This window comes from Thalia democratica, chromosome 6 (assembly GCF_965202585.1).
Source record: "Thalia democratica chromosome 6, ktThaDemo2.hap1.1, whole genome shotgun sequence".
Classification (NCBI taxonomy): domain Eukaryota; kingdom Metazoa; phylum Chordata; class Thaliacea; order Salpida; family Salpidae; genus Thalia; species Thalia democratica.
Genome location: NC_139170.1, coordinates 33,986,236 through 34,130,414, shown reverse-complemented (window position 1 = coordinate 34,130,414; position 144,179 = coordinate 33,986,236). Strand labels below are relative to the sequence as shown.

The window sequence follows — 144,179 nt, the reverse complement described above, 5'->3', positions numbered from 1 at the left end:
AAAAGTTTTTAAACTTGAAGTTGTATAAGAATAAGTTTGAAAACAAGCAAAGTTTAATTTTTTTTTGTTAAAGCTTCTGTGTTTGTTTTTTTTTTACTAGTTTTTTTTATTTCTTGACTTAGCATCAGTTTAATGAGAAACTTAATTTTGGAAATTAAACTGAATATAATAATTAAAATTAACCTATTTAGTGCTTAATAAACACATTTTTTACATAAGTAAAAAGAGTTTTTGTTTTGTTTCCATAAACAGTCGGATGATATAAACAAGATCAGTGACTTAGTCTTGTGTTTGCTATCTGTTCGGTGGGTTTAATTGATGTACATGTGATCCATGTTCGCTTCGTATCTTCGGCTTGCCAGGAAAAAACAAAGGTTTGAATCATGTTTTAAAAATACTCTCTACATTCGGTGCTCTTGTTCAATGAAGCAAGAGAAGTTTTGAGCATTCAGAAGTGCTCAACTCTGTTGAAGTTTTCTTAGCAGGAACAACTCTCTGCATTCTGAGAGTTTCAGTTGTTTCGTTCTCTGATAAAATTTTAGTTTGAATAGATGTTTTGTTATTCAAGCTGACTGCTCCTTTTTTTACCTTGTGATCGAAGTCTTCATCATTCAAAAGTTCAAGTCGGTATTCGAAATCAAAAGAAACTGAATTTTTGTATGCTACAACGTCATAATCCAATAAACTTTTAGCTTTTTCAACTAGCTCTTTTGTTTTTTCTTATCCTGTATCTCTTTTTATTTTTTCTTCATCCTTTTCCATGAATTCGTAAAAAAAATCTTTACAGTTTTTGTAAAAGGTGTTTTTGTAGAAATTTTACTACCTTCTTTTTTATTGATTTCATGGCATTTATTGAAATGTTAAACCTTTAAAAAAAAACATTAGCTCTTATATTATACTGGAACAAACTAGTTATTTTAACGTTTATTTATAGCAAAAACCAGAAAAATAAAATTGAGTCAATTAAAAATGTAAAGAAAATTTAGAATATTACTGTATTAATTTTGTGGTCAAGAAGTTGAAATTAAATGGTCATTTTCTGAAAATTGTAAGATAAACTAAAAAAAAAACTAGTTTAAAAAATAGCATTGTGCTAATAGATGTGCGGCAAAATCTGCTTAAACATTACCTAAATTACAATTGATGGTACGTATTAAGAATAAATAAAAGCTTGGTTTACAAAAATTAGTTTTTCATAAGTAAAAAGTGTATTTAACTTTAATAACTATGTAATACGAAGAAAAAGCTACAATATCTAGATCAAAAATAGTACATAATCTTAAATTGTTTACTAGTACTAACATTTTCGTTTAAATATTTTATGCAGACTAAACTATAACAGACTAACATTTTACTAAAATGATCTTAAAAAATTTACACTTATCAAATTCGTATAAAGAAACTTTTTTTATATGCCAGCATCAGCTGATCTAATTAGCACACAATATTATATGAAACTTTTTATGGGTACATGAATGATTTATAAATTTTTTCATAGCATTTAGTTTTTTACACTCTTATATTCCACATTAAAAAGTTAGAAAAAAAGCACAAGCAAGTCTAAAAAAATTTATCAATAAATTTCTTAACAACTTGAACTCATTTTTAATTTAAACTGGACAATGGGATGGTGGCAAGGCTTTATTGAGCTACTGCTTGGTTAACCTTTAAAACCACAAAGTGTGAAAAAACTAAAAATTTTAATCCCCAATCAAATATTTACTGACAAAAACAAAAATTATTAGACCTCTTATTAATCCAATCAAACTATGAACTTTTTAAAACACTTCTAAATAAATTTTGAAGTTCCATTTTTTTCTTGACAGCTAACTTAACATATGTGATCTGATGTCATTATATGTACTTGTACTACTTATATCTTAAACACAGAAGAGCAGTTTTTATCATTAGTGCGCCAATACTTAGCTAATAAGATTTTTACACAAGGGCCCTACTAAAAACCTGTTTTTGGCCAAGTGAATTAAAAACTATAAATATCCTAGAAAATTTTAAATTCATTTTTAAAACGATGTTTTAATAAAATAAAAGATTCAATAGAGACTGAAAGGTGTTAAAAAATTAGATTAGTTTTAAAACTGGTGAATTAAAAATGAAGTAAGTTTTTTTTCTCTACAGACAAGACAACTTAATAAATGTAAACTAAGATAAAAGTTATTGCTTTTGATTAAAACAATGTGTTAACAAATTATGAACTAATTGTGAATTACTGTGCTCAAATTAGACTCTCTTCTTAATATATGTAATGATAGCTAAGGTTTAAATATCAATTAATTGCGCCTTATTCAAGTGAGTTCTGTATAAACAGGGAACGAGTCAAAATTGCACGAGGAGACTAAATTGCATAAGGGGACTATATTGCACGAAGGTTCAAATTTGTACGAGGATACTTTTGCACGAAGACAAATTTACACATAGGTTCAATTTTGCACAAGTGACATTTTTGCACGGAGGGTCATTTTTGTACAAGAGTATACAAAAAACAGAAAAAATGTTATAAAAAGAAATACAGAACTAAAATAGACATAAATTATAAAAATAGAAAAATAAAAAATGCTACCAACTGAAGGTAAGAGGTAACAGTAATAGTAAAAATAAAAAATATAAAAAACTAATAACTAACATAAAAATAAAAAATTAATTTAAAAAAAAAAGTTAACGACCGAGGGTAAGGGTTAGTGGTAACAGTGGGAGTAAAAACAAAAAAAAATTAACAACAAAATAAAATTAAATTAATCGAGTATTAAAAACAAATTAAAATATTTTTCAACCTGTAGGAAAATGTATTCGTGCAAAATTGACCATTCATCTAAAAGTGTCTTCGTGAAATTTTGTCCCCTCGTGCAATTATGTACGCTCGTGCAAATTTGACACCTTCCCAAAAAAGTGACCCTCAACATTTGACAATTACCTCTTACAACGAATATACTGAGTTTTCTTTAAGCTCATTTTTTGATAGCCATTCATATTCTGTATTGTACCTGAAGTTTACAAAATAGCTATCAGGAGAAAAGTTTCGCCACGCTCGCCTCACTCTAAACACTTTTGATTGAATATTACGAGTCTTATTCTCGTTTTAAATTTAAGTTGTTGTTATGACAAAGGTTAACCTAATATCATGAAAGTTGATTTCAATATATTTAAAATTTTGATTTCAACTTGCGTTTAAAAGTGTGTTACGTCACTAAAAGCTTTAAGTTTAGTTTTGTTCAGCTGTTTGTAAAACATTATCAAAACTATACAATTTAGCTTTACTCACTTTATTTACGCAAAGTGTAGTAAATAAATAAAGAAAGAAAAAAAAAACAAATTTTTAAGAAAAAAAAAAAGAAAATAAACTGTAGTACATTAAAAGTTAAACAAAGTATTAATTTACTTTCTAAATTATATATTAAATTAGTATTTTTATATTTTTTAAAAAACTAAACTACATACAGTATATTGAATAAACTATGTGTAAAATAAATAACACTGATAAATTCTTTTTAGGACTATTCACAAAAACTTAAAAGTAATTTGGAGTTTGTTTGATTTTTGTCAGGAATAGAGTCTAATTAAACTATTAATTATACAATAATAGTAATTAAGTTAAAAAAAACCTAAACTTCTTGATAAAGGTTTAAACTTTTTTTTTATAAATAAAAATAGTTTATCCGAGCAAACTTTTATTTAATTAATCACATTAACTTTCTTTTAGAACAAAAAATATCAAATAATTAGGTCAAAATAACCTCATCTTAGTTTTGTTTAAATATTAACATTAGCTTTGTTTAAAACAGGAATATAGGTGACTAAAGTTAATAGTAATTCTTGCCAAGAATATGATTTTTTAATCTGTAATTGTGTTAAGCAAGCTGATTTAAAATAAAATATCTTAATAAAAAGTATTGAAAACTTAATTTACCTTTTCAGTATAACATTTATAATATTTAATTGATATCAAGTTTTATAACATTAAACAACTGACCTTCTAAATAAAACTTAGTACTAAAATAAATTGAACTAGGCAGTATAATGTTTGTTTTTATTGTACTCATATAAATAAAAAACTAATAAAACTAATACTAAATAAAATATACTTATTTTTAATTAAATGTTTAAACCATTTTTATTTTTGTTTGAAAATTTCAATAAAAACTTATAAGTGTTTTTAAATGATTTTTTTTATTGTTGTATCTTTAATACAAACAGTTCATCAAAATTAAAATATAAATTTTTTAATTCAACAAAAAACTTTAACTACAAACTTTTGTACAGGAAGCACACAGTAAACAATTTAAAGTTATACGTTTTATGTAATTGTTCGAAAGCCTCTAGCGGCGTAAAAGAATCAAAACAGGATACAGAAGAAATCATTTACAATATATAAACATATTAGTTTTTGTGTTAGTAAACTTTTTTTTACAGTAAAAGTTACATTTCCAAAATTTTGAAACGAGTTAATAACTCGTAACAATAAATCAAATATTGAAAATAACATGGTAAATTTAAATAACAGAATAAAATAAAATACTATTAAAAACAGACACTTTGTCTATATTAAATGTTGATATCCCTTTTATTTTGATAATTTACCTTAAGTCAGTTACTTCTAGCTTGAATTTTTACAAATTATTGAGCATAATTTCAAAAGTGAGATTTTAAATCGAGAGGATATCCGTCCCTTTAATTGCTATAAAATAATTTTTGAGGTAAGTTATTTTCTGTAAAATAAATACAGCAAACCTGTTAAGTATAGTAAATACAGCAAGCCAAATATAGAAAATTAAGAGTTTCAAACATTATTTTTTCTAATTATCATGCTCGAGTAATTATTTGACATTTTGTTAACTGAAGTCTGGAACTTATGCCGCCAGCCGAAATTTATCAGTTGAACTTGTTGTTAACTACACTTTAAGTCGAATGTTTTCTAAATGTCTCCAAGTAGAATCAGCTTATAACAGGTATTATACTAGTTTTCGTTTAGCATTATACTAGTTTTCGTTTAGCATTGACTTTTAAATAGTTGTAATCTGTAGCTGCCTACTAAAATTAAGATTTGCACTTTGCAACCTATAATTAGTTTATTAAATATTTTTTCAAACCAAATTCATCAAAAATGTAGCTTTTATGAACATAGATTTTTAATTTTAAAAATGTAAATTTATTTGTTACTATTTTTGCACTCATTATTACCTAAGTATAAAATACAAAACCGTTTACAACAGCTAGAATTACAAAATTTTCAAAAGTGGTAATCCTGAAATATCATTTTAAACTAAACTTTAAAAAATTAAATGCATTTAAAAAGAAATTTGAAAATGATAACCGCTTATGTAAAATCAGAAAGTATTACATTTTAAAAATTTATTTCGAGGTAGAGGTTAAAGATTATAACTTGATATTGTAAGTTACTAAATTTTTCTACATATCTGATTCTTTCATTATAGTTTTGTCTTAAAGTAAATATTTAAAAATATTTTCTAAAGAATAGGGGTCTTATTTTAATTGATATTTCTCCTTTTTTACTTAAATAGTAATCGAAAGTGTGTTTCTTTAAAAAAATTCTTTAATAAAGATAAAAAAAGTCTCTTAATCAGCAAAACAAGTTTGTAAGAGTTGAAAGTTAAAATTATTTTTACTACTACAAAAACTACTCTTTTTTACTTAATTTAGTTTAAAGTTAAATGTTTGAAAATTAAAATATTCCTTAATGATTAAATTGATTAAATTAAATAGTTTTTGATGTAAAATATTATTTAGAATTAATCTTTTGAAAGTATTTTGTTTTATAATAAAAATTGACTATTATTTTTACAGCTTTTGTTTTTGTTTTAAACTATTTGTAGTAAAACGTTGAATTTTAAAAAACTTAAGATAATATTTTCAGTAACAGAGTTGACTATGGCCCATTATGATAGTAGAAAGAAGAAATAAAAATAGAAATAATTGAAAGAAAGAACAATGTGGAAGCTCATTATCATAGTATAATGGCACGAGCATAAAGTTAATTTTATAGACAAATTTATAAATTTTTCAAAAAACATAAAACTTTAATGTCTATTATTTTCCTTATCTTAAAAGCTATCTAAAAAGTTTTTTTTATCTTAGAGAACGCACCTTTGTCTTTAATTTAAGAAAAAAAAAAATTGGTTTGGGGTTTGAATTATTTCAAGGGCTCCCTCCAAAAATAAAGGTTTTTTTTTGTTTTTTCTATTAAAATTGCTTTATAACCAAAAATAATTAAAAAATTTTTTTTTTTTTATTTCCCTTAGTTTGCATGTTATTTAAACTCTTAAATAGTTATTTTATAAATAATGTTAATATCTTTTACGATTTGGCCCCAAAAAAAAATGATGTATAATATTACACTATCATTTGCCTTGGCCATTTCCTAGATAAAAAATTGATAAAAGGAAAAAAAAAACAATTAATAAGAATGTGAATTACAACAAATGTATTAAATTATTATAGTTTAATTAAATTTGTTGTAATTTACATTCTTATAATTGTTTTTTCCTTTTATCAATTTTTTATCTTGGAAATGGCCAAGGCAAATGATAGTGTAATATACATCATTTTGTTTTGGGGCAAAATCTTAAAAGATATTAACATTATTTATAAAATAACTATTTAAGAGTTTAAATAACATGCAAACTAAGGGAAATCAAAAAAAAAAAAAAAAATATTTTTGGTTATAAAGCAATTTTAATAGAAAAAACAAAAAAAAAACCCTTTATTTTTGGAGGGACCCCATGAAATAATTCAAACCCCAACCAAATTTTTTTTTTTAAATTAAAGACAAAGGTGCGTTCTCTAAGATAAAAAAAAAAAAAAATTTAGATAGCTTTTAAGATAAGGAAAATAATAGACATTAAAGTTTTATGTTTTTTGAAAAATTTATAAATTTGCCTATAAAGTTAACTTTATGCTCGTTATAATGGCTTAGTGTGGAAAAGACCTCTCAGTCATCAAGCTACACTAATAAATTTTATATTTTAAAATCTTCTCAAAACTTGGAGTTTTGTAATAAGTGTGGCCTGGTGTCTTAGAGGTCCTATTGATAGCTTTGAAAACTACCTTAGTTAAAAGTTTCAAGATGTAAATTCGGTGGTCAAAAAATAAACAAGAGCAATTTTAGATGTAAAATACTGCATTTTATATTAGGTAAGATATACACAAAAATTTATTTAGAATTTTACTTATGAAAAAACACATTAAAAGTAACATCATAGTATTTTTTAGTGAAGTAAGTTAAATACATTTTTTTTAATTAATCTAAAATTTTCTGTTAAATTAAAACAAGAAAGCTTTTATATGTAAAAATCTAAAAAAAAAGTTAGATAATCTGGAGTTTTAATAAAAACTACTAGCTATTCTGACTTTTTGTTTATTTTGAATATATATAACAGGGTGCCACACACTCATGAAAAACTTCTCACAGTGGAAATTGTAAAAAAAAAATTTGGAACTTGATTTCAGCAAAGTTACTCAGTTACTGTTGATGAAATCTTTCTAGATCTAGAATGAAATTTTGTTAACCCAGTTTCAATATTTTGTTCATAAAAGTTTATTTTATTCATTTTTAAGTGCTTATTTAAAAATTTTAAGCCTTGCGGCAAGTTCTTCAATATTCTTAGAATTAAAATGGTTATTTTTTAATAAATAAAAATAATTTTAAGGGTTTGAAAAAAACTCAGGGAACCTCAGGGAAGATTTTTTGACCCAAAGAGTGGCAACCCTGTATATAATTTGAATAGCTCAATACAATGTCAACTTCTTCATTAACTTTCAACATATCTAAGTTCCTGAAGATATGACTATATCTATGTAATGATCATTTCTTTGCAATTTACCCTATTATTCAAACATCTTGTTAAGCTTTGTTAATCACTTTATCCTTTTCTAATTTAGTTTTTATAATCATGTAAAAGCCTGCCTTATTCAAATAGAACAAGTTTACAAAATAGATGAAGATCATTTACCAATAAATCGTTCTCAACAATTTATTTTACTATAGTTGTGACTACACACATTTTTCTTTTTTCATAAATTGTTTTAAGTGAATATAATACCAAAGCTAAGACTACTAATACTTTAATTGATATTGTTGTTAATAAATGTGTTTTTTGATGTATGGAAGTAGTACATACCAAGTATTCAAAACTAGAACTATTAATTCCATAAGTTATCAAATATTGTCACCTACGCATAAAGCTGATGAGTAGTAAATAAGTAAGTACCTTAGAAAAATCTAAATAAATGATTTTAATTAACTCTGTACTATTTACTTACTTACTTAATTTTTTTTACTTGTTTCTTGTTATAATAATTTATTTTTAATTCTATTTTAAATAAGTTTCAACTTTATTTATGATATTTATTTAAACAAATGATTCAGTATTTACCAAATATTTTTTTAAAAAGCAGCTAGGGAGTGAAATTTTGTTAAATTAACAAACACAAACTTAAATAGTAGGTGTCAAGACTGCTTTGTCTGTAAAACAATATTATGTCCAAACATTTATGCATCTTTTGAAAAATAAGCACATGAATAATTTAATACAGTAGTTAGTTTTGCTTAAGTTATCAAAAAACTTTTTTATCTTAAGTTTAGTTGTTATTTACTAAAAAGGAACAGTAAAACTTGTGTTTTAAAAGCTTTTAATAAAATCTAAAACCTGGAATAACTTTTAAAAAACTGTGGCCACTCGGTCAAAATTTATTGGAGTACTATTTTTCTACAAAGAATGGAAGTTGGTAACAAATATACCATATTAAAAATGCAATTATTCTTTTTAAATCCAGCATTTTTATTTTTGAATAAATGTAGTTTTCAAATAATTTAAGGCAAATAAGTAGATTATATTTAATTTTAAATGAAGTTTTTTTTTTCAATGGAATTCATACTATCAATAATACAATATCATTTCCTTGTATCTATCATTACTGAACTAGATATTTTATTTTCACCAGGGTTACTTATACTCATTTTTATAGACATTCCCTGGGAAAGAACTAAGAAAAAATATTGATCCTACTTGTTAGATATTGTCCCATTTACTGTTTGGTCATTTACTATTTGACTGCCAAATTAGCCACTAAAGATGCAATATTGCCCTGTTTGTGAAACCCTGCTCTTGTAAATACACAAGTAAATTAGTCATTTACTGTTTCACCACCTAATTAATAGCCATGCCCTGATAGCCAAAATTGCCTCTAAATAGGCGATATTGCCCATTTTGGATAACCTTGCTCTTGACATTAATTAAATATCAAAAAAACTAACACTGATAATAAAGCATAAAAATTAAGTTTAGTCAAATAAAGTGTTAAATTAGCACTATGAGGGTAATTGATGCCTTTATAGGTATCATTGCAGTTCTTATTAGTATTACATTTTCATCCAATTCTAACAAAGAATTTTCAAAATTTTGTTTTGCTTTTATTCAATCCTCATAATATTAATTAAGAATATTTAAAATGCATAAATGTTTATCTAAAAAAGTACAAACAGACAACACTTGAAATTAGAAAAAAAAAAGTTAATGGAGTTAAAATGAAGAAAATGAATTAATTAGTAAACTGTCTTATAGAACCAAGTTCAATTTAATATTACTAAAATAAATTAAAAACAGTTTATTTTGTCTTTAAATAGATTGTTTTAAAATTGTATTGGAAGGGTTGCCACAAAATCAGTCGAGTTTAATTTTTTTTTAAAACCTAAGCTAGCTTCAATTTTTTGTTAAACTAAGGTTTTCTAAATTTTACATTTAAACTCCGGCTAGTTTTGATAATTTTCCAAAGTCTCAGGTATTGTTGTTTTTACAGGGTTGCCACTTAACCTAGAAAAACCTGGAATTTGACAATTTAGGCAAAAAAACCTGTAATTTTAACAATTTTCACACGTTCAGTTGTAAAATTTCAACTTGACTCTAAAAATCTATCATATAAATAAAGAAATTTTGTCATCATCAAAAATTTTTCATTAGAAAATATATATAAAGTAGCTTTACAGTATCTTTTCAATGTTTTATACTATTTAATACAGTTTCTTACCTTAAACTTAACTTTAACTAAAGATAGACCCAAAAATATGTACTTTTAGAAACCTGGAAGAAATTTGGAAAACCTGGAAAAAAACAAGTTACAACCCTGGAAGTAGCTTTACAATATCTTTTCAATGTTTTTATACTAATTAATACAGATTTTACCTTAGATTTAACTTTACATTAAAAATTGACCAAAAAACTTGTTCATTAAAAAACATGGAAACATTTTAGAAAACCTGCATAGAAAAGAACCTTTGGCAATACTGAAAAAAACTCATGACTTGTTTTCTTGGAAGTTAAAGTCACTAAAAATCTGTCTCCTTCATTTTTTCAGCAACTTCAAATTTTTCAAACGTATATATTTTATTCAATGTTACAGACAACTTTAGAAAACAGAATAAAGTATATTAATTTTAAGATCAAAGTTTTCAGCAGTTTCTTGCGACTATGCCTGCCTAATAAGGACGACACTGGTCATAGGTTGTCTCTGATGCTGTTGTTGATGGTTGTGTAGTGAAGTTCATTATTTTTATATTTATTTTGAAAAAAAAAGTTTTCACAATTAATTAAAATTTTTCTTATTTAGACCTGCTGACTCCTGCTCTAAACTAAAAAACTCTAAAAGAAAGCCCTGAAATTTATGAAAAATAAAAATGAATGAAATAATAAAAAATGTTTGTAAAAACTTATTTTAAAAAATCTTTTTAATTAGTGACTAACTATATCAGGGTTTCCCATCCTTTTTTTCCTAAGGCCCACTTTAAGAATTAAGAAAAGCTATAGCCCTCTCTGACATGATTTATCAGAAAACTACCATTAAATATGCCAAAGACCGTTTTGTTTATTGATCCTCATAATCAACTCAAGAATAGCTGGTGTAAGTTTCAAAGTATGACCTTGTGGCTCCCCCTTTTACAGCTTATGGCCCTATAAATTTCTGAAAGTTTCCTATGATATGTAGTTTAAGTTTCAAAACAACCATTCAATATACTTAAGACAATTTTTTTGCTCTTCATCATCAACTCATAAATATTAAATGTAAGTTTCAAATTATGGCCTCACCCTGTGGCCCCTTTGCTGCTCATAAAAAATGAATGGCTAACTTTGGCAAACCCTGATTTATAATAATTAAAGTTACAATATAAAACGAAAGTTGTGTTATGTGACTCAAACTAGTTTCTGGTCACACTACAAGCCACATGATAAAAATGTTCAGAAAAGTTATAAATGGAAGTTAAAATAAGTTGTGTACAGCAGCTAGTAGTTTTTACAATTTCTAATTATAATTAAGGATTAAAAATTATATGATGTGAAACTAACTTTTTTAAAGCAAGTTAAAAAAATATTTATTAAATAAAAAGTCCATTAAAAAATCACTAATCATATGTTTTTGTCTTTAGTCTTTTTTTATGAATTTTGTTTTAGTTTTATAACAATCATGTACTTAGTTTTAAAATGTTTTTTTTTCAAGTATTTTTGGATATTGATGTCACATTAGTATAAATTTTATTGTAAAATAAAGTTCATTAAATACTAACATGCCAAATTAAGGTTTTATCTTATGAACTTGTGCTTGAAAAAATAATTAAAAGTATTTAGATAATTTAAAACTAGTTATAATTACTGATAAAAATTAATACTATTTTATCCTAATTCATCAGAAATATTATGGAATCAAAAATGTATATAAAAGCTGGATGCATTGTATGAAATCAGTTGCAGGCAAGAGAGCTAAAGGTAACAGCTGTAAATGTTCAAGCCCAACAATATTTTTTTTAATAATTTTACTTTGCACTTCACAACTAATTTTTTTCATAACTCAAGCTTTTGTTACTATAGTTTTTTTATTTCATTTTTTTTTCATATACTTTATAGGTATTATGTGCTCTTGTCAAGGTTGCCTCACACAAACTCATGACAATCAGGATGACTAGAATAATAAGAAAATTTTTGAAATATCAGGATGACTCAGGATAACTCAGAGTATTTCAATTTTTTTAACACAGACTGACTCAGGATAGTATTATATCCATTTTATCTCAGTACAGATTTTTAAATGATATATAATTGGTTTAGTTTAAATATTTTGTTCTGTTATTACCAATTCTGTTAAAGAACTAGATGTTTATTAATTATTAAAAATTACTTTGTTTATTAAAAAAAGTTGTAAAGGATTAAAAAACTCAGGACAACTCAGGACATTTTAAGGTCACTCGGGACAGTATTTATGACTAAAACAATGGTGACTTTGTTTTGTTAAAATTTTTATTTATTAAAGGTTTAAGACTTTTATTAAAGATATAATGTAAATGGTTTTAGTTTTTACATTTTTTTGTTTTAAATTTAGTCTTTACATGCAAGTTTGATGTAACTCTTCCTAGTATTTTAAAACTCAGTTGATATTTTTTTCCTCAAAGAATGGCAATTCTATCCTGAAGCCCTGTTTGTTTATTAGCAGTAAGACCATTTTCACTGTAAAAATATAGAGCTTCAATTTTAATAAAAACCTAGAATTTTTAGTAAAAAACATGCAAATACCTACAGTTTTAAATGATTTTGATGTATATTATTAAGAAATATTGAAAAGATAAGTGATAAATGTTTATCTACAATAAAAATCTATAATAAAATTTTAAGAATAATTAACATAGAACAGGGTTTCCCAAAGTTTCCCCTTGGGGGCCATTACAGAAGTTTAGGAGGCAATGAAGTCATAATTTTAAACTTACACTAGATTAACTTGAGTTGATGATGAAGAGCAAAAAAAGAAAGGTTTTGGCACTTTTAATGGTAGTTTTGAAACTTATAGTAGATATTATTTAAACATTCTAGGAAATTTAACTGACCATAAGCTGTAAAAGGGGGGCCACAAGGCCCTAATTTGAAACTTACTTTAGCTATTTAGTTGATGATGAATAGCAAAAAAAAAGACCTTAGGCTTTTTTTATGGTATTTTTAGAGTAATCTTGTCAGAGGTTGCCATAGCTATTTTATTTTCTTTTAAGGGGTCCTTATGAAAAAAAGTTTGGGAATCCCTGTTTTAGAAACACATTTATTCTAGTATATTCATAGTAATTAACATGTAATGCATTAGCAATGCTTCCTTGATAATATGAATCTTTTATGAACATCAATATGAAACTGAATGTACTAAGCAACAAATATACTAATTGCAAGTCATTGTAAATTAAGTACAAAAAGGGTTGTTTTTAATACAAATTCAGTTGAAGCTATTCATTGATTACTGATTTTCAGTCAAGCTTACTGTTTATTTGTCCACAAGTTTGGATAATTGGTTTTGAGTAGTTTGTTTCCAGTTTGGAGTAAAATAAGATTAAACTGCTGTTATATCAAATTAATTATGGTTTGTATTAATTTAAGTAGTTGTACTGCTAAATTTTGTATTTGATTTATTGCAAATTTTCTTCCGGTCTGTATTAATTTGTACTGATTTTTATAGCTGTTTAATTATAAAAATTTGTTATTTAACACTGCTTGCTTGTTTTGAGTTTGTTTAAGTGTTTGAAAATATATTGAATTGAAAGCTAAATCTAAAACATAGACCATAATTATAAACCTTTCAAGCCTAGATTTAGCTAAGCTACCTATCAGAAACCCTTCACCGCGGTTTAACATCAGCACTAAACCACGTATCCAGGGCATCCCCCCAGGAATCTCAAAAACACAAACTAAAACATAATCACTAATAATCTGTCTTCTCTTACAATTGCAGAGTAATCGCTTTAAAATATGTTACTTGATAAGTCCAGAAATGTTTCAAAAAACTTATAAATTCTTAAATAATTTTCTATCAAACAACCAAAAAAAAAAGCATATTTTAACTTTTTAGTAATAATAACTTTACTTTTCAACATTTAAAAGTTTGATGTTTGATATATATTTTAAATGCACAAAGTATTATTTATTTTGATGTTTCTAGCTCAAAAAGTAAAAAAAAGGAGACATAGTTTTAATTAACTAAACATTTATTTAAAAATTAGCAATAAAAAAGTTTTGGTGTTTTAGGTATGTAATGGATAATTTTCAAAGATCAGGATATATAATATATTTTTTCAGATTTTTTATATAAATTTAGTAAACAACAAAAACATTCAAGATGGCGATGGCAGCAATGAAAAAAGCTAATGTAAGTTTTATTTGTGAATATAACTTATAAAAAATTCCAATTTTTGCTAATTAAGTAAGCTTGATGTAAATAACCAAAATCTGGTAATTAAACTTTGAGTTTAGGTTTTTGAGCAAAGTTATGAATGTATATTGAATTGTTATGTACTCTAAGAATTTTTTTATGTTTATATTTTAGTTTTACAAATTAAGTGATTATTTAAGTTTTATTTCAAAGTTAGTAAACAGAAACACCCAAAGTTAACAAATAATGATTTAATAGTTTTTAACAAGTTTTGCTCACTTAGCTAAATCTAATTTTGTAAGTAACAAATACTCATTATATTTATTTTCATTTAACTTGATTAAAAAACTATAATAGCCAAATATTTTCTTTAAGTAACTCTTTCATTTTGGTATTTTTATAAAAACTCATGTTATTGCTTGTAAACTTAATTACTTTTGTTCAATTCTTGATAACATTATAATATTAGTTATAAAAGTTAGTTGATTTTAAGAAAACATTTAGTTTTTTTTTTACAAAACCATCTTTATTGTATTATAACTGTTTTTCAATTACAGTTTATTGAAATTATTTTTGATAATGTGTATTTGGGATTCCAAATAATTTCTAATTAACAAATAATTTATTTGTTTTTATTCAGGTAAGGCTACCACCTGAGGTCAACAGAATTTTGTACGTGAGAAACTTGCCATACAAAATAACAGCTGAAGATATGTACGATATATTTGGTAAATATGGAGCAATCAGACAGATCAGAACGTTAGTTACTTTCAAATTACTAAAGTTTAACTTTTTATTAAGTTGATGTTTGTCACTTTTTAGTTGTTATAAAACATTTATGTTGTAATTATAATGATTGTATTGTAAATTATGTAATATAGTTTAAAAATATCATTTTAATTTTTTTATTTTATAAGCATACTTGTACTGACTTGTATATTATTGATTTATCAATATTTTTATTACTTGTTAATTGTACTAAAACTTTTTTTATTTAGAAAAAAGAATTTCGTAAAGTTGTTTTACAGACCATTAAATTAATACTATATATCGTACGAAGTTTAAGTTTTTGTTTAAATTTTTATATGTCAAAGACACTAAAGAATTTAAGATAATCAATGTATTTGAGTATCATTGTAGTTTTTATAATTAGTATATATTTTTAACTTTTATATTGTGGTTTTTGTACAAAGAATACAACAACTTTAATTCATATTTAATTAGCTTTTACCATTAAAATCTATAAGTTTAATATATTGATGGATTATAAATCTTTTTGTAAGTATATAAAAAATATAAGTTTCTATATTAAGACAAAAAAAAATTTGTTAATACTTTTAGTAGAAAATTTGCATACTTCAGAAATTAAATAATTTTGTTGTAATTTTTAACTTTTTTGTGCATGTTTTAACTTTATGAACTAATTATTAATACTTTCATTTATAGTAATTTACATCTTAAGTAGATCTACAATAATAAAATCATGATTTTGATTCTAACTTTATTATACATTTAAGATTTTAAAACTAAGTATTTTTTTTTAATTTTTTTTTTGTACTTTGAAATATATGTTTGTCGTAAATATGTATAATCATGAATGCGTATTGCACAAAATTTTTGCATCCTTTTTCCTGTTGTGCATTAAACTTGACAGACTTTGTGAAGCTGTATATATTTTTTGGCATTGAAACAGTGTCAATTAAATAATTTAATTGCTTGCAAAAATATTCACTTTTAAACAAATATAGCTTTTCTGAAAAACTGTAAAACTGATTTTTTAAATTTAAAGAAGGTTACATATAGTAAAAAATTCATTAAGACATTAATTGTAATTTTTTAAAGTCTTACAGACTTCTTACTTTAAAGTACAGACTAGCCACTAAACCTGGAACCCTGAAAAACCTGGATTTTGACATTTTAGGCTAAAAAAGCTTGGAAAAACCTGGAATTTTGAACATAAATCACTAAAAAATCTCTAATTAAAAAAGTTTTTTACATGTTAAGTTAAGTTTTGATTTTACACATATTATCTATCATAAAGATTAAAAAACACGTATTTTTACAGTATCTTTTCAATGTATTTATACTATTTAACATATTTTCTACCTTAAACTTTTTTATACTAAACTTAAACTTAAAAACGTGTACTTTTAAAAACCTGAATAATTTTTTTTAAAATAAGTGGCCACCCTGTATGTATAATAAAATAAAAGCTGTTTGTGTTCTTAAGAGTGATCATACATATTTTATAAATATAAAAAAAACATTCAAAAAGATAATTAAAAGTATTGTTTTTGTGAATTGTTTTTTGATCATATTGTAAATGAATTATTGGTTATACTATTTAATAATATCTTTGAGTTTTCTAATCGTTAAAAAAACACTACAAGCTCAAAAGGTAGTAGCGAAAAAGTAATTTTTTATATACCTTAAATTACGATTCTTTTCTTATCGAATAAGTTCAGAACTCTGTCATCAATATTTTTTCATTAAAAATACATGAGTATCACATCGTTTTCCAGAAAAAGTCTTATAGTATGTGTGTTTGTACTTTTCTATTACATTCAGCATGAATAAATTATTACAGCGGAACAACATCTGATACCAAGGGAACAGCCTACATAGTGTACGAGGACATTTACGATGCCAAGAACGCTTGCGACCATTTGTCAGGGTTCAACGTGTGCAACAGATACCTCGTAGTGCTGTACTACAATCCGAACAGGGTTTGTTTTTATATTAATCATTGAGTTTGTTTTAAGTGGTAATTATGAGTTTCAAAGCGTCGATCTAAATTTGTAAATAAGTTCGTCTCGACTTGTGTTAAGTCGAGCAACTTTTACGGTTTAATACCACTATTTTTTGATAAAATTTACTTATTAAATTGTAAAAAATCTAATTGGTTTTTTTAATGTGTTTGCAAATTATTTTAAATTCTGATAATTTTAAGTTATAATTTATTATCTGGACTAAATCTCAATTTTTTACTAATTAATCATAAACAATTTGGACCTTCTGGTATTTAAATTTTTTTTAAGTTTTGAACAGTTTGTTGATATTTACAAGGCTGCCAAAAACCTGGAAAACCTGGAATTTTACAATTTAGGATAAAAAAAAACTAGAAAAACCCTGAACTTGAACATTTTTGAAAAAATTTTGCAATTTCAAAGATAAATCATTAAAAAACTTCAATTTTAAACAACTTTTACATGTTAAATAGTAAAATTTCGATTTGACACAAAAAAATTATTGTATAGATAAATTTTTGTGTCATCATTAAATTTTTTTTTAAATTAAAAAGCACATTTAAAGAAGGTTTGAGATATCTTTTTAATGTCCTTATGCTAATTAATACAGTATTTACCTTAAACTTAGTTTTAAACTAAAAACAAACCTTAAACTTATAATTTAAAAAACCTGGAGAACATTTGCAAAAAAAAGTTTGCAACCCTGTATATACCCAAAAACTTTATAGAAACCAAAATTTGGCAACTTTTAGCAAATATTAGTCATCATTTTTAATAAATACTTCTTAAGTTATTTAATCTTTACTAATTGATCCCTGTGGTACATTTTTAGTTTTTGAGATATGATCCTTTAAAATTTTCATCATAATTAGAAATGTCGTAGTTTTTATCGCAAGTAAAATTTTTTTTGCGTTAATCTATTGAATTAAAAATTAACAACTCAAGTTGAATTAAAGTTAATTCTTTAGTATAGTATACAATTGGGTTCAGTTATATTTAAAACTCGTTAGTTTTGTTTATATACAGTCTTCATCCTTAATAAAATCCGAAATTTAAATTATGTACTTGGAAGACTTAATTAAGTTTTTATTGAAAAACACATCTATTTTAATCATTGTAATAGATAATATTTTCATACTTGTTGTTTATGTTGCAGTTACTATGTTTTAGTTTGAAAAATATCAATCATTTTTTTTCTATGCACAGTAAAGTGTTTTCTATGAAAATCTTTATGACCACAGGTTCAATGTATTTAATAAAAAATGTCGTCAAAATTACAATTTATTTATTTTTTAAACATTTTTCTTTTAGCATAATGTCAAATTAAAAACTAATAGTGTTTTTTGATGATTGATTGTATCTTGAAAAATGTTTTTACTGTACTTAATAGATCATATTTTCAATATTAATTTTAAAATTTGTCGTTTTCTACAGCAATTTAAAAAGAAAGACGTGGAAAAGAAACAGCAGCAAGTGAACAATATTAAGGCGAAGTATGGTGTGAACAGTGATAAGAAGTGAAAAATATATTCCATACATTTCCATTTAGTTGTAAAAATAATGCTTATTTGAATTTCCAATTGTTTTCATAAAACAGCTTTTAGTTTAGATTGTAATTGACACTTTTGTTGTAAATTTTGTTTAGTTAATGATCACTTTAAAAGTTTTAAGCTTTTAACTTTTTAAAAGTTTTAAACTTAAAAGTTCACAAAATGTTTTATAACAATTTTTTTCTAGATGTGTTTCAAAATAAACCAATTTTTGTCACTTTTTATGTTTTGTGTCTGTGTGGAATAGCTGATAAAATAGTAATTATAATTTAGATCTTTTTTTAAATAAAATTTATTTAAAATATTCATACACAAGCTCAAAAGTTTTTAATACAATAATATATAACAAATAATATTACAGTTAAACGTAATAGGTTGATATTTTTATTAGATTTTGAGTATAAATAATTGGGAAACAATATTAGACAAAGAAGGTCTTATTGCCCAATTTTTGTTTTCTAACAGGCTTAAATTCTCAGTTTATATCACTTGTTCAAGTATACTTTTAAGATAAGAACTTAAAGAGAAAAATAAAATAAAGTATATATTAAGAAAACTCAAAGATGGCACCTTTTTAGACTCTGAAATTTATATTTTCTTTTTATTTTGAGTTATTGTAAATTATCTCTTGTAGTATTTCTTTTGTTCTAATAAAATCTGATTAATTAGGCCTGCAGAAACAATTCATATCGATTTAAAACTTATTTAGGTATGGCTAAATGAAGATTAAAGCTTAATAAAATATATCTACTTGTTGAAAAAGAAAAAAAATATAGATTGTCGGCAATCCAATATTCATGAAATCCTCACTTTTAATGAAAATTATTCCCTGCAATATACACTATTTAGTATATAATAAACAGTTTGTTAAGTTTTTTTTTATTAGATTTGCAAGCTGATAACTAGTTTACTAGTACAGTGGATCCACAACTGGATGTTTTTATTTTAATTAGAAAAATTTATTTAGGTATTTGTTTGATATTTTGCAAAGGCTTAATTTAAATAAAGTTTTTTCTCAGTACTTAAAAACACTTACTATTATTCATCAATACTAAAGTGTCTAGACTTTTTTTAAGAGACTTTTGTGGGGTTGTACAATTTTCTTGTTCGGTAATAGATTATTTTGTATTGTAGCTTTTAATAATACATTTAAGAAAATTACATATCTTTATTTTTAATAACTGTCTAAATTTACTCAGGTACATAAAAAATGTTCAAACAACTTGGAAATACCAGTAAAACAGAATGCAAAATAGTTCATTTTTTTAAATTTTTAGTTAAATAATATCAGTATAAACCTAAGTCCTTAACTTATTGACAGTATGAAAATTTTGTCTAACATTGTGAAGATTACATGAATGACGAAATATTTTATACAGAAGAAAATAGTTACGGTGTATAAATAACTTAGATATAAATTAACTAGTCTTAATAACAGAAAAACATATTCAATGATATATTAATTAACTACTTGTGAAACAGTTCCTATTAAAACAAATTATCTAAAAAAAATTAAACTAAAAATATCTTTTTTTGAAAACTAATTAGTAGCGACGTAAAAACTTGATAAAAAAGAACAAATTGTAAAACTATGATTTTTTAATGTTTAAAAAACAATATAATATTTTCTCAAAAATTTCTGAAGTTAAAACTAGACCCTTCAAGTTGTAAAATCAATAAAAAATAGTTTTTTAACACTTTTGATTGGCTAACTTTGTGATAAGTTACTTTTAAACGAAAAGTTTCCTTTTTCGAATTGTGCAAGTTCTGTAAGTATAAAGTTTTATAGAGTTTGTAATTTTTTTTTGCAAAAATTTGTCAATATTAGGAAGGTTCTTTGTGCACCAAGTCCTTGGACCAAATGTTTTGAGCGTCTATTTTTGACGTTCGAATACAACAAAAGTTATCAAAGGATCAAGAAATAAGAGTGTATTTTTAGTAAAATATTTTAAAAGAAAACAATTATCAGTCCTGGACATTATAAGTCCTGGACAAGACGTTAAAAGGTTTCTGTGGTGTTCGACTTGATAACCGAAAGGTTTTTTTGTCCACCAGGTTCTATGACAAAATATGTTGAACGCTTTTTATTTTGTCGTTCAATAAAGAATAATATCAATTGCTACTGTATAACGTTTATTCAAATCTTTTCAAGGGTCGATTAGGAGACAGGAAGCTAGTCAAAACACGCCTCGGTTGCTAATTACTACTAATCAAACACCTATCTATTATTGTAAGGTGTTTTAGATCATTATTTTTTTGAATATCAACCTGAAGACCTGATTTTTAGCAGTTAAACTTAAAAACATGTTTGCAACACCATCAGGATTTATTGAAATTTATGAAATTTTCAAGGATGACTCAGATAAATAAGTATATATTTAAGCACTCTGGAATCCGGATGACTCAGGCCAGTTTAATTTTCTATTAAAAGCTCAGGAAAATTTTGAGACTTCTGAGTACCTCAGGCCAGATTTTTATGTTTTTAAATTAGTTTTAGCTGATTAAGTATCTTTTTTAGTTGTTTTATAACCAGTTTTTAAGAAACTTTTTTTGTTAAAGAACCTAATTTTAGTTGTTTTCGTAAATTTTTCAAAATTTTCTCAAATGATTTAAAAAAGTTAAAGATGACTCCGGACAGTTTAAGGTAGGGGTGGGCAACGTAAATAACCGACCGGTCGGATCCTGAAAAAATTAGTAATTTGCGAGCCGGAGCATTTCGAGTTAGTGATCTACAGGATCCAGCTGGATCTTTGTTTTGATCCGTATCATAATTTAAAAATGTTATGCAGATCTGGGTAAGTACTAGTTTTAGATAAAGATCTGAATCGGACTGGAAGCTAATTTAATAAAATATTTAGATCCGGCTATATGCTAACGGTTCGTGTATTTTAGAGTTTTTAATCTATATATTAATTAATAACTTTCTGAAGTATAGAATTTTATGTTAATATTTATTAAGTATTCATAATTTTATTTTTATTGTAACTCTAGACCGAATTAATACTAGTTATTCTTATAAATAGAATAATTTAGTTACTTAAAAATACTATATCGTAAGCCAAAATATTATAAAATTATTAAGTCTCTGGAGTTATCTAGTTTTGGCAGCTCTTGGCTGGAATTCACATTATTAATATTTAATTCAACAGTTAACTAACATTACAATTATGAACTGCTACCTTTTAATTTAAACAAACTTTTAAATATTTAATACATAGTTTTTTCCGTATAATAGAAACAAAACAACAGATAATTCTAATAAAACAAACAGTTTTACCATAACAATCAAAAAAAAAAAAATGGTGAAGCACTTGTGGTTATTAGAGTTATTTAAATCTAGTTGCATCATGATTTGAAAAACTCTGCAAGTGCACAGGAATACGATTAGTTTTGAAATAAGCTTATCCTTGTTGATGTTTATGTTCAAAATGTTTGTTTGCAAATGCATCAAGTCACAAACAGGACAACTAGTGTCATGGTCATCTTTTTGAAGTTGGCAAACTTTGGCTAGTTCATTAATTCATGAAGTTCTCTAAAAATCTACTAAAAGCAACGAAAGTTATATGTTTATTTAAATTTTTATACTAACTTATTTAAAAAACAGTTAAACTTTAGTAACAAATTAAATAAAACTGAATAATATAAAGCAATTTTTTTTTTAATTCATTAAAAATGGTTTTTATAAAATATAACGGACATTTTATTTAGACAAACACAAAAAAAAGACTATAAATCATATATGTTTAATAACTAACTCCAATTTTTTTCAGCCTTTGTTGAAAACTTATTAACTAAAGTTGTGAATTTTGAATTGAAAAAGTCCAAAAATGGTCATAATTCGTCTACGTCCGTAACGCATTTACAGTATATAAGTAACAGTTTTAAGTAAATTTACATCAGTCGCAAGAATAGGTAGCTGTCTAAATTTCACGAGGGGAAAAAATTGCACGAGTGTACAAAATTGCACGAAGATACTTTTGCACGAGCAGACAATTTTGAAAGGGTTAATTTAAAACTTTTTTTTTTTTAATAATAATTATTATTTTTTTAATCACTAACCTCTTACCCTCGGTCGGTAAGTTATTATATATATACATTTGTTCTAATTTAATCTAAATATTTTTTATCTTTTTTTTACTATCAGTGTTACCCTTAACCCTTACCCTCGGTCGGTTGCTTTATTTTTTTTAGTTATTATTATTAAAATAGTTTTATTTATTTTTTTGTAAGTTTTTTTTTTTTTATCTTACTATTACTGTTACCCCTTACCCTCGGTGCGTAACTTTTTTTTCTTATCTATATCAATTTTTTTTCTTTATTTTTTATTTTTTGTCTGTATTTTTTTTTTACTCACGTGCAAAAATGACTCTTGGTGAAAAATCGTATTCGTGGAATTATATTCCCTCGTGCAAACTTGGCTTCGTTCAATTTTGTGCTATCGTGCAATATTATCTTTGTGCAATTTAGACACGTTCCCAACAAGAATGGCCCACACGAAACAAACCGCCCGCAAATCAACGGGAGGAAAAGCTCCCCGCAAGCAACTTCCTACCCATGTTTCAGAGTCAAAGTCTTACATTTTCGTTGTGTGAAAATTATGAAAAAGAGGTTTTGTGAAAATTTTGTGACTTTTACATTGTCAGGCTGGACTTTATAAAAATTTTTTTAAATGCATAGCGGGCCGGTCACTTTTGTCCGAAAACCGGATTCCGTTAAAAATTAAAAAAATACTTGGGTCGGTCATTTTCACTCCACGGGCCGTACGTTGGCCATCCCTAGTTAAAGGTCACTCAGTGTATTTTTTGGCTTAAAGAGTGGCAAGTTAGTTGTTGAATAAAACAATTGATAACCTGCTTTGCTGATATTTTTGCTCATCGTTTGTGTTTGAGTGTTTTTTGTCTAGTTAAAGACTTTTTAGTTATGTATAGGAAAATTATTTTGAGTTTTGTTTAAGTGTTGATAAAAGAAAAGGTCAACTTGCTTGAAAAAAACAAAGCTACCCTCTTGAATTTTAATTTAATAGATCATAACAAATATTTTTTATTTTTACAGCTCAAATTTTTGATACGAAATTGTTTTCAAGTTGCTTGTCAACATTGTAAAAATCAGTTTAGAATTTACCTAGAATTTGAAATTTAAATTTTTTCAGAATTTTTATAAAAACTTAGTAAAAAAAACATTCAAGATGGCGATGGCAGCAATGAAAAAAGCTAATGTAAGTTTTTTTTTGTGACTTTTTAAACATTACAATTAAAATAAATTAATTAGGGTAAAAGTAAATAACCAAAGTCTGGTATTTAAAATTTGAATTTAGTTTTTTGAACAAAGTTTAGTATGATTTTTGACTACCATTGTACTTTTAGTACTTATTTATCTGTATTTTTAGTTTTTTTGTTTTATAGTTAAAAAATGTTTAAAATATTTTGATAATTACTAAAGCTTTACGTTGAATGTAATTTTAGTTAACACCCTTTAAGTTTGTACCTCACGATTAAATATTTTTATCAATTTTTGCTCACTAAGATAAATCTGATTTTGTAGATAACAAGTAATTATTGTATTTTAAACGCTTATTATCTTTTTAAACTTACTAAAAAATAACTAGTAAAAGCTAATTGTTTCCTGTAAGTAACTATTTTACTGTGGTCATTTTTGAAAACTATATTTTTATTAGTTTGTAGACTTCTTAACTTTTGTGGTGTTAAATCAAATAATATTATTTTAAATAGGAGTATTTTTGGTGTAAAATTATTTCTTAATCTGATATTTATTTATTTTTTTTCTACAGGTAAGATTACCACCTGAGGTCTACAGAATGTTGTACGTGAGAAACTTGCCATACAAAATAACAGCTGAAGATATGTACGATATATTTGGTAAATATGGAGCAATCAGACAGATCAGAACGTTAGTTGCGTTCAAATTACTAACGTTTAACTATTTTTTGCTTGCTTTTTAAGTTTGATAAAAGACTAAAATTCTTATGCTTGTATTTGTATGCTTGTACTAAAACTTATTTTTATTGAAACACACATGTTTAACTTTTTTTTATAAAAACACTTCTACTGATTTGTATACTATTGACTTTTAACATTTTTTTTCTTTATAATTTTACTTTTATTTTAATTTAAAGAAATTACAGTTTAATAAAGTTGTTTTACAGACCATTAACTTAATAAAATATTTTATACAGTACAGAGTTTAAGTTTTTTATTTTTGCTAGCTTATGTTAAAGACACTTGATAAAGTTGCTGAAACAAAAATTAAAAAAAAACTTTAATCAAGATTTTTTTTTATTGACTAAGTTCAGATATTTTTATTATTGATATTTAATATTAAAAATTTATAAATATTACATATTTTTCAAAAACTTATTTTTGTGTTTGTAGCATATGTATTTGTACTTAGTTGTAGTTTTAAAATTTTAAAATAATAATAAACAATTTAAAACAGAGGAGCAACCAAGGGAACAGCCTACATAATATATAAGGATATTTACGATGCTAAGAACGCTTGTGATCATTTGTCAGGGTTCAACGTGTGTAACAGATACCTGGTCGTGCAATACTACAACTCGAAAAGGGTTTGTTTTATTTACAAAAGTTTAAGTAAAGTGATTCAGTTTGTTTATTCTAATTTATTACTAACTCCTAAATATTTTATTTAAGTTGTCTAAAAGTACGTTCACCAATCATGGTCACTTTTTAATAATAAAGTTTTGTATTGAAGTTTAATTTAATACTTATTTATTTGTTTTTATAATATGTTTGTTGTAAGTACATGACATTTTTAGTTATAATAATTTAGATTTATTGTTAAAAATTTTTTAAACATAAACTTTCTTGATTTTTTATTCTCTCCCATTATATACTAATTAAACCTTCTAAAATGTTTTTATTTCTCTCTTTAAAACTAATTCTAGTGATATAGCCGAATTTATTTTATAAACTTACTAAAGTTTGGTTATTTTACCAGTTATGAATAATACTCTTTAAAAAAATAGTTTTAAGTTTTTTGCTATTAAGATTTTTGTTATTTTGTCATTCTGTATTTTTTTAGATATTGTCCCTTTCAAAAAGTTGTCATGTCACTTTTTATTGTATTAAATAAAAGTTGTTTGTTATGGATTGAAAAAAAAAAGATTTATAACTTTTAAGCTGGTAAAGTTTCAGTAAAAGTTTAAATGAAAATTCAGCAAAAAGAAAAATAATATTGTTCTTCTAGTTCCTAAAAATTTTCTAAAAACTTATTATTTTACTATACTTAAAAACATATACCTTGAAAAGATCTTTAAAATGATTATAATTTACCGGCCAAGACATTAAATTGTATCCGTGGTGTATAACGCGATACTAAAGGCTTGTAGGTACTTCAGGTCCTTTTACTAAACTCAGTGGCACCTTTTTTTGTTGTTCTATAATCAAAACAGAAAGTTTATGGTTTTTTACAGAAATTCAAGAAGAAAGATGTGGAAAAGAAGCAGCAGCAAGTGAACAATATTAAGGCAAAATATGGGGTGAACAGTAAAAAGAAGTGAAAAATATATATCACACATTTCTATTTAGCTGTAAAAATAATGCTTATTTTAATTTCCACTTGTTTTTACCAAAACTTATCTTAGTTTGGATGTAATTGACACTTTTCTTGTAAATTTAGTTTTGTCAATAACTTTATTTTAAAACTTTTATATTTTTAAAAGTTTTCTAGACATTTTATAACATTTTTTGTGTTAGATGTTTGTTGCAATAAACCAATTAATGTATTTTTTTTTGTTTGGTATAGCTGATAATTTGTAAGTTATAACTTTTGGAATTTATTCTTGAAATAAGTTATTGAAATAATGGTGTAGAATAAGATCATATCTTTCCATATGACAATGTCTAGTATTAAGTTTATATATATAGACATAGTTAATAATGCAGTGGATTCAGTAAAAGTGTTGAAATGACAGTAAATTTTACTAATATCATTTTAAGTACCATTTTGTGTTACTACAGAGTAGGGGTCAACAAGTTATTGGTGCTCGCGGGCCAAATTTAAAGTTTTAAAACGTCGCGGGCAGTTTTTGTCACTTTTTACTAATCTTTATGTTTTAGTTTTAGAAACATACAGTAGAACATTGCTTTTGTTTTGTTTAAGATCTTACTTTTTTTAGCTATATTTATTAAAATGACTTTTATCCATATACATAAGGCTTTTTTAATAATTACATATCTATTAAACTAAAACTTACTTTGACTAAATTACATAAGTTTTTATAAATTATTTGCTATTTTGAAAACTTAACACATTTAATATTAGGTGGCAACCCTATGACAATACATTAATGCTATATTAACTAAAGAAAAACAAAGGCATGATTCATTTCAAACTTCTAATAACTAATCAGTTGAAAATTGACATCTGATTTCATTTTTGTAAAAATAATAAAAAAGCCTTAATTTTTAAATAAAAACTTTAAACTAGTATTTTCTAGCTTGATTTTACATTACTAATACAAGTCTTAGAATGTCTAAGTATATAGTATTAACAATACTAAAAACCTTTATTTTCATTAAATACTAAATGTTTTATACAGTTAAACTGAACAAAAATCGTTTTTACATAATAATACAGAAAATACATAAATAACAATAAATTTTAAAAGTTGTATTAGTTATAACCACAGAAATTAGTAGCTTGTTTCTTATATTTTAACATCTATTTTACTTGTTTATTTTGTAAAAGCTCGTTTTTTCTGTATGTAACTATAGCATAGGTAAAATAAGAAATAAAAATACTTTTTTGAGCTATATTTAACCCTTAGAAACAATATAAACACTAAAACAGGCTATTGATACTGTGTATATACATATATTCTCACTCTTAGTAAAATTAATTTCGTATACTTTATTACAAAGCAAGGTATTGTAAAGTATAGCGTTGTTCTATAAAATAAAGCCTGAATGTAGAATAATATGTTTAAATTCTTATTCAAGTTTAACAGGATTAGGGCTTACATTTTTTTTAGGCAAGTGAAAGTAAGTGTTAATGAACAAAACCTAGCGTGAATAAGCCTGAGTTTAATAAAATACGTAAAAAAAAAGTTTTCAGACTTAAATGAGTTGCCTTTAAAGCTATTCTGCGTTTTTAAAACTTGTATGTATGTATATATCAACATATATATTAATTTAATTCACATCACCTACAGGACTTAAAGTTTTACATATGTTTAAAACAAAAACTGTAAATTGAAAAAAGCATACACCATAAGTTTTCTTTGCCACTCTTCAAAGCAAAAACGTCAGCTGACGATCAAAATCTAATAGAAGATTCTAGTATAAGAAAAAAATAAAATAATTTTTTTTATCAAGAAGTGCCACCATAAAACTTTCTTTTAGTCGTCCTAAATTTGGCACAAATGTTTATGTGACAATTGCCATATTAAAAAAATCTAACTAAAATCTCTAAGTTTGATTTTTTTGGTCCCTTTTAGTTTGAATTTGGCTAGTTTTTAGAAAATCAAGTTTTCCGAAGATGGAAGTTTCTTCAAGTCATCTAAAATTTTACACCGAGTTTTTTGTGGTAATACCACTAAAACAATTAGCTAAAAACTCAAAGGTCACCGTATTTATAAGCACCTTAGTGTGCATAAGAATTAATTTTAAAGATAACAGAAAACTTATGCAAAAAAATTGAACGACTCAAAAAAAAAAACACTTTTAGCTTATTGTTTTTTTTAATGTTTTTTAAATGTTTCTGGGTATATATAAATCTATTATATAGTGGAAATATCTATAATAAAAACTTTATATCTATAATATAAAAAAACAACTAATTTTCAAATCGTTTACTTAGTTTCGATGCTTATGCATCTCCTCAGAACGAAATAAAGAACAAAGTAAGATTTTTAAAGATTAAAACAAAAAAATACATTGTGACGGTTCAACTAAAATTGAATAATTATAATAAAAACTATGTATAAATTACTAAAAAAGCACCTCAATTTTAAAGATATCAAGTTTTAGTCTAATGCTGTTCATTAATTTTGTAATGAAACATAAAACATTCGCATTTTGTTAACTTATTTAACATTTATTTCATAAATAAATTATTAATCATGTCAATGTAAAATTTAGTTTGAGATGTATATAGTTTAACAGAAAATTAAGTTATTACATAGTAAATTTGTATAACTGTTCCAAGCAAATTTATGTTATAAAATCGTTTTTTCTAAGGAGATCAAAAAAAAATCTTTTTTTTTAATGTTTGCAACTATTGTTTGCTTTGTACTATTAGAATTTTAGACTTGGACAAGTATTGAAAATATGAAAAAGTACATTTCAAAATAGAAGGAAATTTGTTGTTGATGTTATTATTATTCATTATTATTTTGTTTTTTTTTTATCATTAAGTGCATAAATGTTACAGTACTTATCTTTATATTTTCATTTATGAAAGTTAAGTTTATATGTGGTAGAGTTAACTTCTTCAAAACTTCTCATAAATATACAGTAGCTCATTTATCTATTCAAATGTAAAGTTGTTTTTATTGTTTAAGTAAGATTATTCAATAAAAAAGAAAAGCTACACTTTTAGCACAAAATACTGATAAAATTTAACGTAAAAGTATTTCAGCGCAAACATTTATATCTTCTTTAAAGGAGTTGCAACTTATCATTCACATATTAACATATTTGATATTAGTGTTGTTTATTTCCTTTTATAAGTTAATTTAAAGTTATGTATATTTATTTTAGTTCTTATGTTGTTAGACAAGTTTTTAAGTACATTTTTGATCACAATTTTCAGTTAATTTTCGTTTAGTTTTCTTTTTTTTCATGTTGTTCAATTGATTATTTTATGACTAAAGGTTTAAGTATTTATATAATAAAAAAATTATGTGTAATAGCTCGTAAGAAATTGTAGAAGCATAGGGTGTCTCGATAACCAAAAAGTTCTTTTTTACACAAGGTCCTTTGATTAAACGTTTTGAGCGTTTTTGCCTTATGGTTCATTAAATAGTATATATTGAATCCAAGCAATTTAAGACTTATTTTTAGTTCACCAATTGCTGTTAAAAGAAGAAGTCATTGTCTAAACAAGCAGTTCTTAATCGTTTTATCATTTTTAACCCCTTTATGGGAGGTCATTACCTAATTTACCCTCAATATAGAAAGGATGTTTAATTAAAAAAACCTGATATTTTGAAGTTAAGGTTTTTGAACATAATATCGCATTTTAAAATATTAATTGTAAAATAGAAGACGAGCTACAAGAATAAAAAAAGCGGTAGTTAGGAGTTATTGCGAGAAACGATAAAAAAAATCACCAAAGTCATTTCCGACAAAGCACATTATAATCTTCAGTAACTACAGAACAATCAGAAAAAATTGTTAAGACAAGTAATAAAGTAGCAAAATTTTTTACCTAAAATGAGATATCGTTTATAGTTGAAAACTTTTATAAAGAATTGATGTTGGCGGTAATGAAAAACTTTTGTTTATTTCTTCAATGACAACATGAAGTCGTGTTTATGAAATGCATTAAGGTTATAAAGTCGCATAAATCAAATTATGACTTTAATCAAACTGTTAACATGAGATCAGTGATAGAAAAACTATTGCTTATCTGAGAATTTTTGTTAGAGATGTTTTTACTAACTTTGACATTTTAGTAGAATTTCTTGGTTTAGTTCCAACGCAAAACACAACAATCGGTGAAATTTTTCAAGTAAAGGTGCAATGTACCAATACGGAGTTTTTAGAAGTACAATTCCTTCTTTTATTTTCAGTATAAAGTTTAATTAAAGTTAAAAAAATTGTCTTAAAACATTTATCAATATTAAAAAATACTGTTAGGCTACTACAATATATTTTTCAATAAAAAAACATTTATTTGGTAATTTTTTTCGAGTGAAATCGAAATTTTATTACTTTAAATGTAAAAATTGTTTGAAATTCTAGGTTTTTCAAAAATTCTCAAATTTAAGTTTTTTTTCTAGAATTTTTAACCGTAAATTCACAAATTCAAAGCTTTTTTGGGATTCAACTTTTTTGGCAACACTGATTGTTCATTCTTTAATGTACACAATAATATAAATTTGAATTATATCAGCTGCAAGACTTAAAATTTAACATATATTAAAACTCAAACTAACACTGTGGATTGAGTAAAACATACATCATAAGTTAAATTTGCCACTCTTTCAAGCAAAAAAGCCAGCCTGAGTCAAAAAAAACATTCCTGATATTTTTGTATACAAAAAGAAATTCTAGCGAAAAACTTAAAAAATGGCTTAATTGGCCTGAGATTTGAAGTCTACAAATAGTGATAGTCTGAGTGTGTGGCAATGTTTAGTTGTTTATTTGCTTGAATTTCAACTATTTTGATTAACAATGTACAAACTTTATAAATTTACCATCTCTATATCTAGTTTATATTAAATAGGTAGCTCCAAAAAAACAGCAATTGTGTGTATTGATATGCAAGGTATAAAAATTAACTTAGCTTGAAAAAAACAATTGTTGAAAAATGGAATGTATACCTAACAAAAACTATATTAACTTATGTCATATATATTGTTTTAAATGTGTCTGTACAAATTTAGATATAACATGTATAAATAACAATGTTAGAAAAGTATGCATTAACTAAACTTAAACTAACTAAAGTATTAAATAAAAAGTTGTTTAAAATATGAGCATTTTTTTAAGTTGGTGTGCATAGAAAACTTATAAAAAATAAAATGTATCAAAACAAAAATCAAATGAACCTTATTTCTTATTACTATGTTATTTTAAATGTTTTCACACTAAAATATAAAATTTACAAATAAAAAATTACAAAAGAAACTGAGGTAGAAAAAATATTGAAAACGAATATCTAAGCTATAAAGAAATGACAGTTTAGTTAATTACTGTGCATTATTTTTGTACAAAATGGAAAATATTTGCATTTAGTTTATTTAATAAATAAGTGTTATATAACCAACTTATTAAATCCAAGCACTCTTGAGACTCTTTTTTCAGATAATTACTTACTGTTGTAAAAAAGAAGTAATTATGAAACTGAGAAACATATCCTGTTAGAAGGCTAATCTGTCTTTTTTACATTTTTAAACTAAAGCAGTAATTTCTTGAAATTATTTTAAAATTTTATACAGAGACTTAAAATAAAACTAATCGAATTAAGTCGAATTACCGAAAAAAATTTAATTTGAAATATAATTTTGCTCAGCGGGCCACATTTACATGCTCGCGGGCCACAAAATTTTCTTTCGCGGGCCGCATTCCATTCAAAAAAATAACATGCTCGCGGGCCGCAATTGGCCCGCGGGCCGCAGTTTGCCGACCCCTGATATATATAGACTGAGTGAATAATGCGGTTGATTCAGTAAAAGTGCTGAAATGACAGTAAATTTTACTTAAAAAACTTTTAATACCAGTTTGTGTTACTATAGAACATGGGTCGGGTCGGGAAGCAATTGGTGCTCGCGGACCAAGTTTCAAAATTTTAATGTCAAAATTGTCGCAGGCAGCTGTTTTTTTACTTTTTATTAATCTTTATGTTTTAGTTTTAAAAACATAAAATAGAACTTTTTTTTATTTTTTTCAAAGTCTTACTTTTTTAAGCTTTGTTTATTGAAATAACTTTTAGCTATACACAGAATTAATAAAATTTTACATATTTGTTATTAATTAAATTTACTTTTTCTAATAATTTTAATTTTTAATAAACTATTTAATATTGTAAAAAATTAAAATATTTAGTACTAGGTGACAACCCAATGACAAATTATTAATGTTATGTTAACTAAAGACAGACAAAAGCATGATTTATTTTAAACTCCTAATAATTAATCAGTTGAAAACTGATTTTTATAATTTTATTCTTGTAAAAATAATAAAACAGCCTGAAACTTTAAATAAAAACTTTAAACTAGTATAATCTAGCCTGATTCATACAAAAATAACAAAAGTCTTAGAATGTCTAAGTGTATAGCAACGTTAAAAACTATGATTTTTATTAAATACCAAATATACTAAACAGTTGAATTATTTAAAAATAGTTTTTACGTAAAAATACAGAAAAAAAAATAATAAATCTTAAAAGTTGTATTAGTTATAACCATAGAAATTAATAGCTTGAATTTAATATTTTATCATCTTAAATTTACTGGTTTATTTTCTAAAAGCTTGTTTTTTCTGTATGTAACCATGGCATATGTAAAATAACTAAAAAATATTCTTTTTTTGTGGATATATAACTCTAAGAAAGAATGTAAACACAAAAACAGGCCATCGATACTGTGTTAATTAGTATTTTAGGTAGACCCATAGTAAAATTTAGACTAAAAACAGTTAATGTTAATTTAAGGATGGGATCGTTTTTCAGGTTAGTCCGTTTTTTATTTTGAATTTGTACTTTCTATAAAGCACCTATTGAACTGTCTAACTTTAATATTGCTCATATGTCAAAAATTACTTTAAAATTTTGAAAAGCAACTGGAAGCTTAGCTATTCATCACAAAAACAAGACTTTACTTTAATTTTCCATCATATAAACAATACTTTAAAACAAGCTTTTCCCTCCGCTCCTTATTGGTTTTAATTTTATCATTTTGGAGTAAATTATAACTTAACATGTTATTTAGGCATAATAAATAAAAAAAGAAGTAAGTTTTTTAGCAACAATTACATTGAAGCTACCAATCCCTGCTCTATACTATAAAACTCGAAATGCCTTAAATTTTTTAAAAATCAAGCTAGATAAAACAAATTAATCGTTTAAAAAGCAAAAAATGTTATATGCTTGTTAATCATCTATATAATAATTTTAATAACAGAAATAAGTGATGTACTGTAACTCGAATTGTATTTTAAAATATTCAGGAAAGTTTTAATTAATAACTACAATAAGTTCTGTACAGCAGCTAGTAGTTTTTAACATTTCTTTTATTAATAAGGGTCTAATGATGTTTATTATGGGAAACTAACTTTTTTTAAGCGAGTTTGAAAAGTATTAAATATGTAAATATTCCAATAAAAAAAATTTGTCATATGTTTTTATCTTTAGTCTTTTTTTATGTATTTTAGTTTAGTTTAAAAATAGTATATAAAAAGTATTTTCAAATATTGATGTCAGATTAGTATAAACTTTACTGTTAAATAAGATTTAATAAATACCAACATGCCAAATTTACATTTTGTTTCTGAATTTGCAATTAAATAACTCTAAAGTATTTAAAACAGTTTAGAACTACTTATATTGACTGATAATTATAAGTATCATTTTATCCTATTTTAACAGAAATATTATTGAATCAAAATTGTATATAAAGGCTGGATGCATTACATTAATTCAGTTGCATGTAAGAAGGCTAAAAGTGACAGCTATAAAAGTTTAAACTTAAAAGTATTATTTTTAATAGTTTTATATTGCTTTTTATTTTTATTTTTTCATAACTTAGCTTTGTTGTTGTAGTTATTTTGTTTTTTATTTTTATTTTATTTTATATGTATTAAGTCCTTTTGTCAAGATTGACACATACAAACTCAGGATAACTCAAAATATTTTGAAAATTAAAAAGTATCAGGACAGCTCAGAAAATTTAAACTTTTTTTTTTAACTCAGGCAGACTCAAGGTATTATTAAACATTTTCTAAATCTCAGGACAGATTTTTTACATTTTAAATGACATTTAGTTGATAAGGTTTAAGTATTTTTTTTTACAAATTTTGCTGAAGAACTAGATGTTTATTAATTTTTTAAAATTTAAATAAAAAATTACTAGGGATTTAAATTTACTCAGGATGACACAGGACAGTTTAAGATTTATCAGGACTATGGCTAAAAGAATGGTGACTTTGTATTGTTATGATTTTTATTTTTTAAGGTTTGAAACTTAGATTAAAAGTAAAGTGTAAATAGTCTTAATTTTTAAATTTTTTGTTTTAAATTTAGTCCTTACAGGCTAGTTTGATGTAATTCTAACTTTTATTTTAACACTCAATTGATATTTTTTTCCTCAAAAAGTGGCAATTATACTCTTAAGCTTTTCTTTGTTAAGCAGCAAGGCCATTCTACCTGTAAAAACATAGAGCTTTAAACTTTTTTAAAAACCTCTAATTGTTATTACAAAATAAGAAAATATTTAAAATTTTAAGTTAATTTAAAGTATACCATAAAGAAATATTGAGGAGTTAAGTAATAAGTATTTATGTACAATAAAAGACTATAACAAATTATTAAGATCATCTAGTTTATAAACACATCTACAGTATTATTATAATTTATTTAAATAGGATGCTTATTTTTTAGCCCCTTTTCATTTTCCAACTCAAAATTTTTTTGTGTTTAAGAAAAGAGTTGATAAAACTTTAATAGTTACTATGCTAATTGAGCACTGAAGCGTATAAGTTTTGGGTTGTTTCAAGTTAGTAATTTCATGCTTGAGTAAGCAAAGCAATGCTTTTTACCAGTTTAGTTTTGGAAATTAATTATGTTGTGTTTTAGAATTATGCTGCCCTGGAAGCTTAACAATTTGCCCTTATAAAAAAAGGAAACTTTGGTCTTTTTAAAATTCAAAATAAGACATTTTGGTATAACTGTAATTACATTCTTTTTATCTCATTCTACATAAGTAACTAGCACTGGTAACAAGTTAAGTACAAAGTTTTTTACCAGGCTTTATGTTTATAACTTTACGTGTGATTTGTTTAACAGTTTGATATTATATGATAGCTTATAGATATATTTATAGTGTTTTTTATTTATAGTAGTATATTACATTTAGTAAAGACTACTACGATTTTTGTTCAAATGTTGATATGATAAGAAATTAAAAAACAAGGTTAACTTGTTTGAAAAAAAAACAAAACTCCATCCATGAATTTTCATTTAAATTATCATAACAAATATTATTTATTTTTACAGTTCAAATTTTTGATATGAAATTGTTTTAAAGTTGCTTGTCAACATTATAGGAATCAGTATTAAAATTAAGTGGGATTTAAAAGTAAATTTTTTCAGAGTTTTTATAAAAAACTTAATAACAAAAACATTCAAGATGGCGATGGCAGCAATGAAAAAAGCTAATGTAAGTTTTTGTTTGTAACTTTTAAAAAATTACAATTTTGATAAATAACTGAACTCTGAAAATTAAAATTTGAATTTAGTTTTTTGAGCAAAGTTTTGAATGTTTTTTGAAAATCAATGTAGTTTTAGAGTTTATCTGTGGTTTCATTTTAGTATTGTTGTGTATATATTGTTATAGTTTATAAATTTTAATATATTTTGATATATTTTGATAATTACTTAACTTTACTTGGAATTTAATCTTAGTTAAAACCGTTAAGTTAAAACCTCACAATTTAACATTTTTATCAGTTTTTGCTCACTAAGATAAACCAATTTTGTAAATTACAAGTTATAGTTATATTTTAGATATTTATTTTTAATTAATTTTAAAAATAAAACTAGTTATAGCTAAATGTATTTTGTAATTTATTATTTTTATTTTGGTCATTTTAACAAAACTCTATTGTTGTTAGTTTGTGGACTTCTATACTTTTGTTCTGTTAACTTAAATATTACCACCTTTTTAAGGTTTATTTGGGATTAAGACTAATTTCTTAATCTGATAATTTTTTTTTTCCTACAGGTAAGGCTACCACCTGTGGTCAACAGAATTTTGTACGTGAGAAACTTGCCATACAAAATAACAGCTGAAGATATGTACGATATATTTGGTAAATATGGAGCAATCAGACAGATCAGAACGTTAGTTGCATTTAAATTACTAAACTTTTGTTGTTTTATATCAAGTTTTTGCTTTCTTTTTAAGTTTAATGAAAGATAAAAAAAATCTATATATTTTGTACTGAACTTATATTTGTTTAGAAATAGATTTAACCTATCTAAATTTATAAGAACACTTTTACTGTCTTTTATACTATTAAATTCATTTTTATTCTTTTTAAAATTGTACTAAGGTTTTGATAACTTTGAAAATTGAACTTTGTAAAGTTGTTTTACAAATATTTAAATTGATATTCGTAAAGCACAAATTTAAGCTTTTTGTTATTACTACTTTATGTGAAAAAACTTAATATAACTTATACAATAAATTTTTGTTTGTTTACTGTTATAAGTTGCAATGTAGTAAGTTTTGATTTGATATTAATTATTTATCAAACATTATTGTGTAGTTATGTATAAAGTATCAAACAACTATTTTTCATATGTGATTAGCGTTTACTATTAATTTGTATGAGTTTAAAATGTTTTTGTATTTTATATCTATTTTTGTAAATATTTAAGAAGTAGATTTTTCTATATTTAAGTTTAAAATTCACTAGCTAAATGTTTACTAATCCTTAAGGTAAAAAACTACACAATTTAGAATTCAAATAACTAGTTGAAAGTTATAAAGTTTTTATTATGTATTTAGAGTTAGTTTTACTTTTATATAAGAATTCTAAATATTTACACTAATGAAAATATATACTTTAAATAAGTCTTCATAACAAAAACTCACTGTATTATGTATTTAGAGTTAGTTTTACTTTTATATAAGAATTCTAAATATTTACACTAATGAAAATATATACTTTAAGTAAGTCTTCATAACAAAAACTCACTGGTTATCCTGTAATGATTTTAAATTAAAACTTTTAAAACCTAGTATTTACATTAAAAAACTTACTTTACGTATTTTCTTTTTTTTTTGTATTCAGAAATATATGTTTGTGGTAAATGAATTTAAGCATATGAGACAAAATTTTTCATACATCATTCTATCGCACTGTAATCTTCACAAACTCCGTATATTTGTTTATTTTTGTGGGCGTTGAATCAGTGTTAGTTAAATAACTTGCTTCCCTACTAATATATCTACTTTTAAACAATCATTTTACTAACCGTAAAGAAGTTTTTTTTTGTAATCAAATATAGGTTAAGTTATATGTTTTTTAAAAGCTTACAAAATATGTGTTAATTTAAATTATATTTATTTTTATTGACTGTATATAAATCAAAAGCTGTTTGTAGTATTAACAGTGCATACATGTTTGATAAACGTAAAAGCGCATATAAAAATAATTAAAAGTATTGTTTAAGTAAAGAATACTTCTATTATATTGTAAATTATTTTAGAATTAGATAACTTAATAAGGTTTTGGTTTTTATCTTATCGTTTAAAACACTACAAATTTGAAAGACAGTAGCAAAAAAAACTTTAATCAAGATTTTTTCTTATTGACTAAGTTCAGATAACTTTATTTTTGATATTTAACATTAAAAATTTATAAATATTACATATTTTTCAAAATCTTATTTTTGTGTTTGTAGCATATGTATTTGTACTTAGTTGTAGTTTTAAAATTTTAATTTAATTATTAACAATTTAAAACAGGGGAACAACCAAGGGAACAGCCTACATAATATACAAAGATATTTACGATGCTAAGAACGCTTGCGATCATTTGTCAGGGTTCAACGTTTGTAACAGATACCTGGTCGTGCAATACTACAACTCGAAAAAGGTTTGTTTAATTTTTAATCTTTAATTCAAATGGATCAGTTTGTTTATTGAAATTAATTATTAAGTCCTAAATATTTCATATAAGTTGTAAAAAAGGGGTAAAAAGTTGTATAAAACTGTACGTACACCAACAACGGTAATTTATTAATAACAAAGTTTGGCATTTTCAGTTATAATAGTTTTAAGTAATTGTTAAATATTTTTTTTAATATAACCTTTTTCTATTTATTTTCTCACTAATATATTATTTGAATCTTCATGTACTTTTTATTGTTACCTTCAAACTAATTTTAGTGATACAGCCAAGTTTAGAAACTAAATAAAATATGGCTATTTTTACCAATTATGAGTGGTTTAAAAAAGAAAAAGTTTTGAATTTTTTTACTATTAAAAATTTTGTAAATTTGTCCTGTATTTTTTTAAGATATGGTGTCTTCAAAAAGTCATTAGTATTTATGTTTTCATGTCACTTTTCGTCGAATTAAATAGATGTTGTTTTTAATTGATAGAAAAAAACAGATTCAAAGTTCTTGAGCTGATAAAGTTTCAATTAAAGCTAAAATGAAGTTAATGCGAAAAAGAATTAAAATACTTTCCTTATTGTTCTTAAAAGTTTTCTAAAAAGTTATTATCTTACTATTCCTGATAATATATATCTAAAAAATCTTTAGATTGATTATAATTTTACCAGACAATAAACTAAACTGTATCCGTGGTGTATGACGCGATAACGAAAGGTTTTTTGTACACCACGTTGTTGGACCAAACTTATTTGCGCGTTTTTTTATTATAGTTAAATAAACAATACATAAAGTTTGTCTTTTTTACAGCAGTTCAAGAAGAAAGATGTGGAAAAGAAGCAGCAGCAAGTGAACAATATTAAGGCAAAATATGGGGTGAACAGTAAAAAGAAGTGAAAAATATATATCACACATTTCTATTTAGCTGTAAAAATAATGCTTACTTGAACTTTCACTTGTTTTTTTCAATTGCTCTTAATTTTGATTGTAGATGACACTTTTGTTGTAAATTTTATTTAGTCAATAATTTTTATTTTAACTTTTAGAATTCTAAAAGTTTTCTTGATATTAAAAAAAAAATTTTTTAGATGTTTTGTGAAATGAACCAATGAGACTATTTTGTTTGGTATATTTCATAACTTAAACTTAATATTTTACGATTTTTTTTTGAATTAAGTTATTAAATTATTGGTTTTAATTTGTTCAAACGTTTATCTATAATAATATCTAGTATTAAGTTTTAAAATTAAATAGAAAACAAAAATTTTGTATTTGGTTTTGAGTATAATAAGTTCTGTGAATAATATTCGCAAATAATTATTTGCTTTAATTCGTTTTTAAAAGACTTAAAGTGTGCAAAATTGACATCGTACAAAAGTTTCTTTTGCAAAAGTGTCCTTTCGTGCATTTTTACACCTAACTGTTCTTCAACAAAATAAATTAAATATATCTATATAATTATATAAATATAGTTTTAACATTTTGCCCAAATACTTAAAAAAGAAATAAAGTTATTAACAGTGTAGCCAGCTTATTTTTTAGAAACAGATCCTTTAAAACAGATTTTTTTTTTCATAAATTAGTTTTTCTAGTAAAAGTTTGTTTTTATTATCAAAACTTTATACATAATATAAAACACACATTTACAAGATATTACATCATAAAAAAATTAAAATATCAGACTAGTTTGCTACTTTAATGAACTTATAAAATATCTTTTTATAATAAAAACTTAAAAATAAATGATAAAGCAAAAATTTTTTACAAAGCTAATAAATTTTGGCAACATAACAATATAAACTGAAAAATTAATTAGCTAGCAATTGTAATAAATTTCACACTACATGTTTTCATTCCGACTTAAGTCAATTATGATCGATTCGTGAATATTTGCGGCTGACCAACTACAACAACATATGATTGCTGCACGTTTTTAATTGACTTTTTTCGTAACTAGCAAATATAGCTATGAGTAATAACAAGTCGAGAATAAACTATTTTTTTAACCGTGCTTTGCTGATTTAATTTTTTTTTCTCATCCATGAAAGTGTAAATAAATAAATTTTTGTTTACTTCTTCTGATCACATATTTTATTAAATTCAAGATTTGAGGACGTTTTAAAAAAATTAATCAAAAAAAAAAGGGTTAGATAGTTTTTAATAGAGTAATCTTTTCGTATTTTGTACCTTATTTTAACATGGCTTTTTGTATGTTGCTTAGAGTAGTCAAAGTTATTTGAACTATTCCTGTCCTGGACAAGACGTTAAAAGTTATCCGTGAGCTATTAGTGGTGTGCGACTCGATAACCGAAAGATTTTTTGTGCACTAGGTCCTAGGACCAAACATTTCAAGCACTTTTTTTCTCGATTAATAAACTATAATTAACTATAGTTTTAATAATATTCAAAGAAAAAACTTGTAAGTTTTTTATTTAAACGCTCAGTTATTCAAAATGAAAACTGGAACTATATTAAAAATTAGGTACGTCTTTTTAAGATTAATCTACAGCGTTGTTATTTTTGACTTAGCTATACACAATGTCTTTATAGTTTGAAGCTAATAGTACAACAAGATTTTCGTTGAAGTTATTGCTGTAAAAACCTAACCTTGCTTAATAAAAAGTAATCAATTACCTTATTTGTTTATATGACATTAATTACATTATCTATTTGGTCGTTAAAAGTTATAATAGCTTTTAATAGTGATCAGATAAATGGTTACCTTGTTTAGTCAATATTAATAAACTAATTTATTTCAACATAACTCTCAATTAAATCAGCCTTTTAATTACATTAAGGATCATAAAATTACTCGAACGTGACATTTGAGATATAAAAAAGTAGTAACTAGTATCCAAAAGTCTTAATTTAAGACAACCCTGACCCACATTCCACATGATTCATGTCTTTACAAAATTGTTGAAACCTCCAGGTATCAAAAAAGAATTTGTATTTTAAAAAGAACTATATTTACCCAAAATGGATTATTATTAAAAATGTATTAAGTGATTAGTTACAAAAGAATATTTAAAAGCGATAAAAGTTGTTAGAGTTAAAATCAAAATAAAACTATTTTTGTTTACTTACATATGTTAATACTCTAAATTTCAGAAACTTAAAAGTAAATAAAAGACTTCTAATCTGCTTAAGATTATTCATGGATTTATTTTTTTAATAAATCACATTTTATGTTTTAAAACATAAAATACTGTAATATTATAGCTTTTATGCCAGGTGAGCACTGAAACGTATAAATTTTTGTTCGTTTTAACTTAATAATATTACCAAGTCTGCTGTAGAGTAGCAATTATATTCAATATCATAGCTAAAAGAGTTTCAGTTTGGTCTGTAAATCTGTTGGTTACAGCTATGTACTATAGTTACTTGTACTTAGATTGTACAGCACCTAGTCTTGAAAAAGTTAGAGAAAAAGTAATTTAATGATTTGAATAAATTTACTTGCAATCTAAATTTACATATTTAAATAAACTTAATTTAACAATATTGTGATTTTCTGATTTTTTTTTTAATATAAAGACATTTTGTGCCTAAATGCTTTTATTATGTTAAAGTTTTTTATAATTTTCAAGCTCTACATTTATATTTTTGAATTTTTGACAGAAATAATAACAAAATCTTACAAAAATAAACATGTATGTTTACTTTAGTATAATGCTTTACTTTCTAGTTTGTATATTTTAAGTTTGTATACAAATATATATGTATACAAAAGTGCAAAAATTCTTAAAGGTTTTATAAATAATAATATATGATAATTTTGTGGTCCAAAAGCTGCTTTTTACATTTTAAGAACTTATGATGATACGCATGTATTGCTCCTCATATCATTAGAAGCAAAACTAAAATTTATTAAGAATAATGAATGTTTTTGTTCATTACTTTTTTATTAAGGTTTGCTTATCAAAAAAAATATTTAGTATTTAATGATGGTCACTCTTTGAAAATGTGTTGAAGAACATCTTGATTAGATTATACTTTTTTTTTATCCACAGTTCTCAAGAACTAATCTACAAAGTACAACTTATGCTTGGTTATTTTTCGTAGATTCTTTGTTGAAAGAGGAAATACCTTTTTAGAATTTAGACATCTTCTTGATAATTTTTTTGACAATTTATTTTGATGTTTGAAGACATTTTCTAAGTGTTAGGCATATGTCCTTTTCAAAGTGGAATTCAAAAATTACCTAAAGATATTTAGCAGTTTTTCTCTTCAGAGTTGACTAAAAAGCTGTATTTGGTCATAGTCTAGGAGTTATCTTCAGAATAAACAAGCAAAGTTTAAGTTTCTATCAAACTATAGTCAATCAATAGTTATATTCAAAAAATACATCTTTTAAAATTTTAGTTAATGTTTAGTGGTTATTATATAAATTTTAGACATATGTGTAGTTTTTTTTATGGAATATAATTAAAATTTAAATAATAACAGCTTAAGTATATTTAAATTTTTTAGCAGAGAAACATTTAAAAATGAACACAGCTGCATAAGAATATTTTACTATTTCCATTTTGTTATTAATTTATTAACTTGTTTAATTTTTGATAAATTTGTTACTACTTGAGCAATTAAATATTAAACAAACTAAAGACTGTGTTTAAGATAAGATTTTTAAAGGTATTTTTTTATTTGTTTTATTATTTGAATATGTTATTATATTACAGTCAATTACTAGTTGTGATGTCTAACTAAACTACATACACTGCTGTTTTAGTTTGTAAAATAATTTTATATAGTTAGGATTTCATAAAGAGTAGTTGTTTTAAGTAAAACGGTTTGCTCTTTTAATAGCAGGTACATGTATTGACTGGTTTCCTGAAGCCTGTGCAACCCCTAAAAAACAAAATCAGAGATAAAAAACAAAAGTCGTTGCTTAAGAAAAACTTAACAAATGTTTATAATTTTGCCTGTGCTGTATTAGTAATCACTCAAGGATGAATGTTGGACTCTGAACAAATAGAAATGACTTAGAGTTTTATATTTGCAAGTGTTCAGCTTGTATTCAGCTGAGCAGATTTTAGTAACATTTTTATTGTGGTGTCACATTTAAATCAAACCTTTTGAGATACTATTTGTGATTGAAAACTCATTCTTGAAAGCAAAGTATTTTAAATAAAAACTGCTAGGATAATTAAATAAAAGTTAATTATGAATTTCAACTAGAAACTATGATTTTTTTTTTAATTTTTAAAAGTCAAACCACTGTGAGGCAAACAACTACTTAAACCATGTTTATTAAATATGTGCATTAACTATTTCAAAAATATGAATTGAAAATAAGTTACTAATTAGTTAAAATAATTTATTTTTTTCAATCCAATGTTAAAATTTATCAGTTTTGTGTTTAAAGTGCAAACTCATGCGCCAAACTATTGTACTCTACAACTAATAAATTTTCAAAAAGTTAATGCTGTTAATAGTTAAAAAACTCTAAGTTGAGAAAAATATAGGTTGAAGTAACTACTTTAAAAAATGAAACTTAACTAGTGTTTTAAATGTATGTGAGTTCATAAGAAGTGTTTTATATATAAGTTGAACAAGTGCACTTATTTTCAAAGAAAAGTAATTTTTTAATGACATAAAACCAACCAAATAAAAGTCCATAATTTATATAAACTATAGATACATTAACATACTGCAGTCTTCAACAAAATTGAATGGTTTATTAAAGCTATTTTAAGAAAGTAGGTATTTTTAGTAGTGCCAATTATTGATTGTATGACTTGTTTATCCTATTGTTTGTATTTTTAGATTAAACACTTAGTTAAAACAACGGTCGATAGTTCTACATACTTCAAGGCACTACTTTACCTGCTTTTGTTTGTATGCTCGTCATAAAAAAGCGTTAACCTTACAACAACAAAAAATATACTTATGAAGCAACTAGATTTCTAAAAAACACATATTAAATGACCAAAGTTAGTTCTATCAAAACTAAACATTAAAAAAAAATATTTCTTATTGCAGACCTTAAGGTAAAATAAGTTTCACTAAAACTTTTATATTGTACTTGAAAATTTGCAATAATGTACTTAAGCATCTATAAACTTATTTTACTTTATTAATATTTTCGTTTAGAATTAAAGGATTTTATACAGTCTAACCATATCACATTGTCAAAGGTATCAAATCAAACATGACAATACAATAACAAACTTGATTTTGTTTTTATACTTGTGAAAAAAAATCTTTGCATTTGAAACAATTCCGTAAACTTATATTTATGCTAACACTTACTAGAATAAAAAAAAATCTCCTTTATTGAAGAAATAAGTTTGTATAACAATAATTTATTTTAGTAGTTCTGAGTGTTTATCCTAATTTAAAAGAGTAAATCTAGTTGTATGTTATTAAACGCAAGCATTTATAAAACTTGAACACTTACAAAAAATTGAATAATTAAACAAAATTAAAATTTATCTAACATTATTTTTCACAAACGAAAATAAAATCAAGTTAAAATTATCAATTTTAGTTTAATTTAGAGGCTATATATTAATATATTTACGCAAAATGATTGAGGACATATTTTAAATTGATGTAATCTAAAACTTTAGCGTGATAGATTTGAAGACTATACAGTTTAAAAATTATTTTTACCATTAAAGATAAAAAACAAAAAATAAACAGAAACAAAGTTTCGTTTTTATACTGGTTATCGATTTGTTGCATATAGTTATGTTGATTTAAAAACTTTTAAAATGTTAGATTCTTTACTTGAGTAGCTTAAGCTTTTTTAAAAATTTTCTGTTAATTTTTTTTATTACTATCGTTTTTTACTACAGCATTATGAATCATTCCTTTTTTTAATAACTTTAATTTGTGTAAATAAAATATTTTCTCGGAAATGAGCACATTCATTTTAAATATTACAATTTAGTTGTACTTAGGTCTTTACATGTCTGTAAAAGTTTAAAAAACGAAAAATTGTAATTCTTTATTATATGATTTGCTTTGTACAGGGTCTGCAAATTGGGGCCTGAGTGTAAAATACAACTTCTGCAAAAAAAAACAAGTTTAAGTTTGTTGATAAAATTTTTCACAAATATACTTTTATTTTGCTTTTGAATAAATCACGCTGCCTATCTTATAACTATTACATTGCAGAGTTGAAATGCATCGCGCCATCAAAACGAAAGTAAGAAACTGGTCGTAGGTTATTTCGGATGCCGTTGTTGTTGATTATGTGTTAAAGTTCAATATTTGTTACTGTTTAGTTTACCAAAAAATGAACTGTATTACTTATTATGTTTGTAAAAACAATATTATACAGACTAGTGCGTGTCATCTATGATCTTAAAACCAATTTAAACAAAACTTAATTAGAAACTAATGTAAAAAATAAGGTAATAGATCTTCTTATTTTTCATTCACAGCTTAAAAATATTTAAAAATAACTGAACTAGATTTTTAACAAACTTTTTTTGGATAATAAGCTTTTTAAATGTAAAGTGTGAAAAAGTTTTACTTTTTTAGTTAAATAAAAAACACGAAAAAACTTATTCAGACATATTTTTATGTATCTTTTTAGTACTCTTGAGTTATTTTGTTTTAAAAAAGCCAAACTTCTAAGCTGTGTCTACAGTTTTAGTAAATATTATTTGTATAGCAACGTATAAAAACAAAGTATAACTTAACTGTGTTTTTTTTTTTGGCAACTTTTTACTAGAAATTTTTTTTATAAACCATTCGAAGAATACAAATCACAAATGAATTCATCAACGGCCTATTTTTTAAAATCATTAAATAGTTTGGCCTTCTGTGGCCCCTTTGCTGCTCATTTCCCCCTAAATTTTTATAATGGCTCCCTAGGGAGCCACTAAGCCCAGTCTAGGAAACCCTGCTGTATACATTTTTTGATTTAAAAAACTGGGACACGCTTAGTTCGAAACCACAAGCTATTCTCTCAAATATCAACCGCTTAATTACCTTTGATCAAATCTGATAACCGCTTACCAACCAAGGGTGAGAGTCAGGGATAACAGTGTCAGTATAAAAAAAAAATTAAAACAAAAATATGTTGTTAAAATTATTTACAAAATAATAAAACTTTTATACTTTGGAATAGTAACTTAATGCGTAAGATATTCTCTCAAAGATGGTTAGTTTATAATGAGTAAACGACTATTTAAACTCGGACAACTCGAGTTCTTACAAAATGTTTGAAAGCAACAAATTAAAAAGCAAGACATATTTGAATAAAAAAAATCTTAGGTTAGGTCTAATTAATACCTATATATATTTTTTGTTGCTAAAATTTAATTATTTTTATAAGATACGCTAATAAGCTAAAAATATAATAGTTTCAAGTAAATAAATAAATTTTTGTGTCTTAATTTTTTAGTTGTTTTACCTACAGACTTGTTGTTTCTTTTTATTTATTCAACTAAACTACTTTTTGAGCTGTGACCATTTAACCATTTTTTAAACAGAGTTTCTGCAATTTCAATTTTCAGAATATGGACAGTCATATAACCGTATCATGTATAATAAATAACGATTATTAAAGTTTTATTAGTAATGAATTAGGACACATATTAACTATTAAGAGAGTGTTTAACTTATTGTACTTAAAATACTAAAAAAAAGTTAAGAAAGGGTTATCCGCCACTTTAATCAACCTCTTTTAAGCGTTATCTATTGAAGTTGCTGATTGTGAGTGTAAGCTATACATAGACTATATTGTTAATAGTTCTTCTAGAAATTTGTCATATAAAAGTAGATAACTATTGTTTATAAGAAAATAATGAAATTAAATCGTTTATATTTGGCTTGCAACAATAAGTTTAGTATTTCAACAAGTGTTTTTAGTCTAACTTAAACATTAAAAACACTTTATTTCTTTTGTTAAGGTTGTTACAAGATAGCCTAAACGAAAATTTTAAAATTATAAAAAAATACTTTTAAAATATCTTTTAAAACAGTATCAACCCAAAGTTCTGATGTTACATAAATCATTTATTAATTGTAAGAAACAAAAATGCTTTCCGGTGACAGTAAAATATTAGATGTTGTACCTTATCATTAAACTTCTATTTTATTAAAAAATAATCAAAAACTTGAGAATTTTAATAATATTTGTTGCTAAAAACTATAACCGATATTAATTAAATTTATGCGATTTATTTTATTGTTATGTATTTAGTTTATTATAGATTAACATTATTTTCATAATACATAATTGTACATTTTGTATACTAGTACATATAATAAAGTCTAACATACTTTATATAACTAGCATCAAGGGTCTTTAACAAAATTTTAATGAAACAGTCAACTTTTACAAGTTAAAACAGTTGTACTTACATTACAGTTACATTACAGTACATTTACATTAGTTGTACTTTTTGTCTTAACTTTCTGTTCATGTAAAACTATACTTATATATATAGTATACGATAATAATTTTATTAAATATAGATATTTTAATCTATTTAAATAAACTACTTGTTAGTTTATCCTTTAAAAAATTTAAACTGATACCTTTAAATTTTTAACTAGTCATTAAAAGTCTATAAAAATAACAAATACTTTCCGCCAAGACTTACATAACTTTTATTAAAACTAAAATATTATAAAACAATTTCAGTATAAAACAGGTTCTAAAACTTATAATCTACAATCCACATATTTTGCACATCCTTGCACGATTCTAGTAACACGGTACTTTAGCGCAGGCAAACCCAGTCTTGCCTTTCAAAAAATCGCTCGACGTTTCGGACCATTCGTTTTTGTCAACGTCGTAGCAATATACAACACCAATAAAGCTTGCATAAGCATAAACAGCACCTCCGATTGAAAATAGCGGAAACGTGCGAATGGACGAAATGTTAGTTGACTTGAGCGTGACGAAGTTTTGACAAGTTCCGTCGAAAACTTGCGTGTCCAGCATTCTTCCAATTGCGAACAGTTTAATGCCGATGGAAAATAAATTTTTCAATGCTTCGAAGCCAAACGTTACCTTGACTTCATTGAGATTCGGCATTGAAGACCAAGAGTCGCCAAGAACATCGTAGGACTCGACCGTGTTCAAGTGCTCAAAAAGTTCCCAGCCCGAAGCAACAACAATGTTTCCATTGTAAACCGCAGATGAATGTTCTGCTCTTGCATGCTTCATTGGAGCGACACTTTTCCAACTTTTTGTCTCTGTATCAAACTGTGTGCAACGATTTACAACAAAATCATCAAGGTTACTACCTCCGAGAAGGAAAATTTTATTCATAAACGCACAAACTTCGAAACGTTTTAACTTTCCACTTGTTTTAGTTACTCTGCTCCAAGTTTTAGTTGAGGGAGAATATTTTTCAACGTGCACCACATAGTTAAAGTCAAAATCATTAGAACTGTCATGTCCTCCAAACAAATACAACTCACCTTTAACAAAGACAGCTTTGGAATGTTTTCGACTGGTTAGCATACAAGGAAGTGCCTTTGGATTTTCAGGAAATCTTGGATCAATTTCGTAGACATCTTTTGAGTATCCCCTTCCTGGTGCCCCTCCGCTTAATATAACTTTGAATTTTTCTTGGTAACAATGTCTAGCTATAGAATAATTTTCACTTCCGTTTTCCACCTTCAATGCTTTTTTTAGTATCAAACTGCATTCGTCAATTTTTGAGAAGTTGGTTTCCTCGGTCAACAGATGATTTAAAGCAGAATTTGTGAGCAAAGTCAGTCTGACTTTGAGTAAAAGATCTTTGGCCAGTTTTGACCGCTCTTTAAGATTGTGACCAATCCAACTGTTTGCTGCTTTAGACACTTCGAGTTCTGAAGTGATATGCAGTTGAGAGCTTGCCAATATTTTTGAGACGAGATCGAACTTTAGTTCTAAAAAGCTGCTTTGTTCTGTTACTGTCGTAAAACAACGCTGTATTAATTCAAAAATAGCAGGATTGTTGCCATTAAAGAGTTTTGTTGACTGATACAAAGCAAGCACGTTGTTGACTGTTATTTTATCTTCAACATAATTGTGCAGTGTGCTCTTTACAGTTGAGACTAGAAGAACTTTGTTTAATTTTAAAGTCTGAAGAAATTGTTCATTGTCAGACTTTGAACTACCTGTAGTTGATTTAAATGTTACTAATTTAACTTAAGTAATAATAACTTTTTATATATAATAAAAAAATAAAAATAATACAAAAGAAGTTCAAAGCAATGACGCCTTTAAAACAAATGTATATATACTATTTAAGATGAATTAGTTTGACACATATAAGAAAAAGTAACAAAATTTTAAGTTTTGAAAAAGCGTTTTAAAAAAGTTAGGAAAAAAATCTATTTATATTTAATTTTATTTATTCTCTGTAAGTTTATTTTTACAGCGGATGTTTTACAGTGTTTTTAATTTTTCCTATGTCATATTTTTTTATTTTTCTTTGTAAAAACGAATTATTATTATTTTTTAAAATGAATCAAAAATAAAATTGTTTTCTTAGAAACTTAGAAAAAGTATATAAAATTTAAACTTCTGTTTTTTAATACTATATGTACAAAACATACGATACAACTTACAATAAGGAATTATAAGTATCAGTATATAAAAAGTTCTATTTAGTATAGAAAATAAAGTGTTTTTGTAATAAAAAACGTTAATGAGTAAAAGTATTTAGTTATTATGAAATTAATAAAATACAAATCTCAGCAAATTCTGTCAATTAAACTTTTAATTGAATTTGCAGTAATGTAGATTATTTTTTTTAATAGCTTTAAAGTATTTACTAACTCTATATATAATTTTATAGCTTTGCTTTTAAAAGTTAAGACATGTTTTATTATTTAAAAATGTTTGTAATATTTACATAAATATAAAAAGTTAATTTTTGTGCCATACATGTAAATCTTAACTTTTTTTAAATAAAATCATAGTTTTTTATTTTGATCAAAGTGATTAAACTTTACATTGTTTCAAGAAGTCTTCCGAAATTTCAGCTCTAGGAAATTTAGACAAAGCTTCTTGTTTAATCAATTTTCTTATTTCACTGTTTTTCAATCTTGACAACTCTTTTGTTGAAACTTGGTGATTTTGTGTAACATTTCGAGACATCTTACTATATAGTCCTACTATTTTAACGTTGAAATAAAATTTTGTTTGTTATTTTTCAATGTTATCCTAGTAGTTTACAAAAAGTACTATAAATATGTAAAAATCTTAGATAGTTTAAAAGAGAATAACACTTTTTACACTAAGAAATGTAGGCTTTTGATTACTTTATTCTAAGCAAAACATCTGATTTGTAAAACTTTTAAAAATTTAAAAATTTACAACTACCTCCGTTAACTACTAGCTTAATAGGTTTGACTTAACTAAATATAAACAGATAATATCTAGTTAAAGCTATTTAATTTATGAAAAATTACATAACATATAACTGTTACTATTTACTTTAAAGTTTAAAAATTTACATCAAATACATCAAAATTACAGATTACCTACCATTACAAGTATCTGTATTTAATTACTAATAGTTTATTAATACACACATTAATGTTCTATAAAGTTCATTCGCTATTCAGTTTATTATGTACTGAGTATTTACTTTTTACTGTTACTAGTGTTTAAGGTTGTAAATTTCAATTTCATTACTTAAGATAATCATTAAATGTTAAAATTAGTAAGATTTTGTGGTTTTTATAGGAGCTTCTTAATAGTTTACACATAAATAGCGTACACTAAAGTTAAAAGAAATGTTAATTCATTTATTCTTAAAACTAAAATTTTAATTAAATTCAAACATGTTATTAATAGAACTTGTTTCTGATAAGTTTGTATACATATATAATATATAGATAGACAAATATCTTCAATACTTAGTATCAGTGGCGTCGCGTGGTATTTTTTTTAGGTGGTGCAGAATTTTAAAAAAAATCCCCTTCTTTAAAACTCTTTTTTATCTTAAATAAAGAACTTTTTCTACAACAATTACATTAAATTGCTAATGTAACTTGGGAAATTTTGTTTAAAAATAAAACATTTAAAAAAAAAAATTATTTAAGAAAATAACTTTTCACAGATTTTAAAAATTCAATATATTTTTTTAGATATAGCTGGTCAAAGTCAAAGGCAATAAAAAATTCCTTATGGGAGGCACAAACTAAAACAGCGCTTAAAAAAATGTTTTACCCCCCCCCCCCTTTTATGCCCTTAAAATCTACTTTAGAATTATTTGACTGAAATTTTTTTATAAAGTTTTAATTTAACTACAACTCATCTTTTATCAATATAAAAAAATCATATTAACTTTTGAGATATGGTAACTCACAGTCAGAGGTACAAAGGAATCCTTATTAATATAATATAAACTCAAACAAGAAATAAATCAAATCAATAAAATCGTATCTTTTTTTTAATAAGTTGGCCTCAAAATCTTTAGATGTTTCTTTTATAAAAAAACAAATTGCTGAAATAGATGTTTGAAACACTAAGAAAAAAAAAGTTATAAAAAAAGTTTTTTTTTGTATATATAAAATTATATATTGATACTTAAAATTTAAAATTTCTCTTCAACAAAAGTAAACAAATTTTATAAAACTTAGGATGAAAAAGTTTGATAAAAATTGCTTTAAGAATGATGGAGAATATAGGTTTTCAGTAAAATTGTATTCTTTTGCTGTTTTGATTTGCTCCTTATATAATAAATCATTGTACTCTCTGGCTTTGACCGGTTGTAACTAAAAGTTTAATTGGAAATTTCAAGTTTATTAAATAGTAACTATTAGCTTTTTGAAAAAGTTAAAACAACAACAACACGTAAAAAAGTGCCTATAAGCCTTCCCCCCCCCCTTACCCCTCACTATTTTGCACTTATTTTTTTACAAACATTAAGATTTTTATTTACTTTTTTTCTAATTTTAATGTTTTTTTTTGGAGGTTTAAAATTCAATAGTTTAAAAGGGTATCTTTTCTTTATTTAATTTTAATATGTTTTTCATTTTGATGACAGTATTTTTCTCAGTAGCTCAATTTTTTTAAGTTTAGTTGGTGAGGCTGTTGAACTTTTAAAGAATTTTAAATATAATTTATAAATAAGTAACCCTTATAGCAGTAAAAAATTGGTTAGTTAGTTTTCATGTGGCCATAGGGGTAAAACACTTATTTTTTAATTTTAGATAAGCTTGTTATTTTCAGAGTAAAAAACTAAAACTGCTTTAGTCAGCCTGAATATTTTTATAATTTGGTCTGTTTTAATTTATCTTGGGTCATCTTGAGTCTTTAACATTTCTAAGTTATCCTGATTATGAGGCAAGGCAACCATGTTTCAACAATTTTATCTAAAAATTTTGCTGTGTTTATGAAAAAATTAAACCAAAAGTCATATAAAGTAGACTAAATTTTCCTAAAATGTTAAACTACTCTAAGTAATCAAAGTTTCTAAGTTAAGGCTATTTACTTTATTTAAATATGTGACTGTTTCAATAATACTAGTTTTCATTTAATATAAGTCTAAATTATTTTTCTAGTGAACTAGAAGTTAATAATAAACTTCTTATTTTTTTTCAGAACTTAAACTTTACACTTAAATATATTTTAATTAAATATTTTATTAATTTTATGATAACAATAATCAATTATAATTAAGTTTATGTATGCAGATTAAAATAAAAAATCAAATTTCTTAGACTTTAGTGATTTGAGGTTCTTATCTTTTTTTTTTCAAAATATTTGATTCATGACAAGTTTTGTTCTTTTATTGTCCAGTTTTAATAGAAGTGATCTGTTAAATTTAAAAAAACCATGTGGGTATATAAACTCAAGTTTAATCCTTTGCAGTAGCTTAGCTTTGTTTTTATTTTATGTTTACAATAGCTTGTAGATGACACTTAAGCATGTCCTGTTTTAGGGAATTTTCAACAAAGTTTACTTACCGCAAGATATTGATTTTGCGGTAATTCTTGAAGAAATTTTGCTTTTTTGAGTTCATTTGCGGCAGTCAGCTAAGAGTTTGCGGCAGTGAAGTGGGCAAAATGGTCGTTTTCAAAATTGGAGTTTTAAAAGAGATTTCGTTCTAAAAAATAACGAAAACGCTACAGATACTTTTTTTTTTCTTACAAAATTTCAAGGTGGTGCAGTTGCGGCAGTGCAACACCCCACGCGACGCCCCTGCTTAGTATCAAATCTTAAAATTCTGAAAAAATGTTAAACTAAATACAGACTAAGATGAAGACGGACCACTAAAAAAAAGCAATAAAATCATCAAATAAAAACCAAAATATTAAGGAAGTCCGGTAAAAGTTAGGGTATAAACAATCTTAAACTGAAAGTGAATTTGAGGGGAAAATAACTGTGATTTGTTAAAAAATATAATAAGAATATCTACAGCAAATTGGAAAACATAACGAAAGAATTTTACAAATGATCATTAAGCGTTATTGAAATTCAAACAATTAAATAGAAGCTGTTAATAAAGATGAGCAAATTGGACAACTTTAAAGAAAGTTAAATGTTGAGATAAACGGTATACTTTACCTGGGTCAGATAATAACAGGTAGATGATGTTAATATAGTTTAAAAAAGAAATACAGTTTGTTTGAAAATTAAGTAAGAAAAGTTAAAGACAGGAAAATGTTTTCATGAATATTTTGGTAAAACTATTAAAATACTAAATATACCAATACTACGCAGCAAAAAAAAATTAAAACATAAGACTTTAACAAAATGTTTAACATTTTTATACGGTTTTTATACATAAAATTTTAAAATACATAGTTATAAGTTTTTGAATAACAATTGATTATCTATAGTATGATAGAAACTTAAACCTTGCTTATTCATTCTGAAGAGAACTGCTAGACTATAACCAAATACAGCTTGTAAGTCAACTCTGAAGAGAAAAACTGCTAAATATATTTAGGTAATTTTTGAATTCCACTTTGAAAAGGACATATCCCTAACATTCAGAAGATGTCACAACTTTTAATATAATTTGTCAAAACAAATATCAAGAAGATGTCTTGGATCAAACAGGTATTTCCTCTTTAAACAAGGAATCTACGAAAAAATAACCAAACCTAAGCTGTACTTTGTAGGCTACTCTTAAGAACTGTGGATAAAAAAACAAATAATAATCTAATTAAGATGTTCTCTTATCATATTTTCAAAGAGTGACTACCATTAAATACCAACTTTTTTTTTGATAAACAAAACTTTTTTAATGATAATTAACGACCAAAAACATTCATTATTTTTAATTAATAATAGCTTTGCCTATAATTATATTAGGAGCACTATATGCATATTATCATAAGTTTTAAAAATGTAAAAAGAAGCTTTTAGACCACAAAATTATCATATATTGCTATATATAAAACCTCTAAGAATTTTTGCATTTTTGTTTACATATGTATTTGTAAATTTCAAAATGTACAAACTCGCAAGTACAAGCATTATACTTAAGTAAACATACATGTTTATTTTTAAAAAAATTTGTAATTATTACTAAAACTTTTCTGTTAAAAATTCAAAAAATTTAAATCTAGAGCTTGAAAATTATTAAATACTCTAACATAATAAAAAAGTTTAGGCACAAAACTTTTTGTTTAACATATAAATTAAATTTTGTGCATTTATTTACCAGAAAAGTACAATATTGTTCAATAAAATTTATTTAAATATTTATACTTAAATTGCAAGTAAATATATTTAAATCATTAAACTATATTTTCTCTAATATTTTCAAAATTAGGTGCTGTACAATCTTAGTTCAAGTAACTATAGTACTTAGTTATAACCGACAGGTTTACTCACCAAACTAAATTTCTTGTAGCTCTAATATTGCATATAGTTGCTAATCTACACCAGACTTGGTAAAATTATTAACTTAAAAGAAACAAAAATTTATTCGCTCCAGTGCTGATTTGGCATAAAAGCTATAATATTACAATATTTTAAGTTTTAAAACATAAAATGTGATTTAATAGAAAAATGAATTCAAGAACTATCTTAAGCATACTAAACTTTTATTTACTTTTATTTACTTTTAAGTTTCTGAAATTTAGGGTATTAACATATGTAAGTAAACGAAAAATAGTTTTATATTGATTTAGACTTTAACAACTTTAATTGATTTTAAACATTCTTTTGTAATTAATCACTGAACAATTGTTCAATAATGTTCCGTTTTAGCTAAACATAGTTCTTTTTAATATACAAACTCTTTTTTGATATCTGGGAATTTTAACATTTTTGTAATGACATGAATCGTGTAAAATGTGGACTAGGGTTGTCTAAAATAAAAACTTCTCGATACTGATTACTACGTTTTTATACTTTAAATGAGTAATTTTATGAATCTTAATGTAATTAAAAGGCCAATTTCGATGAGGATTATCTTCAAATCAGGTCATTTATTAATATTGACTAAATAAAGTAAACATTTATCTAATCACTACTTAAAGCTAAAATAATTTTTTACAACCCAAATAGATAAAATAATTTTTAACATATGATCGAAATATATTACCTTTTACTGAACAATGTTAGTTTATCACAGCAATAATATCAACAAAAACCTCGTTGAAGATTTAGCTGCAAGTTTTAAAGACATTTTTAATAGCTAAGTCTTAAAATAACAACACTGTAGAATTATCTTATAAGGACATAACTAATTTTTAAAATAGTTTTAGTTTTTTAAAATTAAGCGTTTTATTAAAAAACGTACAAGTAAGTTAATTAAAAATTTAATTACTTTAACTTCTCTAAGCATCATACAGTGAGCTCCTAATATAATAAGATTATTTAGGTTATGTTTGTCTCGTTAAACAGCTATGTTTTATTAAAGCATATATTTCTAAAATTTGCATTTATAAGTACATGCAAAACCGGTAAACATAAAAAAAAACTAAGTTTTTATTAAGAGTTTTATATGTTATCCATTTTTATTGAGTATTTTTTATGTTATTTAGTGTTTATGTAACCATAAATTTACTAGCTAAAAGAGAAAAAAACAAGTTTATATAATCAGCACAGTCTAGATTATAAAATCTTACTTAGAATCTCTACAAAATGAATTCGGTGTTAACAAGAATCAAACAACAATAAATTAGTAGGTTTTGTTTTAATGGTACTATTAACACTAAAATGTTATTAAATGACAGCAGTAAAATTCTTAACGACTGTCAAAAATTGCTTAAAAAAACTTAAGAGATGTTCGTAATAGTATCAAAATAAAAGAACTGATGTCTCTGTTCACTTAAACAGTTTTTAAGTATTTTTCAAAATTAAATAAAAAAGTTGAGTATTAGTTAGATATTTAACTACTTGAAAAAAATGTCCTTCGTCTGAAAGGTTTACAGGGTTATGCAGGTGAAAGTTTGAAAGAAAGTTTTAAGAAGGACTTAAACTTTAGTTTAGTGAAAAGTATACGCCTAACACTTATTGGTATTCCCAGCCGGTTTACTATCATTTCTAACTCGCTATCATTTCTAACCTGATCATTTCTAACCCGATCACTTCTAACCCGATCATTTCTAACCCGATCACTTCTAACCCGATCGTTTCTAACCCGATCACTTCTAACCCGATCGTTTCTAACCCGATCACTTCTAACCCGATCACTTGTAACCCGATCACTTCTAACCCGATCAATTCAAACCCGATCACTTCTAACCTGATCACTTCTAACCCGATCACTTCTAACCCGATCATTTCAAACCCGATCACTTCTAACCCGATCACTTCTAACCTAATCATTTCTAATCCGATCACTTCTAACCCGATCACTTCTAACCCGATTATTTCTAACCCGATCACTTCTAACCCGATCATTTCTAACAAGATCATTTCTAACCCAATCACTTCTAACCCAATTAAACCCGATCATTTCTAACCCGATCATATCTAACCCGATCGTTTCTAACCCGATCATATATAACCCGAAATTTATTTAGCCGATCTGTATTAATATATATATATATTTTTTTTAAGATAAGGATTTGTTTTAAAAACAATTTAATCTCAACAAAATTGATTTTTGGTGAAGTTTAGTTTATTTTGTTTAAAATAAAACCTAATATTCAGATAGCTTTTGTTAAAATTTAATTGTTGGTATTAACTGGTTTATTTATTGTTTTGACAATAAGATTTAAATTTGGATTTTTAATGAAGTGTAGTTAATTAGTTTTAAAAAGCATTAGGAAAAGTATAAGTCTTTTGTATTCTAAGGATTAAATATTAAGTTTTGATAGTCGTCAATGTAAAAAATATAATAAGTATCGCAGCGGTTAAAGTCTATTCTGTACTTTCTTTTAAATATGATTGATATTTGTTTTTAAGTGTAGAAACCAGATTACCAACTTGCCTTTAAATTCAGGGAGAATTTATATGAAATACAACTTTTTAAAAATATTAATATCAGCGTTTATGGAACTTTAAAAAATACAGTTAATAAAATTTAGTAATTGTAATTATAATGGTGGTTTCATTTAAAATTGATATCATTAAGTTCTAAGTTCTTTAAACGAAAGTGTATACTGTTTAATACAAAGCCAAAAGTAGAGGTAGAAGGTTTTTTTAATATTCAGAACTTGTCATTTACTCGAACTTTGATTTAATTTTTATTCTTAAATCAACTGGTAAATTGTATATAAAGATTAACTGTAATTAAGTTATAATTAATTATAATAAACTTAGTCATGAAAGTTTAGTGTCGAAAACTTATTATTACGCATTTTTTAAATTTATGTAGGGCAAAATAAATTTACATTTTTCATAAAAATTTAAAAGTTTTCAAAGTTTAAAATTGCAAAAACACGATTATTCTCACGATTAATAGTAGATAATTCTAAAATTATTTTCTTGATATCTATTGAAAATTATTGTTTTACAGGTTTTCAAAAACAAAAAAACTTTAGATTATTTAGCGATCATTGATATGAAATGTAAGTATAAATTATAAGAGTAAACTATATAACTTAAAAACTTATAACAAAATAATAAAACCATTTTGTATTGTGAAACCTATTATATAGGTTTAAATTTTTGATAAAGAAAAAACTCATCATATTTATAGAAGTTTAGAGGTGAAAAAAACCACCGAGAATAAAGTCAATAGACTGCAAGCTGGCTTTACAGTAATGAATAAAAAGTAAATATGTTTTGTGTAATAATCGTCTGGAAAAAAATTTTATTCAAAGAAACAAAGAACTTAATGGAGTTTTTATAAAATTTTGCTCCTAATTATAGTTAATTTAACTATAATTAATTTATTATTCTATTCAAAATGTTTTATTTTTAATACTTATTTTGTTTTTACTTTCGTTATTTCAACTGCTTATAATAAAATAATAAAATAGAAATGTTTGTCAATTAAAGTACTAATTTAAGTCGCAATTAAAACATAAGCGAGATTTAATTACCCTCGAACTTGTTATACAAATAAACTTGTCTTTTTAACTATTAGTGTTAAACAATTTTTTTTTTGCTCTAAAACTAAGTAGGAATTTATTAATGATGTGAAATCTAGACGGTCAATCGACATAACAACTTTTGCGGTTTAGTTATATGACATAACTGTTTTAATAGCTAGTTTCTATAAAAAACTAGGCTTTTCAACTTAATATAACAAAAGTTTTTAACTTCTCCTAATGTTGGTTTGAATTCCATTATCTTATTAGGCCTATGCAAGTTGCATAACAATTTGTATAAGTTATTACGATGAAACTTAAAACTACACTACTATAAAAGGTTAATACATTATTAAGCAATAATAAAACATTTACGTCAGACTTTCAATGTAGTTTTTAAACCGTAATATAAAAGTTTTTGTATCTGAATATTACAATTGTAAGAGTTTATTTTTTAAAATTTGCTAATGTTAAAACTATTGTAGTCACGTTAGTTACAATAAGATCCAATTAAAATATAATTATCACTGCTCATTTTAAAATCCTACAAAGAAGAGTTCAAAATACTTTAAAGTAAACAATTTAGTAAAATGTATATGATTAACGAAAAACGTCTCTTAAAGTGTATTGAAAAAACAAAAAAATAATAGAAAAAAACTAAAATTATGTGTAGCTAAAAAAATAAAAAAAAATGAGGTAATAAAAATATATTAAGATTATGTTAAGTTAATACTAAAATTAAAATTTATACTAAATTTACGTAACACATTAATATAATTATGTTTTAAAGTAACTAAAAGTTTAATTTTTTATTTTTTATTTTAATGGCTTCATTAAGATTAGTTTGTTTTTGCATGAAATCCAGATAAAAAAATTAAAACGTAACATAAGTAAATTGGGTTAGAAACGATCGGGTTAGAAGTGATCGGTTTAGAAATGATCGGGTTAGAAATGATCGGGTTTAATTGGGTTAGAAGTGATTGGGTTAGAAATGATCTTGTTAGAAATGATCGGGTTAGAAGTGATCGGGTTAGAAATGATCGGGTTAGAAATGATCGGGTTTAATTGGGTTAGAAGTGATTGGGTTAGAAATGATCTTGTTAGAAATGATCGGGTTAGAAGTGATCGGGTTAGAAATGATCGGGTTAGAAATGATCGGGTTAGAAGTGATCGGGTTAGAAGTGATCGGGTTAGATATGATCGGGTTAGAAATGATCGGGTTAGAAGTGATCGGGTTAGAAGTGATCGGGTTTAAAGTGATCGGGTTAGAAGTGATCGGGTTTGAAATGATCGGGTTAGAAGTGATCGGGTTAGAAGTGATCGGGTTAGAAATGATCGGGTTAGAAGTGATCGGGTTAGAAGTGATTGGGTTAGAAGTGATCGGGTTAGAAATGATCGGGTTAGAAGTGATCGGGTTAGAAGTGATCGGGTTAGAAGTGATCGGGTTAGAAATGATAGCGGGTTAGAAATGATCGGCTCCCTTCCCAGCCATACATTGTTTTTAACTTGAAACATTCCTTGTAGAAGTTTTTGGTAGTTTGGTCTTTATAGTTTCGCATGGAATGGTGTGTGTAGTAGAGTTGAAAGCTTTGTGGTTAAAGTAGGTTTGAACTAGTTGCAGTTTTGTTTTGTTGCAAACTCGACTGCTAATTTTGTACGCTTTGCTGGACAGATGACTTGTTTATGAAAGAATTTAAAAGAATTAGTTGTTATTTCTGACTGACCAGCCTTAATCTGGTTGGTTGCTATCACGTTGCTTTGTGGCATTTGAAAAGATTTAAAGTAAAATTGTTTTAGTAATAACAAGTTTGAAATTTGGACTAGCACATGATTTTGGGTGGATGATAAATCCTTTGAGTTCCTGTATGTTGAACTTGCTGAAATTGCTATTGATATTCCGAAAGAGTCAGTAAAATGCTTGATCAGGAGAAAAGCGTCTTAGATGAAATTGCGAGCGTCACAGACTGTTTATCAAATTCGTGTTAAGTGTACATTACAATTTTTGCTTTGTAAATCTCTATTTTGTTAGTCGCTGTGTTTACAATGTTTTTTCTTTTAATATAATTGAAGTCTAAAGTTTATCATAAATATTTACTTGAATTTATTTGTGATTAATTGAGATTATAGATAGGCATAACTATAACACTTTAAATATTGTTTGTTTAGTCCTAGTAACATTATTCGGTTGATATCATTTTCGATAGTTCATATGGTGTAAGGACGTAGCTTGGTACGTTTCTGCAAATCTACAGAAACGTATAACGTATACTTATGTGCGAAAAAACTTGCAAAACTTGTTGGTTACTATTGACTACGTTCAAGGTTTGATTTTAAAACCAATATAAATGTTTTTGAGTTAAAATGTGATTTCTTATACTTATTTTTAATGAGTGTTTTCTGGGTTTACACAAGTGGCATGACATAAAAAGTCATAGGGGGTGTGGAGCAAAATAAATTTTCTTGTATACAGTTATCACTCGTACTTCAACATTCCATTTTTGATGTATTAACATAACTGCATATTTTCAGATTAAACTCAATAACATTAGGGTTAGTTTAAATTGCTGTGTTCCCGCTAGGACGTGTTATTTCAGATGTTTTAGTTTTTGCAGATTCGTAACTTTTTTGAGCTAGCTACGTCCCTGATAAGGTGTATAGTTTTGAGGAGAAATTTCATAAAAGCTACCGATTAGCAATAAGGCTTAAGTAATGTTTTTTTTTGAGACTAAAAGTTTACACTAGAAGTTTTACTCGGTTTTTTTTTTCATAAATGACTTTTTTTGTTTTTTGCTTTAAGCATTCTAAAAACTATGTTAGTTTTATGCGGTCAGTTTTGTTATTTTTTTTTAGTAAGTTTTAAAAAATTTATTTGTTTTTACGTCTTAAATAAAGCTTGAATCAATTACACATCTATTCTTTTTACCTCCTTTATGTGATATGTCATTATTCTATTGAAAATTAAAATGAGCTGTTAGTGGATTAACTTATGGTAGCTACTTATAAATACTTTTTAGGGAAACGGGTCTAAATTGCACGAAGACAAAAGTGCATGAGGTTACTAAATTGCACGAGGGGACTAAATTGCACGATAACAAAATTGCACCAGTGCACAAAATTGCACGAAGACACAAGTGAAAAAAAAATGCACGAAGACGATTTTGCACCATAGGTAAATTTCGCCGAGTTACATTTTTGCACAAGAGTAAAAAAACACAGTAAAATAATAAAATAAAAAAAAACAGAAAAAATAAACTAAAAAATAATCTAATAACAAAAAAATTACTGACCGAGGGTAAGGGTTAGTGATAACAGTGATAGTAAAAATAAAAAATAATCACGAATAAAGTTATAAAAATATTAAATTAAAAAAAAGAAAATTATTAAAAAAAAAAGCTATCGATCAAGGGTAAGGGTAACAGTGATAAGAAAAACACTAATAACATGAAAAAAAAATTAAATATAAATAATGTAAAAAATAATAATAATAAAAATTAGAAAAAAAAAGTAAATAAATTACCAATTGAGGGTAGGGGTTAGAAGTAACAGTGAAAGTAAAAAAAAAACTAAATTAAAACAAAAAAAAATAACAAAATAATAAAAGAATTTAAAAAAAAGAAAAAAAAAAGTTTAACCCGAGCAAATTAGTCTTCGTGCAAAAGTATCTTCGTGCAATTTTGTGCCCTCGTGCAAAAGTATCTTCGTGCAATTTTGTGCACTCGTGCAATTTCTTCCCTTCGTGCATTTTTGTACGCACGTACAATTTAAACAGCAACCCCCTTTTTATAAGTATTTTTAGGTTCTAAAATTATTTACTTATGCTTTAGTCAGGGTTGCCAAGGTGTTATAAAAATTTTTTCAGGTTTTCTGAACTTTTTAAATATTTATAAAAAAGAAGTTTTTTAGTTCAATTTAGTATAAAACTAGAGTAAGGCTAAAAAAAGTGTCTTCAATAGTATAACAACACTAAAACTATACTGTAAACTTATTTTAAAAGTGTTTTAATAAAAAAAATGATACAAGTTTTTTAAGTATTATGACAAATCTATGTAACTAATCCGAACTTGACTACCTAAAAACAAATTAAAATAAAACGGTTTTTAGTGATTTTTGTTCGAAGTTCCTTTTTTTTTCAAAGTTATTCAGTTCGAGGTTTTTTACGCCTAATTGTTAAATTTCAGGCATTTCCGTGTTTTTGGCAACCCTTTTAAGTAGGTATAGTAGAGAAGCTAAATAAAAATTTTAATTTTTACGCAATATTTTAAATACTTAAAATTTAGCAAAAAGTTCTAGCACTTCAAATTTTCAAACAATCTATATAATCATTTGGTAGATGATACACATTATTAAACAAAAATTAAAAATGACAGGTCGTAAACTAGTATCTTTTAACTGAAAATGTCAAAAAGCAGGTGAACTTCTAAAATACTTGAAGCTAAAAAAGATTCAGTTGCTACATATAATACCGTGTTTTTTTTCTATTCACCATAAATATATTTTTGTTGTAAACTGCCGCTTAAACTCTTTTATTAGCCCATTGTGTAAGGAAGCTACTAAAGAGCATTCTAGACTTATCAAGTTGTAGGCAACTCTTTGGCGCTTGCTAAAGTTAAAATGTATCCCCTCAGTTGGTAATAAATACTCAATAGACCAGCAATGTGATTTAATTTTCTCTGAAAATTAGTAGTCAGAAAGCCGAATTTCTAGCGACGCGAATTTAAAGTTTCGAAATCCGTTTGTAACATAAGTAAGGCCAGTTGGAACTAGGCAGTTTAAAGAATTTATGCATAGATCACATTTTGATTTACAAAAAATTAAAAACGAACCGTTAAAAATAAACATTTAAAGAACAAGTTTTACTTTAAAGTAATTAGTTTCCTTTTTAATAGTTAAAGACAAGTTATTTTAACTTAATTTTTTATAGACAGTTGTAGTCGACGTATTCATCAGAAAAACCTTATTGATTTATTTTTTGTAATTTAGTTAATTAAATTATTTGTATAAAGTTAATTTTTATAACTTCTTTTATAATTCTACTTTACATACTGTTACAATACAACTACTATTAAAAATTTATTTTAACTTGCCTATTTTAAACTTTAGAACACACCTATTTTCTGAAACAAAAAATAAACAAAGCTAAAACAATTTAGGCAGCTTTTACTTTAAGTCTAAACACTATTGTTTAACAAGACTTTTTAACTTAGAACAGCGCAACTCTGGTCCCTTTTGAGTAAAAGAATTCTATTTAAGAGCTAACAAAATAAATTTCATACTAACTCGCAGATTTCTACATTTTCTTTTATATTTATCATTATGGATTTAACAAAAGTTTGAACTGTGTTGAAAAAATTAAGGTTAATAATAAAGTTAGTACTAAACAGGGTTTTTCAACTAATCTTCATAATCGCACACTAGGCAGAAAAATTAATCGTCCTACTCTACTATATATCACACCCTTACTGTTAATAGCCCCCTGACGGCTAGCATGTTCGTTTTTTTTTTTGGAACCACTAGCTTATACAAGTATTTGTGTTATTATCGTAAGTAAATATAAAAGTATATTATTGCAAATATATAAAAAATAGTATAGAAATACACAATAAGTTGTAGTCGTTTAAAAATAATAATCTAGTGATTATATAAAATTTATCATAATTTTGAAACATACCTAATCTAATAAGCATTAAGAACTTATTCTTATATACAAAATTATTTAATAATATACATAGTCTTTATACACGACCAAAATAATTTTTGTTTGCATTATTTAAATTAATTTAGTAATAACTTTCCCATAGAACTTAAAAAAATTTTTATTCAAACAAAAAATTTAAAGTGGCTTTTTTATTAAAAACTAATTTATTTTACTTATACATTGAACAATCTCTTCAAGCACTAAGTTTAAAAAAAAAAATTAAAGACCAAATATAATTTTCATCAGTTTAACATTAAGCTAATCGATCTAATATACCGTTTTTTAAATCAAGTAAAGTTGATCCATCATCAAGCACTTTAACTGTCTCTTTCTGGTCCTGCTTTTTTTTGAAGATCCTCATTTTGAGTTTTTTCAGAGTCCATGTTAGAAATTACTCTGACAGAGTCTGTAAATTTTTTAATTTAGAATATTTATGTTTTGCTTTGAATTTTACTATTTAGCAATATTTCATTGAAAAACACATATTACACAAACTTTGTAATTTTGACTGTTTGAATTTTAAGTAATACAAATATTACATTAAAAAATAAAACTTTAGAACAATATTTTTCTGAAAAATAAAATTTAATAGTAAAAAATTAATATTTTATAAAAGTTATTTGAGTATTTGAAGCATTAATGTCATTATTTTTATTGTTAAAAACTCAAAACTTTTTGCTTTTTACATTTAAAAATAGAAACTCAGTAAAATTGTAATTGAAAACTGATTTCCATGGTTGTTGCACAAATATATTGCCACAATTTTTAGAGTTACCTATAGCAGGGTTTCCCAAAGTGGGCTATGGCAGATATTCAGAGAGCCATGAGCAGAAAAGAGGGGCATGAGGTCATTGTTTAAAACTGACACTAGATGTTCAGGAGTTGTTGATGAACAGCAAAATAAATAGGTCTTAGATGTTTTTTATGGTAGTTTTGAAACTTACATTAGATATTCTGCAGCTGCTGATGAAGAGCAAAAAAAAACGTCTTATTTATTCTTTGGTAGTTTTTGTGTATTCTCGTTGAAGGGGACCATGGCTTTTTCAATTTCTTTTAAGGTGCCATTTGAAAAAAAGGTTGGGAAACCCTGATCTATAGTGATCTACTGTAACCAGGATCTTGCTGTTTCTAAATTCAAATATAGATCCGGTAGAAAACTAATTTTAGCTAATGAATCTTAAAGTGAATATTTAATCTAGCTAAATGTTCTGAAGTTTTTGATGTAGAGCAAAAAAAAAATTGCAGAGAGTTTTGAAACTTATACTATTTTTTTTCTAATTCAATTAAACTTAATATTTTATGAATATTAAAAGTTAGTGGATAATTTGGATTTAGTTTGATACTAATTGATGAATCCGGTAGATCACTGTTTAACTCAAAAAGCATATTAATTGTAAGTTGCGATTTTTGTTTATATTTTTGTTAAAAAATGAATAATTAAATTCAATACGAGAAGCTTTAGAAACATGAATACTAACTTACGTTATTTTTATACTAACTTGGTTGTAGTCAATCTAACTTGAAAAAATAAAGATAAAAATAAAGGATTAAACTACTGCATCAATCATTGAAATTAAACTATGACTCAAAAAAATAAAAGAAACCGTATATACTAAAAAGTTCCTCTGTCTCTATTAACAAAAAATTGAATTTTTAATACTAATATGTATAACTCTTTCACCCTTATTAGCATTCGACTTCCTTCCTACATTTCTCTCTGATTCATCCTCGTCATCGGAGTCGCTGATATGATAATCCGAGTGGCTCTTGTGAGCCTGGTGAGTTATTTCCAACCAATCAGCTGCGTCTCGATCAGCGTTCACACTAAGCAAGGCTGGTTGGTGTTTTTTGACAAACTTGAAAAATTCTGGGTTGGTTGCTTCCAGTTCTTCTACCCATTTGCCCATATTTTTGAATATAAATTTCTGAAATTTAACTAGTGTCACAAAAAAAAATTCCAATAAAAATCGATTATAAATGCTTGGTTACGAATTGTTTATAGGAGTTCAAAGACTTATTTATCTTAGTTAAATATCCATGTTTAATTATATAAAATAACACAAGAATTATTTTCGTTTGTAAACTGTTTTTAAAAATATTAGACAGTTTAAAATGAAAATTACTAAAAAAACAAAACTTTGGTTTAACTGAAATATCAATCCAAAGTTTTTTAGTACATTTGATTATTTAAAAAAGTTTAAAAAATATTTTCAAATTTTACATAAATTTTACATTTTACTAAGTTTATATTAAAAAATAGTATAGTAAACTTATAGCTATAAATTATAAATTTAGAAACATTCAGAAAAATGAGATGTTGCCTTTAAAAACAAGTTTTCAAACAAAATAGTTAGAAAATAACAAAACCTGACATTTAGACTTTTTTCAGTTATAATTTTTCTTTTGTGTATAAAAATGTTTGATAAAAAAAAACAAATTAAAAAAAAATATACTTTTCAATGCACATATTTTTTTTTTATTGTAAAAAGTTTTAGTACAAAATTTATCAAATGAATAACTAGAGTTTCTTTTGTGATATACAATTCATAATCTATTGTAGTGGTGTTCTTTTTAGTGTGCATAGAACTTACTTACAGTGCAACGAAAACTTAGTAATGTAAAAAAGTATATTCAAAATAATGTTTGTTTTGTCTTTTTCTTCTTTTAAAAACTAATTATAAATGTAATTTTTAGTTCTAAGCATTACCTTTTTTATTAAGGCACTTAAAAAAATTTAAAAAGTTTTTAAGAATTTATTGATATTTTTACAGTCTAAAGTGCATAATTTTTTTTTCCAGTTTTTTAGTCAATCTCTCGAAAAGGTTAAAGACCACTGTTCTATTGCATAAAACATTTTTCTTAAGTTTTCTCTTGAGCAAAGCTTTTGTAGTGTTTAGGAACAACTGCTCTGGATACTTAAAATTATTTTTTGGTGTAAGAGTAGTATTTCAAAAAAATATAAATTTTATTTTCAAATTCACAAAATAGTAATAATTTAAAAAAAAGCTCTACAAGTCTTTATTTTTAAATTTTTATAACTTATAAAAATTTTAATTTAAAACTTGTAAAATTTTGATAAAAGTAAAAGTTTTGTTTGTGTTTTCATTCGAAAGTTACTAGTTATAAGTAAATCCAGGATACCACTCTTTGAAGTAAGTCAGACCAAAAATAGCCAGATTTACTTAAAATAACCTAATAAAATCTAATAAAAAACAAAATTTTCAAAAATGTAGATAAGCTTCAACAAATATGAACATATAAAAATAAAAGTTCTGTTAAATACAGTTATAATAAAAAAAAAGTTTATAAACTAAAAAATGTTTCCAATACTAGCTTATTGAAACTAGTCCATGATATTCTGAAAATATGGCAACCCTGCAAAGCTTCATAAACACTAATTAATAGAAAGTATAATCTAAGACCAAATTAACAATGGTTAAGCAGTTTTTTACTAACAAAAGTTTTTGTATAAGGTAGCACTGCAATTGATTTTATCCAATTCATTTTAAATAAGTTCTGAAGGTTTTAATAGATATTTAAACAGAAAATGTTTTTCTCACTTAATTTGTACAATTGTGAAAAGAAAATGCAGAAAAAAAGTTATATAATTTTAATATACTACAATAGCCTTATGTTCAGAAAATTTTCAAAACTAATTGTAAAATGATGAGAATAAAATATACATCTATTTTTAGAAAAATGTCGCTTTCAATTATAAAGATGTTTGTTTTAAACATTATATTATTACAATCTTTTTTATGTTTAAAATTATTCAAACGTTAATTCAAACTTTAAGCAATCTTTTTTACTCATTAAAAAAATCAATTGATCATATAATAATGTTATAGATAAAACAATCGAATAACTACAGGGTAAATATTCTTTAAGCAAAATAGCCAGCCTGGAGGACCAAAAACTAGCTTATTTAAAAAAAAAAACTTAAAGAAAAGTTAAGTTAAGGTCAAAAACTAAAAACTAACTGCTAATTAAGCTTGAATAAAACCTACAAAAGTTATAACAATAACAAAAGTTTTAATTACAATAAAAAAACATAACTTCAAACATAAGAAACATACTACACTTCGATTATGAAAAAAAAAACAGTCTGAATTATGCAAAATGAATTCTACAGAGAACATTCAAGATTATCAGTTTTGTCTTTTTGGTTACATTTTCATAGGCTACAGTTTTATATGCCAATATTAATAGTATTTTATGCAGGCGATTTATTAGATAAATATCTGAAACTTTGCAGACATTTTTGTTGATTGTTATATTTTAATAAGATAGTTTCTTTAGTTCTAAATTAAATATTTATTTTATTAATTTAGTATTGTAACTTACAGCTGTTTCAATTTTACTGTAGATAATATTTATAGTGAATTTGTTAAAGTATAAGCCATTACAATTCACAATTATTTGATTATTTAAAAACATTTGAGATTTTGCAGGTATGTATTTTAATGATAAATCTTATTGAAACTATTTTGTTTAATTTCTAACTTATGTATAGTAACTTTTAAATTAGCCAGTCAAAGTAGTCACTGTAGTTTAAGGAAATGTATCCTAAAGAGAGTCCATAGAAAATTACTAAATTAGCATAACTTTTTTTTTTAATTTTCGAGTGTACAGTTCAGCAACCCTGTAGCTATTATACTGGTATGGTTAAAAACACATTTGTAAACTAAAAAAGTTTACTAACCTTGTGTAAAAAAATATTTATATAATCAGGCATCCTACTACTTAGTTTCTCCACGTTTTTGAAAGTAAAGGTTTTATTGCCCATTTCATTAAGTGGGGTCCTAATAAAAATATTCAAAACTTTCTGAGTTAAACTTTGTTAAATCAAAACCTGGTGGTCGACATATGTACAAGAAAAGTTCTAGTATAAACAAAACTATGGTGTATCACTGTACTAAATAGCATAAAAATGTTGAAAAGATAGTGCAGTGCTACTTTAATTGTGTTTTATAAAAAATAACATTCTAAATGAAACATTAAAAATTATTTTCAAAAACTAAATCAAGATGTTATTGTTATACATTTAGTTTTATTTTAATTCTAAGTTTTTCTCTTCTTTTTCTAAACTTCTCAAATTCTAAGATTCTAAGCTTTATGACAATCCTTACAAAAAAAACATAAGTAAAGAATGAAAAACTCTTTTAAATAATGCAATAAATAAACAAACACAAGAATTTACTTTTTAAACTTAGTAGTGGACCATATTTTGATGTTTATAAAAAACATTTGATATTAGATAAAATATCAATTAAATTATGAAATATAAACGAAAAAACTTAAAACTATATTGCTTTTTTAGTAAATTTAAAGAATTACCATCTTGTTGTACATCATAAGAAAACTAAATTTTAAAAAATTATAATTACCAAGTGTAAATGTTCCTTATTAAAAAATCTGTTTGGTTGGAAGACTTACTTGAATAAACACATTATTTGAATCGAAAAAATCCATTTTAATTACTTATAATCCCCCATTTCAACATGCAACTTATATATGCAAATTAATTAGCTTGAACTTAGCTTGGAAACGTTTTTTAGGAACTTTATAAAAATGTCCAAACTTAAAGTTAAGACCCAATTATTTTCGTTATCTTATTAGCTAATTAATTTTTTTTTTATTCTAGAGAACAGTCCTTTGTCTATTAATTAAAAAAAATCCATTGAACTGGGGTTTTACTTTTTGAGTGGGGCCCATTTAAAAATTTTGTATCTTTTTTTTTTTTTTATACAATCTTTTCTCAAAAATTATTAATTTTTTTCGAATTTTTTTTTAAACATCTTATTAAAATGAGTTTATTGGTGTTGTAATTTTTTTTTAGTTTTTATTTTCAATTTTTTTTATACCATAAGCCTGAATAAACTTTTCAGAAAAATTCCAATTTTACTCGATTTTCGTATTTCAGATTTACAACTTTTTATGCTAAAACAAAATATTTTTTTATTCAAGTTTTTATTTGCTGTTGTTTTATTGTCATACCTAACTAAACTGTATCGTCAAATAAACTGTAAATAATATTTTGTAGCACTTATGTTGTCTTTGGTTTTAAGTTGATATTCACTAGTTTTCAGTTTGAGCTTCAACAACCAATCAGATGACTTAACTGAGATGTTTTAATTTTAATATCTTATTGATAGCTTCAAAATTATGACCAGAGATTTGCACTACTAGTGGCAAAATATTTGACTACTTTCAACTCTAGAGTTTTAGCGGGACGCTGAAGTCAGTTAGTACTAAAAAGTATTTTTATTGTTAAAAACTTATTTAAATATGAGGTGAGTGATTTAAATAAAAACTCTTACATGACTTTTTTCGTCTAATTTCAAGTGTTATTTTTTAAAAATAAACAAAGCACAAAGAAACATTTTTCTACTAAATTTTGATAGAAATGGGAACAAATCTCTAGCAAATGAGGGTAGTAAACTATGGACTATAATGTTAATTAACATAAAATATTAGGCTCATTTAATTGTAACAACTCGATTTGAGAGACTTTTAATAAAAGAACAATCCAATGGTTAAAGTTTGTATAGGTTATAAATGTAAATTAGTTTTGTGTGTTTAAGATTGTACCGAAGGCTACTACATCTAAGAATAGTCCCTACTAAGTATATTAATTGGGTTCTGTTTGCTTATCTAATCTAGAATGTAACATTTACTATTATATCTTAATCTTTTATTGACTACTACTAAAATTTCATTTAATAAGTTGTATTTGTTCCTTTATATAAGTACTTTTACAAATCCTATGATATGATTGGCTTGAAATGTTAAATATTTAATTACTAACACAATAACTTTTAAAATCAAAAAATGTAAATTAGCTAGTTTTGTATTCTTTTTTTTTTTATAAGGAACTTATTATCGTTAACAATTTTAGCGTTTTTTGTTTTGCTTTTTTCTTACTTTTCATCTATAAATTAATTTGCTTGATTTTAATAAAAAATTCTCTAAAAATTATTAAAGTTTATCTTGTTATCTAAGCTTTAGTTAAGTTACGGCTTGTAAATATACAAAGATCTATTAAAAATTGGAATAAATATTTTGTTTTTTAAAGTTTTACAGAGTTTGAATAGTAAAATTCGTACAAAACGATGTAACACCTTCGCTTTTGCCCAGAATCGTTGCAAACGGTAGAGTTTGAGACTGGTATTTTTACCTTAAAAAAAAACTATTTTTAAAATAAACTTTAAAAAAACCTTGTTGTCAGTTTTCTATTTGTCTCTAGAAATTAGTTCGAAAGAGTCAACAATAGTTAAAATTAAAACTGCAGAAAGATTTTTGTGTGACGTGATAATGTAAAGAAGAGCTTGAGTAAAAGAAAATAGGTTTTGAGTGTTTTACTTCAAGCGAGAAGAAAAGTTGTGCTGGATTGAACTCTAGTAAGGGCAGTCAAAATTACCACTGACAACTCTTTACTGACTTTTCGTGCACACTTGTGGTACATACCTATCTAAGTGATAAGTTTTTATGAACAGCTAGTTGTTGCGCTTAAGAGAACCTCGTAAAAGTTGCTGGTAGAATTGTAACGCTTAATTCACCTTTTGCGACGTTATAACCGCCTTTTTACTCGTAGTATATAAATCACCTAGCACAGTATGTTTATTTTTAGTTAGTATTACCAGATTTATCTGGTGCTCCACTAGAACGCCTGTAATAATTGAATTAACTTACAAAAATGTCGTTCAAGCGCTTATCGCTTGAACGACATAAAAAATAAAATTACAAAATCTAAATCGCGCAAAAAATTCCAAGCTAGTCTTTTTATAACTTGACCACGACGGAATCAAAGGTCGGGCGGTATAGTACATTATTTGGAGAACACTTACAAGTCTAAAATCTTATCAATAAAAATCAAAAAGTCTGGAAAATTTATATAGCTCAAATCCCTGAAACAAGTGTTCACTGGCGCTATGACAAATTAACACCAACAAACCAACCATGTGATCACTGCCACCAGAATGAACCTACAATCAGTTGTTGACAAACTACATTAAACTATTTATACAATAAATATTAAACCTTTAAAGACTATCTTAATTATAAAAGGATTGTACAAGTTTTTAACAATAACACTTTCAACACTAACAAAAGTTTGATAAATATTTAATAAAATTAAACTTTCTAAATCTTATATAACTAAACTAGAGAAAATCCAAATAACTTAAATTTTTCTTTAATAAAAAAATGTACATTTAGTTTATAAGCTCTAATTATTTATCACAAGATTTTGAAACGAACAATTAAAAATCTATTTTTATAATGTTATTCAAAATATTTCACTTTTACAACATTTTTAATACTTGCATATAAACTTTACAAAATTTTCCTTCATAAAAAAAGAATTAATTTAGCCAATTTACAAAAAAATATATAATTTTTGTTTGAAAAGAAATCAAACATCTGACAGTTATTAACACAACAAGTTTTTAATGTGTAAGCCTACATACCACATATTCAAATAAGTTAAAAAACTAGTTAATCAACTACTCATGCATTCGACTAATTACGCAATTTTTGTTATAAAGATGTTTGAGTGTTTATTTTTGTAATGATCAGATTACTTTAAACCTTTCTTTTTTTTTAATTATCTTTAAGCTGTATTTCTGTTAATATTTTATGAAATCTTTTTTTTAGTACTTTTACTAAGATAAAAACTTTTTTTTTTCGTTCAATGCTTTAAATTTTTATTGTTTTATAAATTAAATGCCTATTTTATTACTCTCATGACTTTCATTACATTTCTATAAAAAACAACACTCTTTAAAATATTTTTTAGAACAATAAATCTTATTCTTAGCTTAATTGTTTTACCAAGTAGAATAATGATATGCTACAAGCATACAGTTTACACGGTAATTCGCAAGGGAGTGTAGCTCTTTTTACAACAGTAAAAAGCTGAAGTAAAACTATAAACTTTAATTTTTTTGCGTAAATTAACTTTGGTAGATTTATTTTGACATAACAAAAACCAAGCAAACAATAGAAACATAATAGTAACAAACTATAAGTTTTGCTAAAAATGAGATTACTAAGTAATTGAATTCAAAATGCTACTTTATTAAAATTCTTAAACTTCGATTTAGTTATATTTCAAAGAAAAGCTTTAAAGAACACTAACTTAAATTTTCTAAATTATATTAAACAATTAAAGCTACTTTTTTTGTTTTTTTTTTAAGTATATATTTACGCACAATATTAGCAAAATAAATATTTACAAAAAATATATTCGTATTAAGAGCTTTTTGTAAGAGATTGTTTTTGAAACATAATATTTCACTTAAAAGTAAATCAAAACAAAGTAAAACACGAAGATACATAATCAAGTTGTATTATTTTAATTAATGTAAAGTAAACCAATAATAGACCAAAACTTGGTGTGTTAAAAAGAAAAGAAACTTCAGCTATACATTTTAATTTCAAAATGAAATAATATTAACTAACACAAGAGAAAATTTTAATCAATTATTCAACTTTATAAGAGGTATAAGCAAAAAAGATAAAAAATATTTATAAATATATATTACAGAAGATTTTTTCCGTAACTTCACCAATTTTTCAACTAAAATTAGTTTATTAAAACCAATAGAAAACGTGAAAACTTCATAAAAATATTTAAGAATCATGCTTCAGAAAACAAGCATTTATAGTCAGTAAAGTGATAACTCAAACTTTATTAGGAAAGTTTCAATAAGCACTTACTAATGTAAACAATTCTGTTTTTATACTATTAGCATTTTACTTTAAAGTTTACTATATCATTTAAATCCGTACGAGTTAGTTTATTTTAAACATTTTATTTAAACGCGTGTAAAGGACACAAAGTTAAAAAAATGTTTACGTTTTCAATACTTAAAAAACAACACAAGCTCGAAAATGTTTACAAAAATAAAATGGATATAATCAATAATACTCAATAAACTAACACTAAGTTCTAATTATTTAACAAACTACAAAATATGTTCGTATTTTCAAGTTTGCATTAACTTTCAGCATAAAAATGTATAACTTTATAAAAGCGAATTTTAAACTTCAGTAATGCAGTGTCTTAAATTTATTTCATTTAATCAATTATTTTAATCCTATTTAATTAGTATCTAACAAAAATTTAGTTAAGCTATATTTCTATTTTTTGTAATAAATAGCAAATCCATAAATTCCAGTTAGTGACTATTTTATAGAAATTAATATAAACCGGCGATCCATGATAATATTCGACAAAATTTTCCCGCTAATTTTCACAAGGGGAAATTCCCTCAATTGAAAGCGGGACGGGGAGGTGGCGGTGGGGGAGGGAGGGGAATGTCGGGGAGTTGGAACATCCGCTTGGCGTCGCCACCCTGCGAGTCGTTTCTCCTAAGCGTGTGCGGCAGGTCGAACGGCGGCGGTGATTTGGGGGAATTTCCCTGTTGGTTGACGTATTTTTCGTCGAACTTTTTGGCAACTTCAGCGGCGAAGGAGGGCGACATTCTGGTGGATTTCTTGTGTTTGCCGGATGACTTCCCTGATCTCTGATTGGTTATGATTATAAATACTACTTTTTCTACTTGAAATCAAATTGTTAGACTAAAGTGAAGACAAGTAAATTGGTACTAAGTAAACATCTATCTTTTTCATCATAAATTTCTTTTTTCAACTTGTGCATACAAAAAAACTTAAGTTTAAATTTTTTTAATAGAAGGCCTTAAATAACAGCTATTTCCAGTTAAATTTCATTTACAGAAATATATTTTAAACTACCTTTTTGCTGGAAGAACTTTTGTTCAACAGAGCATCCATCTTCTTAACGCCTTTCTCCTGCTTTTGCCTTTCCAAATCCACGTACCTTCTTATCAATCTGCTCACTTTTATTGAGTTCACCTCTCCACCCTTGTCACTCTCCGTTATCTGTGCATTTATTTTGATTATTATTTAAACAAAATAAATAAAACAATGTCGTAAATAAACATTGTATTTATTGCTTATTTGATTTGCAACCATAAGTTTTTAACAGAAAGTTTTACTCCCTTTAAATAAACACTCTACGTTATAAAATCTGATAACAAGCTTTTATTATCGAGCTTGATACGTAAATCAGTACTGCATCCTTATTATTGTCAAACATTCTTTAATGTTGTAGAAAAAATTATTTTCTTGATAACTTATATCATTACTTAGCTTAACATAAACATGTTTTTGAACATAGTTATGAGTTATATAAAAAATCTCAATAATCAAATTTATAAAAACATTTTAACAACTTAATTATTATTACATACCTCATCATAATGTTGTTAGCAAATTTTCTCCAGGTTTTCCAAATTTCTTCCAGGTTTTTAAAAGTACACATTTTTGTGTCTATTTTTAGTTTTAAGTTTATTTATTGATAAGAAACTGCTAAACATTATAAAAACATTGAAAAGATACTTTAGAGTTACTTTAAATGTGTTTTTTAATAAAAAAAAATTTTGATGATGACAAAAAATCTCACCTATATGATAGATTTCTTGTGTCAAATCGAAATTTTACTACTGAAAATGTTTATATTTTTAAAAATTCCAGGTTTTTAGATTAAAATTCCAGGTTTTTCCAAGTTTTTTGCAAAATTTTTCAAATTCCAGGTTTTTCTAGGTTATTTTTGCCTAGTTTTTTGGAATTCCAGGTTTTTCCAGGTAAAGTGGCAACCCTGTAAATAGTATAAAAACATTGAAAAGATACTGTAAAGCTATTTTAAATGTGTTTTTTTTGTAAAACAGTTTTTGATGATGACAATAAATTTTTATCTGTAAGATACATTTGAAATTTTACTATTTAACGTGTAAAATTTTTTTTAATTACAGGCTTTTTTAGTGATTTTTGTTCAAAATTCTAGTTTTTCCAGGTATTTTTTTCAAAACTTCTCAAAATCCAAGTTTTTAGCATTAATTGTCAAATTGCAGGTTTTTCCAGGTTTTGAAGTTTTTTGGCAACCCTGCTCTTATTACAATCAAACAATTTTTTTATTCCATTTTTATACCTTCTTAACAGCTCTTTTCATGATGTCCTTGTACTGTTGCTTGTTAATTTCCCGCTTCTCGTAGTGAACCTTTATGGCCTTCTTTGCTTCAAACACCACTTTCTCCTGAAACGTTTTCTTTGAATGCACCTGAAGTAAATGGAGATTTGTTAGCTAAATAAAATAATAAATTTTGAAACTTATCAAAGCTTATTTTTTAAATACTTTTTATTACAAGCAGTTCTTGCTTTAAAATATAAATTTGTGCGATATAATGAATTATTTTTTTTTAAATGCTTTTTGATATTTATATTTTCAATTCAAAAAAGTAATATATTTATGTGCCAAATATACATAATAATAAAGTTTTAAAAACTGACGCAAACTTTATGCATCAAAAATAATTTATGACTTGCATTTAAAAGTTGCTTATATTAAACTTACTATAAACTAACTTTTAACTGAACAAGATTATAGAAATTAAAAATATATAAACATTTTTAGCTTATTTAGTTACGGCAATTTACTTATATTATGTCATTAAAATTGCATGAACAACATCATTGATAAGATGTACATAATATATAAACTATGTGCTTTTGTAAAGAAATTTAAACGGTTGATATGTGTAGAAAAGTTTACGGTTAGCTACTCTATAGAAGCTTTTAAAATTTTATTGATAACACATAAAAATATATAAATAATAGTTATGTTAAAAGTATTATTCAAATAATATTTATACTACTGAGCGAACGATTTACCTATAAATGTTACGTCACTACAAAGGTCACTGCAAATAATTTTGATAATATGATCGAAGTGATTAATGCTTATACTTCATTATTACTTGTTATCTAAGCTTTCTGAAAGATTTAAACTCTTTAGTTTAAGTTTAAAGTTTAAGAAGTTAAAAGTATTACAACAGGGTTGCCACACACTCAGGGAATCTCAGGGAATTTTCAAACTGTAGAAAATCTCAGGGAAACTCAGGGAATCTCAGGGAAACTCAGGGAATTTTGGCATTTTTCTTTTAACTCAGGGAAACTCAGGGAAGTTTTGATTTTTTCTCTAAATTTCAGGAAAGTTTTTGAAAATCTCAGGGAATTTTTTTTCTAGATCTAGAATGAGGTTTAGTTAATCCAGTTTCAATATTTTGTTCAAAAGTAGTAATTTTTATTATTTAAGTGGTTATTTAGAATTTTTTTAGCCTTGCGGCTAGTTCTTCAATATTCTTAGTATTAACATTATAGTTTTTTTAAGTTTTAAATTTATATTTACTTAAATAAAATCAAACATAAAAATTTTAATTTTAGATTATTTTGTATCAGTTGTTAGGTATTAAGTTGTACTTTGATATAAGATATTTCTTTAGCTATTTCTTTAAACTTTCTTTTTTCAGGTTTTTTTACAATAATGTTAAGCTTTTAAGTTTTATTTACTGCATTCAGAACAGTTGCTAGGAAAGACATACAAGTCATAATGAAGTTATTATGTATGCATTTAAGTGAGTTCTTCATGTGAAATTATTATTATAGTATAATTAAATTTTGTCAATTAAAATGTCAAACAAATTAAACTTTATTCTTTTATGTAGAAAGTTAAGTAAGAAGTTTACACAAAGTTGTGCAAAAATTTAGTTTTTAATTTTTAATTGGTTTAAACCTTTTAAGATTGAGTTTTTGAAAACAGTTTTTTTCATAAATTTAATGCAGAACCATACACATACAACCTTCCTTTTATTATTAAAGAAGAAAAATGAGAATGAGGTACTAATAATTTGTGTTAGAAGAGAAACTTTTTTTTTAAGATTTGAAAAATACTCAGGGAAACTTAAGGTTACTCAGGGAAATTTTTGGTCACTCAGGGAAGATTTTTTGGCTCAAAGAGTGGCAACCCTGTTATAAACTATGAACTTACTTATAACCAAATTTGTTTTTAAATATTTATTCAAAAACTCGTTAGCTAAAAGAGATATTAATGTAGTATAATATAAACTATACTAAGAAGCTTATAACTTTATTTTTTAACCAAAATAAACAACGTAAAAGTAGTATGAATACTTTTATAGATTACAAATAACTTACAACAGAATTTTGTATTGGAATCAATGCTTTAGACCAGAGGTGCGCACGATTTACGTTCTAAATTTTATTGTAAATATTCTTGCGTTCATGGTAAAAAACAAATGTTTTAAGTATATTTCACAGGAAATATAAACTTACACTAGATATACTGGGGTTTGAAATTAAGAGTAAAATAGAATTTTATTAAATTTCATGCTAAAGTCAGTCTAACTATAATGTTAAAAATATAGTCGAAAATATATATAGCTCAAACTTTTATTTTAAATAAACAATAGTCTAAATAATAATAAACAAAAAAAAAAGTTTATTTTAATTATGAACAACACAATATTAAGATGTTTGAAACAAAAAACAACATTGAATTAATAAAAGTAGAGACTGCCAGCGCACGTATTGACATTTAAGCACATGTGAAAGTAAACAAGATATATTTTTATTAGTAATAAATATAAACAATATATTTCTTTTAAAATATATTTATTTTCGTTTATGGTTAACTTTAGGTGAGCACCAATACCAAACTGAAAGTATAGTACATTTGACGACTTATTTAACCATAATTTCAGGCTAAAAAACGATACTTTGTTTTAAACAAGCTAGAAAGAACTAAATTAAAATATTAAAAGCTAAAATATTTTATCAATACAATATTGATTTTTACAATATCATAATCAATATAAATTATTGTATTGATATAATCACTTTTATATTGTAAATTGAAAGCAATTAAGTATATAAGTTTATTAGCTATGATATATAAGTTTAATTTTATTCATGTATTTATAAAAGATAAATTTTTTGCCTAAAATTATGATTAAATAAGACATCAAATGTATTATAATTTTAGCTTGATATTGGTGCTCACCTAAAGTTAACCGTAACCTTATTTTCTTTTATATAAAACCAACTTGTTTCATTTTAGTCTTGTTCATGAGATCGACCGCTGATGAAACTTCGTAGTCGTCATCTTCCATCTTGCTGCCGGAATTCTTCAGATCTTTGCTGAGGATCTGTTGACAATATTTAACTGTTGATTTTATCAAATTACAAATCAATTTTTGAAAAAAAGACAATATACATAAGCATAATAACCAAATATCTTTTAATTTAGACACTATGCGACTAACCGACTCTTAACAGAAAATCACAAGTTAAGTCGAAAGTTTAAAATATTTAATTATAAAACTATTAAATATCCATATCAAACTTCAAATTATATATATTAAATGATAAATATAATAAGTATAACATATATTTTTCATACTTAAAATGCTTATTTTCTAATATCTGATACTTAGACATTATTTTGCTATAATGGTTCCTGATACTACTAGCATTTATAACTAATTTAATTTCAAAAAAAGTTATTATTTATTTAGTAATTTTGTTTTCTTAGACTGAACTAAATAACTCAATCTCCATAAAATAAATGTAGTTTAAAATTTCTTACTACATTTAAAAGTATTTCGAACATCAATATGAATAATTTTATAATTTATTGTTAATAAACTACTGTAATTTATTAACAAGTACAGGGTTGCCACAGATCAAGCTGGGAAAAAATCCTGACTTTTTATTAATTTTTTCCTGACTTTTCTAAACCCAATTCTTAATTTAAACTTATCCTAAAATACATAATCAAGCACTTGAAACTATATATAGTTTTCAAACTTACATTTCCTCTTATCATTTAGTATAAAATTTGTGACAAATAAATCTACTTATATTTATTTCTAAGACTTCAGTTATTCTACAAAAAATTATAAATAAGTAAATTTAACCATAGCTTATACCTCTCTTGTGACTTATTTTTCATATTTTAAAAACTTTGAAATTATAAAGAGGTTAAGTATACACATAAACTTGTTACATAAAATACAAAACTTAGAGCTTAATTATAAAGAACTTAATTATTTATTTAAACAAAAAACACTTTGATTCTAAAATTTTGCAAGATAAACTTTTGTGTATATCACAATTTCACTATTGAAGTGTCCTTGCCACAGATCATCAATACTAAAAAGCATCCTGTTTGTTCAATATAACAAACAAAAACTTTCCAGTTTTATGAAGGATATTTTACTAAATTTTACCAGATGAAGATATTGGAAAATAAGTAATTTTGTAAATTTCTAGAAAAATTTTGTAATTTTAGTCTGACTTTAGAGGATTTCTAATTAATTTTCTATCATTTTAAGTATTTGGAAAACAAAGAATTTATTTAATTTAAACAGAAAATACTTAACGTTTTTTAAATTTTGTCAAATTTCCTGACTTTTGTCATTCATTTTAGTTTTTCCTGACCTTGTGGCAACCCTGCAAGTATACTGTGCTATTTTTAATCGTGCTACGTAAAATTGTGATTTAAGCTTTGTAACTAGAAGCTAAAATGTGATTAAAAAACTGAACTAACTTGATATGTTCAATAGTTAAAGAATAATTAAACATTTGTTTTTAATATTTAAAATCTACAAAAATAAAGAAGTTAAATTTATAACAATCTTCAAACGTATTGTTTAATAAAGTGTCATTTTATAAAGCTATTTTTTAAACCACTTAAAAAAAATAAAGCAGTTTCTGTCGAATTATTTTAATTCTAAATATGTATTTGTAGATAAAAATAAAAGTGAATTTAAAATGCTTATAACTATGTGATTACTTTAGCCACAAAAAAGCAATAAACTTACTTTGTTATCTTTGCTCGGTAATATCTGTAAAAGTAAATAAAAAAGAAATTAAATATAATTCAATTACTCAACTAGTTTTGTTTAATAAATATAGTACAAATTATAAGACTTCTTTGTAATAACTCATAAACTTCTGACCTGATTTTAACTGAGAAATTAGGTATATATAATGTACATCTCAACAAGTTATTAATAAATTTGCTTATTATAAACCTAACATGATAAAAACTATTTATTACGACACTAAAAAACTTAACTATGACTTATTGAAACTATTAATAAGACTACAATCTATTATCACTTACATGTCTAACTCTTTATTCAGACAATGTTTTATTTAAGCTACCTTAGTTAAAACAATTATCTATCAACTAGCTCAAACTTACTTAAAAAAAAAAAACAATTCAAACTTCAATCCTATTTTGTTATCATAAACACTGGCAATTTTATTAAGTTAAAAGGCTTTTGATTCTTCCTTAATTGATACTTTGTCAGATTTACCAAAAAAATTACTTAAAAATAAACAAAAAAAAAACCCAATTTCTTCCATGTAATAATTACTTAATCAAATAAACCTACCTTATCAAGACCGAACGTTTGCGACAGTTGCTTCAGCGACAATTTGTTCTTCGCGCTGGATGCTTGCGCGCCAGAGTAGCCCGCTATGCTCAGTATCTGCGCCGGGTTCAACTTGCTCGGTTGTTGCGGGGGAGGGGAATCTTGTTGAGGGGAATTTTCCGGGGACGGCGGCGATTGCGACGGTTCGATCATCTTGTTTCGCTTGTTTCTCTTGCTCGATGCTGCATGAAAAAGTTTAAAATGTGCAAATGTGATTAAAGCTCTGTAGTTTAAAGAGTGATTAAGAACTTATAAAAGTAAAAGGATATATATCAGCGCAACTGAAACTTTTAAACCTAGATATAGTATTTATACCAGGGTTTCCCAATGTGAGCCATAAACAGCAAAAGGATGGCCATGAGTAGTAAATGGGCCACAGGGGGGCAATGAGGCCATAATTTTTAAATTACTCTACAGATTCTGGAGTTGTCGTGAAGAGCAAAAGAAAGTCTTAGGTAAATTTTACAGTTTTTTTTTTGATAAATCTAGTCGGAGGGGGCAATAGCTTTTTATAAATCTTTAAAAGGGGCTTCATGAAAAACAGTTTAGTAAACCCTGATACAGATGATAAGCAACGGTACTTCTTAAAAATGTTGAATATTAATACTTTTTAAATAAAATGTATAAAACTATGATAAACTAACACTTGCCACTGCTGGCATTGCTCGTGTTTCCCTTACTTTTACCACTGTGGACTGACAACTGCGAATCGTCATCTCTGTGTTCTTCATCCTGCAAAATTAATGCTTATTTAAACATAGATTTTCAAACACCAACAAAAAAAACTTTGATCTTTTCATCAGTTAATAGTTATTAAAACTTAATTCAACTATGAAAACTTTAAATTATTTTGTCGTCCGAATATTTATATCAAAAATTATGAAAATGTTGAATAAAAAAAATTAAAACAGTTTAATTAAAAGTTGATCAAAAAATATTTTTATTGTTTAAAATAACGAATTTTTATTAACGTTTTCCTTCTGATCCTGCAGCATTCTCTGGATGTTGTTCTTCTTAAAAGCTTCCAGCTTGGCCTTCAAACTCTCATTGTCTCGCTCCGGAGAGGGGGAAGGGGCTTCCATGGCAACCGATCCACCGTCTTGACTCGTTTCCATGGCAGCGGAGTCTTGAGAGGCTTCTTCTTCCTGCTGTTTAGGAATTTCGGCCACGCACGATATTTGGATGATGTTGGGGTTGGCAGGCGTTGAGTTTTGATCTGTGAAATTTTCAAATTCAAACCTGTAACAATCTGTACAATAAACAACAAACAGGAATAAAAATTAGTTTTTATTTTGAATATCAAGGGTGCAGTATAAAACAAGATTTTAAGAATAATGAAAGTTGTATTCTTAAGTGTTAAAACAAACATGCTAATTCAAAAATAAACAGAGTAAATTTTGAATTAATTACCTACAATTAACGAGATATTTAGTTGATATATTATGGCAACAACTCATTTATACAAGATGCTGTGAAAACCTGTATATACGGTTATTTATTTTTTATAAAACAACAAATTTTACCATCATCGTCTTCGGACTGTTTTCCGTTGCCATTGTTCACCACCGTCGAAATAACCTTGGGAGACTGAAATTCCATCTGCAGCTTTTTGCCGCTTTCACTGGTGGGTACGTAGGACGCCTTGGGCGAAAACAAACCCTGGTCGCTGCGCTTTCGTTTTCGGGAAATACCCAAGAATTCGTCGTTGGAGGCGTCAATGGGGTGGGGCGATTCTTGTTGGGAGCTGTTCAGGGAATTGTTGACTTTCGAACTGCTCTGCATGCTTGAACTGTTAAAAGTTTCAAATTAATACAAACTATCTCTAAACTTTTAAATGCATACTTTATAATTAGTTTAGTAATTTTTCGTTGTTAACTTTGGTATTGAGTAGCTTTTTAGAATGGTTCAAAAAAAAAAAAATTATGTTTACAAAAATAAGTAAGTATAAAATTGTGAAGTCCAGTAACTAAGTGCTAATGATGATACTACTGCTATGACTTATAGATCTGGAAAAATATCCGTCATCTGAATGTGTAGAACATTGATACGTTGAATACAACCTATTTGCAAAACGACAAGAAACAGATAAAAATTTAAAATATCCTAAATCCAAAACATTTAAAATTTAATAAAAATTAACACTTTACATATCAACACAATATATAAAATGTTAAAACTTTAACCCACTCCATGCTGACTGCAGAAGAAAAGCTCTGATTTCTGGACCTTTTCCTTTGGTTCAAATTACTCGAATTTTGGTCAAGCTTGTTTCTTGAGTCTTCCCTTTTCTTTGAAACGGATCTGGAACTTTTACGCTTTCTTTGGGGAGTCGGAGACCTCTTAGGAGTCCTGGACCTTTTTCGCTCTCTCCTGCCTTTTGATGCGGATCTCCTGCGATCCCTCGATTTTTTACGGTCTCCAGATCTCGATCTTTTGCGCTCTCTTGATCTCTTTCTCGACCTGGATCGTTTCCTGTCCCTGTGCTTGCTTCTCTTGTTTTCCCTCGAGCGCGATCTGCTCCTTCTTCGATCCCTGGACTTTCTACGCCTGTCCCTCGAAGTAGACCTTCTTCTCCTACTGCGAGATCTCGACCTCCTCGTTCGCTTCTTCCTGTCGCGGCTTCTGCTCCTCTTCCTGCTCCGGCTCCTCTTACGCTTGCCTCTGCTCGCGCTCCTGTCTCTGTTTTTCTTCGGAGTCTTACTTCTCTCCCTTGACCTGCCGTTTTCCACAACCGCCTTCTTATTTTCGGCTTCTTTCTCCTTCTCCGGCTTGTTAGCCTTCTTCTTAGCTTCCTCCTGCAAGATGCGGTTTTCCTCAGCGATGATGTCGTTCTCGTTCTCATCAGAATCGTTTTCTTCCTTGTGCTTCTTTTTGTGCTTCTTCTTCGCCTTCTTGTCTTCTTTCTTCTTTTTCTTCTTCGACTTCTTGCCCTCCGCTTCACTTTCGCTCTGCCCCGCTTTGCTCTTGTCTTCGCTTTCGTTTCCCGTCTCCCCGCTGTGCTTTCGCTTTCGGCTCGACGAGGCTTCGCTTTTAGCATCTTTCTTGTCTTCTACCGGCACCTCAAGATTGGCTGATTCCGGCTTTTCTTCAGTTTCTTGCGGAACTTCAGTTGCTTCTTTTGTATTTTCATCAACTGAAACTTGAACAGGCGACAAATCTCCAGCAATCGGTGACTTTTTACTCTCTTCATGTGAGTTTTCGGCTTCCTTTTCTTCAACGTTATCTTTAGTTTTCGGTTCATCCCTGCCACCAATATTTTCGATCAGGTCCATCACGTCATCATCTTCCTGATGTTCCTGCGAAGAAACACGCTCAGGCGAATGTTCCGGTGAAGAATTGGCAAACATATCGATGTCGTCTTCGGAGGACTCTTTCCTTGGTATCTTTTTCTTCTTTGCCTTTTCTGCTTCATGTGTCTGAAATTAGAAAAACTTGCTTTATATTAAAAACTAAGTTTAATCATTAAGAACTTCATTGTAATTTTAAAATATATAAGTTGTAATACTTCAAAAAATAAAAGATTTATATTTAAGTAACATTTGTTAAAAATATGAATTAATAAAATGTTTTTATTTTTAACAAACTTAATAAAGTTTAGACTGAAACATTAAGGTTTTATAATCCATACAAAAAACACTAAATAAAAACAGTTATACAAACTGAAACGCAATTTTACAAATAAAAGATAGAAAAAAAACGTAACTCAACCTTTTTCATTTCAATCCATTTGGCAGCGATTTCCGGGTTGAGCAAGTAACCTTCTTTTTCGCAAGCCTGTTCCACATCGGGGGTTTTATCCGCGACCATTTTGGCGCCGTTTTCAACCTCTTTCTCCTCGTCGGAGAGGGTCGGGTCGAACGGGTCGTAAGTGTCCTCGTGCTTGGGACTTTCCGGCGGGGTTTTGTCGTCGGTGGGGTTGAACGGATCGTACTCTTCCTCCTTCGGCTGGGTGGGCAGGACCTTGGACATTTTTATTTGTATGGGCGCTTTCTTGAACGGGTTTTTACCGCTGTGGGGCGGCACAGATGACATTTTTGCTGGCTTTGTTTTCGTTGCTGAATGGCGTGCTGTTTGTGAGACAATTTTTTGCAGAAATGTTTTAATTAATTAAGTATCTATCTGAAAAACAACGATAAATTGAGTTATATACAATTACATATTGTACAATAAACTCAATGTTTCTGTTATTTACTAAAAATTCAATAAACTTAACATAACGTTTCAAAATTAAAGTTTTATAAGTTTTGGTTTTAAAAAATCAAGTCTTAGTTAATAAAAAACAAAAAATATCAAATAAAGTTTTTAATATTAAATTTTTTAAGTCAACAAACAATCAACAAAACTCTCAACTTTTAAAGTTGATAACACTGTTACAAAAAAAATAAAGTCAAAATGCAAATATCACAGTTGTAGAATACAGTTCTACGAAGAGCTTATCAAATTTACTTATTAAAGAGCAATACGAGTAATATGTAAATAGTAAAATGTTTTCTTTGTTCAAAGTTAAGCTTGAAACAAAAAATAAGCAGCTTTTGTTAGATATTATTATACGTGAAATAGATTTAGAACTGAATATTTATTAAAGCTTGCTTAACCTTTAATATTTTTTTAGTTTAAGTTTTTGTACAAGTATAGCACTGTATGACTTTGAGATTTGACTACTTTTAACAATATCAAGGTGATTTTTGAATAACTGTAGGTGATATCTTAACATCTTTTAACTTTTTTTAGCTTCCAAAATAATTGTATAACTTAATTTTAACAAAAAAATGAAAATTTTGGTACGCATTTGCATAGATATACTTTAGGTATGAATTGTATTTTATACTAAAAATATTTTGAAGCTTTTGTTTAGATTTTTAAGGATACAAAACATTACAAGTAAAACTTAATACACTATAAACTAAGAAATGTTGAAAGACATGTAACAGACATGAAAATTTAATGATTAAGCTAATAGATACTAATATAAACTACTTTTGATATTTAAACTAAAAAATAGGTAATAGTATATGCAGCTAGACTTTCAGTGGCGTTGACCAACTACTTATAATATTCCCAGGTACAAAGTACTCTGAGACACTGTAAAATTTAATAACCCACAAAAATAGAAATTTAAAACAATGTCTATAATGATTTACATGAAGCTTATTTCAATTATCTACTCAATTTAAAACCTTATCTCTATTAACATTAAAAAGGAAAATGCGGTTTTCTTTTTGTGCTCAGATTATTTATCATACGAAATTAATTATTCATAGTCTGTTGTCAGCGTTTACTATCATATAGCCTACATGATCTACCGCTTGTTGATATTACTTAAAGTTATTCTTAAATTTCTAGAAACGAAGTTATAATATTATATAGGTTTTATGTTTAGCATTTAAATTTCTTTTTATGGTGGTTGATACTTTAGAAATAAACAAGTTATACTCAAAACATAAAACAAATACTGTTTACTTATGTTTAAAGTTCAATAATTTATGATCAAACTATTTTAAAAACTTTATGAAAATAAATTTCTTGTAAAATATTTAATTTGAAACGTATATGAAACATGTTTTTTTATTACATATATATCATATATCATTAAAATTAAGTTGAATTACTTGACATTATAAAAAGAAGCTTTCAATAAGATTATAATCTTGTTTTTTGAAACAAATTTTATTTAATACAAATTTAAATGTTTTCTGGTGATGCAAAGTATTTTCTAAGAACTAAAAAAAGGACTGTAAATTCACTAATGGTATAAAAATTTAGAGCTTTACAAACTAAAAAGGTATTTTTATATTAGAATCAATTAGGTTAGACCTTTTAAACAATATTGAAGAAGATAACTTGAATATTTTTCAGTAAGTTTAGTGCATACAGTCATACAGTGCTATAAGTTTATACAGTTACTAAAACTTTATTTGCTTAGAAAAAAAATACATTACAGTAATAAATAATAAAAAATTCTATATCTAAATTTATAATATTATTTTTCATATGTACAATAAGCAGAATATATGAAACTTATGCTAAATATGATACGAGCATACAAATATTAAAAATTAAGTATAAACACTTAAGCAAACAACTTAGATGGTTTTAAACGTGAATTTAAAACGCTTACACCAAGCAGAAAATGCACAAATAAAAGCATGTATTTTCAAGCAGTCGTTTTATTTCCGGACACTAGCTAACCTTGAAATAGCTAATTTTAATACTCAATTAGTTTAAGAATTGATCAAATTTAGACTATTTAAAGCCTTCAAATTAAAAACAAATAGTTTTCGTTTGCAAAATTTTTTTTTGAATTTTCTGAAGTTTTAAAATTAGCATGTAAACAAAATTCACATTTAGGTTAAAAAAGAAAGTTTTAACCTCGATAAAATTGTAAAAAAATACTATAAAAAGCTAAAGAGCAATGTAGCTATAGCAAATGAATGTTTTTTTTTATATTATACTTATTAATGAAAATAATTTTTACTCATTTCAGGTTTTTTCATCAACATTATTGTTTTATGCCTTTAGATGATTTTATTATACAAATAATTGTAAATGTTTTTCATGTATAAAAAATCTGTAATATTTTTGTATATTTGAGCATTCAAAAAAACAAAAACTTAAGGTTATAACTATAGTGTAAAAACTATTACAAATTTATGTACTGAGTGAAATAATAAATAAGGATGAAAACAAAAATTATTTCTAACAAAAATTTAAATGCTTAAAAATTAATTTTGAGACTTTAAATGTAGTTATGTTATATCTACAACTTACAAATTGCTTTTAAAAGTTCTCTATTACGGTAAAAAAAACTACAAAAAGAAAATTGTTAAGCTAAGCTGATGAGTATTTGTTTAAGTGCTTTATAGGCATGCTTAACTGAGTTATTAACAATTGTTGCTTTGAATTGTTACATAAATATATGTGGGCTGGCTAATGTAAACAAAAACTGCTCACTTGGAAACACACAAATATTTCAGTTAAACTATTTGTTTGCACTGTTTGGTATTTACCATGTAATCACAAATTTTATGAGCTTGACCTCTACTTAAAAACTTGAACTCAGGAAAAAATATTTTATTTTGATTTAACGACTATCTAGCAACAAGGCAAACAATTATAACCGCAAAAATTTCTTTTTGTTTTTAAAAGAAGCTTAAATCTATTTTCAAACTAATCTGTTGACACTAAAAATATATTTCTTGTTTTAAACTTTGAAACTAAAAATACATACGTACTTTAACTTATCTTTTTAATGAAACAAACTTACAAAAAATCTATTAAGAAAGTTTTCGACAAAGCTGAGTAAGTTATAATTTTGATGGGAAAACATACTTAAAGGTCAGTCAGATTTGCATATTTGCGGAATCTGCAAACTTTGTAAAAGATTTTTTTATCTTTATACCTAACCCACCTTACCCAAAAATATAAAAACTAATAAATTTTTTTTTTATAGTTTAGATTAAAATAACATGAAAAAAGCCCTTTTTTGCTGACTCGTCAAATATTCAAATCAGACTGATTTTAAGTATACTAGCAATTTTGATGTGTGTTTAAACCTTATCAAAGCCTAATTAAAATCAACTAAATCTACAGTTAAAAGGATTTGGACTTATATTTATAAAGCTACTAGAGTTTATTAAGAAATATTAACTTCTCAACTTTGACATACAATAGTGACGTTTTCTAAAGTTTTGGACTACATGTAGAAAAAACTATTAAAAAATTATATTTCACTAAAAAAGAATTAATTTTATGTAATTATCTTTATCAACGTTATTCTGTTAGCTTTAAAAAAAATATACTTTAATGCTAAAACTTCAAAGATATTACTACAAAGTATTTTTATATCTTTCTTGTAAAATGTGGTACAAAAATTAGTAATTAATTTTTTAATCAAATTAATTTTAGTTTTTATTAATTTATTTAATTAAAGTATAAGTTCATGCAAAATAAAAATTAACATTTTAAAAATTTCTTTAACAAAGTTTTTTTTGATATAATCAAATTTTAAAGTTCACTTAAGTATGATAAATTGATCTAAATTGCACAAGAATCAGTAATTTAATTTTGTACCTTAATTAATTTTGTACTTGAATTAATTTTAACTTGTTCAACTAAATTATTTTTTATTAAATTGTCATACTTTTAAAACTAACCTGAAACTTAGTTTTTTACTTATGCTGTTATAAAGAAATATTCAAATTGCCTTAAAGTTATAAAACATAATCTAATAATCTAAGATTGCAAAGATGAAAATAACCGAAAATACCTAAAATATATTTCATAAATATTAACTCTTATTGAAATATTATAAGTTGGTTTTTAATTTATTTTTATCAACTTTTTAAATTTTTATTACATAACTTATACATAAAACTTATTAAAAAGTAAAGTTTTTAAATATAAAACATACCTAAATGTGTGTTTCATATGTATTTACATTAATTTTAAATTCAACAAAAACATAATTCACTTATTTCTAATTTTTACTGTCTTGAAGTTGAGCTATTGCTTTTATATATTTGAAACTAGAACATAAGTTAAGAATTCTTTTTAATTAATGATTTTAAAAGGTAGCTGTATTATTTTTTTTATCTATGCAACTGTGGAAGCTAATAAAATATACAAAAATATATAAGCTATAGTAAAGTTTAGTCTTAAACTTTATTCAACTTTATAAATTTAATACAATTGATAATTAAAAAATTTTAAGTTTGAATGTAAGAATTTTTAACAAAATAATCTTTATTTTAAACTTAAAAAAGCTATAAAATGTGATAGTAGTCTAAAAAGCATGATTTTTGTTATTGTAGTTAACAAAATTAAATATAAAACTAACCTCATACCTTGATAGCAAAAAATAATAAATTTTTGAATATATTTTAAACTAACCAAATAGCTTCAATAAAAAACTTAAGCATAAACTTATTCAGAGTTTGAGTAAAACTACAGATTTAAAGTCAATAAATAGTTAAACTATATAGCAAAATATTTCAGCAAAGGCTTCAATTTAAGTAAGGTTGTTGCACATTGCATATGCAATTCAATTAGCATTTGAGAATTTTTAAATTTATTGTTTAATAAAAACCATTGGCTGGAATAATTTGGAAATTTGGTAAACCACCATGTGCACGTAAATTAATTTTCTGTTGGTATACTTAAATTGTAGTTAATAAAAATACTTAGTAAAAACTGTGATTTTTATAAAACTAAATTTATAAAACTTATAACTTTAAGCTAAATTAATGAAACATTGATATAAACAAATAATTTTAAGACTTATTTATTACATGTGCTAAATGTTATATTAAATTTTGTAAAACAACTAACCTAGTATTTTAAAAAACTTACTTAATTTTGATATACTGCAATTTATTAAATGTTTTAAGGCTGTAAAAAAACTTATATGACTTTCATTTTGTATTACTGTATCAAAGATAACCTTGAAAACTAAAAAAATAACTTATTTAATGTAACATATATGTACGTACAACCAAATTTTTTTTTTCAAGAGATAGTAGAAAGATATCTTACTTTCTACTTGTAACTTTTTGTATTTAAAAAACTCTTAAACTAGTCAACGTCACTCTGCTTGTAGTAACTTAATCTACTTACCGAAAATATTTTCACTTTTAGAACATTCTGATCTCAGGGTCTTACGGCTCTAAAACTTAAATCTTACAGTAAACTTTAAAGCCAGACATTCATATTTCCCAGTATTACCCGCAAAAACAAACTTATAAACGATCACAAAACCCCCATTTTTAAAGTAGTCAGTCAACGCAACTCTAAAGTCTTAACCGCTAGCCCTACAAACCAAACCTATTTCAACTTCCTTCTGCTTCCTCAGTTTTCTCTTCTCTTCCATTTTGAACTGCTCGTTGGGTTTTATGACGCCGTTGCGACCCACGGTGATGTGGTTCGAAGGGGCCAAAAGGACTTTCTGGCTGCTCAGTATGCTGCCCAGCAGGTCGCAAGAAGCACTGCTGCTACATTACACATAAAATATTTTACTGTTCAATTGTCATTCAGTTGAGGAAAAACTTACTTCATAGATGTTGAAAACAACTTAAGAAAGTATTAAGGGTTTAAACCAAAACAATTGCTTTTAGATTTCAAAAATAATGATTTTATCGTATCCTACATTAAACTGTTAAATTTATCTAAAATTAGTATATTTATCATAAATGAACTGTTGTTAAGTATGCTATTGTGTCAAACAATAAAAAGCTATTATTCTTCTTGAAAATTTTAACATTTTGAAATTGTAAATAAAATAAACCACACATTATTAGCAAAAGAAACCTAGGCCGGTCTATGGTGGTTTTGGGTTCCCATTCCTTGGAATTCTTGACAAACATGGAAGGCAGGGGTCTGTTGAACCTGAGCGCGGATTCTGATAATTGTTGGTGTTTTGATGCCAGTACATGCATAGCTTCCTCCTCTTCACTGTATTATGTATATTTAATAATTAATATTTCCATTTAAGGATTATATAAAACTTTATTTGTAAAATAAAAAAAAACATGTTAGGATGTAGGATAGCTCATTTACATTTGAACATTGTACTAAGAAACTACTAAACGTAAATAAGTATTTACTAATTTACTTTATTTTTATATATTATTTCATTTTATGTTAAGCATGTATAGAAAGTTATTATGGACATCATTAAAAACTTTGTTCCACTGAGCAAAATGTATTGATAGTTTTTAAACACAAAGTTAAACAGTGATACATTTACAAACTTTCCAACTAGTAATATTACACAAACTTATCAGAGGTTTCAAACTCGTCAAACACACTGTTGCTTCCGAACAAAGAAACAGGCGCCAATGTGGCACTACCGCTACCCGGCACCGGCCTGTTTGTTTTCTTATTTCCGCTTGATCGCGCTGTTGTAAGAAAAAAGTTTTATTAAATTTTTAACCAATTTAAAACAAGACATTTCAATCTCTAGCTAAATTATTTCATTGAACAGATATGTTTTATCATAATATCCAAAAAATACTGCAGTCTAATATAGTTTTTTAAGACTAGCATTTTGTAAACTTATATTATTTTAGTTTTACTTTATAACTTATAAAACAGCTTTTTTATTAACAACTTAAAAACATCAGCAATCTGTATAATACTAAACTAAGAAACTATGGTAAAGGTTCAATAATACACCGAACTGGTATTTTAGTTTTTAAATCAAAACAACTTTACGAACACGTTTGTCTCTTATTGGAGCGGGATCTCCTCGCAGTGTTTCTGGTAGTGACCTTCTTTCTCGACCTCCTCTTCCTTCTTGTCCTCCCCCTGGTCACTTGATCGGACGGAACGCTGACCAGGTGGCTGCTGTTTATGTTCTGGTACACTTCTTGCAGGATTGCCGACATTGCTGACTGTTTGAATTGGAAATATATTAAAATATTTGGCTGCAGGGTTGTCAAATGTTTTAAACAATTTTCTCTAGATTCTCAAATTTTCCTTCAGGTTTTATAAGTACACATTTCTTGGTCTGTTTTTAGTATAAAGTCAAGTTTAAATTAAAAAATGTTTTAAATAGTATAAAAACATTGAAAAGATATTGTAAAGCTACTTCAAATGTGTTTAAAAATAATTTGATGATGACAAAAAATTTTTATCTATATGGAAGATTTTTTGTGTCAAATCAAAATTTATCTACAAAATTTATTTTACATGTAAAAACTGTTTGAAATTCTAGTTTTTTTTCAAAATTTCTCAAATTCAAGGTTTTTTAGCCTAAATTTTTAAATTCCAGGTTTTCAAGTTTTTTGGCAACCCTGGCAGTGCTTTAATACTTTGTAAACAACTTTTTTAAGGCTTTCCAACAATTATTCAACAAATATCATACTGTGTGTTCCTAATAAATAAGCACATGTTTTTTGTTAGACAAAAATTTTAGAAAGCATCTAAAATTTATTACTTAAGAATTTTAAGAAGTACAGGTGTAAATTACAGTTTTATTAAGAGTAGCATTTATCAAAACATTACTACAGGAGATAACTAAAGTTGAATAAATGTCCTATTTTAGCTCAATACTAAAATTGCTGCAAATTTATATACAATCTTACAAAAAAAATTAAGCATGAAACTATGCAAAAACAGAATTCTGTAAACTATACTGCATAACAAACTGATAAAGATGATGACGCATTGGAAACTCTGCTTATTCTTGTTGTTCTTGATCTTTGAACAAGCATCCTTGTTTGTTCAGTCGCGAGAGTTCTGCCCATTCTGCGCGTGTTCTCCCCATACATGGCTGTGAAATGAAACAAACTTTAGAAATCTACTTATATACTAATAATCTGAAAGTTTTCATAAATATTACAAAACGTTCACCTTCCACAGGGAAATTCAAGGCACAATCGTCGCAGAACCATTCAGTGAGGGGAATTTCAGACAGGGCAGGAGTTAGACAGGCAGTGTGAAATCTGATTAAAATAAATGAATTTACAATAAAATAGGTTCTTTTAATAATTAAAAGACTGTTTAAATAAAGTGTTTGCATAAAATTAATATTGTGGGGAGTTACAAAAAAACTGTGCACAAAAAATATTAAAATATTACACACCACTTTGAGTATTAGTCTATTTCACAACGAATAATGCAGGTAAGAGTAAATTGTACCAAAGGTAGACTTAGCAATAAATCGTATAAGCTTTGAAAGGTCTATTAGTGCGAAATTAGCTAAAATGTTCTTATATACAGTTATCACCAACCCTTTATCGCAGCCATCGCAAAGAAGCAAGCTGTCCTCGTTCTCACCGCTGCCACAAATTTCGCACACAACCGTGTTGTAGTGCTGCATTGCTTCATCATCGTAATCCACCTTTGATTCATTTAAAAATATTATTTTTGTGAAATGTTATGGGGTACATCAGTACTACGTTTGAATATAAGTAATTTGCATTTACAAGCTGTAATATAAATAACAAAATACAAATTTCAGAAAGTAATTCTTAAGATAATTAATATAAACTGGTTTTAAAACAAATAAAACATAGAACTATTACAGTGTAATATAGCGTAGCAATACTAAGAAATCTTTACTAACCTGTAAAGGTTTTTTGTCCTCTTCTTTTAATTTTACTTCACAAACTAAATTATCACAGTTTTCTGATCTCTGGTAAACTTTTATCGAGTCAAACTTTCTTCTACCGATTGGGCATGTGTTAGTTTTCTCCAAAAAAAAACAACTACAAGTTTTTAGAAAATATTGAAAATATCATTTAGTAAAGTGACAATAATTAAACATCCAAACTTGAAGATAATTTCACATATTAAAAGTTTTAAATTATATAAACTTTTTCTGTAAAATAATGGTATTTTATTTAAAAAAATATATGAACATTTAAAATGTGTAGAGCTAAAATAGTTAAATTAGTTTCAGCTCAAAATTATTAATGTGGTATAACTAAATTTTGTTTAAGTTCCACTGTGATTTTCTAAACGTTTTATGTTTTATTGTTATAAACTCTTTATATTTGCTACAATCATAAGCTACAAAAAAATAGTATATTTAAATGCTATTTTATAGCAACTAATGATTAATAAATTATGCATACAAACTTTACTCCACTCTATGATACAGTCAGAACAGAATTCATGTTGGCAGTTATTTGGAATTCCAATTTGCTGATCTTCAAATACATTCAAACAGATAGGGCAAGAATCTGTGTTTTTTTAACATGTTGAATTTTGTATCAATTTGTTGAAGTACAAAAAAACATGAAACACCAGTATATACTTTCTTATGATAGTACCAATTTTAATATTGGTGTATATAGAAACATGGGTAGATGTCAGTAAAAAAAGTATCAAAAAAAAAATTAACAGCTAAAATATTTTTAGTTCATTATTAATTAGTTTCTATTACAAACATGTAGAAGTCCAAATTTTTTTAATCTAAATTTTATTTTAATGGTTGTTTATTAAACACCTTAGTTCCTTAAGATATGTAAATCTAACTTTTTAGTTTCATAAAAATACTTTAAATTAACACTTTACATTTATTTAGTTAAGTTATATATTTTTTTAATGTTTGCCTTTTTTAGTTGTGAAATATTATTCAGTATACAGTGAATAAGAAGTTATTGAAAAATATTATAGTACAACAAAACTAATAAACATTTCAGCTATTATTAAAAAGTTTTATAGACAATAACTGAGATTCTTTATTTTAACAAAATATGTGTCAGAGACAATAATTGTCTAAATAAATATTAATAAAAAAAAATTAAGTATACAAATAACTTTAACATGCATACAAAATTGGACTAGCATTTATTCAAAAGACTATTTATTTATCTTTATTGTACTATCCATTGTACAAAAATAGACTTAAATATAAATAGTTGTGGTACTTTAACTCTATTAAACTAAATTTACAAATACTTAATAATACTATTAGAAACTTAATTCAATTAATTATATTAAAACAACTAGATAATAATATTACATTCTTACGATTATTTAAAAGTTGTATATTCTTACCTTCATCATCATCTTGATGGTTACAACTACTTGTTGAGGGTTCATCAACAGAAATATCCATGATTTTACTTATAAATTAGCTAAAGCTGTGAATTGTTAAAAATTTACTTCTCATATATTCCGTTTAATTTGTAAAGCAAGTATAAAAATACTATAAACAGGGTTCCCACCAAAAATTCAATAAAATTATAGGGAAATCCATAAAATATAGCAAATTTGTAGGGAAAATATCAAAAAAAAAATCCAATGAGTTTTAAATGTTGCGAACATATTTTTAAGATAAATAAAGTTAAATATGTCATTTTCCGTTTATTTTATAAGAAATTTACGAAAGTTTGAGGGTTTTTGAGCTCTAAATTTAATTAAATAAGCAAATTTAAAATAAATAGTATTTAATATAAAAAGGAAAAATTTTATCCACTAGGTAAGGCCATAGATTCACCGTATTTTTTGCTGGAATTGAAAATATTAGATTCTTTTTAACATGTTTTTCACCACAAGGTGTTGCTGTTTTAGATTTCAAATTTCAATCACCAACGAAAAAACGTAATTAATAGGGATTTCTAGGGATTTTTACATACTTTTCAATTCTGCATAGGGATTTATAAGTATTTTTTAGAATATTGTAACTTTATAGGGAAATGTTGGGATTTATAGGGAAGTGGGAACCCTGTATGAAACTGAATAATATATTATATATGACTAAACTTAAAAAACATCCCTACAAACTTATATCAACAGCTGATGGCCTAGAATCTAGATAAAACTATTCAAAAAAACAAGGTTGAACCCCTTATGCAATTAACAACATTTAAACTCACTAACTTTAACCAAAAAAACCTCAAAGGTTTTAAATTGGTTACAAAAAGAAACAGCTTAGTTAAAGGTATAAAAAGTAAAACTAAATTTTCGAAAAGTGGTAAAAACATTCATTGATTTTTTTTAATTAAGGCCATAGGGGGGGTAGGCCATGTTTTTTACAAGTTGATCTTATTTTATAGAGTTTTTACTAAGCTTCAAGTTGCTTTTTACCGTTTTTAAAAATTTGAATTAGTTTTTGAGATATGACCGGCCAAAGTCGGGCCGCATAACAGGTTCCTTATGGGGAAGGAAAAACTAAAACGGCAAAAAAAGACTAATGCATTCAAAATCTATCTCCTCCTTCATTTTTTAATCAATCTTCTTCAAACTTTCACAGTCTATTCTTTATACAATAACAAAAAAACGCTATTTGTGACTTTAAAAAATTTCAAGTAAAAATACCTTTTTTTTGAAAAAAAATATTTTTTTTTGATAAAAAATCACTTTTTTTATTTTATTTTTGTCATAAAATTTTTATTTTTTAAAATTATTAAAATTCACAAATAACGTTTTTTTCTCATAATGTTAGGAACATTTCCTGAAAATTTGAAGAAGATTGCTTGAAAAATGAAGGAGAAGATAGATTTTAAAGCCCGTTTTTAAAAACTCGAGAAAAACGGCTTTAAAGTTACCCTTTATATACCCTTTATAAAGAAAAACCTTTATATAACCGGTCATAAAAAAAAAGTTACTTAATATTTTTAAAATCTAAAAAAAAACATCTGAAAGATTATGAAATTTACTATAATATAAGTCTATATGTTATTTTTGGTCAAAAAATCCCTATGGCCTTAAATTATATAAGTTTACTTTACAAAATATACAAAAGACACTCAGTGCCAATTATATTTCAAGATATTTTCATCAGTGGATACATAGCAACAATTAAAATATATAAGTTTAGCTATACCTTTAAAATTTTATTTATTGTCATGATTTTGTCATGCATTAGTTACAAAATAAAAAATTGACTTTATTTGTGTTATTATATTTTATGTATTATTTATGTCATTTTTTTACAAAATATCTACTCTTGAAATAAAAAGCCAAAAAAACTAAGTCAACTCAAGTTCAAGAAAAAATATGAAAAATATAGAACAAAAAACTTTTTAACAGTTGTAGGAAAATTTGAAAATTTATTATTATAAGTTATCTAAGTTGAAGGTTTAATTTTGTTTTAGTAACCACTTACTTATAATTAGCCTGAGTTAGTATTATCAGCATTGAATAACAACCCTGTAATTAGTGGCTACAGGTTGTGTTGAAACTCTATAAAGGATAATTAAACTGTATCTAAAATTTATTAAAAGATACTGTTATATAAATTTAAGCTATGGGAAAAGGGGTAAAAAGTCCTACAGTAATAACTAAGTTACCAGTTGCATTTTGAAAAACTTGGCAACTTTAAAGACACCAAAAATCAAATTTTATAGTTTCATAGGTTTTTTAAGGAAGCCAAAAACTAAATTTCTTAAAAAAACTTTACTAATTCACTAACAATCTATTTACTTTAATTTTCAAAACTTCTCAGTCAATCTACATATAAAATTAAAGTTCAGTTGAGGAAAACTTTAACACTCTAAATGTGTTTATTTTACTTTAAAGTTTAAATATGCAAAAAATAAACGACAAAGTTAATTTGTTTCTTTCTTAGTGATAACAGTTTTTTATTAATTTTTTTATAAACTGTTGTAAATCCTCTAACAAACATTTCCTACATATTAGATGTAAATATCTTAATAATCATAAAAGAGATATACTTTGAAAGGTCTTTATAAATTAAGAAAAATTGAAAAAAATCCCTTATATATTTTTAAACTTTTTACAAAACTGACTATTATATACACATCTCATAAATTAATTGAAAAGTTTGTATTCCACAAAACAGATTCTATAATGTTTACTTAAACCCTTCAGACAAGATCAATCTTATTTTTTATAAGAAATACTACACTCTCATAAGCTATTTATGTTAGGAGATTATAAGAAAACATAAATAATAATATATTTTCAATATATTGAGTTGGTTTTTATGTGCTTTTCTTTTTACTAATAGCAATTTATAAAAGTTGTTAGTAATTGATTATTATGAAAATAAAACTTTTTGTCAACCTTTATCTTTATAAGTTTATTTTATTTTGTAGAGTTTTTTTCTTAACTACTAGACACTTTTAATTCCTTGCCAAAATTGAAAGTAATTTTTTAGATAAAATGAATCAAAGTGAATGAGTTCAATAGGTTAGTTAAAGAAAATGTAGACAAAAAAGAAGTAAAAAAAAACTATTTCACTAAATATATGTTTCTATTTTTTAACCATTCTTCTTAACCATTTTTCTTTCTTTCATTTTTCTTATCTTCATTAACTTTTACAGTAAGTCCTTTTTAGCTTTAAATTTTTATTCAACAAGTTTTTTTGTTTCGAAATAAATACATTTTTGAACCACTCTTTTTTATTGCTTGTTTATTTACCTAATATTTTTATCTCTTAAAATATTTTATAATCCATTTCCAGAAATCTTTTTAATAATTCAAGAAATGTTTTCTGAAAACTTTAGGTCTCTAGCTCAAACACAAATAAAAAATAACAAGTTTTTAGGTATTTATTAATTTCAAAAGAAAATATAAAATTGCCATCCATACAATTGTATTTAAACCTTTCTACAAAAATTATTATTCTTAAACACTAATTAACACTTTTAATTAAACCAAATCCAACTTCTAACTTTTATATTTCAATTTTTGTAAAAAACTGTTTCACCCCCTGTGTCCTTAACTTAATATTAATCCTTGAATTTATCTTAATATATTAACTAACAATAATATATTGAATTTAAAAATAACTTTTTGGTTTTATTAAATATACACTTAAATGTTGATTAAAATCATTATTATCACTTTACTACATCAAACTGTATATGAGGTAACAACCATTTTTATTTATTAACAAACACACAAATTAAGAATTATTTTCACTAGTTTGTTTTGAAATTTGATTTAAATAATTAGTGTTTCATAGAAACTTGCTCTTAATAATATTTGTGTTTAGTGAAACATTATAGTAAAGTAAATACAAGAAAGACAGTTATAAATTTCAGCAAGTTTCTATCTTATAAAAACATGTAAATTTTTCTATAAACATAATAGTTTAATAGCTTATTTGCCAACAGGTTATTTATATAAAAACTTTAAAAACTTAAATTTTAAATTTATTCATTTTTAAAAATAATTTTTTTCTAAAAGTCCAAATTTAATTTTTTTAATAATGTTCCTTAAACTCAAGAGTATTTTAAGACTTTTTCAATAATTATAAAGATCAAATACTTTTTTTTTTCCGGATAATTTGATCACCAACAAAATTGTAAAAGATAAAAATAGCCTAAAAAATAATATGGTCTTTTTAGTAAAAATATATTCAAAGTTTTAGCTAGTTAATTTAAAAGTTAATTTAAGATTTTATTTTAAAAAAAGTAGTTAATTGACAAATCGTGTTATTGAATCATTAAAAGTTCATAAATCAATCATATACAGTCTTGTTAGTTATCAAAAACAGACAATTTACTTATTAAATATTAAGAATAAATAATAAGTAGGAATCAATTACTGGAGTTAATAAACAAAATCTTACAAAGAAATAAAGTATAAAATGTCAATTTTAAATTATAATGAACAAATAAAAAAACTATATGTATTTGTACAAAAAGGCTCTTGTATGAAAAAATTAGCTTTCAAGTTTCTACTTCAAACTGTTATTTAAAATTTGTTGTAAAATTATGTAACTTAGTACGCCTAGTTTAGTTTTTAAAATACCATCCACTATGCTAGATGTAATTTATACATATTTTTCAAAAATTCAGCAACAAAATTTTTAGAACATTACTGAACTTTCAAGTCTTATTTTTTATATAATAGTATTGGTATAAGAAATAAAGTATTTAAAATTTGCAATAATTATAAAAAGTCATAGAAATAATGCAAAATATACTTAAATTCCTTGACAAACTTCAAAGCAAATACTTTAATAAACAAATTACTATAAACTATAGAGAAAAAACTATATTTTATTAGTAGAAAAAAATATCTATATTTTTTATACTTAATAAACCCAAATTAAGGCAGCTTAGGTGAACAAAAAAATGTTTGGGTAACTAAAAAACAAAAATTAATACTAATATCAAACATACAAAAAAAAACTTATTGAGCTAAATATTAAATAGCGTTTGAAATTCAACAGCCACAGTACTTTTATATTTTACTTTAAATTAGTGACTAATTTCAAGTAAAATTGACTCAAATTTGATAGATGATAATTTAATTTGACAAAAATCTAAAACTAGCAAAAAAAAACTAGACCTAAAAATAGTATAAGTTAGTAAAGCAAGTTGTAACTCAGTATTTCTTATAAACAGTTTTATTATACACAAATTCAACTCAAAACTCATAGCTGTAATAATAAAATTACAATATATTCATATTATGACTAATCCACACCTAACTCTGTCTTAAAAAACTATAATTCAACAATACATAATGACTGGTGTTCTTCTGTCAGAAGGCACAAATGTTAAACCAGTTACAAAAAATAAAAACTTTTAATTTTATTTTAATACACTTGGTATTACGATGTATAAATAATAAAAACAAATTTTCCTTAAGCTGAAAAAAAATCTGTGGAGGGTATTAAAAATACAGTTGCTAATTATATTTTGTCATGTGACTTAAACAATTTTGGTTTCAAAAGTACTTTGTTTGCATACAATAGAATTTTAAAGAAGAAAGTTTTTATTATAAAGAGCAATATAAATAATTCAAAATGGTTTGCCACAGAAAATAAAGTAAAGTTGTAAGCATTCCTGTGTTTATCATGTTTTTTTTCAAGTTTGTTAAATTATTTATTTAGTAAAATTTGTTGTTCAATATTATTATTATAGCGTGTGCATAATATGTACAAATCTAAAATTAAAAATAATAATATTATATTTTAATGAACAATAAAAAAAGACTCTCAAAATATTTTGTCCTAGGAACTGGTGTACAAAAAAAAAATTTATTCAGTCTCACACCAAGGTAACATTTTAACGTTTTGTTCAAGACATAATAACATAAACTGTTTTTAATAAATTGCTATTATTCAAATTGTCCAGTAGAAAATATACTATTTACCCTAAAATATGATTTAAAACATCAAATTGCAAAGTATAAATAACTAACACCAACACAAACAACAAAACTGATGAATAAAAAACATTCAACTATAAATTAATTACTAAGTGTGAAATAAATAAGTGTGAAAACTTGTAATTAGTTGAAAAAAATTGAATCATCATTTAAAATAAACTAACAGTTTTAAAAAATTTGATTTTATAACAACAATTTTTATCTTGAATTTTTATAACATGAAAAAATTGCAAGAATACATGCATTGTATTAACTTTTTTATCTTATATTGTTATTATTTGCACATTAACTGATAAAGGCATTTACTTTACTAAATATTTAATAATTAAATATATTCTACTATGTAGTCCTATTATCTAAATATAAATAGCTTTAATAAAGCTTTGTACTTATTTTCTCTCAAAGAATATTTTGAAAATGCTTGTTGTTACCTTAATTTTATAACATATATATTTTTTTTCATATTCAACTTAAAAACTAAAAGTAAATAAAATAATAGCTATACAGAAAATAAATGTAATTTTTTTCAAGTTAATTAGGACCAGATAAAGTCCAATATTTAACTTTCCAAATAACATTGACTCTCATATAAAAATATCAAATGGTATTGGACCTAATAATGAAATCTAAACATTTATAGATTAAAAAATCTAACTTTTGAGATTTAGTAAATTTGGTAAGAAATTTCTATACAAACTTAAGAAAAGCAACATTTTAATTTTTTTAATAATAAATCAATTAAAAATAGATATGAATTACAGTTATTTAGCTAAAGAACTCATTTTTTTAGAAAACATTCCAAAAATAATTTTAAAGAAATGGTAAAATTAATTTAGAAATATTGAAAATAAAATAAAATATTCTTTTTAGCAACAGATTTTCATAACATTAAGATATTCTTTCAGATTAACTGTTTAAGCATTAATAGTTTTTTAAAGTAAAAGTTTAAAGAAGATTGGTATAAAAACTAAGAGGAAGATAGATTTGTAGTGAAATTATCTTTATATGTCTGTCTATTTGGTTTGCACTTTGTGAAGGAACCTGTTAAACTCACCCTTATATCTTGATAACTTATATTTCATTGAATTTTGTTTATTAGTAAAAAGTATCTGATAACTAAAAGAAAACTCCACAAAATATGATCAGCTTGAAAAAAACAAGGTATCCTAACATATGGAAATAAATTATTTTTTTTTGTTCAACAAACTTATTTTTTATATTAAATTGTCTCCATAATAACATTTCTTTACTATTTTATAAACATGTTTACAAACTTAAAAACAAATTTGTTAAAATTAAAACATTAAGATAAGTCACTTGAATAACTTTTAGCACTAAGCACTGTTTTTTCATTAATTATTTTTATACAATAAAATAAAGTATAACTTCATTAACTATTGATTAAGTTTAAAAAAACTATTTTCATAAAAAAGTTATATTAGCAGTTTTCAAGACATAAATAACAGATTAAAAAATTAACAACTAGTAAAAAAAAGTTTAAAGTTAACTAACAGAAAAATAATCAAAAAATAAAGCAAATAGCATAACTAACTATGTGAGTATTTAACTAATAACAAATTATTTAGTTTTTAGCTTTAAAAGCTAGAAACATATATAAAGAAAATATTAAAGTGCTTGTTTTTAAAATAATATTTATTTAATGTTTGTGTAATAATTAGTGAAACTAAAAACTCAAATTTCTAACAGTGTTTATGGTTCAATTGAGGTATTCAAGTTTTTTTTTTTCACAATTTAGTTTTGTCTTCAACTCTATCATAATATTCATATAATTTTATAAAATATCTGGTGTAAACATTTGAAAAATTTAATAGATTTATAAACTCAAGGGCAACAAAGAGGTCAAAGTATTTTAATACAAAAATTAACATTTGCTCTAATTTGAAAACTTATATTATGAACTTAAGGTTACTTTATTCAGAGTTATTAATGGTATTTTAGACTTTTTTTAAGTTTTCTGATTTTTATTTGGATATTTAAAATACAAGTCTTCTTCTTTTTTTTATATTACTAGATGTATAAAATTTGTATAAAATTACTGGATAGATGAATGCTACTTAAAATGTGTGTTAAAATGAATATAACTTTTTGAAGGTAAAAAACATTATTCTCATACTATTACCCTTTGCAACAATAAACTTTTGTCAGGCATAGCAAGTGTGTTACAGCATTGTTTAATCTTACTTACCTAATTACTTTTTAAGTTCAGTTAACTAAAATGGATAAAAACAAAAACTATTTTTCAAAAAACATTGGTGGCAAGCAATTTGTATATAACTCACAAGGCTAAAATCTCAAAAAAAAACACTTAGTATGGGAAAATTAAGAAGATTAAATATCCAATCAAGTGTTCACCAGCTCTACAACTATAAAACATAACAACAATCCAACCATGTGATCACTACTACTAGAGTGAACCCACAATCAGTTGTCAACAAAACCCATAAACTAGTATTATAATATTTACCTTAATTTTTAAAGACTATCTTAAGAAAATATATACTGTAATAACACTTAAATATAATAATTACATTTAACAAAACGTTTTTGAACCTTAAGTAGTTAAATAAAAATCTAAAAAACAAAAACTTTTAATTGAAGTATGCAAAAACAAACAATATACAAATTTATACTTATGCCTACTAATATATCCACACAAGTTAGTTTTCTTTATAAAGTGACCAACACTAATTTAACATTTATTAGTATATATATATATATATATATATAAAACTAATTTTACATTTATTAAGGTCATAGGGGGGTAGGCCATGTTTTTTACAAGTTGATCTTATTTTATAGAGTTTTTACTAAGCTTCAAGTTGCTTTTTACCGTTTTTAAAAATTCAAATTAGTTTTTGAGATATGACCGGCCAAAGTTGGGCCGCATAACAGGTTCCTTATGGGGAAGGAAAAACTAAAACGGCGAAAAAAGACTAATGCATTCAAAATCTATCTCCTCCTTCATTTTTTAAGCAATCTTCTTCAAACTTTCAGTCTATTCTTTATACAATAACAAAAAAACGTTATTTGTAACTTTAAAAAATTTCAAGTAAAAATACTAAAGATTATGAAATTTACTATAATATAAGTCTATATGTTATTTTTGGTCAAAAAATGGCTTCTACCCCCCCCCCCCATATGGCCTTAAGTAAACACATGACAAATTACAGATTTAAAGCATTCTAAATCTACTAAATATACTCAAAACTAAATTTTTTTAAATGTTTTAAAACTAATTCTTTAAGTTTTTAAGGATTTCTGGTACACTTGACCACTAATCTCCAAATAAAGAAAAAAATATTGTAAAAAACAGTTATGTCATATCTATTCTAATATTTTCTTATATTACACACAACACTGTTTAAAATTACAGGTTTTTCATTGATAACTTCAAGAGGATATAGATCCTGTTTTTTTTACTGAATTTTAAATTTTAGGTATCCAGGTAATTGAGCTATCCTGTTTTTAGATGCAAAAAAATAAAAAAAATTTCAATTTAATAATTTTAGGATACAACTAGTATTGTAAAAAGTCTTTAGTATAAGCAATAATTTTTTCATTGTCAACTTTAAAACGAGTTAAAAAATTAATTAAAAATATATCTACTTCTTCCTTTTTTGATCTGAAGATCAAAAGTTTTCACCAAATGTTTTTAAATGACAATACAAAAATTTTGGTAAAATAAATTCAAACAAGAATGAGTCAGCCTCAATTCTAAAACAAACCTGAAAAAGTTCAAACTAGCGTCAAAAGTGGCAATCTCAGTGTTTAATAATTCATGTACTTCTTTTTATATACCTAGGCAACTTATTATCAATAGATTATTCATTTTGTTTAAAGTTTTTGTTGTATATTTTATTACACAAAGCATTTCAAAACTTTTCGAGTTTCATTTTCAAGTGATAAATTTTAAATTAAAGTTGAAAAAAAATATTTGGTAAGTGAACAGCTTAAAAAATAACTTTAGATTATGGTGTATGAATAAATACAAATTTTAGAGATTTAGCAAGTAAAACTAAAGTTTAACTTTTTTACTTTTACGCTTTTTTAGTAAAACTAAAGTATACTTTAGTTTTACTTGCTAAATCTCTAAAATTTGTATTTATTTGAATTTATTCATACGCCATAATCTAAAGTTATTTTTTAAGCTGTTCACTTACCAATTTTTTTTTTTCAAATTTAATCTAAAATTTATCACTTGACAATGAAACTCGAAAAGTTTTGAAAAGCTTTGTGTAATAAAATATAAAACAAAATGAATAATCTATTGATATTAAGTTGCAATTGGTATATAAATACGTTCAAAAACCTTCCTATAATAGTACTTATGTACTTCTTTTATCAAAAAATTACTTTGAACCACATATTTCATTTTTCTATACGTTATATAAATTCCAACAGTCGTGTTTTAAATAACTCTATTAACTAATACTTTGAAGATACCTCTATAAATATATATAACGGTTTACACCAGGGTTACCCAAAGTGGGCTACGTGGCCCACTTGAGAAAAAAAAGGCTTAGGTGTTTTTTATGTTAGTTTTTGAGTAATCTTGTTGAAAGGGCCATGGCTTTTTTAATTTCTTTAAAGGGGGCCATTTCATGGTTGCCACTGATCAAGCTGAGAAAAATTTCCTGACTTTTCCTGACTTTTTACCAAAATTTTCTTGACTTTTCTAAATCAAACTTTTAAATTAAACTTATCATAAAATACATAATATAACACTTGAAACTATATAAAGCTGTTCAATATGTTAATAGAAAAATTTTGCAGTTTTATAGAGGATATTTCACTAATTTATACCAGATGAAGGCATTGGAAGTAAAATTAAATATTTTTGTAAGTTTCTAGGAAAATTTTGGATTTTTTCTGACTTTAAAGGACTTTTAATTAATTTTTACCGTTTGAAGGCTTTGGAAAATAAGGAATTGTGTAAATTTAAACTGACAAAATCTGACTTTATTTTTTAATTTCATCAAATTTCCTGACTTTTTTTCAAAACCCCCCATTTTTTCCTGACTTATATCATTTTTAAAATTTTTCCTGGCTTTTCCTGATTTCCTGACTTTTCCTGACCGAGTGGCAACCCTGCCATTTGCAAAAAGTTTGGGAAACCCTGGTTTACACCTTCCATAGATAAGATATTAAACTTGTTAAGTTAGATCCCTCATAATAAAAAACTAATCTGAAAAAAGTCAACTCGTAACTTAGATAGTAATTTATAATATAAAACTAAATTGAAAAAAGAAGAACCCATATGGCCTTAATTGTTTTTCAACCAAGTTTACAGTGAAAACGTACTGTAAAATTTTATGTGTATCATTGTAGCTGACAACAAAAATAATATTTACCAACTTAAACCTTTTGTTTTCAACTTTATGAAATAATGAAGTAAAAATTTAAAAAAAGGTTTAAAGTTGTTCAAATTGTTGTCAGCTACAATTATACATATTAAAATGTTTAATATATTTTCAAAGATAAGTGTGTTAGAGAAAACAACACAATGCTTGCAATGTTAGAAAACTATTTAAAGCTATAAGAAACCAAGGAAATCCTTTTAAGTTTTAATAAACAGTCATAAGAATTTTTGGTATACTAGTAAACAAAAAAAATGTTTTTAAAAATTATTACTGAGAAAAGCTCAAGGTTAAAATTTTAAGAATTTTCTATTACAAACTATGTTAGAATAGAATTGTTATAATTAAATATCTGTCATTTAAGTATTTACATAAAAAGTAATTTTTTACTTATTTTACAATTAACAAAGTGTACAGTTTTAAACAGCTGCTGCAAAGAAACCTTAAAATTTCAATAGCAAATACATAGTTTAAATTTTAACAATATGTAATTACAAATACAGTATCTCTATATTTGTTTTTTTGAATTAGAATTTAAAAAATAATAATATTTTCAGCTATATAAAACTTTTTTTTTAATTTAACCCTAAATTTGAATTATTAAAAAAATCTTTTTTTACCATTTAATTATACAATATTACTACAAATATGTTAAGTTGAAAACTTTAACTTATTTTTGTTATACATTTACTTCTGTATGTAAAAGGTATTACTAATACCTTTTACATACAGAAGTAAAAAAATCTAGTTTTTTGTTCTTTTCTTTTGTATATGTGTTGACTATGATTTTCAATCTTGCAATGTCAAACTCAGAGAACTTTCAGAGCCATTTGCAAGATTGAAATCCATGGTCAACACATATACAAAAAATAAAAGAACAAAAAACTAGAATTTTTTTTAAAAGCATAAATAATGATCAGTGTAATACCATTTCGATTTTTACAAGCTAAGTATTTAAAATTAAACAGCTTTATTTAATACTTATTTTGATACCAACTTTGAATTTGCTTATATATAATAGCTTACATATTTAAATTTACTACTAGATTTCACTGTAAGGTTCCTAAATATTTATTTATGACACTTGTGAATGTAAGTGTAAACTTCTACTGAGCAATTGTTTGGGCTTCACAACTTTTTCGCACACTCAACATTTAATAAAGCTGTTGGTTAGAAACCTCCTTTTGCCATTAAAAAAATTGAAGTAAAACTTAAAGGTTAAAACAAAGTAAAAATTTTATATTTTATACATATAATATTAAACAATGAACTTTACCGCAAGATCAACAACAACAACAGCATCCGAGACAATCCTACGACCGGTTTCGTCCTTATTAGGACTAAGGCAGGAATAGTCGCGAGAAACCGCCATTGTAATCTTAAACAAGCAAGCTTAAGTACAAAGTACTGAAGCGACCGTTTGTGGGTAAAGTTAAAAAAATGACACAGCTAAATCATTCACAGCCCAACGTCTCAGACATTGTCAGCTTATTGTGAGATTAAAGTCTGCGCTCGTTTGATCAGTTTTAGCCAGTATTTATTTCGACTATCATCAAAAAAGTTGAGATGTTATATGCAATCGATTTTATACAACCATTTTATCGAACCATTTTATACAGTAATATCATAAAGACAAAAAAATTGTATAAACAACATACAACTCTATTTTTAGAAGAAAATATAAATTAACAGATATAGTTAAAGCATTTTAGTTTTTAAGCTTTAAAACATTATTTCGTTAAGTTTTTCTTTAGTAAAATATGGTTTAGGTATACACCTGTATTTAAGCACAACTATGGAGAAAAATTAAAAAATTTTAATTATAAGATGTTTTCAACTTTTTTTTAACTTTATTTAACTCAACTGACTCGGAACACGTTCAAAGTCCACTCGCGTTCAAAATCCATCTGATCAAAATCCACCTAGTCGAATTCAAGAACCGCTTACCGATCGAGGGTAAGGGTTAGGGGTAACAGTGATATTGAAAAAATACATAAATAAAAAAACAATTTTTTTTAATCGGGTGGATTTTGATAGTATACCACTGACTCACATGTTTAATAATGGGCTTAGAAGGATATAGTATTATATTTAAAGGTTATCCACAACTTACGTGCAGGGTGCAAACTGCAGACTGATTGAATCGAAACAATTGTTTCTATCCTTATACCTCTTGCTCTGCAATAGCGTCAACAACCAATAAATATTATATTTTTTTTTAAATAAATAAATTTTAATAAATAAATAGTTTTAATAAATTTTTGTACAAGTATAAAACGTTAAGATTATAATTTAAAATTTTATCTTTCTAATATTTACAAAATATTTTTATTTAATTAATTTAAATAAACTTTTGTACAAGTATAAAACGTTAAGATTATAATTTAAAGTTTTTACTTTTTAATATTTACAAAATTTCTTTAAAGTTTTAATGTACTTTTTGTGTTTTCTTAAAATACAATTAAGTTTACAGCTTCAGCTTATAAAAGCAATGTGAGCCTAATTTTTTAAATAGTAAATAAACCTGTTAAATTAAAAAATACATTTAAGGTACTGCTGTTATTTTTAACGACTTTAAAAACAGCAAGTTTTATTGCATAGTTAAAAAGTTTTTTTTTTATTTTTAACCATATTAAACTTTAACTTACGATTTGTTTTTATTTTTATATATGACTAGTGGACTAAATCCGAACTACAAACGAAAAAAATTTGTACTCTGCTGTAAAACAGCTTGTGCAAAACAAATATAGTAAAAATAGAACTAGTGACCGTTAGAAAATTAAAGGTTTTTTAAACTTACAATCAAGCATATTTGTATATATAATTAAGATATTACAAATTAAAAAAAAAAACTATGACCCTTGAAAACACAGCAAAGTAAGAATATTAAATAAAAAATATTATACATTTTTGGTTAAATTACCCGTTAGAGTGAAAGTTCCAAAAAAAAAAAATTTTTTCTTAAGGGGCCCACTCAAAACTTCAAACCCCAATCTGATAATTTTTTTTTAAATTAAAGGTAAAGAAGCATTCTCTAGAATAAAAAAAATATTAGTTAGCTTTAAAAATAAAGAAAATAATTAGATCTAAAGTTTGGACATTTTTTTAAAATTGCAAAAAATTCTAATCGAGCTAAGTTAACGCTCATTTAGTTATCAATGTACTCTAAACACAGATTAATTTTTTTCTTGCTTGCTACTCTGAATTTTAAGATTAAGTTTTGACCAGGGAAACTTCGTATAAAACAGAAAATAACTTTTTTTTTGTTTTAAATTCTGAACACATCTATCATAAGTCTATATTATACATACAAATTAAAAACACCATAACCTTTAAAAAAATATTAAACTAAAACACTTCTAAATTTCTTACTTGCTTTAATTTTGTTCGAACCACATATAAAAGCTATTTAACTCTAATTGTCCTGAACAAGATGTAAAAAGGTATCAAAGGTACGCGACTCGATAACCGAAAGGTTTTTAGTGCACCAGGTCACTGGACCAAATATTTTTAGCTTTTAGTTTTGTCCTTAAATAATCTATACTGTAACTCAGCTATAATTTTTCAAAATCTTCTAGTTTTTTTTACTTACCAACTTTATCAACACGTAGAAAAAAGTAGTATAATTAAATCTTGATGAGTTTATTTGTAATTAATGCTATAAGACTAGCTTATTTAAGCAAACTTCAAGATTTAGTGTGTTAGAATTTCCATACTTTTATTTTAACGAACAAATCTTCTTATTCTCTATAAACTATACCAAAATAAATAACAGACAAGAATTAATTTGATGATAAGCCTCTCAAATTATCGTTGCCAAAAATTAAGAAACCTAAAAAAATATTTTGTTTGATTTAGCTTATAGTTTCATTTTCGAGTAATTTTAGGCAATAGGGTATTTACAACAATAGCAAGTTTGCCCTTAATCAAATCATAAAAACTTAAAACAAAATATAGGAAACAAATTTACCATACAAGTTTCAAAAATATTTTAAGCTTAAGTGATCTTACAACAATTATTTCTTAAAAATACTTTTACTAGATAAGTCGATAGTTATACAATTTTGTAATACCTTATGTTAGTTGACATATTTTTAAAATTATGTCCTTAAATAGTAAGGGTTTTTTTCAACTCTTTGTTTATAATAACTAAGCTTTATGTTATTTTATATTATAAAGTTAGCAATCGAAGTTTTGAAATTTTCTAAGCTGCCAATATTCGTACTTAATCTTTGTTGACAAATACAAAAGAAACATAAAAAGTCAACTACTTTTAATTTAAAAACATTATTTATGAACCAATAATATTAATAATTTACTGTTGTATTTTTTTTACTAGCTGATTTTACATTCTAAATTGTTTTATTTTGTTTATATTTTATTAGTTTGTACAGAAATAAACACATACTTTAATATATAAAACTGAAGATTGTAGATAATGTTGTGCAATTAGCTACGACGCGTATCAACATGTCTTTTGTTTAATATTAAATATTATATTCATATATCTTTAAGCGATTTTTACTGAATACTTTTAAATTTTTGCTTTAAACATAGTAACTAATAAATTAAATATGATCTTTTATTACAAATTAGTTTTATATTTAATCTAAATTATAGTTCTCAAAGGTGGTCCATATGGCCCCCTTGGGGGTGAATCTTAGTAAATCAGGGATCTACGAAGAGGCTAAAGAGGAGGTAGGGGTATGAAAAGTAAAGGGGTCATACGGGATACTTAAATACGTTTCACAAGGAATTCAAAACTTACACTAGATTATTCTGGGTTTCGTATTGACTAGTTTACAAAATTATGAAACATTAGACAAAAAAATCTAAACTTGCTCTATATATCTTAGAGTTTGTTATAAGGCAATCATATTTTTAACTTCTGTAAAATAAGAGTTTATAAAAATGAGTTTGGGAATTTGCAATCTACAGTGTAATATACTATAATTATGAGAAATAAATAAACCAACACGTATAAAACATCAAATCAAACTCTAAAAGCTCCCTATTTTAACTGTTTACAAAAAAATCTCTATAAACATTTTTTTAAGTTTTGATTATATACTGATGAGTTTTTAACGCTTAGGTTCAACCTTAAATAGTAAATTATTACAATGTAATTGAACTTCAATAAAAACTATAACCTATCTTGTTGAACCATCAAAAATATGTCATTTTTAATTTCTTAATAGAGCTGTATAATGTCCGATATTGTAATTTTTTTATTAATAACCGATTGAAACATGTAAATTCAAATTAAGTAACTGTTCTATCCATGATTTAAGACGTGACAGCTAATTTTTTAAACAGCCTTCAATCTTATATCAGAAAATAAACTACTAGATAAAAAAAACCTCTAAGTTTAAAGTCTTTATATAGATCTAATAGTTATAGACTCTTAAATACTAAAGAGTACTCTCTGGATTGAACTAAAAACGTGTTAATTAAAAATTTTAAAGGGAATGAAACTTTGTATATAATCAAGCGTTGTAAATATTTTTAATTCTTCTAGTTATGATACAAGTTGAAATAAAATAAATTTTTTCAAAGCTAAGTTAAAAATAGCTTATAGAACAGTTTTTTACCTGAAGTAGGAGTTTCTTCAAGTTCTTCTACTTTTCAATCCTTACTACTAAAATGGGTTTAATTCAAATTTAAGTTAGAATAAATATTAAAGTTTTTGTGCTGAAACAGCTGGTCTATAACATATAAAAAAAACTTTCCTAATATAAAAAAAGTTAGACTGTCATTACACAATGAAATATAAAAAATTAAGTTATTTGTGTAAATATAAATAAAACTGTATCATAAACAAAACTTTTTTTTGCAAATGTGGTGACAGTTATTTTATAACTATTGTAAACATTACAAATATTACTTTAAATTATTTACAACTTACTTTAAAACTTTATTTACCTTAAGTGGACTTGGTTTTATAAGTTTTTTTTGTTTAAAAATAAATTCAAGTACACTAGTTAATATTAGTACATTTTTGCATTTTAGATGTAAGAATATGAAATATATTACTAAAATGACGACAAGAAAACTAAAAAATAGTTTAGTAACTTTTTTGTTTTCACGAAACATAAAACATATAAGAAAGCAATAAAAAGTATCAATGATTAGATAAAATTACAAATAATGCATATTTTATTTTATAAATAAAATTAACCATAAAAACAGTCAATTGTTTTACAGCAATTTTTTTTTTATGATAGTTGTAAGATTCCGTCAAATCTTCTTAGACCTCAGGCCAAAATTAAACCAAAATCATTATTTGCCTCATCACTTTCGTTCTGACTCTTTTCAGACAAAATATCCGTCATTAATCTGTTGTGACTTGCAACCAGTTTCTTGTAGTCTTCCTCCAATGTATCCAACAAACGCAAAAGGTCTTGTTTTTCTTCATAATCTAAACAAGTGAATTCCAATTCTTCTGTTGCAGTAGCTTCACATTCAGCTTTTAACACTCCTGATTCTTTGTACTTTTTTGCTTTCTTTATTATCTCACAAATTTTCATTTTTACAGTAATTGCCATCTGCTCATCAATCGTTCTTTCAATTACCTCTCTTTTAACTCCTCCTTCCAACAACAATCTCAAACGATCTTCCAAAACTAAATATCGCCTGCTTGACACACCGCGAATGTTGTAAAACTCGTTTAGTTTTTCACCACACTCCTGGTCAACATCTACTGTGTTCCCTTCAGTTTGTTCATACCAATCCGTTTCATTTTTTGCTGCTTTATCAGTTAAAAGGTCTTTGAATATTTCCCTAGTTGTTGCAAAAGGTTCGTAGCTAGCAAGTATTTGAATATTTTCTTTAGTTGTAACAAATCCGGGCATTCTTTCGTAATATTTAGTTTCAACAAATCCGAACTTTAATTGCTTCGTTTTTACTTGTTTGTTATTTGGCATAGTTTTATTTAAGCTGTCAACCATATTAACATCCAATAATATGTTTTTTTTTACAATTAGTAGCTTTACTTAAATCTAAAAAATATAATTTTTCAAATTTAATTTTAAAAAGAAGTAATAGTAAGAAATACTTCAAATTGTTTAAACTCTATCTCTTAAAAATGTGTTGTTGAAAAGATAGTAATTAATCAACTCACACTTACTTAAATTATTAGAAAAATATCAAAGCTGTTCTAGGTCAGCCTGAGTTGAAACAAAATTATACCTGAGTAAGCCTGATATTTATAAAAAATTGCTGAGTTAGACTGAATAAATTGAATTTAAAAGGTTAGCTTTAAAACCCTGCAACTAATTTACATATTTGCCAAACTTGCATAATTTTGTTTTGTATACTTTTGATGTCGATTGTTAATTCTTTTCTTATGTAATATTTTTTCTTGGGTAAGGTGGGTTAGAGATAAAGCTAAACTTTAGTAAAAATTAAAAAAAAATGTATGCATGCAAGCTCAGTAAATATTAGATTTAGTTGCAGATACTTGAAACTACTGATTTGTAGTATTAAGAAACTTAGTAATGATTTTTACAGTTGTTCTTTGTATAAAGTATGATAAAATATATGTTAGCAACAGTTATATATGTTAAACCAGGGTTTTCCAAAGTGGTTCATATGGGTACGTTGGAAGAGATCTTAGCAAGTCAGAGTGCAATTAGCTAAAAAGCAAAATGTGAGGTTGACTAATAAAGAGGCAACATGGTCGTACTTAATTACACTTCATGAAAAGTTGGAAATATACACTAGGTATTCTGAAGTTTGTAGTGGGTGGAGGTAATTCTTTTTAATTTTCTGAAAAATGGTATTTGTTAGTATGAGAAACCCTTAGTAACACTAAAAAAAGTTGGGAAAATAAAAACAAGAAATTTTGCTAAATATGTTTAATTTTAATTTAATTAAACTTTTATGTATTAAGAATAAACGAGTTTTTAAATTATAACCTTTATAACTAGTAGTACAGTAAACAAATAGTTTAACTCAAAATATTAACAGTTAACACACAAGAATAATGAACTAATTTCTACTTCTAACAATAATACAAAGTATTAAATAAGAAACAAATGAAAACATTATTAAGATAAATTGATATTAGCTTTATAGTTAAAAAATTTCACATTATAAATTCTACCTTGTACCAGGCATTTTTAATTGGAGTAGCAGGTAGAACAGTATATTTTAATAAAATCTTTTGGGAAATGACTTAAATGTCTTTTCTATGCTAATGTATTTTTTTTTTATAATTACGTAAATCTAATTATATACATATATATATAAATATTAAGCTGTTATTTTGTTATCTATGTTTGTGTATATAAACTACTTTTTTTAATTTTAAAAAAAGTTTGTCATATAAGCAGTATTACAATTAACTTTACTTTGTAGCAGGTTAGCCTTTTTGTTAGAAAATGTTACTTTTTGAAAATTGAAACTATAATATATGGTTATAAGTTAAATTCAAACTATTTAATATTTAAAGATGTTACAAAAGAAAGTGTCCTTTCAAATAATTCTTAAAAATTTGAATTTAAATTTTCTTTGCAACTATGTAAATACCTTTTGTTAATAAAATTAATTAGATTTAAGTAATTAAGTTTTTTGTGATTAAATTTTTAGTATTAAATTTTTGTTTTTAAAATAAAATATATTTTAAAAATAACTAAATGCGTGGCTTCATGGTGTAAGGGTCCTAATGATGGTTTTGAAAAAATCTCCATAACCTTTCCAAAGAACCTTTCACCATACAAACCCAGTGGTCAACAAATATACAAAAAAAAAAGTAAAATATATTTACTTAAAGAAACTTAAAAGAAAACTTTTTGAGTTGTTACTACATTAATGTCGTAGTCGAGTAGTTGAAATGAATTAGTCAGCTTTAATGAACTATAAGAATAAAAACTTTAAAAGTTCTTCAATATTTGTCCACCTGTGAGTTTTGGCCTTTAGAAGTTCAACTCAAGTGAAATTTTCAATTGCTACATAGTGTAAAATAATAAGGTTTGCTTTACATAAATTTACTTTATATATTCAACCTAATTAAACTTGTAATTAAACTTTACTAACTACATTGGACACTTATGAAGTAAAATTGTACTTACTAGTTCAAAAAAAATGCATAATAATAATAATAATAATAATTTATATGGAATGGTGTTTTATAATGGAAATTTTAAGTAACCTAGTAAACAATTTCCACTTAAAAAGCATAATTTTAAAATATTGATTCTATGTGTCATCTTTATATGTTTTAATTCTTAATATTTTTCAGCTGACACTAACTTGTGTTTAAGCAACTAAGTAAGCTTTCTTAATTTTTATAATTTATAAATTCAACATTCACTTTTAAAAAAATTAGCAAAAAAGCATAATAAAATCTATTAAAATAATTTAGAATTTGATAAAACTAAATTTTTAGTGAATAATCTAAGCTTTCTTTTTTTTCAAGTGGTGCACAGAAAACAGGAAACAAGTCAAAATACGCCCCTTGAAACTTACTATTTTCAGTTTTATTATTATTCAGTATTGGTTCGGTTGTTTTGAATTAATTTAAAAAAAAGAAAAAAATAACAGATGTACATACTATAGATAGACTGCATTTTAGAAAACAATTGGAGATGTCTACTTCATAAAAGTAAAACAGATACAGTTTTATAATTTTAAAATTTCACAAAAATCAAAAAATATTTTTTATTTTAATAATACTAAACAGAACTTTAAAGTTAGAATCAGTATAAAAATGTTAGTTTAAGTTTTATCGTTTTCATTTTTATTTGCTTTTTGCTAACTAACTTTTGTAAATGCCCTACAAACACGGATCACTTGCTCTAATTTACAGAAGTTGATAAGTAGTTTATATATTTTTAAAAACATTTATTTACCCAATGTTTGAACAGTTATTATAGCTAAAGGTGTACTTCACCCGCATATACAGCTAGCTGTTCTTTTTCTATAAGTTTCTTTTTCTTAATATATGTTTATATACCACAATGTAGGTAAAAACTAACTTTACATTTAAATTCTAATATATCTGTAGATTTCAAATTTAATGTTAAACTATTTATTATAGAACAATTATTTCTATCAAAAACAGGTTAAAATGAGTTTTTAAGTATTTTTTTGTAAATGTTTCTTTCTAAAATTAAACTAGCATGAAACAAGTTTTTTAGTTCTAAAATTCTTATTTAAAGCGCAAAACATTTTTATCTAAATCTAATAAAAACAAAGTAAAAACAGACTGTATATTTTACCAAATACAAATATATTAAAAATTTTTAAAAAGCACTTTGCTGTTATTGATGGTCAAATAAATTAAAATGAGAAGTGTCACAATCTACAGCTAAGTAAATAATTTTAAAACTTTTATCAATCGACAATAAATCAATTGATAAAATCATTAATTATATTACAAAGTAGTTGATCAAATAGTTATGTCTGGAAAATTACTCTCTTAATTTTGAACAGCTTGTTTTTAAGTTCATAAGCTTGACAATAAAAAATAGTACTTTATCAATAATTAACCAGTTTTAAAGTTTAAAATTTAAATAATATAAGCCAAATAAAAAACTACTTAACAATTAAAAAATAGTTGCACTTTTAATCAGCATACTTAGTCAAAATCTTAATATTCAAAAATACGTTTTTCAAAGTCTAACACTCTCGTATTTGTTCATTAACAAATATTTGATAAACATACAAATAACATTGAAATTTTAATAACATTAAAACTTTTAAGTGTTCCTTGGCTGAATATAAACTAAATTTGAAAAAAAGTATTTTAAATTTCACAATAAACTGTTAAAATTCACATACTAACTACAACTCACAAAAGGTTAGTGACCAAATATTTAAAAAGTATTACGTTATCGATTAATTCAAGATTTTTGATAAGTAATTATAAAATTAGAATAACTTTATTTTGCTTGTAAACTAAACTTTCACTAATTAAACAATAACTGTCGTAATTAACCACCTAAATAGATGCAAAATTTAATCCACGCAAATTTCGCACAACCCTATCATGGCCTTATCGCCAAACTTAATATTTTCGCACGCTAAATCAAGCAGACCCCACGATTGGTCTGCTACCATGCCAACGAACGCGCAACGACCCGATTTGTTCGGTTGACCAGGCACCCAATAGTACAGGGACGATTGGTATATGTCCCCAGCATCGTACATGTTACCGTCCAGCAAGTTCCAGGTCCCGTCCAGTTCCATGTCGTAGTAGCCGATCCAGTAGTTGAGACCGTCGTTTTCCACCAAGCGACGAATTTTTCTGAACATTTTATTGAATTGTTAATTTGAGTGTATTTTTGCTGAACTTAATAAGTTTTGTATTTTTTATAAAAAGATGGTATTTTAAAATTTCAATAAGTAATGCTAGTTTTTTAAGATTTGATACAATAGAATAAAAGTTATTGATTATTAAATAAAATTACAAAAAAAAGGTTTTTTAAGTATAAGTAATAAAATTTAACGTATATATTGTTTGACTTAAATATTAACTTTTAATGTTAAAATTTCAAACAAAAAGAACCAGTAAAAATCTGAATTTTAAAATTTGTATGAATTTTTAAGTGTGAAAAAGTACGAACATAAGCATAACATATACTAAAAAAGAAGTTCAATAAATTTAAATTGCTTAGTTTTTGTTTTTAAACAAAAATCGTAAAAAACGCTAAAACTTTAAACTGAAATGCTAAAACTTTGTTAACATACAAAAAAACTCACGAATGGTATTGTACACCTTCGGGTTCAAGATTATTGCTTATAAGATCGCCGCCTGCATTTAAGCACATTTGTCTGGTCTGTTGAAAACTAGTACGGTTGACAAATATGAATATTTATCAAAAATTTTGAAAGTTAAACGTTTACCAAAAACATTGTAGAGGTATCGTATGTGAAATAAAGCTTTAAGTCAAAATTTGTTAGCTGAAAGCTAAAACCTGTTAAAAATGGGATAAAGTGAAATCTGTTCGAATAAAAAACAAGTTGGTAACAAACAAAATACCAAAATAAAAATTATTTTCAAAACACTTTTCGGAATTCAATTATAAAAAGATAGCTTAAGTAGTTTCTAAAAATAAAACATTAAAAAACACCTGAGAAAATGTGCCTCCAAGTGTTAAGCTAAATGTGTATTCCTTACACTTGCATTTGTTCTTTCCTTTGAAATAAAACAACTGGTTTCAAAACTTTGATAACATAAAAATTCAACATTATTAAAAATAAATAATTTCAAACTTGTAATTTTTAGATATTTTAAATATTTTGATTACAAATCATTATTAAAACTTTTTGTACGTAGTAAAACCTGTTTGATGAAAATTACAAAAAAACTTTACTTTATTTACTAAGCTTAGCTAACCACCATATTCAGAAGAACTTGATTTTTTGAACGCACAAGCTGAACTTGTAATAAGGTTTTGAAGTACTATTAACAAAATTGAAGCAGACTTTCTATGAATCATGCATAAAAATGTTATATATATATTCCTCAAAATCAAATAAATACGTTAGCCAGTTCATAACCGTACAGTAAATTTAATGTTTACTTTGACTTGAACTTTAGTCGAGTATAATATTATGTGTTACGGTTAATATTTCAGTTTGATCAGTAAATATTTTTCTTTTATCTGAAAAAAAACTATTTGGTCCTAGGACGTGGTGCACGAAGAACCTTCCGGTTATCAAGTCGCACGCCACGGATAATATTTAAGGTCTCGTCCAGGACAGTTGCTTACGAAGAGTCGGAAAAATGTATATATTACTTAAGCACGTTAGTTTTATAATTTATTCGTTATTAGGCTTTGATTTTCATCAATCTAAAACTAAAGAAACTACGTCTTAAAGTATTAATAATTATTGCTATGATAAAAATATACTAAAGGTCACAAATTAAAGCTATTTATTTGTATACGAGTACTTGTTTCTACGAACTATCTCTTAATATTAGAAATTCTCTTAAAAAATGTAAATTAACATATGTTTTCAAATTATTTAGATGCTTATTGAACAATTATAAGACCTAAATCTACAAAAAAGAACAGCCTAACTTGTAAATAGTTACTATCATTTACATAAATCAAAGTTTTCATTATAAAAGAACTTAAGTATATAACAAATGGTAGCAAGGGCAATGTAGACTAATTTCAAAACTAAGACTTTTTAATAAATGCTCACCAGCATAATTCAAGTTAAACTCAAACTGACAGTTTTTTATTGATATAAAAACTGAGATAGAAATGACCTTCATTGTCATTCGGACCTTATATACTTAAATCTGTACATATCATAGTATTTTCTATGTTCATAATATAATAGACTGATTTTTTTTGAAAAATTTGGAAAACTGATGCGATGAAAATAAGTTATTGTGAGTTGATATTACCTAGAAAAACAAAACAAAAACAACAAATTTTTTCTAACTTCAACAAAACTAACTTAATTTTATAAAGCTTCATAATAATTTCTTTAACAAAAACTGAAACAAAGTTTTAGTAGTAGGTTGATTTATGTATCATATAAATGTCGTTAAACTACCTAAATTTATACTAAACCATTAACTTTATCGTTACTTAACCAGAATTTAACTAAGGCTTTTTGATCTCAAACCCTAAAGTTTAAAGTTTTAAAAACTTTTAATTACAGTTAAGTTTTATAAGGAAGCAAATTAGAATTTTTTTTTCAAATAAGCAAAAATAACTTGTTTGCACTTGAAACATAAAACGCTGATTAAGCTTTAACTTCGACTGGGTAATTACACAAAAAAGGTGTGTGAGGTCAGCACATGTTAAATAGAAGCTAATTTAATTGCATTTTGTTTAACAGAGTATAAACTATGTATAAAACAAATATCAAGTTATTACTTCAAGTCACGTTTCTCTTAAGTTGTATATTTTTCTCGAAAATTATCTTTAGCTTTACTATCTTATGATTTACAGTAATACTTTATTAAAACACTTAAGTTTGTTTAGTAAACTATAAACGTTTTTAGTATATGTAACCTTCAAATTTGTAAATCAACAGAATTCATTCAACAAATTACTTTTATAACCTCAAAATATTTTTTTACTTCGTAATAACTTCAAAAAACTTAAGTTATGTTTTTTGTTTTAAAGACTGAAGGAAACAGTTTTAAGGATGTATTTTAAGTTAATTTATATCGAAGTTCGGAATTCTTTATCGGCTATTGTCACTTGTTTTGTTCGTGATGCCAATAATTTTTTGTTGTTGTTTGTAGTAAAATATAAATTGTCAACAAAATTCTTTAAAATGAGGAAAACATAAATAATCAAGTAAGCATTCAAAAGGCTGAAAAAGTATGTAGACTTTGTAAGAAACTAGCTAAAAAAATATCTTTTTATGGCAGAGACTAGTCTAGGGTTTACCGAAGTAAGCCATATGACCCCCTTTGGGCCATTAACGAAATTTAGGGGGTCATAAGCAGCAAAAGGGCCAAAAAGGGGAGCAGTAGTAAAGGGACTGCAGGGGGGCATGAGGTCATAATTTGAAACTTACACTAGCCAAAACTAAAACTTTTGAAACTAAAAACACGAGCCGAAGTCAAATCAGAATACTGCATCGTCACATTAAAATTTGAAGGGGCAGCAGTAGCTGTCATCTTTTTGACTCGTATATCAATCGAGATGGCTTACTAGAGCATAGTTTTGAACTCGCAACATTTCGGTTATGAGCCAAATATATGAACATTCGGCTAACCGACTGACGAAAGATTTTAATATCACCATTAGTTATCTGATTTATGCATGGAAATTATAGAAACGCGGATCTTAATAACGTTAAATAAATTCCTTGCCTTGTTAAAGTTATTATTTATGTTTAGTTTTACACACTTGTGAAAACTTAGTAGTAAAGTGACCGTAATGCCATAACTTTAAACTTACACTATATATTTAGGAGTTGGTGGTGAAGAGCAAACAAAAAAAAGGATTTAGTTTATTTTCTTTCGAAAAGTCTTGTCGGAGAGGGCTATAGCTGATTTTATTTCTTAAAAGAGGGCCTTATTATAGGAAGTTTGGGAAACTCTGGACTAGTCAGTAAAAGTTAATAATTTTATTTGTTTTTGTTGCAATTTTCATATATGTATATATATAAATATTTTAATATTGTAAATTTAGTTTTAAAAAATAATTTTATGTGTAAGACTTGTGAATCAACAAAGTTGTTCTGGTTGTAGGTTCTGGACAATACGTTGGAAGGTATCCAAGTGGTATGCGTCTCGATAACCGAAAGGTTTTTTTGGTGGACCAGGTCCTAGGACCAAATATTTTGAGCGCTGTTTTTTTGTCGTTCAATAAACAAAAGTATTCCAGTTAAATTGGTTACCATAACTTTTTTGCACTTAAAGTTCATTTACTGCAATATACAAAACATTTTTTTATATTAATTATTTTTATAATTTTGGTAAATTTAAGTAATGCATATAAAATATAGTTTTAATTAAAAATTTGCTTAATTTTGAATTTATTTTCTAATCTATAGCTAATGTTTTATCTAATGATAGTTAAAAACTAATTAAACCGGATTGGTAGTTAAAAAATAAATTTAAAGCAATTAAAAATGATACTTTTAGATTTTAAAAAACATTAAATTTTTAGAAGACAATTTTGTTTTTCTTTTTACAACCATAGTTAGACAAAAGTTGAAGTGAACAAAAGTCTGTATTGTAGCTTTAGCTAAGACAGGTTATCTTAAGATTAAATAACTATACAACAGAAATTAATTAACTACTTTTACTGGACAAACAAATATAAATAGTACAGTTATAAAAGTCACTGTTTAAGCTTTAAAACTGTATAAAACTAAACAAACGATGCAAATACATAAACAGTTCTTATACATTACTATGCTACTTTCGATGTAGACCATTTTACAAATGACTTACTACTCTGCTGTTTTGCTCTATATTGACATAGTTTTAGTAAACTTATAAGTTTGTAAATATACTATATTAATAACACCAACAATAATTTTAGAAACATGAGCTTTTGAAGTTTTCAAAATGAAAAAAATAAGTAACTTATTTACGATAAACAATTTTTGAAAGTTCACTGAAAGAGAGAGCAGTGTTTAAAAAAAGTTTAAATTTTCACGTAAATATGTCAAAAATATCAGCTGCTTTTTTTGGCAATTTTTGTTTCTTTTTTATTTAAAATTTTAGCTAAAAAAAAAAACAAACTCAAATGGCGTTGTAAAGCTGATTTGTTTATATATTATTTTGAAATAAAATCTGTTAAGATATCACTAAAAAATTTTAAAACTTTTAATCGATAAATACTGAACTTACATATTATTTTTTAAGCTATAAGTCTTATTAACAATAATTCTATACACATAAAATTCAAATAAATCTATTGATAAACAGGTTGAAGTTTAAAACTATTACAGTTCTACGCACCTGTCGTAATTTTAGTACTTTTGAATTATAGGCAGTAAGTAGATTAATGTTTTGTATGTTTGTATGTTTTGACATTAAATGAAATTATTAAAATTTAACCCATAATAAACCTGTTGTCATAAACGATTTTCACTTACTTTTAATAGTTAATTTGAACATAGTTAATATTTTATCTTATCAGTTGTAAATTGTAAGTAGTACATACAACGAAAAGTTATGTCTAAAGAAAATTTTCATACAATTTACTATAAAACAGTTTTTAAATAGATCAAAAACCATAATGAAAACTACTTAAAAAGAACTTTGAAAGTTTTGTTTACTTGCAAAGTACTGTAGTCTATTACTTTGAACTACAAAACGCAACAGTTTTATCTATACTTATTTTGTCCCAATATAAGAATAATAAATTTATTTTCTGATGTTTGAAAAAAAAATTATGGTTAAATATAATTGAAATTCGCGTGAGCGAAATAAGCATATTTTAAAATCTAAGTCTGTGAAATTTCAGGTTGACTACAACAATTTAGTACTTCAGACAAATATTAAAATTAAATTTCACTTGCGACCATCAAGTATATGAACTTATAAACTTAAAATGAATATTGTTAATATATGCATTTTCAGTATGCGCATAAAATCCTCATGTAGGCCGAAGTAAATCTAATGTTTTTGTTTAAATTTTTATTGAAATAAATGAAGAACTAAACAGCGTAAATCTTTTATTGAAATCCTTTGAAGCTTGTAATAAACAGTCAAAGTAAAATTGCAGAGACCTTGATATAGTTTAAAGGAAATTAAACAAACAATATTTGAGCAGGCATTATACTAAGAAAATTAAAAATATTCATAAAAATGAATGCAAGATCACAGACGTATTAAAATACAGATATTAAAAATATAAAACTAAAAGTTGACTTGGTCGCTTTTTAAACGCTTGTAGGTATAAAATGCATGTAACGAGAGCGGTCTGTGCTCGTGTAAAACAAAATACAAGCATCATCACTTTCATTCAAACAAGGCTCGCGAGCATTTACCTTGTAATCCTTATCATTGAATTCGTTCCACACGTTTCCGTCTATGTCTTTGCATTTTGCCCACCAATGGCCCGACGAAGGACAACCTCTGTGGTAACAAACAGCGTACAAATGATATTTGTCTAGTTGTTGATCCCCTTTGCAGAACTCGTTCATGTCCAGATCATTGACGGGATAATCAACTTTGTGTGTATTTTTCACTTTTTTATCTGTGCGTTGAAGGTAAATGATGAACACCGGTGGCATCTTCACAATTTCTTTTTTATCTATTTGATATTCACTGCATTTACTGCAACGGTCGGAACTCTTCATATTAAAATTATCAGCTAGCAAGCCACGTAACCTGTAGCATTTCTCGTTTCTGCCCAACTTTTTGAGTGTCAGGTTGAGAATGTTAAATTGCTGATTATCACATTTGCTTCCACACTTGCAGGTGGTCACCACTTGGAAGACTACTTCGAACATGCTCCCGATTTTCGTCGGCTCATTACTACTTAGAACACCGATGCGACGATCTTCTAAGTTCAAATCCTCTTCCAACCCGTTAAACAAAACTTCAAAGAACTCTGCGGCGTCATGATGTTTTCCATCGCTGAGTGCGTTACCCCGACAGGCGAACTGTTTGTTGAACTTTAATGGTCTCAACTTTTCGTGTTCACCGCTCCAGCACTGTTGCAACAAAGCTGCAAAACACTCAGCCAGCTTGCCTTTGTGGTGCGGCGATTCGCGGTTCAGGTGTTTGATGTAGGCCTCGCTGATGAAGTATTCAACCAGCTCGACTGTTTTAAACAAGCACTGAAGCATGCAATTCATGAAACATGTATTCCCAAGGTTTTCCAAACCGCAAACACCTTTTTTACGACCGCCTCTGGTCAAAGGGTCTTGTTTTTTTAAGTCATCAAGCTGCATGACCAGCTCTTCAACCGCGTCAATGACGTCATTGTAGTGCCGTTTGCCAGCGTACTCGCACAGATTAAAAACCGACGCCCTCAACGCGCTAATATTTTCAGATGAGGGCAGTTTTACCAACAACTCGCAGGTCGTACTGTCGTTCAGAAACTCGTACCTGTACCTCAAGCGTTTCTGAATCTCGAGCAACTCGTCGATGGCGGAAGAAAGGGTCGCGTAGCCGCCGCAAAAAGAACCGAACCTCTCAACGACCTTTTTTGGGGCGTGTCCAAGGTTTAAAATTTTGTCGTGGTGAGTGCACACTTTATTGAACAAGGCTAACGAGCGGGGAACTTCAGCGCTTTCACTTTGTTTTGAAGCGGCTGAGTCTTTTTCCACACTAGATTTTCGTTCAAGAGCGTTTTCCGCGATGAGAGCTCTTACGCGGTCTAAAAAACCTTTATTACTAGTTATTTCTTTTAGAGAATCTACGTATTTTTTGTCAATTAGTTCTTCCAAGTGATCAAAACTCCTGTAAAGAAAACACATTACGTTATTTGTTTGACAATCTGTGCACGATTGTTTTAAAAGTAAGGGTGTGTTTGATGCAATAAACTAAAGATGATTAGACATATACATGTTTGAAATATACAAAAGTAATAAACTTGATTTATAGCTTCAGAAGGTTATATTTTAAATGTTTAATAAAAGAAAGTAATAAAAAAAAATAATTGAAACTAAAATTGCAGTTCTATATACTTAAACATTTTTACCCAAAATGGCACAGTTGAAATAAATTAGTTTAGTTTAAAGCTCTAATTAAGATTTATGTTTTCAAAGTAGCATTAGAACTCAAAACATAATTAAGTATGAATTTATGATTAAATTTTAAAACGAATTTTCTCATATTATAAGTTATTTTGTTCAAAATAAAAACTAATAAAAAAAAACTAATACTTATGAACTTAAATAAAGCTAAAGTTAAAAAAAATACACAAACTTTGGCTGAAGTTTAAATTCAGATTAATTAACACCATTAGCAGAAATAGTGAAAAACTGAACGTATCATTTTTTATTAAATTACCAACCTTACATAATGAGTGCCGGGAGGTATTACGAACCTGAAAATACGAGTTTTGTTATTTGATCTCAACTCAACAAAAGACCTGTACCCATAAGGAAGTACTTTTGTGCCTTCTACAATTTCCACTTGGCCCTGTTAAGACAATATAACATCAAAGTTAAGCACAAGCACAGAACAGTTCTTTAATAAAAGGTTTTTAAAAATTTCTAGTTTTTTTGATGACATCAGCTGAAAAACCATAGTTATGTTCCTTACCGGTTTGTTTATGTTGAAAGGCAGTGGACCTGCTCTTTGTCGTTCTTCCATGCTTGTTTGCTTTGTTACTTAGGAGCTGCAAAAATATCTTTTGTTGTGACTTTTAAGATAATTAATTTTGATTCCGTTAAATACTCAGCTTATGAACTTGAAAAAGAACTTTATGAAAACCTATCATTATAAGAACTATTTTTAATCAATTAAAACATTCACTGTTTTCCAGTTTAAATAAAAAGTTTTCATTTCATAACAACCAAATTTTATCTTTAGGTTATATTGTTTGTGTTATTCAATTTTGAACATAATATTCACATTATGATAATTTGATTACGCGAGCTAATCAAAAATACATTTTGGTAAAACATATATGAAATTTATACTTAAAAAGCTTTTGGTTCAAATAATAAAATATATCTGAATAAGTTCTTTTATAAATAAAGTAGTTTCACAGCGGGTAGTTTTTATGTAAGTAGACTAAAAGTGTTTTACAAAACAACTGTTTTGTATTAGTGCAACTTTTATTTGTTTTACACGACCAATTACCGCTCTCGTTACAAGCATTTTATACCTTCCAGCGTTTAAAAAGCGACCAAGTCAACTTTTATTTTTATATTTTTTATTTGTGTAGGATATATCGATGTGTAACTTTGATTCATTATGATGACTTTCTGAAATTTTCTTGGTATAAGGCGGATATATTCATTTTACACTTTTTTTCTAGTTCAAGCAAAGTTTTTTCTTTATGGATACAGGTTTATTTTAATTTTTTTCTAATAGTTTATTTAATTTATTTTTAAATGTTATAGCCTTAATTTATTTTTGCTTATTTTGTAATAAGTTGAAATAAGTTGATAGTAGAGTCTTAAAGTTTGTATAATAAAAAGTTTAATTGTTATTTATTTTTTCTGTTTTTTAACTCATATAAAAGGTTAAATTATTTTCTAAAATGTTGATAAGTTTTAAAATAAAACACATTTCAGATAGAAACTTTACCTTTTGACGTAGAGTTCAATATATATTTTATGTGTATATAATGTTAGTTATATAAACTTATATAAACTGTTTTATTTTTTAGAAAAATATTTAATGTTTTAAAGTTTAATAGTTTTATTAAGTTTTATTGAGTTTTTCGTTTTAGAGCTTAAATTTTGACTGAAAAGTTTTTTTTCATTCGTCGCTCATTATAATTTTGATTAAGTTGAGTTTGCAACTCGATGACCGAGAGGTCTTTTTGCGTTTCCAGGTCCTTGAACCAAAAATTTTTCAGGAAGTTTTCGTTTTTGTTCAATAAACACTATATATTGTTCGTTTAACTTCGTTTAAACTAGTTCAAGACTTTTGTAATTTTAGTTTGACTGTCTATTATGAGCTACAAAGCATAAAAATAAAGATTTTAAGCTAATTAGCTTTTCTTTTAAATAAAAGATTTAACAAATACATTACATTTACTTCGGTCTCATAAAGGTTTCATCCGTATACTGAACATAAATATATTTTTAAAAATATGATTTTTTCACTCAAGCCAATTTATATTTAAAAAATTACTTTGTTTTAATAAAATAAATAATAATAAAAATATATATCTGCTTTTAAAGCTAGTTTAAAGCTTGCCTATAGAACTTTAGGCTTTTTACTTTAAATTTTTGTTACAAATATAAAAAGAGTGTTCGTATAAAAAACTTTTTTATAAATAATACAAAAATTAGAAGTAAAGATCTAATTTTTTTTTTTTTATAACAAAACATTAGTTTTTGCAATCATATTAGACTGAAACAAATCTGTTCAATGTACAACTATCAGGATAAAAAAAGCAAAATTAATTTATCAAAGATCAAATATATACGTAGTAAAAAGTAAAAAGACTGATCTTTACAAAAAATAATGTTTAGTCTTGCTATTAAAGTTAAATTTTTAATTTACCATGTGTTACCTTTTAATTTTAATCAATTATGAAGTATTTTTGGTAAGTTTTACAATTGTTGTTTATTTGATAATGGTAAAAACAGAATTGTATATTTTTTGATTTTAGTTTTCAATTGTTATGGGCTAGCCATATATAATTTAAAGTAATCTGCCACCAAAGTTTGAATTTTAGACTAAGAATTAAGAACGCAAAAAATATGGCAGCTCTATAAAGTCGTACTAGTTTTAATATCATCTTAAGACTGTTGTATCAATAGATCTTCATGCTACTAAGTGCATAAAAATTATTAACTATAAATTTTGATTAAAATTGAAAATCATTATGTTTTACAAAATATTGGTAACAAGTTTTTTTACTATCTGGTAATAAGTAAACTGTATTTATTTTATTTTATAAATAACCGCATTACGATGAAGCTAAGACTTCTATAAAGTTGCTTGACAACTAAAAGAAAGTCAAAAAAGATTGACAGAAAGAAAATCAACTAAAAATGTTTGACACCTTTACGTGAAAAGTGAAACTTCTTTCTTGTAACATCACTCCTCTCGGTAAATGAAATATCACAAGTACTTAATCGAAACTAAGTTAAAGGTTTCTGTCATACTATTTTTGATACTAAATGGTTAATGGGTATACAGTTTTTGTACATCATACAAAATCATAAAGTATTTATTTTTCTTTATAAAAAAGCAAACGCAAAGCAATTTTTTTGTTTTGAAATTGCGAAGATATTTGGCATGCAAAGTTAAGCGACAAAAAATTAACTGTTGAGATAAGCATTGAAATGCTTGTTTAAAAACGCATCAAAATGTTTTTTAATTGTTCTTTATTAAACAATAAAAAAGCGCTAAAAAAGTTTGGTCTATGAACCTGGTGTACAAAGGAACCTTTCGGTTATCGAGTCTTACACCACATGCTTATAAAGTTTGTTACGAGCTATTAGATTTAGTTTTTTATTATTTAAATATTTAGTAATAAAACAACCAGTTAAAAGAAATGAAAGAAAAATAAAACTAAACGTTAATTAACTGAATTTAAAAATGTACTTAAAAACTTGTTTAGTAAGATAAAAACTAAAATATGGATATAACTCTAAATCTAGTTATAAAAGGAGATAAACAATACTTAAAGAAATTATTTGAATAATTCGTAATGATAGGTTACAACCTCTTTAAAAAAAGTAAAAATGTAACTCGCCGAAACATTTTGAAACATTTTTACGATAAATTTTATCAGTTTTTTGTGTTAAAAAGGTTATTCTTATTTTATTTAATAATTTTACTGGAAGAGTAAAAATGATTTTATATTGAAATAGATAATTAAACGATTGTATTTTTTTTTTAATTTTGTTAATCATTGATAACGTTTAAAGAAACAAGTTGATTAATCTCAAATCTGCAAAGTTAACGGTTCATTGTTTTTAACTAACCAATGTTAAAAAGGTTAAAGTTTTAAAGAAGTAAATAGTTTTCCTTCCAGTATACAATATTATGTGTAACAGTGTTTATCAGGGTAATTGTTTTTGCATTAGCACTATAATATCTTAATATCGTCAGTATTAAAAATTTATTTCTCACTTAGACTTGAAACTACTTTTAAATTTTTTAAGCAACATTTCTAACTAAAGATACAAAGGGTAATTACAACACGTACTTTAAAAGTACATAAAAGTGTTAACTTAAATTGTCGTATGATGATACTTTAAAATTAGCAAACGTTAAACTGATTAATGTTTTAAAACTTAATTTAGCTGTTAAAAGTATGCTTAGTTAATACCAAAGAACAAAAGATATATAATATTTTACGAAATTATTAAGTATTTTTTATACTTACTTACATACATAACTAGTTTGCAACAAACCATAAACTTTGAAATACAAAAAATAAACACATTTTTAGAAATAATAATATAAAAACAAAAAATTTATATTTTACTGAGTTCAATTGGTTTTTGAGTATTATTTCTAACGACGAAGGTAATAAAAATATAATCTTAATAAAACATGTTAAAGTTAAGTATTAAATTTAGTTATTAAAATTCTTGCTACAAGAAAAATTTTAGTGATTGAAAAAATAGTGTCAAGCAGTTGCCGGCCAAAAACTAGGTCAGTTTTGAACTAAACTTTAAAGGAATTTAAAAAAAACACAAAAAACTAGACAAAATGCATGTGTTAGAGTTACTTAATGTTAGAACAAAAATTAGCAGTGAAAAGTTACATTATTTAACTTGTGATAGTTATAAAAGTTAAATGTGTAAATAGTTTGAAATTTATTGTATGATAAAACTAAGACATACATTGTTATATTCGTTTAAATTATAGATCAACTTAAAATTAGGCTTAAAAAGTGTTGGCTTGTAAAACTTGCTCAAAGTTTTAACATGAACTTAATCAAAATCTAAGACTTTAGATCAATATTTGTTATTTAAATTGATCTTTAAAAGTTTTAAAATCTGTTTTAAGATTTCGTGTACAGATTAACAGCCTACCCTGGTATTATTTGATAAAAAACAAATACTTTCAAGTTTTATTTTAAACTGGTTATTAGGGTTATTAAACTTCAAGTAGAACTTATTTCATAATAATTTTATTAAATATTTATTTAGAATTAGGTTGTTGTTGCTTTAGCAAACACTTAAAACCAAAATAAATAAAACCTTTTTACATTATTACTAAAAAACTATAAAAAAATAGTCTAATTTATTTCTAATAACTTGTTTTATTAAACTAAAGTTTTTATTGAAAAGCTCAAAAGTTGGTAGAAAAATGACAATTGCGTAAAACCGTGGCAATTTAAATAAAACTTCAGTTTATACGAGTTTACTATTAAAATATCATGATAATTTGCTTATTACTTTTTTTTTGTAAAAAATCCGCATTAAGACGCCATTGTAACTTTTTTTTTTAACAGCTAAAGAGAAGTAAGAAAGAGCATAAAAAAAACGACAAAATAATCGAAAACATTGTTTGACATGTTTACATGAAAACTGAAACTTCTTTCAATGAAATAATGCTCTCTCTCTCTTTCAAAAAAACATCACATTCTACTTCATTAAAAATAAGTTGTAGAGTTTCATTAGCAAGTTACTTCTGGTTTTATATTTATTGTACACTTTAAAAATTTATATAGTATACCACCTGCCATATTATAAAAATCAATGTCAAAAATATTCTTTTGAAAATTTAGAAGATAATTAGCATGCAAAGTTAAGCGACAAAAACTATTAAAACAAACATTAAGCTAAATTTAAAAACTTCTTAAATAATTATCTGTAAAAAATAATTTTGTTAAGTCTCAAATTGTATTATCCATATAGCTCAGTTTTTATAGGTATACAAATTAAATTTTATAAGTACAAAAACTGTTTATACTAGAAGTCTTACTTTAATAAATATTTATCATCGCAATGCACGTTTTTTATCTTAGTTTACATGTGTATTACGTCATACACTTTACTAATTATAAACTGATAAAGTATTAAAGGGGATAAAACTCAAAAAACATATAAAAACTAGGTGTTTTTATATTAGAAAAAATTAAAAAAAAAAAAAGAAAGCCTACACCTTCTCATAGAAAGCTTAATTTTAAAACATACTTGGAAAATACATATAAGTGTTAAGTTGCAAGGTTGTATAATGATATTTAATATTAAGACGATATTAGACGAAAAATTGTTTAATGCTTATAAACTTCAGTTAGCTTGTAAAAGTCTGTCAAATTATGTTAAAAAGAACAAAGTTTAACGTAATAAATTACATAACTGTTCTGTACTTTTGTTTACCTACTTACTTACATACGTATCTAGTTTACAATACTTTTTTAACTCGAAAAAATGTTAAACACAAACTACACACAAAGCTTTATACCGACAAAAATATCTGGTTTATTAACATATCATGCACTTTACTGTGTTAAATTGTATTTACTTAAAACTTTTTTTTCTTGAAAAAATAAGAGTAATAAAACCACTATCTTAAAAAAAAAGTATTGTTTTTATTTAAATTAAACTCCATGAGAAAAAGTTTGCTTTTAAGTATTGTGCAAGTTTTAAACTGAAGCTAGTTAAGAATTTAAAAATAGATTTACAAAAGATTGATAAAACATAACTATGATATGGTAATAAATTGTAAATAGCTGAAACTTACAATAACTAAGTTATGACAATTATTAGATATATTTAGTGTTTTAATAGTTTTTAAGTTATCCTATGATTAACTATAGATATAAACAAATAAATTTATACAATAGATAAAAACGTTTTTAAATACTTTTTTAAAGTTTAAGAGGTACTTGATTCAAATCTTAGACGACTACTTTTTTACAAATAAATGTTTAAAAAATGATAAGCCAATAGTTTGAACATTAAATATAGAAAAGAACCCACTCTATTTAAAATTCAAACGAAACGGTCATTCTCATGATTCATTGTTAAAATCTTTATATTGCTTAATATCGATTTGAATTTAAAACAGCCGATTACTAAAAATAGCTAACACACTCTAAATATTTTTACATACTAATACTTATTAGAATAATTGTATACACGGTACAAACATCAAAACTTGTTTAGGTAAAACGCTTTTTAGTATAGTTACTATTTTATAGTTACTAACTTGATTTTTTAAAGTAAAAGTTTTATGTTAAATATGTAGTTAACAAAGTGTTTTTTTTAAAAGTAACCTTATTTTTTAGATAAATTTGACTTTATTAAAATTTAATTTGGTTAACTAATGTTGTTGTTATGTTTGATACATTATACACTATACATAAAGTTTTTCGTCTATAAAGTACCATGTGTGCAAATTCTGACTAAAAATAATTAAATTGAATGTATATAGTTGAATAGAAAGCTTATAAAAGCGAACTCAAAAACGTTTAAAATATTTACTGAGCTGTTTTCAAAAATTTGCTTAACACTTTTATAAAATAAAAAATGTTGATGATTAGGTACAAGACAAGTTACATACTTTTGTCATTTCATGTGCAAATACTTTCAACTATTAGGGTCAGAAACGTAGTTTATTTAATAAATTCATGGAAACTCCTAAAAAAAAAAAGAAATTAACATTAACTAATTTTGAAACAAAAGTGTTCATTAAAGTTATTTTTTGGTTTAAGTGTTCAAAATAATTTAGTTGGATTTTAAAGATTTTACAAACCGTATATGTCAGCACGCTGATATTTATTTGTTTTTTTCGAAAATACTGATATACCGAAATTAGAGTCAAATGGTTGAAACTAAAAGTCACAACATTTTTTTAACATTGGAAACTACATTTGTAGACATATATTGCAACAAAATATTTATAAATAAAATTGTGGTGTGTTGTAGTTCAAAGTAACAGCATACAATGTTTTGAAAGCAGCTAAAACTTTAAAAGTTCTTTTTAAATAGTTTTCATTCTAATTTTTAAACTACAGAAACTGTTTTATAGTAATTTGTATAAATCTTTTCGCTAGACATAACTTTTTGTTAAACTTTGTACTACATATAATTTACAACTAACAAACTAAAATATCAACATGTTTTAATCAACTGTAAAGCAAAAAAGTCTAAATCCCTTATGAAAACAATGTTTACTGGTTTAGATTTTAATAAGTTTAGTTTATATTAGAAAATTTAAACATATCAAACAGTAACCTAGCTACTGTCTACAATAAAAAAGTACGAAAATATACGACAGGATCGTAGAACTGTAATAGTTTTAAACTTCAGTGTATAACTGACAAAAAACCTTTTTAAACTTATAGTATATAAAATTGCTTTTATAACAGTTTACAGTTTAAAAAAACAGTATGTAAATATATAGTTTTTATCAATTATAAGTTATCAAAATACCTAGAAAAATTAAGTAGTTTCTTTTTTTAAAATAAAAAATCTGCTTTACGACGCCATTAAGACTTTTATTTCAATTTTTTAATAAAAATTATGATAAAATTAAAAAAAATTAAATTTTAATAAAATGGATGAAAGAAAAGGCAGCATAAATAGCAGAAAAAGAATTAGTTTAAAAAATTTGACATATTTACATGAAAACTGAAACTTCTTTTAAACACTGTTCTCTCTTTCAGTGAACTTTCAAAAACTGCTTATCGTAAATAAGTTACTTTTTTTTTAATGAAAACTTTAAAAGCTCGTGTTTTTAAAGAATCTAAATTTTAATGTTTAAAGATAAGATATAGCTGTTTTAAAATATTTTAGAAACCAATTTTTTCTTAGTGTATTTAGAAAACATTTACTTCAACTTAGAACTACTTTGAAAATAAATGCAAATTTTAGATTTTTAAATTGTAACACGATATTTTATATTAAGCGCACGAAAAACTGTTTACTGTTTTAAAATTTAAGTTAGCTCTTAAAAGTATCAATTTCGAGAAAAAGACAAAAAAAAAACATTCATAATTGCTTCCAAAACTTTTTTATAAAAAAATTATCAAAAAATATAAATTTTTAATGTGTTTAATTATATATAAAAATATAGTTTTTACTTTGTTTTTCAGCCTTTTTGTATATATCTTTAAATGACAAAAAGTTTTAATACTTATTTATTTCAATATAGTTATTGCTTTTTAAAAAGATATGATATTTAAAACGCTATAAAAGTTATTAAATTCAGCTTAAAAAAAAAGTAGACAAAATTATGTGCTAAAAAAAAGCCACTGTTTTTGATATGATAATTATTAAAGTTGAAGTGTTTTGGTTATAACATGGTAAAAAAGTATTAATTTAATAGTTGAATTGGTTTAGTCTAAGATTATACTACCAACAAATTTCAAAACTCTGTTAATAAACTTTTTGCCCTCAAAGCTTTTTGAAAATAAATAATGTGGCAGTTTCAGATCTTAAACTAAAATTATTTCACAAACAATATTTAAAAGTTAATATATCAATATTTGGCACATTAATTTATTATAGTAATTTACTGTATTTATATTATATAAAGTAGTAATGTTATTGGCATAAAGTGAAAGTAAAGCCAATATGGTGCGCTTTATTCTATTATAAATTTAAAACAGCCGAATTCTAAATATAGCTGTCACACGGTAAATCACTTTACATGAAAATGCAAATAATCGTATATATGAACTTTCAAAAACTCATGTTGGTAAAACGCTTCATAGAGTAGTATTTTTTATACTAAGTATAAACATTTTTTTAAAGTTTATATCAATAATAATAATAAAGACAAACACGTTATATAAAACAATTTTCCTGTTGTTTTTAATATTTAAGTCAATTTTTACACTTTTAAAATCATCTCGTATTAATTTAATTTTAATTCAGTATCTTAAACGAAAAAAATGAACTCAAAATAAAAGCGCTTATAAAAGCGAACTCAAAAACGTTAAGATATTTACATAATCATATTTAGAAACGGTTTAATTAATTTTTTAGATAATTATTATAAATTATACATTCTTTATGATTAGATACAAGTTTTTTATGTATAAATTTTAATTCAACCTAATTTTTTTATGTATAAATAATTAATTAGAATATGTAATCAGTATAAATCATTTATTTGGTCAGAGATGTAACTAGTTCGAAAAATAGTTGTAAAGTCTTTATATTAAAGTATGTTTTTAGTTCTGTTATAAAAATGTGTTACAAGTTTTTTATAATTAAGTTCTGTATCTGATGTTGTGCTTAAATTAATCAAAATGGATATGAAGTTTTTACAAACTGTATACTTTTACCATGTCGCTGATACTTTTTTTCGTTTTTTTTAAAGTTTATCTACTTAAAGAAGTCAAAGTTTCTTTAAACAATTGAAAAGTTTTATAAAAGACAAGAAAATACTTTCATAGTATTTATTTAAAAGAAACTAAGTGTATATAAACTATTTCGTACTGTGCAAATAGTCGACTTATACTTATGTTTAGCAAAAGTAGATAACAATTTATAAACACCAATCAATAGGGATTTTAGATTATGTTAAAAATTAATGAAAACAATTATGTTTAAAAAAATTCTATTTGAAATTATGCTGTAATACCTACTGTTAACAACAAAAAAAATATTTTAAGTCATCTCTAAAACAAATAAAAACTCGTTTATAACAACGTTGTTTTTTATACGTTTTGGTGTTAAACTTATAGAGTTCAAAGTGAGTATACATCGTGTCGCCTAAGCTCGATTTAAAACTCAGCTTGAAAGCGCGAAGACATCAGTTGACGCGAAATACCGTAAAAGTTTTGAAATTCAGCTTTTATCATGCTTGAATACTTGATGTATAAAACTTAAGTGGAAACAAATTTATAACTAATCAATAGTTTTGATACGTCAAAATGTGTTTCATTGATTTATTAACTGTATAGTAAATCATAAACATACTTTGCTTTACGCTAACTTTTTTTTGGTATGCATTACGATATTATTAATACATCTTTTAGTTTTTAACAGGGTAGTAATTTTAAGAAAGATTCATAGAAAAAAAAAAAAACATCTAAAGTTGTATGACATAATTACGTAAAAACTTAAACTTCTTTTTGATGAAGTAACGCTCTCTTTTTTTTTAGTAAAACATCTGATTCCTTTATATTAAATTGTTTACTGATTTTTACATAAAAACTTGTGAATCAAATGATTTGTTGTTTTATATTTTTATCATGTTTCACAAACTAAGAAAATAAAAAGTTTACCATATAAAAAAACAAGCGTAAAGTTACTGTCCAGATAAAGTTGTATATCAAGTTTAAAAATAGTTAAATTGTATTTTTAAAGACTACTTGTGAAGGAAAGTAGTAATTAGGTTAAAAATTTTAAGATGTGACCCATAATTCTAAAATAACTAGTATTATCGAAAAATGGAGCTTTGTTAATGTAAATAGTTTATATATATAAGTAAATTTTTAATATTTATATAATATTTGTATAATATAATATTAATATTTAAATATTTATACGCTATGTATATTTTGTTAAAATTTACATGAGCTTTTTTTTTTTAAATGTGCACTACATCATATATCTTACATATTATATGTATTGTAAAACTATCAAGGGAAATAACTTTCAAAAAAACATAATATATTTGTTTGCTGTTTTGACAATATTTGTACACAAAACTACACATTTACTATTCTTTAAGGAAATATATATTTTAACCTACAGTTTTTCTTTTATAAAGGTTGATTACAACACATACTTTTGAAATATCTAAAAGTTATAACATTTACAGTCGTAAGATGATATTTAATGCTTAGCGGAAAGCTTAGAAAATTAAATTCATAATGTTTAAAACTTAAGCTTGCTAGTTATATTTTGCTTAAATTCGCTGAAAAAAACAAAAATAAAGTTAAACATAAAAAAATTTATAACTTATTTACGATGAATTTTTTTAACATTGTTAACTAGCAAACTTCTTAACTAGAAAATACTTAATAAACACTTAGCTTTGTAAAAAATAAATATATAATTAGTTAGTAAAATTAGCTGTTGTAAGTAAAAACAGCAATCTTTTAATGTTTTAAATCATTCTTTGATTTTTTTAAAAACGGCTTAAACAAAATTGGTAATGTTAATAAAAAGATTTCATATAGAACATTGATTTTAGTCAAAAAAGTTATGAGTAAAATTTGAAATTAAATTAAAGTTTTTTAAGCAGTTGCCTGCTTAAAAGTAGGTCAGTTTTGAACTTAAGCTTATTCGAAACTAAAAAAAACCACAATACTAGCTAAATGTATTACTCATGTGATAGAAGACAAAGTTAGCAGAAAAAATTTACACTGTTTATGTTATGCTTGTTAATGAAATCATATATAGGTCAGACATGATTGAACTGAAGATTATTTGTTAAAATATTTTTTTGTTTGTAGTTCAGTTTATAGGTTTTTAGTTAGTTAAGTTTGAATTATTTTTGTTTGCTTATATGTTAAAAAGCTTTTTTTATGCTTAAAGTCTTTGTATTATCTAGTAAAAGTCTTTTTTTCAATTTCAGTTTGTTAAACGATATATAAGAATCTTTTATTTTTTATGTATTCAACATTATTTATCAACCTTAAAAAAAAACTACTAGCTTGTAATTGGGCTTTATATAAGTACTTTTTTTAAAGAAACATCATACAACACTCAAACAAGAAGTATTTTAATATTTTTAGAAGTATAAAAATTAGTTAGTTATTTAGTTAAAAATTTTTTAACCATGAGTAAATCAAGCGCTAGAAAAACTTTTCTGAAAACACTGGTGATCTATGCCTTACTAGCCTTCAGCATCGTCGGTTAGTTTTTTGAAATTCTTTATTCAAAAGTAAGCAGCTAGTTATGACCATATGTATTCTAAGGATATGTAGCACTTGTTGCAACATATTCTTACAATTTTTTTAATATAAGGAGAACGTTACTGAAGCTTGAAAAATGTTTTGTTTAAAAGTTTGTAAACTATACAAACGTTTTTTTATGCAGTATTTCTTATTTTTAATTTAAACGCTTGTTTTATATTATTCTATTTGGAAAATAAGTAATCTAGAAAATGTTTATTTTAAGCAAGTTATTTTGAAAATGCTTCAACAATTTTTAAAGCTTACAACAAAAAAAATTATATTTGTTTTTAAGATAGTAAATTTCGGTCGAATCCAATGAAAATGATTTCTCTATAAAATAATTAAATGAAAAATATATGTAGTTTTCTTAAAAAGTTAAACATTATTTCAAATTGAACTTTTACTTACAAAGTAAATTATGCTTCATTAAAAACTTTTCAAACAGGAACCCTAGTTTTTTTTTTTTTGAACTTTGATTAACTTTACTACAAAAAATTACAAAACACAAACTTATCTAAGATTAAGTTAACACTAACATAATTTTTACTATTAAAAATTATACTTAAAACATTAAAATACTTAATTGGTAGAAGTTTTGATAGTTTCGCTATAACATAAAGTAATCTTTAAATCTTTATTATCAATCTTTTTAATTGTCTATCTAATCTTTATTTTCTTAAAAAATTAAAAAATTGTTTGTTATAAAATTTGTTGCAAACAGTTATTTTTAAAAATTTGATAAAACGTCTGCTGTACATCAAGAGCAATTAAAGTGCTAAATTAAAATAGTTCAAGCATTAAATACTATTTCTCCTCAGGTAACAGTATCGAATTAAAAAATCTATGTAAAAATACAGTTTTATTATATTTTGTAAGGTTAATAGTTTAACATTATAAAATTGTTGTCTTCTGTTGTTATTAATTACTAGACATTATAATGTTGATCATATTTAAAAGATATATGTTTAAAACAAAATATTTTATTCACAAAGTTTTGCTTAGCTTTCTTTGTAAAATTTCAAAGTACATATTTAACAGTTCAAAAAAGGTTTACTGTTTCCTTAAACATCAAAAACCTTTGTATTGTTTACTTTGTGAAATTAAACGTTTCTTTTAAGTTTCTTTTTAATTTTTAATTACTTGTGTATTTCAATTTACAGTTGACACTACTTACATAGTAAACAGACAATCTAATAAAATCGTTTAGATCTTTTTACAACTTAAATTACATAATACATTTCGCTTAGTACATACAACTGAATTGTAAGCTAAATACTTAGTTTAAGTAGTTGTGTAAAACATGTTACTAAACAAAAATTTGAAACTATTCTGTTAGAGTTAATAAAATAGATATATGTTGTAAGTGCTGTAACTAAAACTAGTTAAAAGAATTATTATATACAGTTTTGATATATAACACATTTGTTTAATTACTTGGTTATCATGAAGTAAAGTAAAAAATAAATAATAAAAACAAAGTTTGCAAGATTAAAAAGAAAGCCTAACTATTTAAAACTTAGGTTATGGGTAGATAAACGCTTAACCTACATTAGCAATGTTTTTTATTTATCCATCAATATTGAGCTAGTTTATTATTTTAAGGATTGTAATTATACTGAAAATCATTTACTTACTTATTATTAAGACTAATGATAAAGTCACAAAAAGTTAAACATTTTAAAATACCTTTTTATTTACTAAACATATAATAAAATTCTGCTACTACCTATTGAAGAAAAAAAATATACACAAATACTTAATTAGATTAATTATGTTTGAAGTCGTTTTAGAAAAAAAATACATGACTATTACTATGCTATTTAAACTTAACTAAAAACAATTAGTTTTAAATTGCTATACTTTCATACTTTTATATTGATAGTTATATTTTAGAAAATAACATTATGTTTTCAATTCACAAGTTACAAATTAGGTACAAGCGACATTTATTTAATTATAAATAATCAATATTCTGAAAATCAGAACGCAGCAACTGTTAAAAATAGCTTTTAAAGTTAGTATAGAATTGATACACAGAGGATTAAAACTAGCTTTGAACTGGAATTGAAAATAATCAATACTTTTTTACAATTTTCAAATAGCTCTACAACTAGAACAAAATTTATTAGGTTAAAAGTAATCGCTTTAAAAATTTTTTGGTAGCAATGTTATAGCTAAGGTCAATCTAGTTTAAATTTTTAAAAAGAAACTACTTTTTTAACTAAATACCCATTTTTAAGTTGTTACTAAGTTTTAATTTCATTGTAAAAGGAGTTTTTATTCCAGATAAAAAATTTTTTTGATGAAATACAGGGAGACTTGTTGTTTTTTTATATTAAACATAATGACTTATTTTAATTACTTTGGTCTACTTTTAAAAGAAAACATCCTTAACAGTATTATCAATTAAACTAAATTCAAGTAGCTTAGTACAGACATACTATTAGAAAATATTTGATTTTGTCTTTAATATTGTCTTTTTCAAGTTGTTAATTAGATATTAACATGATACAAATACTTAAATTAACCCTATTAACCGAAAAACTTACAAAAATTAGCTTAAAATTAAAAATATTTCTTTTAATATAAAATGAAAAACGCTACAAGAAGAAATTATCTCGACTTATTGATAAAAGAAAATATTTAAGATACAAGTTATTGTTCAAATTATAATTTCAATTTTTCGTCAACAAAAAATGTTTAATACGTGTTTATTAGCATTTGAAGTAGAACGAAAATTCGATTGTAGAACTAAAAAAGTTGTTAAACTTTAAAACGTTTAAAGATTTTTTTACTTGATACAAAAACCATACTTTGGTAATAAGTTGCAAAAAATTATATAAGCTAAAACAAAACTAATTAAAACAGTTACTATGCTTTGTTAAATCGAATTTACATTTTTCAAACAACTTAATAAATAATTGCTCGAAGATATCTTCTAAGAATATTTTTTATTAAGCAAAATTCTAGCAGTAAAAATAAAGTAAAATTTAACCGTTCAAAAAATTTTAATTGAAGTTATACTATATTTGATATGAAGTTTTAAAATATAACTTACACCCAAACTAACATATTTTCAATGGTAACTTAAATATTTGTCTGATGTGATTTAATATAAACTATTTACAGCAATCATATGTGTAGCTAAACTGAGTTTAATACTTAAAAAGATCGTCCCTTGTTAAAGACGGGTGCACGACAACTCAATTTGGACAATTAAAATTCTTAAAATAAAGTTTAAAAGGCCACAACTTAAATAATACTGAAATATTTAAACAAAATAAAAAATATGTATGTTGGTTTTATAAATATCTACTAACAATTTTTTTTTTACTAAAATGTTAAACACTTTTTTCGATGCGGCTAAAATAAGTTTTAAAATAAACTTGTTTTTATTATTTTTTAGTATCTTAAGAATCATTTAATATTTTACAAAAAGAAATAAATTGCTGTAGCTATCATTAAAACCAACACAATATTTTTATTTAATTCAAATAAACAATACTTTTTAAGTTGTGGCCCTTTAAATTTTTCTTCTACAATTTGAGTTGTCGGAATTTGAATTGTCATGTAATCGTTAAAGACCTATATTTAATTACATTTAAAATTTGTCAAAAAAATATTGTGATTAATAATACTTAATAGTTTCTTAAAAATAATATGCATACAAATAAGTAGTTTTATTATCTTGGCCCGATAGTTTTACTAATCAATATATATTAAAAAAAGACTTAGACTATTTCAAAAATATATAAACATTGTGTAAAATAAATTGTATGTTAAACATTTTGACTTTAGAACTTAGTATTAAATTTTATTTAACTAATGGAACTTAATTTTAATCACTACATTGTAATTAATTTAAAATTCATATGACAACTTTAATAAAGTAAAGCCTTAAAAATTTAATGATAATACTTTATTGCCACAGATTTTACAAATAAAACGTACAATATAGGTTAAAAATTATTATTTTTGGTTTTCTAACACAGCTTTCCCAAACTGGACAAAGTGGCCCCCTTGAGGGTAGTAAAATGTAAAGTAGTAAATAAACCACGAGATCATAATCTAAAACTTAAAAAAGGTTTTAGGCGGTTTTAATGGTAGTTTTTTGAGAAATCTTGTTGGAGGAGGTCATAGCTTTTCTAATTTATTCAAAAGGTGCTTTTTGAAAAAAAAGTTTGGGAAACTCTGGTCTAGCATATAATTTGAAGCCGTTTTCGATCTGTAAAGTTCTTAAAACTACTTTAATATTTATCTAAATAGTTTACAAAACGAAAAATTTTCGGGTCAAGTTTAGAACATATTTCTTTCTCACTTCATACTCTCTCAAATGAAATATAAATAAATTTTCATTGATTCTTAGTAAATAGTTATAATTAGAAAGTATAATATTTTATTTAGAATAAAATATATTGAACATTTAATTTTGTTCATATTCTACTTTTTAAAGTCATAAAAAATCAAAAACAATACGGAATAGTACGGGAGATATATTTTAATTGTATGTCAAATTTAAAATTACTAAAATCCTTCAAAATTTTAATACACAAATTTATTTAAAAGATTAGTGTACAAGCAAGCTTAAAATATATTGCTAAAATAAGCTTTTGTTTTATTCATTCATCAGAGCTTAAGTTAATTTTTGAAAAAGTAACTTTGGAAACAAAACTTTTTAACTAATTTGTTAGCATATAAAACTTTTATATTTATTTTATAAACAGCCAAAAAATCAATCTATCCTACACATACTGTGCTTTGAAAAAAAAAACATTTAAATTTAAAAAACACGTTTAAGTTTATAAAACTAATGATCAAACCTTATATTCAAAGATATATATATATATATCTAAAAAGCAAGTAAAAGCTATGAAAACCTTGTATTAAATAAATTAACATTGTAAATATGCTATGAGCATTTTTAATTATTTTGTATGTATATAAATAAAT

The 144,179-nt window shown here is 25.2% G+C and overlaps 5 protein-coding genes across 5 annotated transcripts; 3 read left to right on the top strand and 2 right to left on the bottom strand.

The window, feature by feature from the left end:
• Positions 1-14,120: 14,120 nt before the first annotated feature.
• Positions 14,121-18,707, top strand: LOC145837774 (splicing factor 3B subunit 6-like). The gene is made up of 4 exons (XM_082945218.1): positions 14,121-14,196; positions 14,840-14,958; positions 16,787-16,925; positions 18,381-18,707. Exons 1-4 carry the CDS (start codon positions 14,167-14,169, stop codon positions 18,465-18,467), a joined length of 375 nt encoding a protein of 124 aa, XP_082801344.1. The 5' UTR covers positions 14,121-14,166; the 3' UTR covers positions 18,468-18,707.
• Positions 18,708-23,681: 4,974 nt separating this feature from the next.
• On the top strand, positions 23,682-26,033 carry LOC145837817 (splicing factor 3B subunit 6-like). Its single transcript, XM_082945268.1, has 4 exons — positions 23,682-23,711; positions 24,285-24,403; positions 24,950-25,079; positions 25,947-26,033. Exons 1-4 carry the CDS (start codon positions 23,682-23,684, stop codon positions 26,031-26,033), a joined length of 366 nt encoding a protein of 121 aa, XP_082801394.1.
• Positions 26,034-35,546: 9,513 nt separating this feature from the next.
• LOC145837816 (splicing factor 3B subunit 6-like) lies at positions 35,547-38,938 on the top strand. Its single transcript, XM_082945267.1, has 4 exons — positions 35,547-35,576; positions 36,141-36,259; positions 37,893-38,022; positions 38,852-38,938. The coding sequence occupies exons 1-4, from the start codon at positions 35,547-35,549 to the stop codon at positions 38,936-38,938; spliced, it is 366 nt and encodes a 121-aa protein (XP_082801393.1).
• An 8,773-nt stretch (positions 38,939-47,711) lies between these two features.
• Positions 47,712-65,998, bottom strand: LOC145839006 (ectoderm-neural cortex protein 1-like). Its single transcript, XM_082946620.1, has 3 exons — positions 65,773-65,998; positions 64,414-64,497; positions 47,712-49,117 (listed from the first exon to the last, which is right to left on the bottom strand). Exons 1-3 carry the CDS (start codon positions 65,996-65,998, stop codon positions 47,712-47,714), a joined length of 1,716 nt encoding a protein of 571 aa, XP_082802746.1.
• A 7,743-nt stretch (positions 65,999-73,741) lies between these two features.
• LOC145839005 (uncharacterized) lies at positions 73,742-96,035 on the bottom strand. The gene is made up of 21 exons (XM_082946619.1): positions 95,975-96,035; positions 95,051-95,154; positions 94,536-94,661; positions 94,201-94,310; positions 93,821-93,912; positions 93,616-93,740; positions 92,685-92,859; positions 92,244-92,364; positions 91,775-91,918; positions 91,292-91,458; positions 85,181-85,539; positions 83,660-84,888; positions 82,996-83,261; positions 82,444-82,688; positions 82,117-82,204; positions 81,434-81,654; positions 80,855-80,878; positions 79,076-79,177; positions 76,105-76,233; positions 74,850-74,996; positions 73,742-74,620 (listed from the first exon to the last, which is right to left on the bottom strand). The coding sequence occupies exons 1-21, from the start codon at positions 96,033-96,035 to the stop codon at positions 74,366-74,368; spliced, it is 4,290 nt and encodes a 1,429-aa protein (XP_082802745.1). The 3' UTR covers positions 73,742-74,365.
• Between the last annotated feature and the right edge of the window lie 48,144 nt (positions 96,036-144,179).

Coding starts and splice junctions, on each gene's coding strand:
- LOC145839005 (XM_082946619.1), bottom strand. CDS start 96,035: ATGGATATTTCTGTTGATGAACCCTCAACAAGTAGTTGTAACCATCAA. Junction 91,919..92,243: donor GAGTTTGAAACCTCTGATAA/GTTTGTGTAATA, acceptor TACATAATACAG/TGAAGAGGAGGAAGCTATGC. Junction 84,889..85,180: donor AATGGATTGAAATGAAAAAG/GTTGAGTTACGT, acceptor TTCTAATTTCAG/ACACATGAAGCAGAAAAGGC.
- LOC145837774 (XM_082945218.1), top strand. CDS start 14,167: ATGGCGATGGCAGCAATGAAAAAAGCTAAT. Junction 14,959..16,786: donor GCAATCAGACAGATCAGAAC/GTTAGTTACTTT, acceptor AAATTATTACAG/CGGAACAACATCTGATACCA. Junction 16,926..18,380: donor TGTACTACAATCCGAACAGG/GTTTGTTTTTAT, acceptor CGTTTTCTACAG/CAATTTAAAAAGAAAGACGT.
- LOC145839006 (XM_082946620.1), bottom strand. CDS start 65,998: ATGGGCAAATGGGTAGAAGAACTGGAAGCAACCAACCCAGAATTTTTC. Junction 64,498..65,772: donor GAAGTCGAATGCTAATAAGG/GTGAAAGAGTTA, acceptor AAAAATTTACAG/ACTCTGTCAGAGTAATTTCT. Junction 49,118..64,413: donor AGCAGGACCAGAAAGAGACA/GTTAAAGTGCTT, acceptor AATCAACTACAG/GTAGTTCAAAGTCTGACAAT.
- LOC145837816 (XM_082945267.1), top strand. CDS start 35,547: ATGGCGATGGCAGCAATGAAAAAAGCTAAT. Junction 35,577..36,140: donor CAGCAATGAAAAAAGCTAAT/GTAAGTTTTTGT, acceptor TTTTTCCTACAG/GTAAGGCTACCACCTGTGGT. Junction 36,260..37,892: donor GCAATCAGACAGATCAGAAC/GTTAGTTGCATT, acceptor AATTTAAAACAG/GGGAACAACCAAGGGAACAG.
- LOC145837817 (XM_082945268.1), top strand. CDS start 23,682: ATGGCGATGGCAGCAATGAAAAAAGCTAAT. Junction 24,404..24,949: donor GCAATCAGACAGATCAGAAC/GTTAGTTGCGTT, acceptor AATTTAAAACAG/AGGAGCAACCAAGGGAACAG. Junction 25,080..25,946: donor AATACTACAACTCGAAAAGG/GTTTGTTTTATT, acceptor GGTTTTTTACAG/AAATTCAAGAAGAAAGATGT.